We start from the raw sequence: 144,179 nt of genomic DNA on the forward strand, positions 1-144,179 counted from the left end.
CATGTCAGACCCTGGAGAATGAACGCCTTTGCGAAAGCATCCAGGACACACTAAAGGTCCTCTTCTGAGTGGGCAGTGATGGTGTTATCACACTGGAGCTACACATCGGAAGTGTTGATGAATTTGCTCTTGTCCTTGATTCTGTTGAGGTTAAAGAGTTTGCAGATAGGCAGACAGACAGACACTCTGCCTCTCTCACACACACACCAACCCTAACTCCCCTGACTCCTAGCCTGCTAGTATTTCATTTCTCTACTTTTCATTTTATTACAAATGCATTGTATTTCAGACCCCTCACAGCCATGGCCACCACCAGCCTCCACTCCAATTCCCCTGCTAACACACATCCCAACACAGAAGAGTCCTCTCCATTTCCCGCCGGGCAGCTACCACTCCACAGGAGGCTGCTGAGGGGAGGATGGCTCATAATAATGGCTGGATTGGAGCGCTCCACCTCCTGTGTACTACTGTCATATCAACAGGATGGACAGGAAGCAATGACGTCATCACTACGCTGCCTCCCATCGTGATATACATTACTACTCAGCCCCTTGACTAGTCCTGCTGAACTCACATCCCATTCACACTTCCTGTCTGAAGACTCAATCCGTCCCCACTCTGGATTAAAGATACATGGTGGTGGGCCACGTGTCATATTGGGCCACCGCCTGTTCTAATATGCAGATAGAGATCTGGTGAAGTAAATACACTGGGAGTCCAGGACTGCGTCCTAAATGGCACCCTATTCCCTACATAGAGCACTACTTCTGACCAGAGCACTGTGTGCCCTTTGTGCCCTGGTCAAAAGTAGTACATTACATAGGGAATAGAGTGCTATTTGGGTCGGGCACCAGGTCTCGCTCTCTCACTTCTAGGTCCTAAATAAAAGAGGAGAGTAGAGCAGCAGAAAGGTATTAACCTGACACCTCAGGGCAGAGCAGAGCTGTGTGGATAGGCTACGGCAGAGTTATGATGGCCTGGACATGTTGAAGTGTACTAAAATAACACTCTACCTGCCTGGAAACCAATTACAAAGGTGTATGTCTGAAATAGGCTCTCTGCAAACTTTCGGGCTCTGGGCAAAACGACTGTAGTGTACTATATGGGGATTGGGGAATAGGGTGTCATTTGAGAGTCACAGGGAGTAGCCGAGAGAAGGATTCTGGGATCAAAATTGAATTAACTGTCATTAGAACTGAGGGTCATGTGATCGTTGGCAACACTATTACAGTGTTCTCATTGGTTCTCACAGTGAAATGGATACAGACATGTAGAAATGACTCTGGAGACATTGATTAGGATGAAAAGGCACATTTCTGTTGAATCCTGCTGGTAAATGTTGTTAAGGCCAGTGGTGTTGGTGTGTTGGTATATCAGGGAAGGTTATCTATGGAAAGTCATGCAGATTGTCTGAAAGATTTGAGATACTATTCTTCTTCAAATCATAAAGACAAATGTGTGACTTTTTGACTAGAAATGAATTCATAAGAGTCACACAATAAAGAGATTCAGAGATGAAAGATTCTGGTCATGAAAAAGTTTACAAAACTCAATCTAAACTTGCAATAACATCAGCTCATTCCTTGTGATGTTTGCGATTTGTTTTTCCGTATGTGTTTCTTTATTTGTTAGTTTGCATTTGAGACCCAAGGCCACATGCTGTGAAAACTAAAAGCTGTGAATGGAATATTAACACACAGATAGTGTACTAGAGGGGCCTGTCCTAATTTCCAGAGTAGCAGAGAGGCAGCTAAACATCGGAGTCTTCTTCCGTTGCTGTTACAGAGGGCGCCACCCCATGGGGAGTAGCAGAAATACATCTCAGATATGAGTGCTTTTGCTCTTTTCCTGTTTTGGGAAGATTACATTTATGTGGTCAACATTTGAATCATTTTCACAACTCTGCATTTATGTAGAACAGAGAGAAACAATGTTAGTCAATATAAGCACAGACAAAACAACCAAAAAGCCACTAGTGGAGTGTACGCACAGTGTACGCACAGTTCAATTACAGTTGCATCTGCATCATTAGTGCAGTTGTTGAGGCATTGCAAGAGAGTGATAGTATAAATGCCAAATGCTCATGTTTGTCTTATTGTTTGTAGCATAATTGTATCTTCAATGCTGTGATCTATATCATATCATTACTGTGTGTTGGAGAGCATGTTCAGGCTCCACTTTTAACTCAAAGATAATGATATAACCATGGCAACGCAGATAGCATGTCTAGAAGGAATCTACACATTAGTGTCACTCAAATCCCCATTCCAAAAAAATAGGACATACAACTCCATGGAATCATTCAATCAGGGTTGGAATTACTCATTGTTCCTTTGTGGGGTGATCTGAACATAGTAGGATGGACCAACGGTAATATCATCGGGGTGCCCATGTGGATACTTCAATGCTTACTGGGGGGTCCCTGATTGGGTATTTTGGTATTTTATTAGAATCCCCATTAGCTGTTGCGAAAGCAGCAGCTACTCTTCCTGGGGTTCACACAAAACATGAAACATGACATAATACAGAACATCAATAGACAAGAACAGTTCAAGGACAGAACTACATACATTTAAAATGTCACACATAGCCTACATATCAATACATACAGTACACACAAACTATCCAGGTCAAATAGGGGAGGTGTGCTGACCCAATCACTGGCCACTTTAATAATGTTTACATATCTTACACTACTCATATCACATGTATATACTATATTTTATACCATCTATTGCACCTTGCCTATGCCGCTCGGCCATCGCTCATCCATATACTTACATGTACATATTCTCATTCACCCCTTTAGATCTGTGTGTATTAGGTAGTTGTTGGGGAATTGTTAGATTACTTGTTGGATATTACTGCACTGTCAGAAGTAGAAGCACAAGCATTTCGCTACATTCACATTAACATCTGCTAACCGTGTGTATGTGACAAATAGCTCTAAATCTATGATATGGCAGAGGTTGAAAAGTCTTAACACATACGGTTTTTCAACAACAGGTTATGGTCAACAATATCAAAGGCTGCACTGAAATCTAACGTTACAGCTCCCACAATCTTCTTATCAATTTCTTTCAACCAATCATCAGTCAAGATATGACAAATAGGAGTGGCAATATAGTCCGCTACTCAGTAACTTTCCATCTAAGTTGGCAATACTAGGTGGTTTCTCATTATGGATGGACCACGATATTTTTTCCACCTCACCCACACTACTTTACAGAATTCAAAATTACAATGCTTTCCTTTCATTATTAGGTCTTTTATGCATGAATATGATGGCTCACAGTTTCTTGTTGGCATTTCATGCCTAAGTCTGCCTACTTTGCCAATGAAATAGTCATTCAAGTAATTGCCAACATCATAAGGTTTTGTTATAAATGAGATATCTGATTCAATGAAAGATGAAGTTCACTTGGTCTTTCTGCCCATTTCATTTAAAGTATTCAATAACTTTTTTATATCCTACTTCATGTAATTTGTCTTGGTTTCATAATACCATTTTATTCTTCTTCTTGTACAGTTTAGTCACATAATTTCTCAATTTGCAGTTAGTCAGCCAGGCAGATGTGCAGCCTGACGTATTCACCACTCCTCTTGCCTCGTCCCTCTCAACCATACAGCTTTTCAACTCCTCGTCAATCCACGGGGTGTTTACAGTTCTAACAGTCAGTTTCTAAAAATAGGTACATGCTTATCAATAACTGGAAGAAACTATTTCATAAATGCATCAAGTGCAGCGTCTGGATGCTCTTCATTACAAAAAAATATTTGTTGGTCTGATGTGTGTATCTTCAACATAGGAATCAGCACAATAGTTTTTGTATGATCTCTTATACACTATTTTAGGACCAGTCTTTGGAACTTTTACTTTTGTAGATATGGCCACTCTATTATGGTCAGTACATCCAATGGGTATGGATAGAGCTTTAGAGCAGAGTGCTGCAGTATTGATAAAAAGGTGATCAATACACGTGGATGATATAGTTCCTGTACTGTTTGTAAACACCCTGGTAGGTTGATTAATAACCTGAACCAAATTACAGGCACTGGTTACAGTGAGCCACTTCCTCTTGAGCGGACAGCTTGATGAAAACGAGTCTATATTCAGGTCACCCAGAAAATAGACCTCTCTGTTAACATCAAACACATTATCCAAGCATTGCACACATATTATCCATATAATGAATGTTAGCACTTGGTGGCCTATAGCATCACCCTAAAAGAAGAGACTTTAGATGAGGCAGGTGAACATGCAACCACAACATTTCAGCAACATTAGAGATGAGATCCTCTCTAAGCTTTACAGGAATATGGCTCTGAACATATACAGCAACACCTCGGAAGCTTGGCTCCCTCATTCCTCCCAGTCTTTTGGGAGGGAGGGAGGACAATGAGCCTGTTGTAGAGGATGGAAGCAATATACCATGCTCTCTGGCAGCTTTCATGGCTAAGATAAGATATTTCTGCCTCTGGTGCACAGCTTCCGAATAGTCCTCGGACATGTTAGTTCCTCTTAAGTTCTTTGCTCTCTCTAGAACAGTCATCTTATCCTTAGACCATTGGAACTTGACCACTATCGGCCTGGGTCTGTCACCTGGGCTGGTTACAGGTTTTCCAGATGTGTGGGCACTCTCCATCTGCAGCGTTTCAGTAATCATTTCTCTTACTTTCTCCACAACCTCAGCCCAGTTATCATGTGAAGACTCTGGTATGCCATCCACAACAATGTTATTGCTCCTGGATTGTCCCTCTACATAGTCAGGTTTCCCAGTCTTTGTTAATAATGATTCACAGACAGTGCTGATGAGATCTCACGTGGACTTGTCATATTGCTGCAAGCCTCTTTCAGGTCATCCACCTCTCCTTGGAAGAACAGCAAACTGTTCTTTAATGAAAATTACACCCCAAAACTATCTAAGTATTTTCTTTAATTAGTCCATTGTTGACATAGTCCCAATAGGTTTTGCTTGTCAGCAACCAAGTTTTCAAGATATGTAACTTTCAAAATACAGAAATCATCACTGTATGATGCAAAATGCATCATACAGGGATGTATTTTGAAAGTTACATATCTTGAAAACTTGACTGCCGACAAGTAAAATATTTTGGGATTATGTCAACAATGGACTAATGAAAGTGGAGTTTTCCTTTAAGACACTTGACCCCTCTGGTCCATTCTTTTGTTAGTTAGTTTGGACAAAGCTCTTGAAGCTATTTTCCTGTTTTTGTAACAAATGCTTGTAGAACCCTTTTGTTCGTTTAAAAGATCCTTCACCTGTGATAGAGAAACACTGTCCTCTCTGTTACTCCCCACCGGATTAGGATGTCATGGTAGCAACGTAGGCTAACACTGGTACTCCACGCAGTTCCAGACGGCAGGTTGCAGGGCAGATAGACACAGCAACAAACAGCAGGGATTTAGACAGCCACAAGCCCGGGACAATCCGCAGTCCCAGCCACAAGGGCTAACCGCATCACGGGCTGTGTTCAAGCTTTCAGGAAACATTGCTAGCTTGATAGCAGCTAGGCTACCTGCTATGCCAAGCATCTCTTCACACTTTTGGTTGGCAGAATCCCTGGACAGATAGCAGCGTAGCCAGCAACTGATGCAAACCACGTTGCATGATCCAAATTCAAAAGGTAGCCAGTAACCAAACTTTTTGAATAGAACACTTTTGAGACTTTCAAAACAACAAACCGAGCTCTCCCTCGGTATTGGGTTTCCCAACACCCTTGGGCACCCTTTGACCCCCTGATTCCAACAGCTCTGAACTGACAAACAAAAACATTCTTTGAAATAATGTCAGGTTGTCACCCTAAGATCACTAAATGTCACTGAGCATGGTCATCAATACGCCTCATGTCAAGGTTGGGCTTGTAGGAGAGACCAGACGTGCCGGGCCGAAAGTGTGGAAACCTTCAAAACAGAATTGAGAGAAATGTCAGCGGTGCAGAGCAGAGACGTGACCCATCCTTGCCCCCAGCCATGTCTTGACATGTCTTCAATGCAGCTGAAGCTTCAAAGGAATCAGAGGAATCCAGGAGACAAGTCTCCTTTCCTCTCATCTCATCTAATCCCCACGCAATAGGATTTCTGCTCTGAAAATGACATTTTGGGGCTTGTTAAAGGCATCCCTTTGGAGCCATTTTGACAACACAACAGACTAATGAACACAACCAATTTGAGTCAAATATATACAAATACTGTATAATAGCTGCATACGCTCCACAAATACAATAAGGTAATCCACATCACAGTACAAAAGCCTCCACAACGTCATCATCAGGTATTAGCTGAGCTAATAGAGTAGAGGTGAGAGGTCGTGCGCTCTATTGTTAGATCTGCCGCAAGCTAATTCAACCTCTGAACGAAACCCCCATTAGCATATTTGGCCCTTTGTGCATCTCAACAACACTGCCACGTGCAGCTAGCACCCGGTAATTGTGTTAAGCGTTCTGCTATTCTATTCTACAATTATTAGTGGCCTGCTTTGGTTTCCATCACAGAGGAATGCAGGGAGAGAGTGTGCGGGTCCTTTCAGAGGCTGTCTGCAGAAAGCCTGATGGATGTACAAATGAACAGGCAGAGGACAGAGAGGAGAGTCCCAATCCAGAGCCTCTTCCGATATAATTACAACTCTTTGTCACACACAAAGAGGGTTCTCTCTCTTTCCCCCTCTCTCGCTCTCTCTCTCTCTCTCTGTGTAAAGGACATCCTTGGCAAGCCGGCATTAATTGCTCAGACGAAGGTGCAGTTTGCACAATAAGTGTCTGTGAGCTGTATATAACTGCATGTGGAGGGTTTGGAGGAGCTGTTGGGTAACGAGGTGCTATTGTGCCTTTTATACAAGGGAGACAAATCACAGGACATGAAACACACAGCATTTCTTCAAATAGGACCACTACATACAAGTAGTCTATGGGTCCAAGTTGCAAATGATACAATGGCACAACCTAGTGGACATAGACTGAAACACAATACGCATGTACCTCATGGACTGTATAGTCCCTTCAAACTCAACTCTGGATGTTGAAGCCAGAACTCTGGGCATCAAAGCCAGTTGCATTGTTCCCTTTTAATCAGGGACTTATTTAGACCAGGGACACCAGGTGTGTACAATTAATTATCAGGTAGAACAGAAAAGGCAGGGTAAGAGTTGAGTACCCCTGGTATAGTCCATCGAGTGGCTTTTACGATACTGAAAATGGAGTTAGTGTGATGCAGTTTCAAATAAATTATACTGCCTTACTTCTGTAAATAATTGTAAGGTTATTTATTTTGGCACTTTGTATTAGAGAATGCAATAGAGTAGGGGCTGGCAACAGGCGGCCGGCCCGCAAGTGATTTTCTGGGGCCCCCAAAGTTTTTAGTAAATGTATTTTCTGTTGTTGTTTTTGGTTAAAAAAATAATTATTATAAAATCACCAGGAATTCAGCTAAAAATGAGTTTCATTTAGGAAATCTGTTCCCAAGAATTCCCACAAATAAATAAATAAAAATTGCATAATCGTGTCTCAATGTAATCAAGGTATGAAATGATTGTTATTTTCAAATCATTCGAATTATTTTCCGTCCCCCCGACCATTCGACCCATGGCTGAATCTAGTTGCCTACCCCTGCAATAGAGTAGCAACTAAAGGAGACATTGGTACAGTAGGCCTATAGGTCAAACCACAGGGTATAAAGGAAGAAATGGTTAATGGCTGAATTTTAATTCAACTATCAAAAATTGCATTCTCCCTCCCAATGTCCAACACAACAGAAAACAGCAATGGAAAAGAGCCTTTATAGTGCAGAAACAGGAAATGCCTTGGTGTGTAATTACAGTCTATTACTTACAGATGTCGTCAGACGGACACACAGAGCAGATCATGGCTTTAAGTAGGATAGGAGGGCTGTTATCTAGCGTAGTCATAGCTAAAGTATGTCCTTATAGACTAAAATACTGCACTTCCCTTCCCTTGTCTCCTGACCTTCAGGACTATACTGATCCGCAAGGACCTGCTTTTGAAATATAATTAGTCATATCCAGGAAGAGCGAATAAAGACGTCAAGTCCTTTCGACCTGCAGTATCAGTCATGATGAAGGAGAGTTGAAGAAGCCATGCCACAGCTTACGATGTGTCAATTGTGGGAATTTTATATTGGTGAAAGTTAAAAGCTGGGAAAAGTCTTAAGTGGATCCTTGGGACGTGCAACTCTGACGTTGCCCCATTGAAGTTGAAATGTAAAATGGCTACGGTAAGGGTTAAGGTTAGGTAAGGGTTAAGGTTAGGTAAGGGTTAAGGATTTAGGCTAGGGACATCCCTATGATACCAGATAGCACTAAAAGCTGTTATATTACAGGATCATGTGCAGAAACAACAAATGGATGACACAGTGGGTACTAGTGTTGCAACCCTTCATGCATTTCACTTGATTTGGGGTCAGTTTTGAACAAGAGAAGGTGAGTCTCAACTGTGTCTCAGGTGTAACTTCCAGTGTGTACCCATTCAGCAGAGCTCCAAGCACAATGTTATGTTATGTTCAGTCCCCGGGAAGTAACAACTCAGAAGCGTTTGTTTCGCTAAACATGGGTAATGTTTATTTTCGCTAGCGAGACACCTTGAGGAGAAAATGCTCACTTCCTTGGTGATGTTCAGCTTTTAGGAAACCCCTCTGTTACACCAAGCAGCAATGGGCAGCAGGCTGAAGTCACTCCTAACCACTGATCTATGATCAGATATATCTTTCATCCCTCTAATGGTTTAGGTTAGGGTGTGGGGTAAAGTATCTGATCCCAGATCTGTGGTTAATGGTAACTTCTACCTGGAGCCAGGAACGCCAGGGGAGGAGGGTCATCCCAAAAGCGTTAGAGAGTTCTTCAGAGACAGAGAGCCTGGGGCCTGCTCAGTAAGGTGAAACGTTACACAACGTTGCAGATGGAAACAGAATGTATAGAGCTGACAAGATTCCCTGATTCCCAACATAACCGAGAATCCTATCTACTCTACACAACGCATTTGCCATCTGAATGTTGTGTAACGTTGAAGCCTCCTGAACAGGCCCCAGCTTTAGCCTGAGGTACGGTACAGTACATTAACAACAGAATAAAAGACAAGTTACCGACAGCTACCAAGGCGACAGCTACCAAGGCAACTGTTACCGCAGAGCAGATTTCTCCTCAGACAAATGCACTTCAGAGTTACATAATAATCATGAGAAATGAAACAAACATGTGCATTAACTGGTGTTCACCCAGCTCACTACATCATCCACCTCATCTTTTGGTATACAGAAACAGATGCAGAAATAAAGGGGCGGGAGTAAGGGCCGGGTTCCTCTAATGATTGGCATTATTTTGGGCGTGTCCTGTCATTTCTCTCACCTGTCAATCAATCACAAGCCGAGTGCAGATTCAAGTAAATTATTTTGTTACAGGTTATACCTTTTTTAATCTCGTCTGAAGGCGCTGAAGTTCATGGGGGGAGGGGAACTACATTTTTCTTCCCCAAAACTTGGGAGGTATTAAAAACTTAACAAAAAACGACAAATAAGTCTGGTGAAAGCCTCAGAAAAAGCAACTACACTGGTTAGTCAGTTAGTTATAACAAACAGAAGTCCAGAGAGAAAGAGATATAAGAGAGTTATTGGAGAGTTAAGGGTATTGGTAGAGGCTGTTTTAGAAGGACTGAAAGTGCTTTAAGAGAGTTATTAGAGAGTTCAGGGTATTGGTAGAGGCTGTTTTAGAAGAGTTTAAAGTGAGTAATGTTCTTTCCTGTTTTTCCCCAGACAGGAACACTGGGGTACATCACCAGAGAACTGATACAGGCGAGTTCGTCGTCGTGTTCAAGTCACAAGATACGACGTCGTCGTCTTGTTGTTGTTGTTGTCTTCAGCAGAAAAGATGGAAAACCCTTAGTTTCTGTGTGGTTAGGCTAATTATTTAAGGTCCTATGTCATTAGTGTTTGCCTTCTAGCAGGGAGTTCTCTGTATGGTTACTGTTGATTTCTATTCCGCTCCTGAGGAAAGAGAGAGAGAGAGAGGGGGGAAAATAAACCAAATTAGAGGATGCATAAGTGGGAGGGGAAAAAAACACATGGAACGCTGTTAGAAAACATCCTCAGGGAAATGGGTATTTTTTGGACTGAATCGCTTGTCCTCCGTTAATATGATAAAAGTTCAGTGATGCAAGTTAAACATCTAAGGGCCAAATCCCCAAGGAACATACATGCACTTCACTTCAACATTTGTGTATGTCACACAGAGGTGTCTACTGAAGATTTCTACCAAGATGAGTTATCGCTTGTGGAACTCTGAGTGACGATTCAAACTCTCCTTTCTTTCAAAGGCTAGTTTCCGTAACTGTAATCCTCATAATGGCTGAGTGTTCCCTTAACTGTTAATGATGATGTGTGACTGATTTTCACCAGCTGATGATGACTAGGGCTTAGAGCATGTGCAGACCAGCTGGCTGGAGTGTATACAGACATATTCAAGCTCTCCCTATACCAGTCTGTTGTCCCCACTTGCTTCAAGATGTCCATCATTGCTCCTGTACCCAGGAAAGCAAAGGTAACTGAACTAAATGACTATCGTAGCACTCACTTCTGTCATCATGAAGTGCTTTGAGAGGCTAGTTAAAGATCATGACTTCCACCTTACTCGCCGCCCTAGACCCACTTCAGTTTGCATATCACCGCAACAGATCCACAGATGACACAATCGCCATTGCACTGCACACTGCCCTATTCCATCTGGAAAAGAGGAATACCTATGTAAGAATGCTGTTTATTGACTACAGCTCAGTATTCAACACCATAGTACCCTCCAAGCTCATCACTAAACTCAGGGCCCTGGGCCTAAACACTTCCCTCTGCAACTGGATCCTGGACTTCCTGACGGGCCATCCCCGGGTGGAGAAGGTAGGAAACAACACTTCCACTACGCTGATCCTCAACACAGGGGCCCCACAAGGGTGCGTGCTCAGCCCCCTCCTGTACTTCCTGTTCACTCATGACTGCGTGGCCACGCACATCTCCAACTAAATCATAAAGTTTGCTGACAATACAACAGTGATAGGCCCGATTACCAATAATGACAAGACAGCCTACAGGGAGGAGGTGACGGCCCTGGCAGAGTGGTGGCAGGAAAATAACCTCTCCCTCAACGTCAAGAAAACAAAAGGAGCTGATCGTGGACTTCAGCAGACAATGTCGACGAAGCCACAGTGGAGAGGGTGAAACTCTTTAGGGCTGTCCCTGACTAAAAAAAATCTTGGTCAACCAAGAGTCTTCCTGTTCTTTCGCTCAATCAATTGGTCAAATGTTTAGATTTATATTTCTATATATAGACATGTGTTTGAATAAAATAAACTACAGTCGTGGCCAAAGGTTTTGAGAATGACACAAATATTAATTTCCACAAAGTTTGCTGCTTCAGTGTCTTTAGATATTTTTGTCAGATGTTACTATGGAATACTGAAGTATAATTACAAGCATTTCATAAGTGTCAAAGGCTTTTATTGACAATTACATGAAGTTGATGCAAAGAGTCAATATTTGCAGTGTTGACCCTTCTTTTTCAAGTCCTCTGCAATCCGCCCTGGCATGCTGTCAATTAACTTCTGGGCCACATCCTGACTGATGGCAGCCCATTCTTGCATAATCAATGCTTGGAGTTTGTCAGAATTTGTGGGTTTTTGTTTGTCCACCCGCCTCTTGAGGATTGACCACAAGTTCTCAATGGGATTAAAGTCTGGGGCGTTTCCTGGCCATGGACCCAAAATATCGATGTTTTGTTCCCAGAGCCACTTAGTTATCACTTTTGCCTTATGGCAAGGTGCTCCATCATGCTGTAAAAGGCATTGTTTGTCACCAAACTGTTCCTGGATGGTTGGGAGAAGTTGCTCTCGGAGGATGTGTTGGTACCATTCTTTATTCATGGCTGTGTTCTTAGGCAAATATGTGAGTGAGCCCACTCCCTTGGCTGAGAAGCAACCCCACGCATGAATGGTCTCAGGATGCTTTACTGTTGGCATGACACAAGACTGATGTTAGGCCTCTCCTTGTCTTCTCTGGACAAGTTTTTTTCCGGATGCCCCAAACAATTGGAAAGGGGATTCATCAGAGAAAATGACTTTACCTCAGTCCTCAGCAGTCCAATCCCTGTACCTTTTGCAGAATATCAGTCTGTCCCTGATGTTTTTCCTGGAGAGAAGAAGCTTCTTTGCTGCCCTTCTTGACACCAGGCCATCCTCCAGGCTCTCCTCCCCAACGCCGTGAAAAGGCACCACAGAACAGCGTTTATTGCGCTGAAGCTGCAAATCATTTCAGCCATTTAGTTTCTTACTTGTTTCTGACTGAAAAGTTCTATTACCGAAATCCCTAATTTTCTCAGGAAAAACATTCCCTATTACTTCAACCCTTGCTCTCTTTACGTGAAACATGTAAGCATCGCATGCGACCAATAAGGCCTGAGCTATAGCCTATCATAATCACGTCAATAAATGACTTATAACAAACTCCCAACACAGTAACACGGATGTAAAAGGGGACATGAAAAAGAAACTTGAAACGGGAAAATGTTTATTGGTTGCTCAGGAGGGAAAGGGGAAGTCAGATCTGTGGAAGACATTTGACTTTGTGGAAACTACTGGAGATTAAGAAAAGGTAGGATTTAAGAGCGAGAGCTGCGTGCATATTGTGTGTGACAAACCGGTGCAGTTAGATTACAATATTATTTATCTGCCTGTTTGGAACAGTGTAATCAACACTAAATACATGATAAGTAATACCAGTCTGTTCTAATGGAACCATTTTTTTAAAAGCCTTTATTACAGCATAAAATAGATTAAAAACAGCCAAATCTTTGAAATTGCTTATCCGACATTTTTCTGTTGCATGAGGCTTGGTGCTCACGCATTGCCTAATCAGCAAACAGATGTTGTGGCCATAATTCATCATCATGCCGTATTCAATGTGGAACTGTTCATCTATTTAGAACATTCCAAAGAACAGGCAGAATAAACTAAAACGATATATCGAACTAAGTCTGTATATCGAAAATAAAACAGATTTTGGTTTGTAACCCTGAAAAAAATGGTCTTTAAACTCACCAAATTCCTATATATACAGTATACCGTATTCTAGTCAAGGTTCAGCCAATATATAACTACTGCTGTACACAGCTTTTCTATTCATATACTGTCTAAACACCCCATACACATCTGACATTGCTCATTCTGATATTTCATAATTCCATTTTAGGGATTTGTTTTGTATTGTTTGGTATTACTGCACTGTTGGAGCTAGTAAACATAATTTCGCTGCACCTGCGATAACAATCTGCAAAATATGTGTACTCGACCAACAACATTTTATTTAACCCAAACCTCTCCCATACCACCCCCAACACACACACACTCCCCTCTCCTTCCCCGAATAGACCCCTGCTGATCATATCTCTGGTTGTGCTGGATGTTTGTGCTTTATTGACTCCATGAAGCCATAAGAAATGCAGGCCTGTCAGTTTACTCCCACAACCATTCATTTACTGACATTCACAAATACGGGCCTAGCTGCAGTGCATTTCTCTCCCTCCCTCACTCACACGCACGCAGTGGTCAGTATCAGTAGGCACAGCAGGGGAAGGCCCCAGTGAGACCTGGGCCTCCAGTGTAACTCCATCAAAATAGAGGCCACTCTGTCTGGGGCTGGAGGCTGACCTGGTCTGGGTGGCTGGGGAAACAAATGCCTCCACAGTGTCTGTGTCCACCTAAGGCCACTCACTCACTCACTCACTCACTCACTCACTCACTCACTCACTCACTCACTCACTCACTCACTCACTCACTCACTCACTCACTCACTCACTCACTCACTCACATGAACTAGGTATGGACATGAGTACAAGTACTTGAACAGATGTCCAAGCTCGATCTTTAAACAGAGATTACTCTTTTTTGTACTGTACAATTATTTGGTGGAATGTGCTTTGTGGCTGCCCGAACGGGCAAGTGAAATGTTGTCATGGAGACAACGTTTATTAGCTTTTACTCTCCTGTTCCATTTGTACATTTGCAGGGCACAACAAAACATGACATAAATAACACAGTGCACACAGCTGTTCTCCCTAAATTCCATTTCCCCTCAGTGTCTCGTTCACTCAATTGCATTCCGACCGCTCCCTCCCGTTAGGCATAGAGAAATAAAATGCCTAGAAAAACATATCTAACCGATGGGATACACAAGCTACTTTCTTTGTCAAATGATGACAGTTCCATCACAAATTCTAAACGGACTGGTTGATTAAAGTAGAAAAATATGTTCCAACAACGAGCTGCAGTTTTGGAATTCTAGTTGCTCCTTATTTTCCACTTAGGTTACTTTGTGAACTGCTAGAGCCATTTAGAATTGCTTAGTCTAGGCTATAACCCTCTAAACATAGACAGGTTCCACTCTGAAAATAGGCAAAAACATTAGTTTGATAAAGACAAAGAGCGTATTTTCATCAGAATCATTAAGCATTGCCTAATCAGCAAACAGATGTTGTGGCCATAATTCATCATCATGCAGTGTTCAATGTGGAATTGTTCATCTATTTAGAACATTCCAAAGAACAGGCAGAATAAACTAAATCGAATGTCTGTATTTCGAAAATAAAACCAATTTTGGTTTGTAACCCTGAAAAAAATGGTCTTTCAACTTTCAAATTGAGCCCCGTTTCAAATGATCACTGAGAAAATCTGCTTCAGGCACAAGATGTGCATCACTTCACACTGGCAACATTTTCATTTAGAAAAATATTCTCTTCTATTTTAGTCTGTTTTTTTACTATACAATAGGTGTGTCTTGACTGTTATAAGGGCTGGAGAAATAAGAGTGTCTTGTCAGCTACAATAACAAAACAAGGCTGTCATTGCACAGCCACAGGTCAGGTTACTGCCTTTTTCAAGATTGTGCTCCACGATATAATATAATAGTTGATATTAAGGTTCAATAAAAGTCATTTTAAAATGGCACTTGCTTTTTTTTATTGACTGAATAAATATAAATAAAAAAAAAATATATATATATGCAATTTAACAATTAGGATTTGTGATCTGTAATGGTTATGATTAATTAGGCATTGTTGCGATCTGTTGGCATATAGATAAATGTACACATATTTTGTTCTAATTAGAGATTTTTTTCTTCCAGTCGTGTAAATCGGAAAAATGTCATGCGAGTAATCCAACAGTCTCAACATTTCTAGAACGCCCATCCCTAACATCAACTCACCCACATCCACCCACATCCACCCACCCACCTACTCACATCCACCCACCCACCTACTCACATCCACCCACCCACCTACTCACATCCACCCACCTTGGGGGACTGAAGGGTTAACTTGGGGGACTGCCATATTGACACTGACACATTCATCCCACAGACGACACTGACAAACACACCTGTGCAAATATTCCAATCTCGTGATGTAGGTTCTATACTGTTCAACCTGTATACTGTCTCAGTCTCCACAGTTAACTTAGCATTGTTAGCTTCAACCCTCTGAGATGACATGCTACAGAACACTCCACTTGACAGCCCTCAGAGTGAGAGGAGATAGGCCTAACAATGTGGGTCAATTAACCTCGTCAGGCTGGGTAGGGGGAGCCAGCGAGGGTTCTGTCAGGACGGGCTACAACAGCAGAGCCTCGCACCTGCCCCACGCTAGGCTACACAACGCTACCTCAGCAACCGTCAAAACACACTTCCGACTAACAAATTGTTTTCAGTGCTCCTGAAAACATGGACTTCAAATATTTATGAGAGAGAGAGGGAAGGAGAGGGAGAGACAGAAAAGGACAGAGAGCAAGAGAGAGAGAAAAGGACAGAGAGAAAAGGACAAAGAGAGAGAGAAAATGAGAGAGAGAAAATGAGAGAGAGGGGAAGGAGAAAGAGAGCAGGTTGTGTAGGGGTTCTTAATAGATTTGCATATTTAGTTTTACTAGGAATGTGTGCTTAAGATAAAAGGTTTAAATGTTTTCCTCACTGGTCCATCCTAAAACAATCTTTATTTTAGTTTTCCACCTTCAATATGTTGTATGTATTTTATTGCTCAAAGTGTATCTGCCTGCGCAAGGAACAACCAGAGAATAATGTTCATTTTTTCAAAATCGTTGCGGAATAACCCTGAAATATAAAACCGTTGAACCATGTTGAAACATAACCCATAAATTCCCAGTGAAACACATTAGGCACACAGGGTGGGGCTGGGCTGATGGAGAGAACAGCTAATGAAGCAAGAGGAGCCTGTGTCTGCCAGAGGCCTGGTGTTCAAAGGTAGATCAGAGCCACTTCTGCCTTTGTCTGAGGGGAGGTATGTGAGGAATGCAGCCTATTTCAGGAAACCCCTATGTGTCCCACTCTCCAGATCACTCTCACAGAAGCACACAGCCACACAAGATGGTTGCCTCATCAGACAGGGTTTCCTGTCTGGGATTTCCTGTCTGGTGGGTAAAGATGGTAGTGATGATGGTCTGATGACAGGCATGAGGGACAGGCTGCTAATTCCACACATCAACCTACCTCACCACCATGGAGTAATAACACTGGTAGAACCCACCACCATGGAGTAATAACACTGGTAGAACCCACCGCCATGGAGTAATAACACTGGTAGAACCCACCCCCGTGGAGTAATAACCCTGGTAGAACCCACCCCCGTGGAGTAATAACCCTGGTAGAACCCACCCCCGTGGAGTAATAACCCTGGTAGAACCCACCCCCGTGGAGTAATAACCCTGGTAGAACCCACCCCCGTGGAGTAATAACCCTGGTAGAACCCACCCCCGTGGAGTAATAACCCTGGTAGAACCCACCCCCGTGGAGTAATAACCCTGGTAGAACCCACCCCCGTGGAGTAATAACCCTGGTAGAACCCACCCCCGTGGAGTAATAACCCTGGTAGAACCCACCCCCGTGGAGTAATAACACTGGTAGAACCCACCGCCGTGGAGTAATAACACTGGTAGAACCCACCGCCGTGGAGTAATAACACTGGTAGAAATTGAACATGGGAGTAATAACACTGGTAGAACCCACCGCCATGGAGTAATAACACTGGTAGAACCCACCGCCATGGAGTAATAACACTGGTAGAACCCACCGCCATGGAGTAATAACACTGGTAGAACCCACCACCATGGAGTAATAACACTGGTAGAACCCACCGCCGTGGAGTAATAACACTGGTAGAACCCACCGCCGTGGAGTAATAACACTGGTAGAACCCACCACCATGGAGTAATAACACTGGTAGAACCCACCGCCATGGAGTAATAACACTGGTAGAAATTGAACATGGGAGTAATAACACTGGTAGAACCCATCGCCATGGAGTAATAACACTGGTAGAACCCATCGCCATGGAGTAATAACACTGGTAGAACCCACCGCCATGGAGTAATAACACTGGTAGAACCCACCACCATGGAGTAATAACACTGGTAGAACCCACCGCCGTAGAGTAATAACACTGGTAGAACCCACCCCCATGGAGTAATAACACTGGTAGAACCCACCCCCATGGAGTAATAACACTGGTAGAACCCACCGCCATGGAGTAATAACACTGGTAGAACCCACCCCCATGGAGTAATAACACTGGTAGAACCCACCCCCATGGAGTAATAACACTGGTAGAACCCACCCCCATGGAGTAATAACACTGGTAGAACCCACCCCCATGGAGTAATACCACTGGTAGAACCCACCACCGTGGAGTAATACCACTGGTAGAAATGGAACATGGGAGTAATACCACTGGTAGAAATGGAACATGGGAGTAATACCACTGGTAGAAATGGAACATGGGAGTAATACCACTGGTAGAAATGGAACATGGGAGTTATACCACTGGTAGAAATGGAACATGGGAGTTATACCACTGGTAGAAATGGAACATGGGAGTAATACCACTGGTAGAAATGGAACATGGGAGTTATACCACTGGTAGAAATGGAACATGGGAGTAATACCACTGGTAGAAATGGAACATGGGAGTAATACCACTGGTAGAAATGGAACATGGGAGTAATACCACTGGTAGAAATGGAACATGGGAGTAATACCACTGGTAGAAATGGAACATGGGAGTAATACCACTGGTAGAAATGGAACATGGGAGTTATACCACTGGTAGAAATGGAACATGGGAGTAATACCACTGGTAGAAATGGAACATGGGAGTTATACCACTGGTAGAAATGGAACATGGGAGTTATACCACTGGTAGAAATGGAACATGGGAGTAATACCACTGGTAGAAATGGAACATGGGAGTAATACCACTGGTAGAAATGGAACATGGGAGTAATACCACTGGTAGAAATGGAACATGGGAGTTATACCACTGGTAGAAATGGAACATGGGAGTAATACCACTGGTAGAAATGGAACATGGGAGTTATACCACTGGTAGAAATGGAACATGGGAGTTATACCACTGGTAGAAATGGAACATGGGAGTTATACCACTGGTAGAAATGGAACATGGGAGTTATACCACTGGTAGAAATGGAACATGGGAGTAGACTAGAGGCCTATGAAGTAAGACCTCATTTGATATACACTGACCAGTACTACACTGTGTGATAGATGGTCACAAGTCAGTCAAACTCATATACACACTCTGCTGCTGTCAGCTGATATGATAGGGGTGTGTGTGTGTGTGTGTGTGTGTGTGTGTGTGTCAGCAGCACGGTTCTCTCACCCTCCGCAGGGCCTCTTCCTCCTCCTGGCGGTTCTCATAATGTGCAAAGTCATCAAAGATTGAGGTGGTATGCTTGAAAGTTGCGATAATTTTAAGCACTTGCTTGGCCTTCTCCAGAGGCACCTCCTGAGTGTCCCTGGAGTTGGTGACGGGCTTGTTGTCATTGTTCTCCAGCCTGATGTGCCTCAACTGGTTGTTGGGCACGTCCTTCACAAACGCCCACTTCACCTCAAACTTGCCCTTCCACTTGTCCTGAGACCAGACGCCTGCGTAGGAGTTGTAATCCACGGGCGAGCGCATCTCCGCCACGCCGCAGAAATGACCACTGCCGTTGACGCTGAACAGCAGGTAGAGGGGCCCCTTGGCCCCCAGCGAGCGGTAGGCCCCGTCCAGGCGCTTGTTGCCGTGCTCGGTGCTGCACCAGATGGAGTACTTGATGGAGCGGTGGATGTCGTCCTCAGAGTAGCTCTTGATGATGAACACACGGCCATTCTTCAGGTTCCAGTCAAAGTCTTTGGGGTTGTAGTTGTTGAGGGCCCGTAGTTTCTCTAACACGGGGTGCACCTCCCCGGAGCAGGGAGAGGCACTGAGGGGGACCCCACCAACACCCATCCCAAAGCCTTCCACCCCTCCCTGGTTGAAGGTGCCCCTGTTCCGGGGTGCCACCCAGCGGTTCTGGGGTGGGAGCTGGGAGTGTTGGTGTTGATGCATGGGTTGAGGGGGGCCGGGCTGGGAAGAGAAGTTCTGGTGGGGGTGTTGGTGGGGGTGAGGGGGGCCTGGGGGAATCTGCTGGGGATGTTGGGGGGACTGGAGCGACTGCAGCTGAAAGGGTTGGTGGTGGTGCTGGGGCTGATGTTGGGGCTGATGTTGGGGCTGATGTTGGGGCTGATGTTGGTGGGGGAGAGGGCTCTGGAGCAGGGGCTGGCCCATCAGGGTCTGCTGCACCATGGTCTGAGGGGGCATCATGGTCTGAGCTAAGGGGGGCTTGTTGAGGGAGCCCTTATCGTCCCAGGTGCCAATGTTCATGTTGTGCTTGATGGGCGGCGGGGGAATGGTAGGGCCCCCCATCCCCATGTTGGCTTTGGGCTTGACCTTGGGCTGGGGCTTGGCCGGCTTCCTGGCGATGGCTGCCCAGGATGTGGGTTTGGGGGCTGAGGAACTAACCAACGGTGGCATGCTATTGGCCGCCATGCTACTCATGCCCCCGAGGGGCGAGCCGACAGTCTTGGTGACGGCGGCGCCCATGTCCGTGCCCAGTTTTAACCCAGTCATGCCCTGCTCGATGCTGCTCAGCACCGGGACCTTATTGAGCTGGGCGTCACTGCTGAAGCCCGCCTGTCCGTCAGTTATAGCCCTCCCCAGGGAACTAGGGGTGTAAACATAACTATTACTATAGGCATTGCTCTGTGTGGACTGACCCTGAGAGACACTGGTGCCCCAGGTGGAATAGTCTGCGTTTCCAGGGAAGAAGTTGAAGCCGTGCTGGCTGAGGAAGGGAGGGGTGTTGCCCAGGGCGCCCGGCTGGCTGAACACCCCGTCGGGGATAAAGTGGTGCTCGCCGTTGCTCATCTGTCCATAGGTGGTCAGGTAGGGCATGGGGGGGTCCCCCGCAGTGGACCAGGGGGCCTCTCCCAGGGAGTAAGGGAAGCCTATGGAGGGAGCATAGTAGCTGGGCATGTAGGGGTCAGACATTGGTGGGTAGCTGTTATTCTGCAGAAGGGGAGAACAGGGGTCAGTTAATGGATGACCTTAATGATAGAAGCTAAGACTAATCTTGCCCATCTCTCTTCAAAACCGTAACTAAAAAATAAATCAACGTTCTTTTTAAGGAGCAAGATTGGCTTATAGATACCACCTCTATCAAATGTTTCCCATAGCAACAAGTGAAGACAGCAACAGTTTTATAATAATCTGTCAGTTGTTGTTGTAATAATTGTCAGAGTTCACAATAATTTATTTTATAAGTAAATTGGCGTGGGTGATAGTGGGTTTGTTCTTGGCTACATTTCACTAGAGTTCTATAAGACGAAGTAAGCTTGTCCACCCAGGCACAGGATGAACACCACCCAGTTCTCTTTTGATTTTTTTAAATTTTTTAAATCAACAATAATTCTACTATCAAAAGGTCATTTTTAATACTTTTCAATTTAAAAATGAGTCAGTCATCTGTCAATAGCTCATCCTTCACGTAGGTTACTATCCAGTGACTTTAGGTTAACACTCTATACACCCTCATATATCACTATTAGACACTATTCTGAGGGTTCATGCATGTTCAAAAGGCGCAAATAACACATATACCCTCTATGCTGTGGAATGTCAAGTTGCATGGCTGAAAGGCTTGGACACAATGAGTACACTCACTCACCTGATTCGTCTGACTGCTTAGGTAAGGTTCAAAGTCTTCATCGTTTACTCCATCCTTCTGATGCATTGATCCGTTTTGCACTGGAGAGAAAAAAAATGGTTATCTAAGGCTATTCTTTATGATATAACTAAAAAGGTCTCTCGGCTAAAATAAACCATTGTGTTTTAACAGATCTAAAACTAATAACGAACAGCTGATTAACCCCTTTATATTGCCTTTAAGTAGTTGGGGTATAACATAAATGGTAACACCCAATAATATGACAGGCACAGTGGTGTATGGGTATGTTTAGTTAGTTTACCTACTTTTGACTGATGACACCAGGTCACCAAAATGTGGTGGAAGAGTGATCAAAGCAGTGATTTAATTACACTCTTTTGTTATCACAGTTTTCACAAAGTATTTCCCTAGTCAGACAACATTTTGACTGCCATCAAACTCTACAACAACCATGCAATAGTAAATTAATACGGTGACAGGAATACCTTTATTTCCTTGTCCTTTGGGTCTCTGACATCAGAATGGGCAAGTGCAACAACAAAAAATAAAGGGAAAAGAGATGTATCAGATTTAACATATTAGGTAAATGTTTGATAGGGAGAAGAGTGATGGTAGCATTCATGCAAGGTGAGCTAGGCCTAGGCTACTGAATTACAATCAATGATTCTATACCAGTGGCTGTATATTACAAACATTTTACGCACATTCAGCCCTAGACTAGTTTATAGACCTACAGCTTCCTTGGGATTATTGACCGGATGTCAAACGCACACTGACATCCAGTAAACGTGCCGCATAGTACAGAATACAGCAACCGGCTCAAGCTGGAGCTTGTTGCCGCCGCTGCGCAGCCGGCAGTCTACTTCAAGGTTCGGCCTACATAGCAGCTAATAGCTATCATATATCAAATACTTTTGCCTATGTTATATGGCATGCCTACTACACTGAATGATAGCAGCTGACAAAACGGTTGACAATGCTCAAATTGCAACGACAAACATTTCACGACAGTGGGTTGTCAACAATAAGCACCTGATCGACTGTGGTTGCAGACATCCTCCAGGAGCCGAAACGGATTTCTGTTTGCGACTGTCCACGGTTTCTCCTGCTTCTGCACTCCGGTATTTTCTCAGCTCGTCTCGGGTTATCCAATCTCTGTATGTAGAGGCGGTGTTTTTCTCCAGTCGTCAGATCTTTCCCTACAATCTTTTCTCGAGCGCCGAGGATCGCGACTTTGTATCTGTCTGTGGTATTAAATGTTTCCGATCTAGTTGACGTTCGGCTACAATGTATCACTTACTCTGAAACTGCCTAATGCCAGATTGGAATATCCCTTACTCTATTCCACAATGGCGGATGGGCTATTATGCCGCGTTCACATGCTAGTAGGAACTAAGAAACTTGGAAATATCCGACTTGCTAACTGGTTGTAGTTATACACGTGCCGCGTTCAACGAAATAGCAAGTCGGACATTTCCGAGTTTCCTAGTTCCGACTAGCATATGAACGCGGCATCTATCTCGCTTCCGTTCTATTGCTCCATGACCTTCCGCCTGTGACGCTCTGAGCCATGTTACTACAGACTGACAGTCACATTTCACGACATGTCTCAGAAGATTTACCCTTTACTCTACAATAGAACATACTTTTGTTTCCCTTGTTAAAATTAATTGTGTGTTCACTGTGATGTGACAAACTATGTCACTTCAGACATATCTGTCCCTGTCTGCCTGTTCAGTATCATCTGAAACGGTCTCTCTGCAGATCTATGTGTAGTAGACCATTAGGCTACATGAAATGCCCTGCCTAAAGATCACTGTCGTGTGACATTTTTATTGCAAATTACATTAATGGAAGGATTCATTTAATAATTTGCCTACCAGCACATACAGGTCTCTCATGGACTTGAATGGCATCCTTGAATGTAAATTGAATTTTCCTGACTTATAAATTGTAGGCTATTGTGCATAGATGGCTAGGTACAATAGCCTATCTCAAGGTTTGCCTTATACAGAGAGTTTGGGAGTTATGTCCATAAAACAGGAAAATTAACCCAGGGTGCATGCTACAATCATTTAAAAAAGTACATTCCATTTGTAGACCACTTTTCATGTACACAGACACACTAATGTATTGGGGACCTCTATTGTATGCATCTGTCAACATTGAAGTGGCGGTAATGCACCATAACGTTGGATGCCAACCGCCGACAAACCCCACCAAAGATCTGGCAAAGTTGGTCTTCTCGCGATATTTCCGTAGTGGGTGGTGAAGTCAGAGATGGCAGCTATCGCCCTGAAGTCCTGTCGCAAAGGACTTTCTCACATTTTGAGGGATGGAGCAGTCGCTACTCTCTCGCCAAAGGCTTTGGGAGGTGAGTATGATACTACGGTTCGATGTGTACCGTTTCACGGGAAAACTTACTTACTTTATAAAAAATAAACAAAATAGAGGAGGGAATGTGGCAGAGGCAGGCTCGGCACTAGGTACCACAAAGTCATAAACCCAGCCTATTTCTACAATTTATCTTCCTAAAATGATTTTAAACTTCACCCTATCCTTATATTAAGTAACTTTTTGTTTTCATAAATTATTATGATATAGCCAATTTTGACTTCGTGACTGTGGTAACTAGTGACAACCCAGCGGCAGACCCCGTCATCTGAATGTATTTGTTTGCTCATGCACATATAAACTGCGCAGCACTTGCATATTCTTAGATACCGCACAATCAATGCTGGTAAGGAATGGGCGCGTTCGAGCGTATCACTTTTGTCAACACGTTGACCAACGGTCACAGCCATTAACAATGTGTTGCATTATGGATATAAAAAGTCCGACTTGCTACTACATGTCGACCGCATGACCTTTACAACAACCATGTGATCAAAGGTCATGAACTTTCGACTGGAGTTCCTCCTAACAAACCGCAGTCAGAAACAAAGCATTGTGGGAGACAATGGCAGGTAGCCTTAGAGCGTTGGTCTAGTAACCGAAAGGTTGCAAGCTCGAATCCCTGAGCTGACAAGGTGAAAATGACATGTACATTTAGGGAAGTAATACGCCTCTGGGGGTTAAAGTTGAAATGGAACTATAATCATATTCAAGTGGGTGTGATTGCGTTTCACATAACGATCACTTAATGAGTCCATTTTGTAATGTTAAGAACATTTGTAAATTACTCCAATAACATATGCTGCTGCAGAATAAACAAACCACACATGCTGATGCCCTTTATTTCCTCATTACCATCATATCTACATTTCTGAATCAGGCCGTCATTGAAAATAAGAATTTGTTCTTAACTGACTTGCCTAGTTAAATAAAGGTAAAACAACCCTATTCTGCTTTTTGGAAGTAAAAGGCGTTACAGTGTATTAGGAAAGTATTCAGACCCCTTCCCTTTTTCCACATTTTGCTACGGTACAGCTTTATTCTAAAGTTGAATTTTTGCAAATTTATTACAAATAAAAACTGAAATACCTTATTTACGTAAGTATTCAGACCCTTTGCTATGATACTCAAAATTGACCTCAGGTGCATCCTGTTTCCATTGATCATCTTTGAGATGTTTCTACGCCTTGATTGGAGTCCACCTGTGGTAAATTCAATTGATTGGACATGATTTGGAAAGGCACACACCTGTCTATATAAGGTCCCACAGTTGACAGTGCACATCAGAGAAAAAACCAAGCCATGAGTTTGAAGGAATTGTCCGTAGAACTCTGAGACAGGATTGTGTCGAGGGACAGATTAGAGGAAGGGTAATACAAAATGTCTGCAGCATTGAAGGTCCCCAAGAAAACAGTGGCCTCCATCATTCTTAAATGGAAGAAGTTCGGAATCACCAAGACTAACTAGAGCTGACCGCCCGGCCAAACTGAGCAATCAGGGGAGCAGGGCCTTGGTCAAGGGAGGTTACCAAGAACCCGATGGTCACTCTGGCAGAGTTCCTCTGTGGACATGGGAGGACCTACCAGAAGGACAACCATCTCTGGAGAACTCCACCAATCAGGCCTTTTTGGTGGCTAGATGGAATCTACTCCTCAGTAAAAGGAACATGACAGCCAGCTTGGAGTTTTCCAAAAGGCACCTAAAGGACTCTGACTATGAGAAACAAGATTCTCTGGTCTGATGAAACCAAGATTGAACTCTTTGGCCTGAAAGCCTAGCATCACGTATGGAGGAAACCTGGCACCATCCCTACGGTGAAGCATGGTGATGGCTGCATGATGCTGTGGAGATGTTTTTCAGTGGCAGAGACTGGAAGATGTGTCAGGATCGAGGGAAAGATGAACGGAGCAAAGTACAAAGAGACCCTTGATGATAACCTGCTACAGAGCACTCAGGACCTCAGACTGGGGTGAAGGTTCACCTTCCAACAGGACAACGACCCTAAGCACACAGCCAAGACAACGCAGGAGTGACTTCAGGACAAGTCTCTGAATGTCCTTGAGTGGCCCAGCCAGAACCCAGACTTGAACCCGATCGAACATCGCTTGAGAGACCTGAAAAAGCTGTGTAGTGACACTCCCCATCCAACCTGACAGAGCTTGAGAGGATCTGCAGAGAAGAATGGGAGGAACTCCCCAAATACAGGTGTCCCAAGCTTGTGGCATCATACTCAAGGCTGTAATCGCTGCCAAAGTTGCTTCATTAAAGTACTCATTGAAGGTTCTGAATACTTATGTAAATGTAATATTTAAGTGTTTTATTTGTAATACATTTTCAAAAAAAATTTAAACCTGTTTTTGCTTTGTCATTATGGGATATTGTGTGTGGATTGAGTGGGAAAAATAATCAAATCCATTTTAGAGTAAGGCTAACGTTACAAAATGTGGCAAAAGTCAAGGGGTCTGAATGCACTGTATATGTTCAAAAGTGGTTGATGTTACCCATCATTGGTTAGGGATAGATCGAAATGTACAGAATGGGTACCTGGAGGAAAATGGGGGAGTGTCATTGTCACGGTTGTCGTAGGGTTTAGCGGACCAAGACGCAGCGGGAAAATGTGCACTCTTCTTCTTTTATTTCAACGGACAAAGAATGTAAACCAAAATAAACACGTACACAACAAAAACACAACAACTAATAACAGGCCGGTAAGGCATAGAGCTAGCTATACACAGCACAATCTCCCACAAAACACTAAAACAAACACATACCTATATATAGGACCCTCAATCAGAGGCAACTAGAAAACACCTGCCTCCAATTGAGAGTCCAATCCCCAATTAACTAAGCATAGAAATACAAAATACTAGACTAAACATAGAAATACATAACCATAGAACATTGCCCAAAACCCGGAATAATAAATCAAACACCCTACTAAACACACAACCACCCCGAACCACATAAAACAAATACCCCCTGCCACGTCCTGACCAAACTACAATAACAAATAACCCCTATTACTGGTCAGGACGTGACAGTCATGCTTTTTCAATTTCAGTCAAAGGGAGGGTTTAGTATTTTTTTTAAAGTCTATTCTAGGGGACGGTCATGTAATTTATGAAATGTCGATATTTCTCTGTTTTAGAATTAGTTGCATAAATAGGGAGGTGGTGGAACAAAAAGTGAGTGCGAGAGGGGGGTGACCTGGGAAGCTTGAGGTACCGGAACAGATGGAGAAAAATAAATCACCTTTATAATAAAGCAGTGCATGCATATCATCACATTTGCGTAGTGGTATAGAGCAGTAGAGTATAGGAGCTTACAGAAGTTGCACACATGGGGAACATTTGTTGTTCTTGGGTCTGGGAAGAATTTGGCCTTTTTATAAACATATGTTGTGCAATTCTGTCATTTTATACATATTTGTTATTGAAAATATATTATTTCACAGCAATTTAGATGATACAATTCCCTCCACTATTTAGTGCTTGTTTTTATCACATATTCTGAAATTGAGCAAACAGTGTAGAATTTTAGCAACCAGGAAATGACAAAGCTATTTCCACTAAATAACACAGCCACAAAGTCAGAACAGCTTCCCCATTTTGACAACAGATGCCACTTTAGCAGTAGAAATCAATAGGCTAATATCACAGCCAATCACAACACTGGCGGGTAAGTAATACTGTGAAACACTATCATTCCTCTATAAGCGTCAGATATGTTATGGACATTTTCAGAAATTACAATGCAAAAATTCTAAGAAATCCTATGTGTAGCACCTTTAAGGTTGACGCTCTCAGGCAGGATGAAAACAACTACATCGACCATGATCCTTTGCTCGTTACGACCACTTTCGCCATGATCCTTATCAAAATCAAGTTATGAGTCGAGTCCTTGTCCCAGAATGGACCACACGGCCCATTGATGACACATGGGCAATGTACACAATGACCGTTAATATGATTCCAAGGGAGTTTTACATCTCCTAAAAAAAGTAATCTCTGATATGGCGTGCTTCAAATTCAAATACTTACAGCTTCATGCGCCATCGGGAGTTTTCCATAGGAATACGTGGATGACGTACATCAGCGCTATCATCATTTACTGGTTTTAATGTCTATGGTTTGCACAGTCTCCCAGTGTAAAATGCAGGAGTAGCTTCATTTTGCAACGCTAGTATTTACCATAGAGAATGATAGAGGCCTCAAGTAGATAAAAGGCTGCATTAGCATGGGCAGAGCCATTGAGCTTTCACCGTTTTGATTGACGTCAAACTGAGTGGGACTTCCAACTTCATTGTGACCCTGTTGGAGTCATGTCATGTGCTTTCAGAGACACTACAATGGCACAGATACAAAGATGAGTCCTCTATCTATCTCTATGGTATTTACACACTTGAGTTACTGGGAATTGGCTTGCAACATTCTTTTTAAATAGTCTGCTGAAAGCCAGAAATGAAATAATATTTTATTTCAACTTACTCTTTTGATTGTCTGTAGGCTTGGTCCTTATGCAGGGGGAATTAGAGAAAAAAGCATCTAATGGAAAGTATAATTAACAGAATTTCCAAACGTGGGTCTGTTGTAGACCCATGCAGTTTCTCAGCGAGGTCAGGCCCTCTCTGCTTACATCATGTCAAAATAAATAGTCCTCCACAAGTTCTTGCTTTTTTGGGGCAGGTATGGTGCACGTGCAGGACTTTTATTTTGACATGCGCTAATCGGAGAGAAAAGTGGGTCTACAGACCCATGTTTAGAAAGTCTGTTAAATGTATGTTCCATAGTACATCAGGGAAACTGGGCAGAAGGGAGTGGTGCTTCAAATACAGCAGATCTGCAACGTCATTAATTGAGCATCTCATATCCTCCTTAATTGCCAGCCTCAACACGTTACGGACAGAGATGAACTGTATAGGAAGCTCTGAGGACAGGTCATGTGGATACTGGACAGTCAATAAATTGGCAGACGCAAACAGATTATCATCTTTAAATGACAGCTGTTCTTGAGGGCTCAAACAAAAAAAGGCAGAGTGCGATTTTGTTCATACTGGTGAACTGCCGTTTCAATTGTGTTGTTGTAATATCAACAGTCCCTTATCTCTGGTATATCTTGGCATGCATCATTCAAGACTAAGTTTAAATTGTGTGCAGCGCAATGGACATATAATGCACAATGTCTCAGCAATGACTGTCTGGGTTGTCAGTACTCAGTAATGAAAATAGTCAGGCCTGCAACCTGGACCTACAGGTCGTGGTGAGAACATTTGAACACAAAAATGCAAGGCGACACTGTCGCATATTGTTGTTACTATAGCCCTCTACATAGAACAAAAAAGAGATTGGCATTAATAGACTGGTTTTACGCACAACAAATTTCTATCCATGCTGGGAGAGACCGCGAGGATGGCTCATGTCATGCAGGTTCAGGTAGGCTATACAGGACAGCTGTATATTCTAAACAAAATCAATTGGTTGCAGATTAGTATGCTGTTGTATCGAACATTTATTTTACAATCCGTCAGCCAGCAGCCTAAATGGACGCCCTGCTTATCATGGGAAAATGACAACCAAATATTTCTAACATTTATCCATTAGCTAAGGCAAATCTATAAGCTACATGCCCTGGCACCACAGAAAGCCTATCATCAATTCCATAGGCAGCCGCACAGACATATCACAGTTTCAACACAATGGACAGCGATCTGTAATCTATACTTTGTGAATGGCTGTCTGGCAGACTCATTCGATTGTTTATTTTTTCAGGGGGGTGAACTACGACCTTGCAGGGGTCCAGAGAAGCTGTGTTATGCCAGTTCTAGCGTTGCTAAAAGCAGCTATGGTAGCCTACTTTTTAGACATCAATGCAAATGCTGTTAATTAAATTAAGTATAACCTTTTGCATTACAATTTTCTAGGCTTGTAATGTTATTCTGTTTTGAATTGTTTTTACATTGTGATAAGTAACACATTTTCACCTGAATTGCATCACGTCATAGTCTGCTGTATCAGGGTCTGTTCGGTAGCTTTCACTCTGGTGACGTCAACGAGGTCTTGTCCCACAGCACTGGCCCAATTCAGTTTTCTAAATGTTACATAAGAATGCCTCAGCTGATCATTCCTTGCCTTGACTTCACCCTGATTTGATCTTTCAAGGGGATTTCACAAATCACCCAAATACAACCTACATTTTACACGCCGTTCTTAAAGACGCACTCCATTCTCAACTATTGCATTAAATCACTTATTCTAATTCTATCATAGTCAATTGGCACATATTGTGTGTGTTTGTCCTACAGGTGTGAGACAGAAGTCCTCTGTACAGTATGCAACGAGGCCAGAGCTCCCCAAGCTGGCCTACCGCAGGGTAAAGGGGAAGAGTCCAGGCGTGGTCTTCCTGCCTGGGTATGGATCCAACATGAACGGCCAGAAAGCTGAGGCCCTGGAGGAGTTCTGCAGGTCGCTAGGACACTCATACCTTAGGTACTGTACTCTACCTGCCGCTGTGTATTGCGTAACCTAGTGGTTAAGAGCGTTGGGCCAGGAACTGAAAGGCCGCTGGTTCGTATCCCCGAGCTGATTAGGTGAAAAATCTGTGTGGGCCCCAGGGCAAGGCACTTAACCCTAATCACTCTAGATAAGAGCGTCTGCTAAATGACGAAAATGTAATTAAATGTTTTTCACAAATATAAATACAAATAAATAAAATTGCATGATTATGGCATAAGTAATTTCCTCAAGCTTCCAGTAAAGACATACTGGTACACAACTAACTTTCAAATTATGGCTGAACTTTGCCTCTTGTAGCCTTCCCAAGTTGCTAAAATCTTTTGATTAGGTTATAGGTGTTGAACAAAGGTTGCTATAGTATTTTATTCGCTCTTGCTCACCTCACTTTTCAGAAAAGGAAATTGAGTAAACATTTTAATAAAAATTGTATGGCCTAATAAACCATGTTATAGAAATACCATGTTTATACCGTCCTTTAGACCGTGGCACATTACCCAAATATACCCCCTGAATCTGAATATCTGAGGTAGGCGTACCTTAGCCAAAACTCTATCCTGATGTTCATTGTCTGAATAGACCCCCTAGCTTTCGAACCCATTTACTCCTGAGGTGCTGACCTGTTGCACCCTCTACAAACACTGATTATTATTTTACCCTGCTGGTCATCTATGAATGTTTGAACATCTTGAAGAACGATCTGGCTTCAATGGCCATGTCCTCTTATAATCTCCATCTGGCACAGCCAGAAGAGGACTGGCCACCCCTCAGAGCTTTGTTCCTTTCTAGGTTTCTTCCTAGGTTCCTGCCTTTCTAGGGAGTTTTTCCATGCTTCTATCTCTGCATTGCTTGCTGTTTGGGGTTTTAGGCTGGGTTTCTGTATAGCACTTTGTGACATTTGCTGATGTAAAAAGGTTTTATAAATACATTTGATTGATTGATAGCCTGTATGTTACGCAAATAGACCACCCTCTAACTCATGTTACCCAAATACACTGCTCTCTGAGTTTTTACGCTAGCTTAGTAGCCAGATTATTTCCCATGTTTTATTGTATGTCTGACTGGTCCTCCAGGCTCATGTTGTGTTTGTGTTTCCCCAGGTTTGACTACACAGGCCATGGGTTATCGGAGGGGGTGTTCACTGAAGGGACCATCGGCACCTGGAAGAAAGACGTCCTCTTCGTGTTGGATGAACTAACAGAGGGTCCACAGGTGAAAGAACTCTCCACTGGATCTAGAATCATATCTAAACTAGCCTTTAGATAACTCTCATATTTATCTGTGTATTTGGTGGGATTCAAATTGGTATTTGATTTTGTTCATTATTAAAGTGTTTTGTATTTTCAGATCTGCGTTTAACCTGTTATGGCTAGGGGGCAGTATTTTCACGGACGGATAAAAAACGTACCCGATTTAATCTGATTAGTACTCCTGCCCAGAAACTAGAATATGCATATAATTATTAGTTTTGGATAGAAAACACTCCAAAGTTTCTAAAACTGTTTGAATGGTGTCTGTGAGTATAACAGAACTCATTTGGCAGGCCAAAACCTGAGAAGATTCTGTACAGGAAGTACCCTGTCTGCCATTTCTTGGCCTTGTTGATTATCTCTATCAATTACAGGGGATCTCTGCTCTTACGTGACACTTTCAACGGCTCACATGGGCTCTCAGAAGGCGGCAAAATGCTGAATCGTGGCTTTGCAGGCTCTGGTTGAAACAAAGTAGCGCGTTTGGGTAGTGGCTGGTTACAGTACTGTGAGACTCAGGCTCGTGCCCGCGTCGACCGAAAGCTTACTTTTCCTTTGTCTGTTTAGCTAAACGGAGATTCCCGGTCTGAATATTATCGCTTTTTTACGAGAAAAATGGCATAAAAATGGATTTTAAACAGCGGTTGACATGCTTCGAAGTATGGTAATGGAATATTTAGAAATCTTTTGTCACGAATTGCGCCATGCTCGCGACCCTGATTTACCATTTCGGATAGTGTCTGGGACGCACGAACAAAACGCCGCAATTTGGATATAACGATGGATTATTTTGGACCAAACCAACATTTGTTATTGAAGTACCAGTCCTGGGAGTGCATTCTGACGAAGACAACAAAGGTAATGAAACTTTTGTAATAGTAAATCGGAGTTTGATCAGGGCTAAACTTGGTCGGTGTCTAAATGGCTAGCCGTGATGGTTGGGCTATCTACTGAGAATATTGCAAAATGTGCTTTCACCGAAAAGCTATTTTAAAATCGGACATATCGAGTGCATAGAGGAGTTCTGTATCTATAATTCTTAAAATAATTGTTATATTTTTTGTGAACGTTTATCGTGAGTAATTTAGTAAATTCGGGGGGTATGCTAGTTCTGAACGTCACATGCTAATGTAAAAAAGCTGGTTTTTGATATAAATATGAACTTGATTGAACAAAACATGCATGTATTGTATAACATAATGTCCTAGGGTTGTCACCTGATGAAGATCATCAAAGGTTAGTGCTGCATTTAGCTGTGGTTTTGTTTTTTGTGACATTATATGCTAGCTTGAAAAATGGGTGTCTGATTATTTCTGTCTGGGTACTCTGCTGACATAATCTAATGTTTTGCTTTCGCTGTAAAGCCTTTTTGAAATCGGACAGTGTGGTTAGATTAACGAGAGTCTTGTCTTTAAAATGCTGTAAAATAGTCATATGTTTGAAAAATGGAAGTTTTCGGATTTTAGAGGAATTTGTAATTCGCGCCACGCCCATCATTGGATATTGGAGCAGGTGTTCCGCTAGCGGAACGTCTAGATGTAAGAGTTAAGCGCTCAAAGACTGGTTTGACTTTATAACCCAGTTATAGACCGTCTCTTACATGACATTGATATTTGAAAATATGCTGTGATAATTTTGCCCTCCATAATATTTACTCTATTTGTTGTGTAAGATTTCAGTTAGAATCTGTATAAAAACAAAACTGTGGTTCTGTATTAGTGTTGTTGAATTCAAACATTGGTGGTGTTAGTGTCACATGTTTCCACAAGTGGGCACTGTCACACAAATTAAACAGCATCTCACACCACCATTGTAAAGTTCACCTCACACACGTTCAATCATTACCTGAGTAGCATAGCCTGCCATGCCAGGCTTCAGGGCTCTGCTTGACATTCATCAGACACACAGCTAGTGAATGAGACCATTAGCAGGGCCAGAGTCATATTACTCCCAATGTCCTTGTGATGATGATGATGATGATTTGGAACTGATTCAGGGAACAGAACCAAAAAGTGAAAAAATAATAATATTTTTCCAGGAACAGAAAAACTGAATCGGGAACGAAAGTGATCTTTTAGTGTTCCGGAACAGTACCGTTATTTTCAAATCTTGAGAACTGGTTAATAATTTTTTTAAATTGTTCCCAAAATATTCTTCATATCTGGTATGTAATTCTGTAATTTAGTGACGTTATAATACTAGTAATAGCCTAAACACATTACAATACATGTCATGTAAACAACTAGCTTACCGTTCCATAGCAAGCTTCTCCATCCACACTAATTGGCGGAGTAAATGAATGACATAAATGTAAAAGCTCCAGTATGTTGAGTTCACAGGGAAATGTATGAGAAGGAACTATATGAACCGTTACTTTTTTCTGGATCAAACCAGTTCTTTATTATGCTGGTTGGAACACTCCAACTGAGAGAAATACAGAGGGGTTGTGCTCGGAATGGAACGATTGGAAAATAATTTCCCCTGGTTAGAATCACATCTGTTTTTAGAAACTACTTCTGTCCATTGTAGCGATAGCTAGATGACCATGGTGCTTCTCTGCAGAAGAGTCGGTTCAAATGGAAGAAGAAGATAAGGAGACAAGGGGAGGAGACAAGCGAAGCAATCCATATCAAACTGTTGGTATTTCTATGTACCATTGCTCCCTATCCTAGATCAAGGCATCTTTAACGTAATCATGTCTTTCCCCATGGTCTCTGTTCAGATCATGGTAGGGTCTAGTATGGGCGGCTGGCTCATGCTGTTGGCAGCTATCGCCAGGCCGGAGAAGACTGCAGCTCTGGTGGGCATATCCACGGCAGCAGACCACATCGTCACAGCCTTCAAGTCAATGTCTTTAGAGGTGAGCGAGGACATCATAAAATAATGTGTGGTTATGACCAGGGTCTTTGTGCTAATTCCATTTCTATTCAGGGAGTGGTGAATTGAAATAAAATGCTCTATGTGAATGTCAATTCATTGTTTTATTTAAAATGGAATTGATCCCATTTCACCACAGGTGCGTAAGGAGATTGAAGAGAAGGGCGTGCTGACTGTGCCCACCAAGCACAGCGAGGAGGGCGCCTACACGTTCACTATTGGCTTCCTGAACGAGGCGGAGAACCACTGTGTCCTCCAGAGCCCCATCCCCATCACCTGCCCCGTGAGGCTCATCCACGGCCTGAAGGACGACGACGTGCCCTGGCACATCTCCATGCAAGTGGCCCAGCGCGTCCTCAGCCCCGACGTGGACGTCATCCTACGCCGCCACGGCCAGCACCGCATGGCCGAGAAGGATGACATCAGGCTCATGGTCTACACCATCGACGACCTCATAGACAAGCTGACCACCCTGGTTTGAGTTGGGGGGGGTGTTAGGAATGCACCCCATTGGAGAGGCAGGAGCAGCCATATCTGATCCCCCTCTCCCCTTCCCCTTCCTGCCATCCTACAGTTTGTCCTCAGTATGCTGTTACAAAGCAAGAGAGAGAGACGAGGATTATCGAAAGTACAAACTGTGACGGAACGAGGATGTCGTCTGTCAGAAACCTCAGCCAGGTCCCTAATGCCTGCCTTGGGGAGGGAGTGTGTCTTTTACCAGTTTACTCTGTGCAGTGTTTTTTAGGTAAACCTTTCTACGGGCAATGCTGCCACTGCTAATGCTGCCACTGCTAATGCTGCCACTGCTAATGCTGCCACTGCTAATGCTGCCACTGTTTGTTTGCCAGATCCTGATCCCTTTGCCAGACCCCAACAGTTCTACTGTGCCTTTTTTTACCACGTCTCTACCCGTTGGGTCAATAAAGCCTCTGCACAGCAGAGTGGAGCGCAGGTCTCGTCTAACTGTGCTCGCAGATATTATGAGGTACAGATAGAATACACAGACAACAACCTCCATCACACTGCCTCCTACGCAGAAGCACTGTGACATAGTGTGGTGATCGGTCCAAGCTGTATTTTCACACTGTGTCGATACCAAAAAGACTACACTATCACAAAATAGCTGAAGAAAAGTCAAGAGGAATTTATTTTCATAATCTACTGTACATCCACCCACATTCCCATGGGCCAGTCTGAGCCACTGTTGATTAACATGTCGTTGGTTATTGGACTGTGTTCAATGGGGCAGAAAGCCAGTCCAGCAGATGCAGTAACTCTCTCTCATCCCCTAACTGCTGCTCTGACCTTTCACTCTTCTGCAGAATGTTTGCAATCAGTCACCTACGCATCACAACACCAACGGGATGACGACACTTAAACATGAGCACGCATCGGGGTGTAAAACAAAACGCCTGAGTTATGGAAGTACTGTACAGTGCCTTTGGAAAGTGTTCAGACCCCTTGACTTTTTCCACATTTTGTTACGTTACAACCTTGTTCTAAAATGGATCAAATGTTTTTTTCCTCAGCAATCTACACACAATACCCCATAATGACAAAGCATAACAGTTTTTTTAGACATTTTTGCAAATGTATTCAAAATCAAAAACAGTAAAAGGCACATGACAGGCCGCTTGGAGTTTGCCAAATGTACCCTGAAGACTCAGACCATCATAAACAAGATTCTCTGTTCTGATGTAACCAAGATTGAACTTTGGCCTGAATGCCAAGCGTCACTTCTGGAGGAAATCTGTCCCCATCCCTACGATGTAGCATGGTGGTGGCAACATCATGCTGTGAGGATGTTTTTCAGAGGCAGGGACTGGGAGACTAGTCAGGATCGAGGCAAAGATGAACGGAGCAAAGTACAGAGATCCTTGATGAAAACCTGCTCCAGAGCGCTCAGGACCTCAGACTGAGGCTAAGGTTCACCTTACAATAGGACAATGACCCTAAGCACACAGCCAAGACAACGCAGGAGTGGCTTCGGGACAAGTCTCTGAATGTCCTTGAGTGGCCCAGCAAGAGCCCGGATGAATCCAATCGAACATCTCTGGAGAGACCTGAAAATAGCTGTGCAGCGACACACCCCATCCAACCTGACAGAGCTTGAGAGGATCTGCAGAGAAGAATGGGGAAAACTCCCCAAATACAGGTGTAACAAGCATCCTACCCAAGAAGACTCGATGCTGTAATCGCTGCCAACGGTGCTTCAACAAAGTACTGATTAAAGGGTCTGAATACTTATGTAAATGTGACATTTCGTGTTTTTATTTTTGTATAATTTAGCAAAATTTCTAAAAACCTGTTTTTGCTTTGTCATTATGGGGTATTGTTTGTAGATTGAGCAAAAAATATATATAATCCATTTTAGAATAAGGCTGAAACGTAACAAAATGTAGAAAAAGTCAAGGGGTCTGAATACTTTCTGAATGCACTGTATGTACATTACTGGTGAGGAATTTACTAATATGTAGTGCTAGACCATGTACCCTAATGACAAGGGCTAGAAGTGCATACACTCAGATACAGTGATGGTGAGAATACTCCTGAATTTATTTTAGCTTGACAGTCAAATGGTACAGTATTGCAATGATGTTAGGATTCAAAAGCTTAACGGACATTCTGGAAAATCATCTCTATTTCCCGTATTTCAACACTTTCTGAATACTTTTTCCAGCTTGTGATGCATGATGTCATTTCAGCACTGTAGCCTTCACCGCACTCAGACCCTCTCTCCAGATCTGTCATCCACCTCTATAACTCTAACCCAATTAAAGCAGAGCAATGGCTCTCATTATCAAAATTGAGAGACAAGCTGCAAGTCAGACACTAATGGGTTGTACTGTGCCTTCCAAATCTGCAGATACATTTAAGGTAGGTGAAAAACATGGTTTTATTTATCTGGTTCTATAAATTGTGAGTCTGGGCTCCAATCCAGTGTGAGAGTAGTAAGGCCAAATTCCTCAACAATGAGTAGTAAACACTTTTGTCATGTGCCTTTTAGATATTGTCCATGGGCATGATCAGTGCCGACCTGTCATTCATGGCAGGTGGAGCCCCACCTGTTTTGAGCCCCACCTGTTTAGCTAAAATAAAAAACTTGTTTTTGTTGCCTGTTTTGCATGTTATTTTAGCATTATTACATGTCACATATCAGTTTGCAAACAATGTAAAACATTTTTTTTTAATAAAGCCGCATACAAACATGGCCTCTTTTTTGCTTTCCTGAGTAAGGCAGCTCCAAAATAAATCAAAATAAAATGTATTTATATAGCCCTTCTTACATCAGCTGATATCTCAAAGTGCTGTACAGAAACCCAGCCTAAAACCCCAAACAGCAAGCAATGCAGGTGTAGAAGCACGGTAGCTAGGAAAAACTCCCTAGGAAGGCCAAAACCTAGGAAGAAACCTAGAAAGGAACCAGGCTATGAGGGGTGACCAGTCCTCTTCTGGCTGTGCCGGGTGGAGATTATAACAGAACATGGCCAAGATGTTCAAATGTTCATAAATGACCAGCATGGTCAAATAATTACATTTTACATTTACATTTAAGTCATTTAGCAGACGCTCTTATCCAGAGCGACTTACAAATTGGTGCATTCACCTTATGATATCCAGTGGAACAACCACTTTACAATAGTGCATCTAAATCTTTTAAGGGGGGGGGTTAGAAGGATGACTTTATCCTATCCTAGGTATTCCTTAAAGAGGTGGGGTTTCACGTGTCTCCGGAAGGTGGTGATTGACTCCGCTGTCCTGGCGTCGTGAGGGAGCTTGTTCCACCATTGGGGTGCCAGAGCAGCGAACAGTTTTGACTGGGCTGAGCGGGAACTGTGCTTCCTCAGAGGTAGGGGGGCCAGCAGGCCAGAGGTGGATGAACGCAGTGCCCTTGTTTGGGTGTAGGGCCTGATCAGAGCCTGAAGGTATGGAGGTGCTGTTCCCTTCACAGCTCCGTAGGCAATCACCATGGTCTTGTAGCGGATGCGAGCTTCAACTGGAAGCCAGTGGAGAGAGCGGAGGAGCGGGGTGACGTGAGAGAACTTGGGAAGGTTGAACACCAGACGGGCTGCGGCGTTCTGGATGAGTTGTAGGGGTTTAATGGCACAGGCAGGGGAGCCCAGCCAACAGCGAGTTGCAGTAATCCAGACGGGAGATGACAAGTGCCTGGATTAGGACCTGCGCCGCTTCCTGTGTGAGGCAGGGTCGTACTCTGCGAATGTTGTAGAGCATGAACCTACAGGATCGGGTCACCGCCTTGATGTTAGTGGAGAACGACAGGGTGTTGTCCAGGATCACGCCAAGGTTCTTAGCACTCTGGGAGGAGGACACAAGGGAGTTGTCAACCGTGATGGCGAGATCATGGAACGGGCAGTCCTTCCCCGGGAGGAAGAGCAGCTCCGTCTTGCCGAGGTTCAGCTTGAGGTGGTGATCCGTCATCCACACTGATATGTCTGACAGACATGCAGAGATGCGATTCGCCGCCTGGTTATCAGAAGGGGGAAAGGAGAAGATTAATTGTGTGTCGTCTGCATAGCAATGATAGGAGAGACCATGTGAGGATATGACAGAGCCAAGTGACTTGGTGTATAGCGAGAATAGGAGAGGGTCTAGAACAGAGCCCTGGGGGACACCAGTGGTGAGAGCGAATGGTGCGGAGACAGATTCTCGCCACGCCACCTGGTAGAAGCGACCTGTCAGGTAGGACGCAATCCAAGCGTGGGCCGCGCCGGAGATGCCCAACTCGGAGAGGGTGGAGAGGAGGATCTGATGGTTCACAGTATCAAAGGCAGCAGATAGGTCTAGAAAGAAGGATGAGAGCAGAGGAGAGAGAGTTAGCTTTAGCAGTGCGGAGAGCCTCCGTGACACAGAGAAGAGCAGTCTCAGTTGAATGCCCAGTCTTGAAACCTGACTGATTAGGATCAAGAAGGTCATTCTGAGAGAGATAGCAAGAGAGCTGGCCAAGGACGGCACGTTCAAGAGTTTTGGAGAGAAAAGAAAGAAGGGATACTGGTCTGTAGTTGTTGACATCGGAGGGATCGAGTGTAGGTTTTTTCAGAAGGGGTGCAACTCTCGCTCTCTTGAAGACGGAAGGGACGTAGCCAGCGGTCAAGGATGAGTTGATGAGCGAGGTGAGGAAGGGGAGAAGGTCTCCGGAAATGGTCTGGAGAAGAGAGGAGGGGATAGGGTCAAGTGGGCAGGTTTTTGGGCGGCCGGCCGTCACAAGACGCGTGATTTCATCTGGAGAGAGAGGGGAGAAAGAGGTCAAAGCACAGGGTAGGGCAGTGTGAGCAGGACCAGCGATGTCGTTTGACTTAGCAAACGAGGATCGGATATCGTCAACCTTCTTTTCAAAATGGTTGACGAAGTCATCCGCAGAGAGGGAGGAGGGGGGGGGGGGGAGGAGGATTCAGGAGGGAGGAGAAGGTAGCAAAGAGCTTCCTAGGGTTAGAGGCAGATGCTTGGAATTTAGAGTGGTAGAAAGTGGCTTTAGCAGCAGAGACAGAAGAGGAGAATGTAGAGAGGAGGGAGTGAAAGGATGCCAGGTCCGCAGGAAGGCGAGTTTTCCTCCATTTCCGCTCGGCTGCCCGGAGCCCTGTTCTGTGAGCTCGTAGTGAGTCGTCGAGCCACGGAGCAGGAGGGGAGGACCGAGCCGGCCTGGAGGATAGGGGACAGAGAAAATCAAAGGATGAAGAAAGGGAGGAGAGGAGGGTTGAGGAGGCAGAATCAGGAGATAGGTTGGAGAAGGTTTGAGCAGAGGGAAGAGATGATAGGATGGAAGAGGAGAGAGTAGCGGGAGAGAGAGAGCGAAGGTTGGGACGGCGCAATACCATCCGAGTAGGGGCAGAGTGAGAAGTGTTGGATGAGAGCAAGAGGGAAAAGGATACAAGGTAGTGGTCGGAGATTTGGAGGGGAGTTGCAATGAGATTAGTGGAAGAACAGCATCTAGTAAAGATGAGGTCAAGCGTATTGCCTGCCTTGTGAGTAGGGGGGGAAGGTGAGAGGGTGAGGTCAAAAGAGGAGAGGAGTGGAAAGAAGGAGGCAGAGAGGAATGAGTCAAAGGTAGACGTGGGGAGGTTAAAGTCACCCAGAACTGTGAGAGGTGAGCCATCCTCAGGAAAGGAACTTATCAAGGCGTCAAGCTCATTGATGAACTCTCCAAGGGAACCTGGAGGGCGATAAATGATAAGGATGTTAAGCTTGAAAGGGCTGGTAACTGTGACAGCATGGAATTCAAATGAGGAGATAGACAGATGGGTCAGGGGAGAAAGAGAGAATGTCCACTTGGGAGAGATGAGGATTCCAGTGCCACCACCCTGCTGGCTCGATGCTCTAGGGGTATGCGAGAACACGTGGGCAGACGAAGAGAGAGCAGTAGGAGTAGCAGTGTTATCTGTGGTAATCCATGTTTCCGTCAGCGCCAGGAAGTCTAGGGACTGGAGGGTAGCATAGGCTGAGATGAACTCAGCCTTGTTGGCTGCAGACCGGCAGTTCCAGAGGCTGCCGGAGACCTGGAACTCCACGTGGGTCGTGCGCGCTGGGAACACCAGGTTAGAGTGGCAGCGGCCACGCGGTGTGAAGCGTTTGTATGGCCTGTGCAGAGGGGAGAGAACAGGGATAGACAGACACATAGTTGACAAGCTACAGAAGTGTTGTTTCTTGTATTATTGTCTCTTGTGTCTTTAGAGAACTGTTTCACTTTGATATCCTTTTTCTTCTGTCCTGATTTTCTCTTTCTTTTCTTCTGTTAACTAGATATTCTTTGTTGTTCTTCGTTAGCTAGCTAGCTTCTTCCAAAAGAGTCCCTAGCAACTGCTTAGCAACTGGTAAACAATTCAGCTAGCTAAGATAACTACAATTTTATGAAAAATAGTTATTTTTCAAAAGCCTATCTTCTTTGTTTGTTGCTTGTTTTTTCTCCTATTCAGTCTTGCAGTTTTCTTTTGCTTTTTTCCGATGTACTTCACTCTAAAAACCATGTAAATTTCAATATTTTTATAATAATCACAGTTGTCGAGAGTGCAACAAGTCAGCACCTCAAGAGTAAATGTCAGTTGGCTTTTCATAGCCGATCATTGAGAGTATCTCTACCGCTCCTGCTGTCTCTAGAGAGTTGAAAGCAGCAGGTCTGGGACAGGTAGCACGTCCGGTGAACAGGTCAGGGTTCCATAGCCGCAGGCAGAGCAGTTGAAACTGGAGCAGCAGCACGGCCAGGTGGACTGGGGACAGCAAGGAGTCATCATGTCAGGTAGTCCTGAGGCATGGTCCTAGGGCTCAGGTCCTCCGAGAGAGAGAAAGAAAAATAGAGAGAATTAGAGAGAGCATACTTAAATTCACACGGGACACAGGATAAGACTGGAGAAATACTCCAGATATAACAGACTGACCCTAGCCCCCCGACACACAAACTACTGCAGCATAAATACTGGAGGCTGAGACAGGAGGGGTCAGGAGACACTGTGGCCCCATCCGACAATACCCCCGGACAGGGCCAAACAGGAAGGATATAACCCCACCCACTTTGCAAAGCACAGCCCCCACACCACTAGAAGGATAACTTCAACCACCAACTTACCATCCTGAGACAAGGCCGAGTATAGCCCACAAAGATCTCCGCCACGGCACAACCCAAGGGAGGGCGCCAACCCAGACAGGAAGACCACGTCAATGACTCAACCCACTCAAGTGACGCACCCCTCCCAGGGACGGCATGGAAGAACACCAATAAGCCAGTGACTCAGCCCCTGTAATAGGGTTAGAGGCAGAGAATCCCAGTGAGGAGAGGGGAACCGGCCAGGCAGAGACAGCAAGGGCGGTTCGTTGCTCCAGAGCCTTTCCATTCACCTTCACACTCCTGGGCCAGACTACACTCAATCATAGGACCCACTGAAGAGATGAGTCTTCAGTAAAGACTTAAAGCTTTAGACCGAGTCTGCATCTCTCACATGGGTAGGCAGACCATTCCATAAAAATTGAGCTCTATTGGAGAAAGCCCTGCCTCCAGCTGTTTGCTTAGAAATTCTAGGGACAATTAGGAGGCCTGCGTCTTGTGACCGTAGCGTACGTGTAGGTATGTACGGCAGGACCAAATCAGAAAGATAGGTAGGAGCAAGCCCATGTAATGCTTTGTAGGTTAGCAGTAAAACCTTGAAAATCAGCCCTTGCCTTAACAGGAAGCCAGTGTAGGGAGGCTAGCACTGGAGTAATATGATCAAATTTTTTGGTTCTAGTCAGGATTCTAGCAGCCGTATTTAGCACTAACTGAAGTTTATTTAGTGCTTTATCAGGGTAGCCGGAAAGTAGAGCATTGCAGTAGTCCAACCTAGAAGTAACAAAAGCGTGGATAAGTTTTTCTGCATCATTTGTGGACAGAAAGTTTCTGATTTTTGCAATGTTACGTAGATGGAAAAAAGCTGCCCTTGAAACAGTCTTGATATGTTCTTCAAAAGAGAGATCAGGGTCCAGAGTAACGCCGAGGTCCTTCACAGTTTTATTTGAGACGACTGTACAACCATCAAGATTAATTGTCAGATTTAACAGAAGATCTCTTTGTTTCTTGGGACCTAGAACAATCATCTCTGTTTTGTCCGAGTTTAAAAGTAGAAAGTTTGCAGCCATCCACTTCCTTATGTCTGAAACACAGGCTTCTAGCGAGGGAAATTTTGGGGCTTCACCATGTTTCAATGAAATGTACAGCTGTGTGTCATCCGCATAGCAGTGAAATTTAACATTATGTTTTCGAATGACATCCCCAAGAGGTAAAATATATAGTGAAAACAATAGTGGTCCTAAAACGGAACCTTGAGGAACACCGAAATGTACAGTTGATTTGTCAGAGGACAAACCATTCACAGAGACAAACTGATATCTTTCCGACAGATAAGATCTAAACCAGGCCAGAACTTGTCCGTGTAGACCAATTTGGGTTTCCAATCTCTCCAAAAGAATGTGGTGATCGATGGTATCAAAGCAGCACTAAGATCTAGGAGCACGAGGACAGATGCAGAGCCTCGGTCTGACATCATTAAAAGGTAATTTACCACCTTCACAAGTGCAGTCTCAGTGCTATGATGGGGTCTAAAACCAGACTGAAGCGTTTCGTATACATTGTTTGTCTTCAGGAAGGCAGTGAGTTGCTGCGCAACAGCTTTTTCTAAAAGATTTTAGAGGAATGGAAGATTTGATATAGGCCGATAGTTTTTTATATTTTCTGGGTCAAGGTTTGGCTTTTTCAAGAGAGGCTTTATTACTGCCACTTTTAGTGAGTTTGATACACATCCGGTGGATAGAGAGCCGTTTATTATGTTCAACATAGGAGGGCGAAGCACAGGAAGCAGCTCTTTCAGTAGTTTAGTTGGAATAGGGTCCAGTATGCAGCTTGAAGGTTTAGAGGCCATGATTATTTTCATCATTGTGTCAAGAGATATAGTACTAAAACACTTTAGTGTCTCCCTTGATCCTAGGTCCTGGCAGAGTTGTGCAGACTCAGGACAACGGAGCTTTGGAGGAATACGCAGATTTAAAGAGGAGTCCGTAATTTGCTTTCTAATGATCATGATCTTTTCCTCAAAGAAGTTCATGAATTTATTACTGCTGAAGTGAAAGCCATCCTCTCTTGGGGAATGCTGCTTTTTAGTTAGCTTTGCGACAGTATCAAAAATAAATTTAGGATTGTTCTTATTTTCCTCAATTAAGTTGGAAAAATAGGATGATCGAGCAGCAGTGAGGGCTCTTCGATACTGCACGGTACTGTCTTTCCAAGCTAGTCGGAAGACTTCCAGTTTGGTGTGGCGCCATTTCCGTTCCAATTTTCTGGAAGCTTGCTTCAGAGCTCGTGTATTTTCTGTATACCAGGGAGCTAGTTTCTTATGACAAATGTTTTTAGTTTTTAGGGGTGCAACTGCATCTAGGGTATTGCGCAAAGTTAAATTGAGTTCCTCAGTTAGGTGGTTAACTGATTTTTTGTTCTCTGATGTCCTTAGGTAGGCAGAGGGAGTCTGGAAGGGCATCAAGGAATCTTTGGGTTGTCTGAGAATTTATAGCACGACTTTTGATGCTCCTTGGTTGGGGTCTTAGCAGATTATTTGTTGCAATTGCAAACGTAATAAAATGGTGGTCCGATAGTCCAGGATTATGAGGAAAAACATTAAGATCCACAACATTTATTCCACGGGACAAAACTAGGTCCAGAGTATGACTGTGGCAGTGAGTAGGTCCAGAGACATGTTGGACAAAACCCACTGAGTCGATGACAGGTGTTTCAGCCTAGCTCAGTGCTTTCTGTGGTGGAGGAGCAACCAGCGGAAAATACAGAGCGTAGTGGTTGGTAATGTTCTCTAGTTGCACCGTGATTGGCTCAGTGTTCTGTTACTCATGGGGACATTACGTCACTACAAAATCTAGAGGAGAGCTCAAATTCAAGCCCCTTGGATGCTGCCATAGAGTTACATCAGAAGTGCCCAACCAAGAATGCTCAAGGTCATTGGCCACAGATAAAATGACATCAAATCATGTTATATCTACAGTAGCTTTGATTGGACAACATACTTTCAAAATCTTAGCAAGCTAGTAGTCATCATCGTGAATCAAGTCGACAATCTACTTGCAAATCCTTTTCAATCCTTGTCATATGAAGATAAATTATAGATAAAACACGTCAGTGCTCATTGGCCATTGGACATAAACATATGAGGGGTTTGGAAGGAATCAGTGGCTAACTGCAAGCATTACTAAGTGTAACCGATGTGAAATGGCTAGCTAGTTAGCGGTGGTGCGCGCTAATAGCGTTTCAATCGGTGAAGTCACTCGCTCTGAGACCTTAAAGTAGTTGTTCCCCTTGCTCTGCAAGGGCCGCGGCTTTTGAGGAGCGATGGGTAACGAGGCTTCGATGGTGGCTGTAGTCGATGTGTGCAGAGGGTCCCTGGTTCGAGCCCAGGTAGGGGTGAGGAGAGGGACGGAAGCTAAACTGTTACATAAGCAATCACTATCCTGCTATTCAGTGGAGTGGATGTGTGGTCCAAGTCTGGGTTTCAGGGTCTCTTTTCCAAGATTAAAAGGATAAACATTCAACATTAGACATGCTGTCAATCCAGTCAGACTTCAGTGAGTTCAAGACAACTGGGAACTCAGGGGGAAAAAGGGAGCTCTGACTGGGAAAATACATTTTGAACGGTCATCCAACTCGGAATTCCAAGTCGGAACTCTGGCCTCTTTCTAGAGCTCCGACGTGAAGATCACTAACATAATGATTCGACCTTGTTTTTTCCTCGAGTTCCCAGTTGTCTTGAAAGCACCATAATGCCAGACTTTGAAGACAAAGTTTGATGGCAAAATTTGCCCAAGAAGGACCACCGCGCCACATTCCTGTTCATGTGAGCACAGCACAACAAGGTGAGTCCAAAAATGTATTGTATGCTGCTGCATAAATTATGTAATATGCCAGGGAAATATGTATACTGTAGCTAAGAAAGTAATACTAAGTGTATGTTGCTTGGTAAGCTGTTAGTAGCCCATGTGCCTCACCCTAATAATTTGGTCCCTTTTCCCCCTCATAATTCTGCCTACTGTTCTGACTTAGCCATGCACACAGCCTACAGCCTGTTTAAGAGAAATGTCATTATCAAATATTGTAAGAGCTTTCATTGTCTGCTTATGTGCCCCCTTTATTTATCCTACGGTTCTGGCTTGGTGTACAGGGAGAATACTGTAAGAACGCCCATGTTCTGAATTATGGCTCTACATTTAGAAAGTGCTGAACAAATAGTTACAGTTGAAGTTGGAAGTTTACATACACTCAATTAGTATTTGGTAGCATTGCCTTTAAATTGTTTAACTTGGGTCAAACATTTCAGGTAGCCTTCCACAAGCTTCCCACAATAAGTTGGGGGAATTTTGGCCCTTTCCCCCTGACAGAGTTGGTGCAACTGAGTCTGTTTTTTAGGCCTCCTTGCTCGCACATGCTTTTTCAGTTCTGCCCTCAGATTTTCTATAGGATTGAGGTCAGGGCTTTGTGATGGCCACTCCAATACCTTGACTTTGTTGTCCTTAAGCCATTTTGCCACAACTTTGGAAGTATACTTGGGGTCATTGTCCATTTGGAAGACCCATTTGCGACCAAGCTTTAACTTCCCGACTGATGTCTTGAGATGTTGCTTCAATATATCCACATCATTTTCCTGCATCTATTTTGTGAAGTGCACCAGTCCCTCCTGCAGCAAAGCATCCCCACAACATGATGGTGACTCCTCCGTGCTTCACGGTTGGGATTGTGTTCTTCGGCTTGCCAGCCTCCCCCCTTTTCCCCCAAACATAACAATGGTCATTATGGCCAAACAGTTTTATTTTTGTTTCATCAGACCAGAGGACATTTCTCCAAAATGTACAATCTTTGTCCCCATGTGCAGTTGCAAACCATAGTCTGGCTTTTTTATGGTGGTTTTGGAGCAGTGGCTTCTTCCTTGCTGAGCGGCCTTTCAGGTTATGTTGATTATAGGACTCGTTTTACTGTGGATATAGATACTTTGTTCTATTTCTGTTTCCTCCAGAATCTTCACAAGGTCCTTTTCTTATTGTTCTGGGATTGATTTAGACTTTTCACACAAAAGTGCGTTCACCTCTAGGAGACAGAACCCATCTCCTTCCTGAGCGGTATGACGGCTGCGTGGTCCTATGGTGTTTATACTTGCGTATTATTGTTTGTACAGATGCACGTGGTACCTGAAGGCGTTTGGAAATTGCTCCCAAGGATGAACCAGACTTGTGGATGTGTCCAATTTTTTTTCTGCGGTCTTGGCTGATTTCTTTTGATTTTCGCATGATATCAAGCAAAGAGGCACTGAGTTTGAAGGTAGGCCTTGAAATACATCCACAGGTACACCTCCAATTGACTCAAATGATGTCAATTAGCCTATCAGAAGCTTCTAAAGCCATGACATCATTTTCTGGAATTTTCCAAGCTGTTTAAAGGCAGAGTCAATTTAGTGTCCATTTTGTGAATTATAAGTGAAATAATCTGTCTGTAAACAATTGTTGGAAAAATGACTTGTGTCATGCACAAAGTAGATGTCCTAACCGACTTGCCAAAACTATAGTTTTTTAACAAGAAATTTGTGGAGTGGTTGAAAAACGAGTTTTAATGACTCCAACCTAAGTGTATGTAAACTTCCGACTTCAACTGTATATTAACTATGTCTGTCCTAGTTCGCTCATTAATATCTTAAACGAAATTACGGATTGCCTCTTATCCACTTGTCATCCTCTTATGCCATAGTTTGTACATCTCAATTGTCAATAGAAATCACATTTTATTTAAGCAAGTCAGCCATATCAGCTATGTTTTCTAAGGCAGTAAATGAGGCTGAATGAACTGCTTTGCTGGCCAACAATGCTCTGCTGACAGCCAGGTGTAGCAGTGGTAAGGTGTTGGGACTGCTGTTGGGATTCTGCTGTTGGGACAGCTTTATGTAGGCCCTAACAGTTTGTGGGCACCTTTTGTCACCGTTATCATGCAATTAATGAATTGTTTGGTGTTGTGTTAGCTTTGCTGGCATGAATCTAAAACAAATTGGGTGACTTTGCCCCACCAAGATTATCATGCTAAAATCGCCACTGGACTTTATGATAATGATGGTCAGCCCACATATCCTTTAAGCTGATCGTAGGCTCGCCTTGCCTTCCTTTGCCATCTCCTCTTCTTCCCGCTGGCCTGTCTCATTCTGTATCAGAGATCGAGAGGGATCCTCCTCTTGGCGCCGCACATATAAAACCGGTGGCGTGCCACTCCCGGACACTGAGTCCAGAGCCTCACCCACGCATGCGCCGCGGGTTCAGCGTTCGCCTGCGCTGAGCAGCACAGCGGAATTAACCACACAGTAGCTACCAGACGAACGTTCTCTCCTCTTTTTTCTAGTAAGTGTGCCCGGAGTTTTTATTCGTCTAAATTAGTTTTGAAGGAGCGCATGATTTTTTTTTTGTGTGCGTTAATAATTAAACGGAATTGCTAGTTTATTACATTATCTAGGAGATATTCGGAAAACTTGCGTTAGGTAATTTTTTTTACAATTCTTATACTTTTCCTACAAAGTACATGATTGAAATTCATAATCTGATTTCCTAATTTATACGTTGTTTTGGGGGGTGAAAAAAGTTACGATTTTTTTCGCATTCATGGTAGGCTACACAATCAATGCAATGCGATTGCTTTTCGATGTTATGCTCAGCACGCCCACAGTCTAGTCTACCATAGGCTCCCTCATTAGAATCTGCGTGGGACGGGTGCCAAGGACCACACCCATTTAGGCTAGCGATCTGGGTCTCTGGGGGGATGTGCTTAGTGTCTGTGCTGTAAGGGACACAAGGGCCATTAGGGAGAAAGCAGAGGAAAGAAAAGTGAATCACGTAAACAACAGGTGATGTAGCTAATGATCAAAATCAAAAGAAATGTTGTCCCTTATAATGCACCTTGAAGAATGTGACTACTTTGATTAGTTATTGTTCTGAAGTCAGGAATTGGATGTTAATACAGTAGCATTGCTTTAACAGTGCTTGACAACGTTCCATTTTCTACATGATGTATTGCCTTTGTGTAGCAGGTGCAGGCTGCCAGTGCTGTGACTGCTCCAGGGTGTTGGTCAGTGGAGCTGCAGACGACTGGTCGGTGGGTGTCTGTCTGGCCTGTCTGTCTGTTTGGGTGAGTAGGACAGGAGGAGCCATGGCTAACAGGGGACCCAGCTACGGTCTGAGCAAGGAGGTGCAGGAGAAGATAGAGCTGAAATATAATCTGGACCTGGAGGCCCGGCTGGTAGACTGGATCATAGCTCAGTGTGGGGGGAACCTGGAGAGACCACAGCCAGGCAGACAGAACTTCCAGACCTGGCTGATGGATGGAACAGTGAGTATGCATGAGAATGAACAAGCTCAATAAGATTCACTGATTGACTGGACAGCGGTCAGTGATCTATAATTGACCGCTTATATAAGCTAACAATGACACCAATTTGTGCTCTCCTCTGCCTTTTTCTTTGTTTCTCTCTCTCCCTCTTTTCATTGATCAATCTCTTCCTTTCTCCCTCTACTTCTTCTCTTCTTTATCCATGTATCTGTATTCTCCTTACTCCCCTGTTCTCTCCTCCTCCCTGTAGATTCTGTGTAGGCTCATCAATAGCCTGTACCCGCGTGGTAATGAGCCCATCAAGAAGATTCTGGAGACCCAGATGGCCTTTAAGCAGATGGAGAAGATCTCCCAGTTCCTGCAGGCTGCCGAGACCTACGGAGTCATCACCACAGACATCTTCCAGACCGTGGACCTGTGGGAAGGTGGGCTGCACGTTCACGGGCACATATAAAGTTTCCATATATCCGGGCGACATTGATATGTTTCTCCAATGACGTAGACTCTCACACTTGTCTCTGCTGAGCTCTGTCTGCCTGTACATGACCATCAATACTCACATTGAATTTACAAGTCTTTATAGTCCAGCAGCGGTACGTGGGTAAAATCACTGGGGAAGCCAAGTCAAAAAACAAAAGCATATTATAGCCTATGTGTTGTGATAATTGCGTTGTTTACTCTGTAACCTGTTAGTTCATATGCCTTGACACTGTGATGTACAGGCCTAAATGCTGAGACAATAAGAAGACACAGTGGCAGAATAAACTCAGCAACACCTCTGTTTCATCACAAAACAGGAGAGTAACCTCTGTCTGGTGAAGTCCACAAAGCATATTGACTGTAACAAACAGTTACATGAACTACAGCATGGTCAATCAAGTTAATGTTTCTGACATTTTAGGACCACTGAACAACTATTGATTTAAAACACCAGAGTTACCGCAAGTCACAAAGAAAACAGGAGCTGCCTCCACTTTTCCAACACCAGTTCTACTTCAACATTTCAACAGCATCAATGCTTAGTCTAATTCAGAGACAACTGAAGGATACCAAAAACAATTTAGTCCAACGTAAGCTAAATATGTGGCTGTCCATGGTTCTGATTTCTGTGTGTGTATATGTGTGTATGCATTCATGCAAGTAGAAAAACATGTTGACTCACCTTACTTGTAGAGAAACGCCATTGCCATCCTCTCTTTCATGTTGAGAAACGGTCTATGACTCTGTCATACAGTACATGCTTTTAGTTTTTGTTGTCCTAGGCTACCTGACTAAAATGCTAGCTCGCTAGCCTAACTTCCGTTCATGGTCAAAGATTAGGCAGCTAGTTAACATTAGTATACTACATCTAGATACAGATGGGGGCACCAGGACCATTCACAGTTGGACTCACTCAGTCTAGCTCAATGCTGATTGGCTAATATAGTATACTTTTTTTTATCAAGGGAGGCCAAATGTTCGCTGGCTTCCCTTTTATTCAATGCTACGGGTGGCAACAATATCATAGTCTTTTTGGCCAGACAGCATCAGATAGATGGCCTACACATACAGAGACAGAGGGGCGCTGTTTCACTCTGATGCTTTCAGCCTTTTGTGAATTGAAGGAACATTTTGAGAGTTGAAATATACATTTTATTTTTTTCTTGGTAATTTTGGGGGGTTTTAAGTTGGTTTTATTTGGAACCTGTTTGCCTATTTGATGCCCCGCCTGTTCTTTGCTGTCTGGATGGGGTCCAGTGCTTGTGAGGTTCTGTTCTGTTATGGTTACAGGGCAGGACATGGCCGCGGTGCAGAGAACCTTGATGGCCCTAGGAAGTGTTGCCCTCACCAAGGACGACGGACATTACCGTGGCGACCGAGACTGGTTCCACAGGTAAGGACAGGCCACGACCCCCTTGTTGTGTGAGTGTTCTACATCTCAACTCTCCTGTTTGTCCTGGTCTGTGTAGGAAAGCTCAGGGTTACCGGCGGGAGTTCTCTGAGGACCAGCTTCGTCAGGGCCAGAGTCTGATTGGTCTACAGATGGGCAGCAACCGTGGGGCCTCGCAGTCCGGCATGACGGGCTACGGATCGCACCGCCAGATCATGTAGAGACACCAGCCAGCTGCTCAGCCAGCTGCCTGCCACTCCCTTAGCCTGGCGGTGTACTCCAGTTACTGGACCTCCAGAGAGAGCTCCACCACACTCCCTGAACCTCATGAAATGACCCAACCCCTTTTCCCCCTTCCCCAGCAACACCAGCCATTCATACATACATACATATACACACATTTCTATTGTTCGTCCCCAACACCCAAACAAAGTGCTCCATATACCACACCACGATTCCTACAGACCTCAGTAGATTCTGCTTACCCCACACCCAGTCTCCAGTCCTCCTTGGTCCTGCTCTCTCCATCCATATGGTCCTGCTCTCTCCATCCATATGGTCCTGCTCTCTCCATCCATATGGTCCTGCTCTCTCCATCCATATAGTCCTGCTCTCTCCATCCATATAGTCCTGCTCTCTCCATCCATATAGTCCTGCTCTCTCCATCCATATAGTCCTGCTCTCTCCATCCATATAGTCCTGCTCTCTCCATCCATATAGTCCTGCTCTCTCCATCCATATAGTCCTGCTAGCCATTCCCTTCAGTGGATGAAGTCTTAGTAATTCAGTCGATACAGAGAACCCAAGATTGGAGTCGTCCCTCTACAAAACACGCTAATAGTATTTTACACTACTGCCAAATATAACAGCAAGACCATGTTATAGTATGTTACATATTTAAATTATTTAACTCTTTATTTGTTTGTTTGTATGTACAGGAAGTGTGTCTGAGTCATTGTATAGTCATGGAGGGTTTGCTATACCTCAGGAGATGTTTCATGTATAACTGAATGGAACTCGATGAGCGACGATGCCTCTGCTGTCTTGTGTTAATTCTGTGAAGACTTTGCAGTAACTGCTGTAACCAAATTACCAGCACGTTGTGCCTGGTTAATACAGCAAACAGACATTAAACTATGCCTTATATAAGAAATGTCACCCACCATAATGCAGAGGAATTCAAAGGCATGTATTCAGTTCTATTTTTTTGACTAACATTCTGTGCTGTGCATTTATAACATATGTGTAATTATAATGTATGTACTGTGTGTGTTTCAGCCAATCCCATGATTGTTGAAGAGCAGTGGTGGAAAAAGTACTTAATTGTCATACATGAGTAAAAGTAAAGATACCTTAATATAAAATGACTCAAGTAATAGTGAATTCACCCAGTGAAATACTACTTGAGTAAAAGTATTTGGTTTTAAATATACTTAAGTATCAAAAGAAAATGTAATTGCTAAAATATCCTTAAGTATCAAAAGTAAAAGTATAAATCATTTCAAATTCCTTATATTAAAGAAAGCAGACGGCACCATTTTCTTTTCTTTATTTTATTTACGGATAGCTAGGGGCACACCCCAACACTCAGACATCATTTACAAACAAAGCATGTGTGTTTAATGAGTCCACCAGATCAGAGGCAGTAGGGATGACCAGGGATGTTCTCTTGATAAGTACGTGAATTGGACCATTTTCCTTTCCTGCTAAGTATTCAAAATGTGACGATTACTTTTGGGTACATTATTTTCTTTAGGAATGTAGTGAAGTAAAAGTTGTCCAAAATAGTAATGTACAGATACCCCAAAAAACGAATTAAGTAGTACATTGGAGTATTTTTACTTAAGTACTTTACACCACTGTTAAAGAGCCATCTTGTATGAAAGTGACACAAGGATCATTCTGTTCCTGGCCTGATAATGCTTGATTATATATTATTTAATTTGTCATGTTTACATTAAGAAATATGTTTATATCTGAAATCTTGTGTGTAGAGGATATGACAAATACATGAATGAAAACTGATTCCGGAAAATCCAGTATTTTTCTGATCTGTGAAATATACTAAAGTCATCGCTCTTAGATGTCTTTATATTTGGTTGTCTAATATCTTTTCCAATGGATTTCCATCATCAGAGAAGTACCAGACTTCTAAGGAATGCTATCTGTGAAGATAATGTTGCTTAAAACAAACACTCCTAGGCATTCCATTGGGGTTAGGGATGGGTGTGTAGGTTCTAGAACACTAACCGGAAAGGTCAGAGTTGATAGTGTAATTTATGGGGTCAAGCATTTAACAATATTGCTGATGTTGATGTTTCAGATGCAGAAGACAAACACACATACATTAACATCTCCCCATCCCGACTGTCCCTTGTCTTGTTTTTTGTTGCTAATGATTTCAGTCGCTAACTAAGGGACATTTTATCATACATTGACATTCAAAATGAAATCATTGAAAAAATGTGGCATCTGATAAGCATCTTACTCTTTATCCCTGATATCCCCTTAACCTTTTAGTTTTAAGACCTCATTCGGGAGGAGCTAGACAGCCACCATACAGGCCAGCATTGAAATCCTGCATGTATTGCCTCCCGAGTGGCACAGCGGTCTAAGGCACTGCATCGCAGTGCTTGAGGCATCACTACAGACCAAGGTTCAATCCCAGGCGGTGTCACAACCGTCCGTCGCTGGGAGTCCCATATGGCGGCGCACAATTGGCCTAGTCTCGTACAGATTAGGGGAGGGTTATGGCCTCAGGGGCTTTACTTGGCTCATCGTGCTCTAGTGACTCCTTGTGGCGGGCCGGGTGCCTGCAGGCTGACTTCGGTTGCCAGTTGAACAGTGTTTCCTCCGAACACATTGGTGTGGCTGGCTTCCGGGTTAAGCGGGCAGGTGTTAAGGAGCGCGGTTTGGCGGGTGTTTTGGAGGACGCATGACTCCATCTTCGCCTCTCCCGAGCCGGTTGGGGAGTTGCAGCGATGAGACAAGATCGTAATTGGATATGACGAAAAAGGGGGGTAAAATAACAAATGTAATTAAACAATTTAAAATGAAATAAATCCTGCATGTACTGCTACAGGGAAGCAAACACAGAACACCACCATTTTATTGCCTTGCTACCATCCCTATGGTAACAGATACTGTATGTTCAGCACAGTCCAAGCTGATCATTACCCTGCCAGAGAATGGGGAATATTCTAGAAGGGGACAGGTGATGTGGAACGGGGAGAGGGCTGGACACAGAATAAGTAACCTAAAATAGCCGTTATCCTTGTTGAACCAATGGGATGCCTGGCTTGGCAGTTGGCATGGTGATGTCACCACCTTTCAAGTCCTTGGTAAGGTTTGTGTGACCTTCTTCGGTGTCTTGGCTCAGCTGTATTCATTCTCCTGTGCTCAGTTTGTATGCATGTGTCTGTGAATGTATATGTGTGTGAGTGTGTATTGAACTTCATGTGTTGAGCTGGATTAGCCTCTTCTGTATTGTGCATCTAGTGCTGAGAATACTCAACTGGGCTGCTGTGAAGCATTGGCTCTTGAGGGACAATGGTGTGGGTCAAACTCAGAGTCTCTCTCTTGCTCCTTCTGCTGGCTGTGAGATGCGTAGCACTGGAAGAACCCAAGAAGAATGAATGTGTTTGTGGACATCCAGGAATACCAGGAGACCCAGGCCACAATGGAATGCCAGGCCGAGATGGACGAGATGGGTTCAGAGGTGACAAAGGTGATCAAGGTAAGACAAAGGCACAACCTCCTCAGTTAGATAGGTCTCAATAGAAACCAGCATTTCTGGTCCCATGCTAATAAGTTTTTGAAAGTTCTTTATTCATTAAAGGTGAAATCGGCATCACTGGACCAACTGGACAGAGTGGCCCCAAAGGAGACAAAGGGGAGCTGGGTAATACTGTATTTTATAATCAAAAATACTTTGTACAGTTATCAATGCTGGCTTTCTCTGATAGGCAACATAAACATAATTCCTTTATCCTTGCATTTGCAGGTACAGCTGGTCTGGCAGGAATTAAGGGCAGACGGGGTGAGAATGGAGAGAAGGGGCCACCGGGGAAGATGGGGCCCCAAGGAGTCTCAGGGCCCATGGGCCTAAAGGGCCAGAAGGGGGAGCTCGGGTTACCAGGAACCCAGGGACCGAAAGGGGATTTGGGGCCTCTGGGACCTGAAGGGCAGAAGGGGGAGATCGGGCTCCAGGGAGACCGAGGCATCCAGGGGCCCTTGGGAACTCCAGGCCGACCAGGACCAAAGGGAAACCTCGGGCCCCCAGGGTTCAAAGGCAACATTGGTTACCGCGGAGAGCGAGGGAATCTTGGCGAGACAGGGGAGAAGGGAGAGAAGGGGGACACATTCTTAATCCCAAAAAGCGCATTCTCAGTGGGTCTAACCGAATATACCAAACTCCCACCGGCTAATGCACCGATCAGGTTTGACAAGGTGATTTACAACCGGCAGGACCATTATGACCCACAGACCGGACGGTTCACCTGCGTGGTGGCTGGGGCCTACTACTTTACCTACCACATCACTGTGTTCTCCCGTAATGTAAAAGTAGCATTAGTGAGAAACGGGGTGAAGGTGATCCACACCATGGATAACTACCAGAGCAGTGAGGACCAGGCAGCAGGCGGAGCTGTGCTGCACCTGGAGAAAGGGGACAAGGTGTGGCTGCAGGTGGCTGGAGGAGAGCTCTTCAACGGGCTGTTTGCTGATGAAGATGATGATACAACCTTCTCTGGGTTCCTTCTCTTTGGTGCAGAATAGGGGTTAGGTCCACATGGCTCAGTGAAATAACACGGGAAAGTTCCAATACTGTATTACCACCTGTTACATATGACATTAATATCTTATTTTTACCTTTATTTAGCTAGGCAAGTCAGTTAAGAACAAATTCTTATTATGACGGTTCAGGGGCAGAATGACAGATTTGTACCTTGTGAGCTCGGGGATTTGAACTTGCAACCTTTCAGTTACTAGTCCAACGCTCTAACCACTAGCCCCAATATGATGTTAAGATGGCTTTAATATGTCGTTCACATGACGTTAATAGCCTATCGTGTACAGTAATTTTAGGCAATGACAAAAGCATTGTTTAAATGCTTTTTTATCAAATACGAACATAAACGAAACAACAATTGTGTCTAATATTTTGATGCTGCAACGGATTTTGCCTATCATTTAAGATCATCTCTCTGATAACTCAGCAAACTATGACAGATTTCCTGTGACATGTGTTCTTGTATCTTGTTTGATTTCAATAAAATGTCATACACTGTAAACAATTCACTGTCTTTTAATTTACTCCTATGTACAAAGTAGTAGGGTACACATTTGTGAAGAATGTATCAGCTGGTGTAATGTGATATACATTTCTGGGTGCGGGCATGAATAAAAACACTTAGGCATGAGGAAACAGGCTGAGCTTTGCAATACTTCAAACAACTGGAAGGTCCTGTACTTTTCAAAGGCATGACAAATGTCAGTGCCAGAAATGACGTCCGAAGAAGACGCTCGCATTTATTATTCCACGGCTGTTTTTTTTACAATGGAGCGCAACCTACTATGGGCGTGTTTACTGCCGTGGTCATGTTTTGTTTAACTGTGATTGGCTTTAGGAGGTGTGGTTCTTTTGCGGTCAGACCACAACAAAAATTGAGAAAAACGTAGTTTGAGTGAATTTGGGGTCGTCACTAGTTACTACATCCACAATGTCATAAACCCCGACTATTTTTACAATTTCTGGTCTGTGTAATTTTAAACCTAACTTTAACCCTAATCACACTGCTAACCTTATGCCTAACCCTAACCTTAAATTAAGACCAATAAGCTAATTTTAGATTTAATTAATTTTTACGATAGAGACAATTTTGTCTTTGTGGCTGTGGTAACTAGTGTAAAACCGTGAAGGTCGAACGCAAACTCCACCCCCAAGCAATCACCGCAACAAGTGTACGGATGCTGCTCACCGGAACGACAGCTCGAGCTGCCAATAATCCACCAGCCTCACACACTTGAGTACGAGTACCAACGGATTCTGAGTTTGCTTGAACAACTTTTTAAGTTATTGACTCCCTCTTTTCCCATTTATTCATTTGCATAACCAACGCCGGATGTTTTCTCGCCCGCAACCTTTTAGTTTTGTAACGTTAAATATTTTAGAATTTATCGGTTAGCTAGCCAGCTAACTAGCCTGATGTTGCAATTAGTCATTTGTCACGAGATGTTGCAAGCCAGTTTATCAAACAGTGGCCTGCTACTTCCGACATGTTTTCGTGTGTAATCATCGATTGCAGGACCCAAAAGACATTTGGACCTTCAAGTAGCTTGCTAAGCCTTTTAGTAAAGTGTTTATCGATTATGGCTATCTAATCAACAAAAACAGCTACTGCTCTGTTGATGAGAAATACCGGTGGCACAGGACAACATCAACGACTATGAGAAGGGTAAGATAAGCAAACGGAACCAACTTGCAGATGAATGTAATATCAATTTGTTGCATCATAAACAAATGTATGGCTAATATGAAACTGGTCAACTTTTTTGTGTGAATATAAATGTGTCATTCACAGTCAATATTGATCAAATTCGTTTGGGTTGTAGTATTAATTTGTTCCTTTAACGTTAACTCAAAGAGGGGGGTTATTGTAGGGCATTACTCCCCTGGTTGTTATAGTGATGTGGGAGATGCCATTCTTTGGGTGCTGTGGGGGTCTGGTCAACTACAAAGTAAGAGGTTTATGCTGAAACTAAGTTAATTAAATACACATAAATAAGCACTTTTTCATCGGGTGTTTTGCTGGCTTACGCGAAAGAACAGGAACATAATCGCCTTTACCGTCTAATTCTCCAGCTCTTTTTCATTTTTCAACATTCCCTGTTACTTCCTTTTCAGTATGGATTTGTAGGTGTAGTAGATTGTTTTCCAGAGGTACGCGCCCATACACCAGGGAGGTGGAATACCAGAACAGTTTTCTCTATGGATGGAATGCCAGGCGCAGGTGCACATTCGGGCAAGGGTTCTATACTGTTTCAGGGGAAACGCTTCATGTCAGCTAGATGATGTTGTGTTGTTCAGTAGTATATCTGAACATATCACAGAAACTTTGCTATTTCATTCCAGTATTCAAATATACTGAACAAAAATATACATGCAACAATTTCAGTTCATATAAGGAAATCAGTCAATTTAAATGAGGTCCTAATCTATGGATTTCACATGACTGGGCAGGGGCACAGCCATGGGTGGACCTGGGAGGGCATAGGCCCACCAGCTGAGGAGCCAGGCCCAGTCAATCAGAATTAGTTTTTTTTCCCCCTACAAAAAGCTTTATTACAGACAGAAATACTCCTCAGCACCTGCCTGACGATCCCGCAGGTGAAGAAGCCGGATGTGGAGGTCCTGTGCTTGCGTGGTTACACGTGGTCTGCGGTTGTGAGGCGGGTTGGACGTACTGCCAAATTCTCTAAAACAACTTTGGATGTGGCTTATGGTGCAGAAATCAACATGAAATTATCTGGCTACTGCTCTGGTGAACATTCCTTCAGTCAGCATGCTAATTGCACGCTCCCTCAACTTGAGACTTCTGGTGTTGTGTGACAAAACTGCACATTTTAGAGTGGTCTTGTGTTGTCCCCAGCACAATGTGCACCTGTGTAATGATCATCTTGTTTAATCAGCTTCTTGATATGCCACACCTGTCAGGTGGATGGATTATCTTGGCAAAGGAGAAACGCTCACGAACAAGGATGTAAACACAATTGTGCACACAATTTGAGAGAAGTAAGCTTTTTGTGCATATGGGCATTTTCCGGGATCTTATATTTTAGCTCATGTTGCGTTTATATTTTTGTTCAGTGTATTTACACTGGTGTAGGAGACTGTTTCTGTTTCACACACTACATCCGCTCGTCACAGGAGTGGCAGTTACATGGAGTTCTTATGTTTGAACTTTGCCTCATATAAATGTCCTTGTTCTCAGAGAAGCTTATGTCAAAGGTCTATCAGTGGGATTGATTTTATACCCTACTATAACTGGTTCTGTGTCATCCTGGAAAGAGGTTTCCTGGGCCTCTCAAGGGTTAGTAACTTCACCCCACACTAACTATATGTGCAGTGTCCCAGACCCGTTTTACTGTAGACTATTTGTATGTAGAATGTTAGTGTCTTGTTAGGTCAGATATTTGTGTGTGTAGCATTCCTACAAGTCCTAATGTTCATAGTAGGGTTTTGTCCTCTGTTAGCTGTGGCTGGGGTTGGGTTTCCCATTTAGGGCTTTCTGACAGACTATATCAGGTGAGTGAATGAGACGGAGAAAGTGGGTGACACTCTCTACCCAATACCTGGCTTCCCACGATCAAAGGGGGGCGCGGTCTCTCTCAGTATGCCCTCTGTCGTTGGACAAAAAGAAGAGGAACTGGGCCATTGTGAGATATTAGACTTCAACAAGCTGGCAACAGGTGCCTAGTTAGGAGGGTGCAATGTTACAGAACATTCAGACAGAACTAGGCTATAATGTGTAGATAAAATAGAAATTCTACTTTGCTTCAGAGAATAGGCTATCGTGTCAGCTGCTCTATACAGGATACTTTTATCTGCAACATCCTGAATGTCAAGGAGTAGGCCACTGCTTGTTAGCACACAGGACTCGACCTGGTGCTCGTCAGACTAGTCACCAGAAATGCCAAACAACTGGGCAATAGGAGATCCTGGCGTGTCTACAGAGATTAGTGAATCTGAACAGCACTAGGTTTAGAAGGATTCTGGTGAACAAGCACACAGACATGGCTGCCCGGTCCCAATCTCTGGAAATCACTTTCTCAGAATGTACATGGGGTTTGGTTCCGTTGCATAGGCTAGGTGAGTAAGACAGTGTAACGGTTAAAAAGACTAGACTATCTTATGGGATGAAAGTGCATTCTTCTGTCTTCCTCTTTCCCTCCCCAATAGTAGATCAATCTACTATTGACACAGAGCAGGCTCTCTCTGTGTGAGCTAGAGATTCCATCAGATTCCTTGTATAGATGGCATCCAGCGATAATAGTTAGTATTCAACTTTATATAGCCTAGTAACACACATGTGATTTTACATGGATCCACCGATATGATGGAATAATCACATTATCCATTCCAGTAATCTGGACTCTATAGAGTGGGTTTTCAGCAGCTGTAGAGTGGCCGTAAGGCTTCCCTGATTTAAGAGTACTATAATGAATGACTAACTCATAGTCTATGTTGCTGACTAGTAGTCTTAGTGGCTGCACTGTAGATGAAACCAGTGCTGCACAGACTGGTATAGCCTGCTTAATCAGATTATTCCTGGGGGAGGAACACACACACAGATGCATGCCGGACGGGGCTTGGTGATGGGAGCCATGCATGTTTCCTTCAGCATTTCCTCAGAGAAACTCAGCTTCTCTTTGGACCACAGACTGGTGAGTTTTACACACACACAAGAAGCGCCCTCTGTGCAGTCTCATGCCAGAAGGTCTTCTACATGCATGACTAACATGGAAGGTCTTCTACATGCGTGACTAACATGGAAGGTCTTCTACATGCGTGACTAACATGGAAGGTCTTCTACATGCGTATCAGCGTGACTAACATGGAAGGTCTCCTACATGCATGACTAACATGGAAGGTCTCCTACATGCGTGACTAACATGGAAGGTCTCCTACATGCGTGACTAACATGGAAGGTCTCCTACATGCGTGACTAACATGGAAGGTCTCCTACATGCGTGACTAACATGGAAGGTCTCCTACATGCGTGACTAACATGGAAGGTCTACTACATGCGTGACTAACATGGAAGGTCTACTACATGCATGACTAACATGGAAGGTCTTCTACATGCGTATCAGCGTGACTAACATGGAAGGTCTCCTACATGCATGACTAACATGGAAGGTCTCCTACATGCGTGACTAACATGGAAGGTCTTCTACATGCGTATCAGCGTGACTAACATGGAAGGTCTCCTACATGCGTGACTAACATGGAAGGTCTTCTACATGCGTATCAGCGTGACTAACATGGAAGGTCTCCTACATGCGTGACTAACATGGAAGGTCTCCTACATGCGTATCAGCGTGACTAACATGGAAGGTCTTCTACATGTGTGACTAACATGGAAGGTCTTCTACATGCGTATCAGCGTGACTAACATGGAAGGTCTCCTACATGCGTATCTGCGTGACTAACATGGAAGGTCTCCTACATGCGTATCTGCGTGACTAACATGGAAGGGATAAACTATTCTCTCATTCTTTCACAACTTCAATAAGTTGTAGTGTGTTAAGTTATTTACCTTGAACGTGTTTCTCTCTGGTCAGGATAGCACTCTTAAGCCTGGCTATCTACATTCGATCACTTCAATAACAACAGACAACCTGTAAACAAGCAGACTGAGCAGCTTACCATAGAATCATGGAAGTGTTAGTGCTTTTGGGGAGGTTCTGTCTGTTCCATGGCTTAGCTACCAATTTAGAGAACTTCTAGAGAAGTGCCTTTCCCTTCATATTCTCTGTCTAGCCGTCTATTTAGTTTTAACTCTCCGTTTATATTTCTGCCCAATTAGCCTTAGCCTGGCCGGGGCAAGACATAACTCTGCTCTGTGTAGGGGAATTGGGGGCTGGAGTTCACTAATGATTACAGGTTTATGACTCCTTATATAAGACTGTGACTTTACCAACCCGAAGAGAAGAAAGTTGATGACCAAGAGATGTGCGCCTCCAATCCTGTCCCCTATACGGCAGGGTTTCCCCCTGTGTAGTGCTGGGGTGTGTGTGTGTGTGTGTGTATAGATCTACACAGTATCTGTGTCTTCTACAGTATGTGTGTATGTTTTTCAATATATTGTGGACCGCCTTAGTATATCTGTGTGTGAGTGTAGCCCCAGCCCTCCTCTCTCTGGGAGTCTAATCAAAGGCTGGCTCCAGCTGGCAGCCATGTGGGGGGGCTCCTCTGCTCTCCTCTCTCTGAGCTCTTAATTAACTCTGGGCCTGAGAGCCAGAGCAACATTTGCTCCCAGACTTCACATGCAACCATGCGGGAACACTGACCTGACCTGCATATTGACCTTCCATATTGTTGAAGCTTAACTTATAGTAAAAATCCACCCAAAACCATTTATTCCTTCAATGTACGGTGTTAAATAACACTGTACAAATGTTTCTTTTTGTAGTTATAATAAGGTTGGTAACATGGGAAATCATTGTGGAAATCTGCAGCTCAATTCAACTACATCATCCACAATGCAATGCTCTCTCTATGGGCTGGCTGGCTAACAACGGCAGATATACAGTGCATTCAGGGAACTATTCAGACCCCTTGACTTTTTCCACGTTGTGTTATGTTACAGCCTTATTTTAAAATTGATTAAATCGTTTTTTCCACTCATCAATCTACACACAATACCCCATAATGGTCAAGCAAAAACAGTAAAAAAAATAAAATGTTTGCAAATGAAAGAAACTATGACATTTACATAAGTATTCAGACCTTTTACTCAGTACTTTGTTGAAACACCTTTGGCAGCTTTTACAGCCTCGAGTCTTCTTGGGTATGACGCTACAAGCTTGGCACACATGTATTTGGAGTTTCTCACCATTCTTTGCAGATCCCCTCAAGCTCTGTCAAGTTGGATGGGGAGCATCGATACACAGCTATTTTCAGGTCTCTCCAGAGATGTTCGATCGGAATCAAGTACGGGCTCTGGCTGGGCCACTCAAGGACATTAAGAGACTTGTCCCGAAGCCACTCCTACATTGTCTTGGCTTTGTGCTTAGGGTCATTGTCCTGTTGGAAGGTGAACCTTCACCCCAGTCTGAGCGCTCTGGGCCAGGTTTACATCAAGGATCTCTCATCTTTGCTCCGTTCATCTTTCCCTCGATCCTGACTAGTCTCCCAGTCCCTGTCGCTGAAAAACATCCCCACAGCATGATGCTGCCACCACCATGCTTCACCGTAGGGATGATGCCAGCTTTCCTCCAGATGTGACGCTAGGCATTCAGGCCAAAGAGTTCAATCTTGTTTTCATCAGACCAGAGAATCTTGTTTCTCATGTTCTGAGAGTCCTTTAGGTGCCTTTTGGCAAAATCTCCACAGAGGACCTCTGTCACACTGACTGAGCTCCAGTCATATATGTCAGAGCAGCTCACAGATCACTGCACCTGTACATAGATGGGCTGTTTACAGATGGGCTGTTTACAGATGGGCTATCTACCTACCTCATCCCCATACTGTATTTATTTTATTTATCTTGCTCCTTTGCACCCCAGTATCTCTACTTGCACATTCATCTTCTGCACATCTACCATTCCAGTGTTTAATTGCTATATTGTAATTACTTCGCCACCATGGCCTATTTATTGCCTTAACTTACCTCATTTGCACTCACTGTATATAGACTTTTTTAAAAAATTTTGTTCTACTGTATTATTGACTATGTTTTGTTTATTCCATGTGTAACTCTGTGTTGTATATGTTGAATTGCTATGCTTTATCTTGGCCAGGTCGCAGTTGCAAATGAGAACTTGTTCTCAACTAGCCTACCTGGTTAAATAAAGTTGAAATAAAAAAAAATATATATATATAAAATCGGGTTCTTGGTCACCTCCCTGACCAAGGCCCTTTTCCCCCGTTTGGCCGGGTGGCCAGCTTCTATAGAAGAGTCTTGGTGGTTCCAAACTTCTTAATTTAAGAATGATGGACGCCACTGTGTTCTTGGACCTTCAATGCTGAATACATGTTTTGGTATCCTTCCCCAGATATGTGCCTCGACACAATCCTGTCTCGGAGCTGTACAGACAATTTGTTCGACCTCATGTCTTGGTTTTTGCTCTGACATGCACTGTCAACTTTGGGACCTTTTTATATAGACAGGTGTGTGCCTTTCAAAATCATGTGCAATCAATTGGATTTACCACAGGTGGACTCCAATGAAGTTGTAGAAACATCTCAAGGATGATCAATGGAAACAGGATGCACCTGAGGCCAATTTTGAGTCTCATAGCAAAGGGTCTGAATACTTCTGTAAATAAGGTATTTCTGTTTTTTATTTTTAACAAATTTGCAAGAATGTCTAAACCTGTTTTCGCTTTGTCATTATGGGGTATTGTGTGTGTGTGTGTGTAGATTTAACCTGTCTGGGCTAGGGGGCAGTATTTTCACGGCCTGATAAAAAACGTACCCGATTTTAACTGGTTACTACTCTTTCCCAGAAACGAGAATATGCATATTATTAGTAGATTTGGATAGAAAACACTCTGCAGTTTCTGAAACTGTTTGAATGGTGTCTGTGAGTATAACAGAACTCATATGGCGGGCAAAAACCTGAGAAAATTCCATGCAGGAAGTGGCCTGTTTGCGAATTTGGAGTTCTCCCTTTGCTTCTCTATCGAAACTACAGTGCCCGTATGTAGCACTTTCTAAGGCTTCCATTGGCTCTCTAAAGCGTTCAGAAAGCGGATTGACACGTCTCCTGTCTCCGGGCAGAGTACAGGAGCACAGTTTGTCAGTGGACTGCCTGGTGGCTAAGAGATTGGAAATGTGCATTCACGAGACCTCGCCATTTTTTTTCTCTCTCCCTTTTTGAATGAATACAGCATTGTCCGGTTGGAATATTAGCGCTATTTTACGAGAAAAATACCATTAAAAATTGATTTTAAACAGTGTTTGACATGCTTCTAAGTACGGTAATGGAACATTTTGAATTTTTTTGTCTCAATGCGCTCGCGCGTTACCCTTTGGATAGTGACCTGAACGCACGAACAAAACGGAGGTGTTTGCACATAACTATGGATTATTTGGAACAAAAACATTTGTTGTGGAAGTAGCAGTCCTGGGAGTGCATTCTGACGAAGAACAGCAAAGGTAATCCAATTTTTCTAATAGTAATTCTGAGTTTAGGTTGCCCCGAACTTGGCGGGTGTCAAATTAGCTAGCCGTGATGGCTGAGCTATGTACTCAGAATATTGCAAAATGTGCTTTCGCCGAAAAGCTATTTTAAAATCTGACATGGCGATTGCATAAAGGAGTTCTGTATCTATAATTCTTAAAATAATTATGTATTTTGTCAACGTTTATCATGAGTAATTTCGTAAATTCACTGGAAGTTTTCGGTGGGAATACAATTTCTGAACATCTCACGCCAATGTAAAAAGCTGTTTTTTGATATAAATATGAACTTGATTGAACAAAACATGCATGTATCGTATAACATAATGTCCTAGGAGTGTCATCTGATGAAGATCATCAAAGCTTAGTGCTGCATTTAGCTGTGTTTTGGGTTTTTGTGACATATATGCTTGCTTTGAAAATGGCTGTGTGGTTATTTGTGTCTATGTACTCTCCTAACATAATCTAATGTTTTGCTTTCGCTGTAAAGCCTTTTTGAAATCGGACAATGTGGTTAGATTAACGAGAGTCTTATCTTTCAAATGGTGTAAAATAGTCGTATGTTTGAAATATTGAAATTATTGAATTTCGCGCCACGCGATTCCACTGGCTGTTGAATAGAGTGGAACGCTAACGTCCCACCTAGCCCATAGAAGTTAATGAGGAACATTTTAAATATATGTCTTTTAGAATAAGGCTGTAACGTAACAAAAAGGGAAGGGGGTCTGATTAGTTTCCGAATGCACTGTACTTTTGAGGAGATGGGAAACGTTGCCCATGCTACATCAATTGGCCGCGCGGTGCATTCTGAACGATTCTGGCTCAAGGATCGCTCTCCTTCAAGGCGCTAGCTCAAAAACCCAACATTAGCACATTGTTTTCAACGAGAAGTACAACACTGCAAATCTTTTCCGAGATGTGCGATAATTAACTTGCTATCTGTAGGATCATATAGCTTTGGAATCGTGACATTGCGTACTTTCAAGGAAAATAAGCACGTTTCTTGACTGTGAGAAGGGATCGCGTGACACAACGTGATTGGTTAATGTCATATGTTCCTTCATTCATTGGATTCCTATCTCCTTTCAATAATATCTGGCAACTGCACCATGCAATGCACCTCGCGCTAAAGAGGCAGACAAATAGGAAAAATACCCTCCTGTTAAATTACACATTTCTCAAGGTAGGAATATCACAAAAATATGATTAATGGCTCATTCGAGAGAAGACATCCTCCTGAGTTATGACATCGGCCAGTATTGAAATCTGACATGTATGATAGACGTTTTCGCGATCTAAATGTTGTAGTCCCATTAACTTCCAGTGTAGTGATAGCGACTTTATCACAGTGTTATGAAATACCTGCCGGATTTCTGCCTGCTTGAACGCCGGTACACATGAAAACATGAAATGACCCAGGGAATCGATGGAACATAACTCAGAGATGCACAAAGACAATATAAGATTCAACATTTGTGAACTTTTCCTTTTTATGTAGACCTACATAGTGGTGTAATCTGATTGACGTAAGAGGGTGGCTAGTGCAGTAGGAGGTTCCACTGTTTTACGCAGCTTATTGTTCTGGCCAGGGTAAAACTACAGTCATTTTGTTGAGTCCTAGATTTGAAATACTGGCAAGCAGTAACTCCAACTCTTTTGCAACAGAAACCTGTGCTGTGAATGTTGGCGCCAGGCATAGGGGTAGTGTGCATTGTGCAAGATGGGGTTGGTTGGGTAGGAAGATGAGTTTGAGATAATACATTGACTAGAGTACAGCCTTAGTGTGCCTGTTCCGTGCTAGAGTAGTCTCTTTCATTCATCAACCTTGTGTCTTACTGGAGTACCTAGAAGCCTTCCAAGAGTGGTATGCAAGGCTAGTATGAGTAGAGAAGGAATGGTGATAGGGCTTTTCTTCTGTTTACAGAAGTGGTCAGAGTGAGTGAGGGGAGCGAGGTTGGTAAACTGTCAACAGAGAAGGTGTAGCATTGAGATAATCCATATGGTGGAAGAGAATGCTAACAGCACCTAATCTTACTCTCACTCACTGGAGCTAGAGATGGAGTGGAAAAGCCAGACAGAGGCTGTCTAAACTATGATAGGCAAGTTAGGTCCTCCATGTAGTATGAACTTTCGCCATTAAGTCTGTATTTGATTAAAAGGTCTATAGCAGAGCCACTGTGTGATCAATTGGGTCTGTGTGAAACTACTCAGATCTCAGGATGGAGATGGAGAAGCAGAGATCACTCCCTCTCACCTCTCTCTGTCTGCCAAATCTGGAGAAAATGGGCAATTTGTTGCATTAATCACAATGGATTAGTGATTCTCATTGCTTAGTCATGCTCACAAAGCCCCTCATCAAAGACTGGCCTGCATTAATCGCTGCCCTACACACACACACACACACACGCTTACACTGAGGCCCACTGCTCCTTGGCCATAGAAAATATACACAGTCAAGGAGAAATGTACACTGAACTAAAATATGAACGTGACATGCAACAGTTTCTAAGATTTTACTGAGTTACAGTTCATATAAGGAAATCAGTCAATTTAAATAAATACATTTAAGCCCTCATCTATGGATTTGAAATGACTGGGAATACAGATATGCATCTGTTGGTCACAGATACATGTACTTTTTTTAAAGTAGGGGCTTGGATCAGAAAACCAGTCAGTATCTGGTGTGACCACCATTTGCCTCATGCAGCATGACATATCTCCTTCGCATAGATCAGGCTGTTGATTGTGGCCTGTGGAGAAAACGATCCCCGTCGCAGACATCGCAAAGAAACAACTTCTTTGCGCGCTTTGAGAACAATACTGTGCCACCGACACGGCCCGCTACCAAAGACTATGGGCTCTCCTTCTCTGTGGCCGACGTGAGTAAAACATTTAAACATGTTTGGGCCGGCAGCCTTGCGAGGGTTGACGGCTGTCCCCACATGCTTCAAGATGGCCACCATTGTTCCTGTTCCCAAGAAAGCTACAGTAACTGAACTAAATTACTATCCCCCGTAACACTCACTTCTGTGATCATGAAGTTCTTTGAGAGACCAGTCAAGGATCATATCACTTCCACCCTACCTGTTACCCTAGGCCCACTCCAATTTGCTTACCGCTCCAACAGGTCCACAGATGATGCAATCGCTTGCACACTGCCCTCTCCCATCTGGACAAGAGGAATATTTATGTATAATGATGTTAATTCACTACAGCTCAGTATTCAACACCATAGTACCCTCCAAACTCATCATTAAGCTTAAGACCCTGGGTCTTGACCCCGCCCTGTGCAACTGGGTCCTGGACTTCCTGACGGGCCGCCCCCAGGTGTTGAAGATGGGAAACATCTCCACTCCGCTGATCCTCAACACTGGGGCCCCACAAGGGTGCTTTCTCAGCCCTTTCCTGTACTCCCTGTTCACCCACGACTGTGTGGCCATGCACGCCTCCAACTCAATCATCAAGTTTGCAGACGACACAACAGTGGTAGGCTTGATTACCAACAACGACGAGACACCTCACCTCCTCCCTGTAGGCTATCAGGAAAATAACCTCACTCAATGTCAGCAAAAGAAAAGAGATGATCGTGGACTTCAGGAAACAGCAAAGGGAGCACAGTCCCCTATCCACATCGACTGGACAGCAGTGGAGAAGGTGGAAAGTTAAGTTCCTCGGTGTACATATCACCGACAAACTGAAATGGTCCACGCACACAGACACTGTGGTGAAGAAGGCGCAACAGCGCCTCTTCAACCTCAGGAGGCTGAAAAAATGTGGCTTGTCACCTGAAAACCCTCACTAACTTTTACAGGTGCACAATTGAGAACATCCTGTCGAGCTGTATCACCTCCTGGTACGGCAACTCCACCGCCCACAACCACAGGGCTCTCCAGAGGGTGGTGTGGTCTGCACAACACATCACCGGGGGCAAACTACCTGCCCTCCAGGACACCTACACCACCCGATGTCACAGGAAGGCCAAAAAGATCATCAAGGACAATAACCACCTGAGCTACTGCCTGATCACCCCGCTAACATCCAGAAGGCGAGGTCAGTACAGGTGCATCAAAGCTGGGACCAAGAGACAGAAGCTGTTTTTCAATCTCAAGGCCATCAGATTGTTAAACAGCCACCACTAGCACAGCGAGGCGGCTGTCTACCTACTGACTTGATATCATTGGCCACTTTAATAAATGGAACACTAGTTACTGTAATAATGCCACTTTAAGAATGTTTACATCTCGCATTACTCATCTCATATGTACAGTTGAAGTTGGAAGATGACATACATTTAAACTCAGTTTTTCACAATTCCTGACATTTAATCCTGGTAGAAATTCCCTGTCTTAGGTCAGTTAGGATCACCACTTTCTTTTTGAAATGTCAGAATAATAGTAGAGATTTATTTCAGCTTTTATTTCTTCCATCACATTCCCAGTGGGTCAGAAGTTAACATACTAATTGAGTGTATTTGGTAGCATTGCCTTTAAATAGTTTAACTTGGGTCAAACGTTTCCGGTAGCCTTCCACAGGCCTTCCACAATAAGTTGGGTGAATTTTGGCCCATTCCTCCTGACAGAGCTGGTGTAACTGAGTCAGGTTTGTAGGCCTCCTTGCTCGCACACGCTTTTTCAGTTCTGCCCTCAAATTTTCTATGGGATTGAGGTCAGGGCTTTGTGATGGCCACTCCAATACCTTGACTTTGTTGTCCTTAAGCCATTTTGCCACAACTTATGCTTGGGGTCATTGTCCATTTGGAAGACCCATTTGCGACCAAGCTTTAACTTCCTGACTGATGTCTTGATATGTTGCTTCAATATATCCACATCATTTTCCATCGTCATGATGCCATCTATTTTGTGAAGTGCACCAGGCCCTCCTGCAGCAAAGCACCCCCAAAACATGATGCTACCACCCCCGTGCTTCACGGTTGGGATGGTGTTCTTCAGCTTTCAACCTTCCCCGTTTTTCATCCAAACATAACGATGGTCATTATGGCCAAAAATAATATTTTTGTTTCATCAGACCAGAGGACATTTCTCCAAAAAGTACAATCTTTCTCCCCATGTGCAGTTGCAAACCTTAGTCGCACCAAAGTATGTTCGTCTCTAGGAGACAGAATGCGTCTCCTTCCTGAGCGCTATGACGGCTGTGTGGTCCCATGGTGTTTATACTTGCGTACTATTGTTTGTACAGATGAACATGGTACGTTCAGGTGTTTTGGAAATTGCTCCCAAGGATGAACCAGACTTGTGGAGGTCTACAATTTTTTTTTCGAGGTCTTGGCTGATTTCTGTTGATTTTCCCAATGAGGCACTGAGTTTGAAGGTAGGCCTTGAAATACATTTACATGTACATGTCCAATTGACTCAAATTATGTCAATTAGCCTATCAGAAGCTTCTAAAGCCATGACATCATTTTCTGGAATTTTCCAAGCTGTTTAAAGGCAGAGTCAATTTAGTGTATGTAAACTTCTGACCCACTGGAATTGTGATACAGTTAATTATAAGTGGAATAATCTGTCTGTAAACAAATGTTGGAAAAATGACTTGTGTCATACACAAAGTAGATGTCCTAACCGACTTGCCAAAACTATAGTTTGTTAACAAGAAATTTGGTTGAAAAACGAGTTTTAATGACTCCAACCTAAGTGTATGTAAACTTCCGACTTCAACTATATATACTGTATCCTTCACTATCTGTTCTTTGCTATCTATTGCATCTTTGTCACTGCTCATCCATATATTTCATATATTCTCATTCCATTCCTTTACTAAGTTGTGTGTGTTAGGTTTTGGTGTGGAATTGTTAGATACTTCCTGTTAGATACTACCTGTTGAAACTGCAGCACTGTCGGATCTAAGAAGCATAAGCAGTTCACTACACTCGCAATAACATCTGCTAACCATGTGTATGTGACCAATAACATCTGCTAACCATGTGTATGTGACCAATAACATCTGCTAACCATGTGTATGTGACCAATAACATCTGCTAACCATGTGTATGTGACCAATAACATCTGCTAACCATGTGTATGTGACCAATAACATCTGCTAACCATGTGTATGTGACCAATAACATCTGCTAACCATGTGTATGTGACCAATAACATCTGCTAACCATGTGTATGTGACCAATAACATCTGCTAACCATGTGTATGTGACCAATAACATCTGCTAACCATGTGTATGTGACCAATAACATCTGCTAACCATGTGTATGTGCGAAGTTGCTGGATATTGGCGGGAACTGGAACACGCTGTTGTACATGCAGATCCAGAGCATCTCAAACGAGCTTAATTGGTGACATATCTGAGTATGCAGGCTATGAACTGGGAAATGTTCAGGTTCCAGGAATTGTGTACAGATCCTTGCGACATGGGGCCGTGCATTATCATGCTGAAACGGGATGGCGGCGGATGAATGGCACGACAATGGGCCTCAGGATCTCATCACTTGTGTTCATTGTCCGTAGCTTATGCCTGCCCATACCATAACCCCGACGCCACCATGGGGCACTCTGTTCACAATGTTGACATCAGCAAACCGCTCACCCACACGATGCCATACACGCTGTCTGCCATCTGCTCGGTACAGTTGAAACCGGGATTCATCCATGAAGAGCACACTTCTCCAGCGTGCCAGTGGCTATCGAAGGTGAGCATTTGCCCACTGAAGTGTGTTACGATGCCAAACTGCAGTCAGGTCAAAACCCTATGTGAGGATGATGAGCTTCCCTGAGACAGTCTCAGACAGTTTGCAGAAATGATTTGGTTGAGCAAACCCACAGTTTCACCAGCTGTCCAGGTGGCTGGTCTCAGACAATCCCGTAAGTGAAGAAGCTGGATGTGGAGGTCCAGGGCTGGCGTGGTTACACGTGGTCTGTGGTTGTGAGTCCGTTTGGACGTACTGCCAAATTCTCTAAAACAATGTTGGAAGCGGCTTACGGTAGATAAATGAACATTGAATTCTCTGGCAACAGCTCTGGTGGACATTCCTGTAGTCAGCATGCCAATTGCACGCTCACTCAACTTGAGACATCTGTGTTGTGTGACACAACTTCACATTTTAGTGGCCTTTTATTGTCCCCAGCACAAGGTGCATCTGTGTAATGATCATGCTGTTTAACTTGTTATGGATAGGGGGCAGTATTTTCACGGCCGGATAAAAAACGTACCCGATTTAATCTGGTTATTACTCCTGCCCAGAAACTAGAATATGCATATAGTTAGTAGCTTTGGATAGAAAACACTCCAAAGTTTCTAAAACTGTTTGAATGGTGTCTGTGTATAACAGAACTCAAATGGCAGGCCAAAACCTGAGAAGATTCTGTACAGGAAGTACCCTGTCTGACCATTTCTTGGCCTTCTTTGTCATCTCTATCCAAAACTGAGGATCTCTGCTGTAACGTGACACTTTCTAAGGCTCCCATAGGCTCTCAGCAGCCGCCAGAACGTTGAATGATGACTCTGCTGTCCCAGGCTGAAAAACAGTAGCGCATTTGGATAGTGGTCGATCTGAGAACAATGAGACGGGTGCGCGCGTGCACGAGACGACTCCATTTTCAACTTTGAGTCTTTGAACGAAAACAGGGTTTCCCGGTCTGAATATTATCGCTATTTTACGATAAAAATCACATAAAAATTGATTTTAAACAGCGTTTGACATGCTTCGAAGTACGGTAATGGAATATTTAAAAATTGTCACGATATGCGCCGGGCGCGTCACCCTTCGTTACCCTTCGGATAGTGTCTTGAACGCACGAACAAAACGCCGCTATTTGGATATAACTATGGATTATTTGGAACCAAACCAACATTTGTTGTTGAAGTAGAAGTCCTTGGAGTGCATTCTGACGAAGAACAGCAAAAGTAATCCAATTTTTCTTATAGTAAATCTGAGTTTGGTACCAAACTTGGTGGGTGTCAAAATAGCTAGCCCGTGATGGCGAGCTATCTACTCAGAATATTGCAAAATGTGCTTTCACCGAAAAGCTATTTTAAAATCGGACACCGCGATTGCAGAAAGGAGTTCTGTATCTATAATTCTTAAAATAATTGTTTTTTTGTGAACGTTTATCGTGAGTAATTTAGTAAATTCACCGGAAGTGTTCGGTGGGAATGCTAGTTCTGAACGTCACATGCTAATGTAAAAAGCTGGTTTTTGATATAAATATGTACTTGATTGAACAAAACATGCATGTATTGTATAACATAATGTCCTAGGAGTGTCATCTGATGAAGATCATCAAAGGTTAGTGCTGCATTTAGCTGTGGTTTTGGTTTTTGTGACATTATATGCTAGCTTGAAAAATGGGTGTCTGATTATTTCTGGCTGGGTACTCTGCTGACATAATCTAATGTTTTGCTTTCATTGTAAAGCCTTTTTGAAATCGGACAGTGTGGTTAGATAAAGGAGAGTCTTGTCTTTAAAATTGTATAAAATAGTCATATGTTTGAGAAATGGAAGTTTTGGGATTTTCGAGGAGTTTGTATTTCGCGCCACGCCCTATCATTGGATATTGGAGCGGTGTTCCGCTAGCGGAACATCTAGATGTAAGAGGTTAATCAGCTTCTTGATATGCCACCTCAGGTGGATGGATTATCTTGGCAAAGGAGAAATGCTCACTAACAGGGATGTAAACACATTTGTGCACAACATTTTAGAGAAATAAGCTCTCTGTGCCTATGGGACATTTCTGGGATCTTTTGTTTCAGCTCATGAAACATGGGACCAACACTTTACATGTTGCATTTATATTTTTGTTCAGTGTAGATAGGATAGCTGTCACAGAGAGAGAGACTGCCAGACCCTCTTTCTCGCTCTCATTCTTTCACTCACACACTCAAAGCTCAGAAACACATGCTGCTAACAAAAGAGCAATCTTTTTCTTGCACTCACATATACACAAAGATTTATGTTACTATACTTAGTCAGCAATAATACTGTACTCCACTCAAGATATATTTTATTCATACTTTACAGCAACATATGCATTTGCAGACTCATAAATGCATAGTGTTATTGGCTAAACATTATACTGGCAGTGGCACCCATTCATTTGTAGTAAACAAATAATTAGGCCTACTTTACTTTTCTGCATTACTCGTAGTGTTTCCTTGAATTACATTCTGAATTCGAAGTGTGTTTTATGTTTCTCTAGCTGATTCTGGTGTAAATCACTTCCTGAAAGGCCTTTTTCCAAGTCGACAGTGTACCCCTCCCTTGTGTGCCACCTTCAGGGCTGTGTGTATGGTAGCAGGCAGTCTAGTGTTAAAGATAAAGGCAACTCTGGCTATTTTGTACTAGTGTGCTTTAAAGATATGCTAAATAAACCACTGGTTAGGCTAAATAGGATAGACTAAATAAACCACTTGATAGGCTATCCTATTTAGCCTATTAGGCTAAATAAACTGCTGGATAGGCTAAATAGGATAGGCTAAATATACTGCTGGATAGGCTAAATAGGATAGGCTAAATATACTGCTGGATAGGCTAAATATACTGCTGGATAGGCTAAATATACTGCTGGGTAGGCTAAATATACAGCTGGGTATGCTAAATATACTGCTGGGTAGGCTAAATAGAATAGGCTAAATATACTGCTGGATAGGCTAAATATACTGCTGGATAGGCTAAATAAACTGCTGGGTAGGCTAAATAACCTGCTGGGTAGGCTAAATAAACTGCTGGGTAGGCTAAATAAACCGCTCTTATTTTCACTTGCACAAGTTCCTTGTGTTTTTATAATGTTAATGGTAATAAAACATTGAAATCAAAGGGCCTTTTAAACGACCAAGGACACTGTAGTAAGAAGAGTAATATAAAGTGTTATATGTTATAAAACAAAACTCTCCTTCCAGACTCACATTAAGCATCTCCACTCCAAAATTAAATCTAGAATCGGCTTCCTATTTCGCAACTAATCATCCATCACTCATGCTGCCAAAAATACCCTCGTAAAACTGACTATCCTACCGATCCTTGACTTCAGCAATGTCATTTACAAAATAGCGTCCAATACTCTACTCAGCAAACTGGATGTAGTCTACCACAGTGCCATCCGTTTTGTCCCCAAAGCCCCATATACCACCCACCACTGCGACCTGTATGCTCTCGTTGGCTGGCCATTGCTTCATATTCGTCGCCAAACCCACTGGCTCCAGGTCATCTATAAGTCTTTGCTAGGTATAGCCCCGCCTTATCTCAGCTCACTGGTCACCATAGCAGCACCCACCTGTAGCACGCGCTCCTGCAGGTATATTTCACTGGTCATCCCCAAAGCCAACATCTTCTTTGGCCGCCTTTCCTTCCAGTTCTCTGCTGCCAATGACTGGAACGAATTGCAAAAATCACTGAAGCTGGAGTCTTATCTCCCTCACTAACTTTAAGCATCAGCTGTCAGAGCAGCTTACCGATCATTGCACCTGCACACAGCCCATCTGTAAATAGCCCACCCAACTACCTCATCCTCATACTGTTAATTTTTGCTCCTTTGCACCCCAGTATCTCTACTTGCACATTCATCTTCTGCACATCTATCACTCCAGTGTTTTAATTACTAAATTGTAATTATTTTTCCACTATTGCCAATTTATTGCCTTACCTCCCTAATCTTACTACACTTTTCTATTGTGTTATTGACTGTACGTTTGTTTATCCAATGTGTAACTCTGTTTTTTTTGTCGCACTACTTTGCTTTATCTTGGCCAGGTTGCAGTTGTAAATGAGAATTTGTTCTCAACTGGCCTACCTGGTTAAAAAAAATAAATGTTACATAACATGTCTTGTCTCTTTAGGCGGGGCAGAGCGACGCAGCCCTGTCTACCAGCGATGACTCCCTCTCCTGTCGCGATGGCTCCTCCACCGACCCTGACCTTCAACCTCGAGCCTGGCCTCGACCCCTCTGTGATCTTTACCCTACCCAGGGTCACTTGGAGAGGGCGCCGCCACCGTCCCTGCTGTCTGGGTGTGGTGCCCAGGTTCAGCTTGTGACCTCTGACCCCCACAGTGAGGAGAGTAGACTGAACGGGCTCAACACAGACACCTGGTCCAGCCCTGTGATAGGCCACCCTGAGATGAAGCCCTACCCCTCCAGGATCAGGAGGCTCTTCTCTACCCAGAGGAAGTGCACCGTTCCTGGGGACAGTTCGGGCCCTACCAGGCCCCTCTCCTTCCAGGGCCCTCCATCCAGTGCCGGGGGCCCGCAGGCTTGGCCAGTCCTGTCAGGGCTTGCCGTCATGGGCTCCTTTAAGAAGCTGCGCTCCTCAGTGCTCCAAGGCATCCAGAACCGAGGGACAGCTAATCCGGATGAGGAGTACATCTCAATAGCCAACCAGGGTGAAGATAATGGAATGGTCATAACCAATCAGAGCTTAAGACTGAGGTGTGGGGAGGGCTATAGAGTGTCCAGTAGGGTGTCTATTGGTCAGCAGATGGCTGGGATGAGCCCTTATGGTTCTGACAATGAAGAAGAGGAGGAAGTAGTAGATAAGGAAGATGGACTGCAGAGAAACACACGCTTTTCAAGGAGTATCCGCAGAGCATATGGGGCGGGGCGCATCTCACTGCTGGACACCGGGCAGAACGGGGAACGCAGGGAGGGTCCAGGACAGGGGGTTTCATCCAATCAGAGGCCAGGTTTAGGCTCCAGTTCAGGGTCAGAGGTGAACCTCCATTCGGAAGAGAGCGTCAACGTGCTGAGCAGACTAAGCAAGAGCGCAGACAATCTACACCTTAAGGCCCCTTTCAGGCGCAAAGCCCCATCTCCCTCTCCAAATGACTCACCAGGTACCCTTGGCTCTGAAGCGGCCAATGTGGGCCCCAGCATACAGAGATCAGCCAGTGCCTCGTCCGTGGACCTTAGGGACCGCAGCCAGAGCCCCGGTCGCCTTAGGAGTCCCCTAGGGGCCAGGGGCCACATGTTGAAGCTAGTGGGCAGCATGACTGACCTGACCGTGAGACGCAGGCCTAACCCGTCCCCCGTCACTTGCCTGGGCTCCCCCGTGACTCCCCTGTCCCCCCTCAGCCGTCTCCACGACGACTACTCCCGCCGTACGCCCTGCCTTCCCGCCAGCGACCGTCAACGGCGGCCCTCGCCCGCCAGAACGAGGAACGTCACTCTGGTATCACCGGAACACACCCCAACCATCCACCCCCGCCCCCAGGGAAGACCAGACCATGTCTTCAGTTTCCCAACCTATAGTGAACCTCTCGCTACAACCTCATCTCCCCTGAGGAGCAGCCTGTGTGAGGGGGGTAGGCCTCAGGAGGGACGGGGAGACGGGTGGAGAGCTCAGTGTGACTCCCCTCCACTCCCCCAGGGGGAGCCATGTGAGAGCCACAGCAAACACCAGCCAGAGGTCAACGCAGAGGTCAAGACAGAACCTAAGCTGGTAAGATAATACTTTGATGCTCTAATCTGCTACACTGGCTCAGTCCTACTGGAATGTCTGGACTACTGGTCTGAAAGACATCATCAGGTGAAAGCGATGTGCTGGTGGTGACATCTCATTCCTATTTATTCAGCGGGCTCAAAGGGAAGCATAGTGAAAATTCGTCATGGGGGTGAAGGCAGACGGTCTCATCCTTATCAATTGGAGCAGAATGATCCGTTTGTAAGGCCTTTATCCTCATAATTCGATCTTCTGGCAGTGACCCTTGTCTTGTGAAATGGAGCGTAGTAGTGGAGATATCTGGTGGTTTATGAAGTGATCTTTGACTATGTCAGGTCTCTTAAAGTCATTTAGATAAGTGAGTGTTGGCGCGTGTCTCTGGCTAACCAAATAATCCAACGCTTGCGTGCCCATGCCTAGTCCAAAGTTCCCGTCCAACATGATATGTCAAGTCAGTTGTCAATCAGGCTTTACAGCCCAGCTGATTGGCCCTAGCCCTGTGTCACATCTACTGTCACTTTATCTGTGTCTCATAAGCGTCGGTCTGGTGTATTTGCCACCACTGTGATTGCGTGACTCCCAGCAGCCACAGCCCTAGCAGGGTCACGTGTAGGACGGCTGTAGAGGCCGGCCAATCTGAAGGAGCAGAACAGGCACAGTTAATTATTAGGTATTGTTTATGATTGGTGGTGGGATTGGTTGCATAAGCAAGCGGGGCTCCCGTTCCAGTGTGCTGTGGCTGGCTGGTTATCAGTATGAGCAATGCTGTCCCCTCCCCTCCCTTCCCCGCTCTGCCCTCAACAACAGGCAGGCAGGCCACAGGGACAAAGTCCACTAGTCACGCTGGGCCTGGGAGAGTTTACAGAGAGATCTAGGAAAACACTACCGACACAACCAGGAATAATACACTGTCTGGGTTGTTAGAGGACTGAATATTCAATCAGAAGACTGGTTTATTTGATTGAGAACCATGATGGCAGATTTTAGTTGATAAGATGGAGGGAAATTAGCTGATTTTCATTGGTTGAAGAGAGAGAAGCAGGCAGAGGAACTGTGCAGTAGAGGACTAAAGGAGAAGCAGACCCAGACCTCGGGACAGAGGCCTGTGAGTGTGTTGGTGTTTGACCATGGTGCTGATCTACTGTGTACCTTTCCAGTGCATATGGACCAGACCAGACCAAGATCAGGAGGAGCTGGAGGTAAGGGAACATCTCTCTACCAATGACAAATAAATGAAACAAACTAAACCACTACAGTATACTACTAAGCTCTCTGGTCAGCTAACCATTGCACATTTTTTTCTCTTGGGCAGTAACCTAAATAGGAGGAAATGTATTCTCTTCTGTCGCTCCTCCTTGTGTGTACACATACAATTTGATAAGACTTTTAACCTGAATTGAGGGTATGGGATATGGGAGAAGAATGTGCAAAAATAAATATTCCATATCACTGACATTAGTACGGACTTTCCCCATTTGACACGTCAGCTAAACAGCATGCTCTGTTTCTGATTAACAGACATTCTTTCCTGAGGATGTGTTTAATTAGGAGCAGGCATTGTGGGACATCAAATTTGACCTTTCACCTTTGCTCTTACCTGCAGGACACGTCAGATGAACAGGGTAGAGAGGCACTATTAGGGGGTGAAGAGGCGCCCTCTCCTTCAGCCACCGGTACCCCTCTCACCCCAACATGTTCCCTAGATTCTCCCACCTCACCCATGTTAACCACATCACCCACGGCAACAGGCGCAACGGAAACGTCCACGTCCGTCACCCCTAGACGGAGGGCTGGGCGATCGAGGCCTCGGCCAATCTCTGACTACGCTCAGCTGGTTGCCAGGAAGTACGCCATCCCCGAGGAGGAGGCGGAGCTACATCCTGAGGAGAGGACTACAAATGGATCTCCCTGTCAGGACTTTAAATGTAATGGAGGCTCGCAGGACAGTGACAGCCCAGAGAACTACAATATGAATGGAGATCTCCAGTGCCGGAGGAGACGGCCTATGTCTGTGATTGGAGGAGTGGATCTGTACTCTTCACCTGGCGCTGAGGAGAGGGAGGACCGCCTGCCGTCTGTAAGCACCTCACTGTTTAACAATGGCTAGATATACTGAGAGATTTGTGTAACACAGCATGTCAAGTACTGCCCTGTTTGTGATTGAGGTGCAAAACCCTTGATGTTCCCAAAGGCCCCTAACACTGTCCTCTCCATGTCGCTCTAGCCCCTGTCACGCCCACCTGTCCCGTCCCACCAGGTGCCCTCCTACAGGGCTGTGTCGGCCAGGTTCCGCCCCTCCACCTTCTCCCAGAGCACCCCTATTGGACTGGACCGCCTTGGACAACGCAAACTACACAGAGTCCTCAGTGGTGAGGGAGGGAGTGTGAAAGGGAGGAATAAAGATGGAGAGAGTATGTCTGTGTATGAGAATGAGAGGCAGAGTGGGGTAGAATATCTGTAAAAGAAGAGCAGAGAGCAGATCGGCCAACATGCACGCATGTTGCGTACCATCTACGCAATTCTCTGTCCATGTATGAAAGTACGAGATCCGAGGTAAAAGTACGCAGAAATGAATAGGGCCTGATTTTTTTTATTTTATTTTTTATTTTTTATTTTAATTTTTTTTAAATCCACTGAGTAAATCTAACATCCCGATTCTCGAGCTGCAAAACACAGACATGAATGGAGTTTGTGTCAACGGACATGGAGATGAATACATTATAATTAGACGTAGCTACATCGTGTTTGTCCCTCCTGGTGGTTGTGATGCTGAGTTTGCCGACTGTCAGCTGTAAGTTAACACATGGACAAATCCCTTTTCCATTCTGTTGTGGAAAGGTAAACACATTGGTTCAAGCTAACGTTAGCGAACATAAGATGGACATTCAGTGGGCTCTAAAGTGACAGCAGTTCACTCACATTTGCTACTGAAAGAAATTAAATACAAATATGAAAAATAACTGTTCGCATTTGTGCGAGGGTGATATACGTTCAATTCTGCGTCCCATTAGTTGTATTTTCCACGTATCATTACGAGGATCACGCATCCTGATAGACTGTAACAGTAATTATGATCCACGTCACAAAAAGCATTACAAAAGTATAATCACAAATAAATATAAACATCTTGGAATTAAATGGGGTCTGGAGTTTAGAAGACTGCGTGATGAAGAATGGATGAGTGTCCGGTATTAACTATAGAGCCAATGCTTCTAAAATGCCTTTGTACTATATTTTAGATTTTATCAATTTCGAAAATCTGAAACGATATATGCGCTGCAAAGAAATACAATGGACACCTTTACATAGGCTGAAACAGCGGACTCTTCTAGCGAACAGCGTTCAGATTCCCTTTGCATTATCCTACTGAACAGCGTTCAGATTCCCTTTGCGGTAGCCTACTGAACAGCGTTCAGATTCCCTTTGCGGTAGCCTACTGAACAGCGTTCAGATTCCCTTTGCGGTAGCCTACTGAACAGCGTTCAGATTCCCTTTGCGGTAGCCTACTGAACAGCGTTCAGATTCCCTTTGCGGTGGCCTACTGAACAGCGTTCAGATTCCCTTTGCGGTAGCCTACTGAACTGCGTTCAGATTCCCTTTGCGGTAGCCTACTGAACTGCGGTAGCCTACTGAACAGCGGTCAGATTCCCTTTGCGGTAGCCTACTGAACAGCGTTCAGATTCCCTTTGCGGTGGCCTACTGAACAGCGTTCAGATTCCCTTTGCGGTGGCCTACTGAACAGCGGTCAGATTCCCTTTGCGGTAGCCTACTGAACAGCGTTCAGATTCCCTTTGCGGTAGCCTACTGAACAGTGTTCAGATTCCCTTTGCGGTAGCCTACTGAACAGAGGTCAGATTCCCTTTGCGGTAGCCTACTGAACAGAGTTCAGATTCCCTTTGCGGTAGCCTACTGAACAGCGTTCAGATTCCCTTTGCGGTAGCCTACTGAACAGCGTTCAGATTCCCTTTGCGGTAGCCTACTGAACAGCGTTCAGATTCCCTTTGCGGTGGCCTACTGAACAGCGTTCAGATTCCCTTTGCGGTGGCCTACTGAACAGCGGTCAGATTCCCTTTGCGGTAGCCTACTGAACAGAGTTCAGATTCCCTTTGCGGTAGCCTACTGAACAGCGTTCAGATACCCTTTGCGGTAGCCTACTGAACAGCGGTCAGATACCCTTTGCGGTAGCCTACTGAACAGCGGTCAGATTCCCTTTGCGGTAGCCTACTGAACAGCGGTCAGATTCCCTTTGCGGTAGCCTACTGAACAGCGGTCAGATTCCCTTTGCGGTAGCCTACTGAACAGCGGTCAGATTCCCTTTGCGGTAGCCTACTGAACAGCGGTCAGATTCCCTTTGCGGTAGCCTACTGAACAGCGGTCAGATTCCCTTTGCGGTAGCCTACTGAACAGCGGTCAGATTCCCTTTGCGGTAGCCTACTGAACAGCGGTCAGATTCCCTTTGCGGTGGCCTACTGAACAGCGGTCAGATTCCCTTTGCGGTGGCCTACTGAACAGCGGTCAGATACCCTTTGCGGTAGCCTACTGAACAGCGGTCAGATACCCTTTGCGGTAGCCTACTTAAGCTTTGTGTGGCCAGTTTGCAGTCTGTGTCGACGTGATCATTTGTTTTTGTTTTCAAAGTGAATTTTGCTTTTAGTGTTGATTAGGAACCGTGTCTAAAAAGCCAATACTTGTGAGCTGGCCCTAGTGATTGGCCCTGTTTGAGAGGTGACTAGTGATCCTCTGCTATAGAGACTAAACTTGGGGGCATGTGCTAAGAAAAACCTTATAGATAATTATCTCCATTCTACACTGTACATGTAATGGAATAAACATACAATCTGTTCTAATTCCACAAAACATATATTTATATTTTATGTTCAGTACTTATCATTATGAATCTTTTATGTTTTGTAAATACCTTTTTAGCGGACTGAACTGAACCAGGTGTGATGCATAATGTTTGTATAAGCACATAAATCTCCAATTTTCTGCCCGTCTTGCACTCTAAACAGTTGGACATGGTTGGCAGGTCTGGGAGAGCTTTGAAAGTTAGTGTGTAAAATGAAAGTGTGTTTACCATCTTTCCAGAGTGTGTAATGTGTAGAGCAGGGTTCCCCAACTGGCCTGAGGGCGGGTTGTTTTTTTGTTTTGTTTTTTGTCCCCCCAAGTTTTCTAAGCAAAAAAAAACGTTTTTAATTTTTTTTTCTCCGACGTAGACTAAAAACACCAGGAAACCAGCTCCAACTGATTTTAATGTAGGATTTTTTCCCCCACTCATAATAGTGAAATGTGATTGTAAACAAGGTTTGAAATGATTATGTTTTAGTTAAACATATCTGTTTGGGCTTCTTGCGGTCAATTTGCCTTCTACAAATTATTTGTAATTGTCGCAGCCCCCCGACCATCCACTCAAGAACAAATCGGCCCGTGGCTGAATATAGTTGATGATCCCTGGTGTAGTGAGTGCTGTTTGTGTGTGTGAGAGCGCATGTCTGATGTGTGTAACTGTACTAACTCTCTCCTCCCCACAGCAGACGGAGGCTCAGAGTGTTGTGCAGCGGTGGATGGTGACAGTGTGAGTGAGGAGGAGGGGAGCTTCGATGAGCTCAGTGATGTCACAACGTACCTGCAGCCTGGGGTGGGGCTGTCTGCTCTCAGCCAGGTGTGCTGCTTATCTACCTGCCTGCCTGTGTGTTAAATTGCAGGATGCATTCAGCATCAGATGTAACCAATGTTCCCTCAAAACAAATTCAGCAATGAGCAAATTTCAGGTCTGCTGAGCACAAACTTGAATGTTGGGAAAATTCTGTGCAACTTCCAGTGCAAGTTTATCAATCAAATTTAAAATGTATTTATAAAGCCCTTCTTACATCAGCTGATGTCACAAAGTGCTGTACAGAAACCCAGCCTAAAACCCCAAACAGCAAGCAATGCAGGTGTAGAAGCACGTTTACTCTGAACACTGAGGCTGTACCCGTTTTTAGTTAGTTTTAACAGTGGTCAAGTAGTCTACTGTGGCTATTTGATCATAATGTAGGGCTACCAGAGTGGCCTACCATCAAAAGCAATGGTGAAAATGGATGACATCTTAACATGGAAATAGCTGTTCTATCATTCAGCCTACAGTAGCAGCCAACATGTGGTGATTAATGTAGGCCTACATTCCATGAGACTTTTGGAAAAAACATGCAGGGCTTGACATTAACCTGTTTTATTTACTTGTCCTTCAGACAAGGAGGTGACGGAAAATGTTGTGTTGTTTGATGCTAGAAACCACTCTACAAAATAAAATGCATTATTATTTCCATACCATTATTACAGAGAATCAGACAATTATGCTACCCTCTGCCTATTGGCTACTTAGCTTATTGAAGCCTGTCTCAAAATACAACACTGCCCCTTTAAGACAAAACAAAGCTATGTACCGGACTCATTTTTCATAGAGGTCTAGAAATGTACACGTTTTGTGCTCTTGTAGGAAGCAATCACTCCTCTATTGCTGACTACAAAGTATCTATAACTGGGCTAATAACTCACTAACTAGCAATGGATATTAACTAAATGTGCACAATTGGCTACATGCAGCTCTTGCTTTGATCTCAATACAAGCGCATCTACTCACAACTAGGGCTGTTACGGTGACCGTATTACCGCCACACCGGCGGTCAAATTCCACCTGACCGTTTAGTCACGGTGTTTAGGCTTCTCCAAGCTCTGATGCTGATGGTCATTAGTAGCCTACCAAACTTGCTAACTGCCTAATACTCAGCACTCTATTGTCCCTCTAATCACTCTGACATCAATGCAAATATATTCGAAAATCTAATCAAACACTTCATGAGAGCTCATGTAACGCAATATTTCAATATGCAATGCAATTGCATAAGAGAACAGAGTGATTGCCTCTATTAAATTGAGGAGGATCCCATCAGCTTTCTGTAGGCTAGGCATATGATATTTATTTCTAAACTTTCCTAATATTAAGCACATTGCTTATATTTACAACAGGAGTATAGCCTACCTGGCTGGCATGAAAATGAACCACAGGAAAAGCGTCCTCCATTTGTTATTTAAGTGCATAGATGACATGTATTTTTACCCCCTGACCCTGTTTCGAGACAGGTGCATGATAATGGTCCATTCTAAATCAAAACAAATGTCTCACACACACATTAATTAGTATATGTAAAGACAAGATTAAATCAAGAATAATCTGATGGGTGACAATTTTAGCCTATCACTTGTGAATTACACTACCGTTCAAAAGTTTGGGGTCACTTACAAATGTCCTTGTTTTTGAAAGAAAAGCAAAAAAAAATTGTCCATTAAAATAACATCAAATTGATCAGAAATACAGTGTAGACATTGTTGATTTTTAATGGAATATCTACATAGGCGTACAGAGGCCCATTATCAGGAACCATCACACGTGTGTTCCAATGACACGTTGTGTTAGCTAATCCAAGTTTATCATTTTAAAAGGCTAATTGATCATTAGAAAACCCTTTTGCAATTATGTTAGCACAGCTGAAAACTTGTCCTGATTTAAAGAAGCAATACAACTGGCCTTCTTTAGACTAGTTGAGTATCTGGAGCATTAGCATTTGTTGGTTCGATTACATAGTCAAAATGGCCAGAAACAAAGACCTTTCTTCTGAAACTCGTCAATCTATTCTTATTCTGAGAAATGAAGGCTATTCCATGTGAGAAATTTCCAAGAAACTGAAGATCTCGTACAACGCTGTGTACTACTCCCTTCACAGAAGAGCGCAAACTGTCTCTAACCAGAATAGAAAGAGGAGTGGGAGGCCCCGGTGCACAACTGAGCAAGAGGACAACTACAATAGTGTCTAGTTTGAGAAACAGACGCCTCACGTCCTCAACTGGCAGCCTTATTAAATAGTACCCACAAAACACCAGTCTCAATGTCAACAGTGAAGAGGCGAGTCCGGGATGCTGGCCTTCTAGGCAGAGTTCCTATGTCCGTTGTCTCTGTTCTTTTTGCCCATCTTAATCTTTTCTTTTTATTGGCCAGTCTGAGATATGGCTTTTTCTTTGCAACTCTACCTCTGCCTGTGTGCCATTGGAACACAGGAGTGATGGTTGCTGATAATGGGCCTCTGTTTGCCTATGTAGATATTCCATTAAAAATCAGCCGTTTCCAGCTACAATAGTAATTTACAACATTTAACAATGTCTGCACTGTATTTCTGATCAATTTGATGTTATTTTAATGGACAAAAAATGTGCTTTTCTTTCAAAAACTAGGATATTTTCTAAGTGACCCCAAACTTTTCAACGGTAGCGAATATATTATCACTTGTGAATGATGCTAGGCACAACAAACCATGCATTTTTTTGTGTGACTTTTTCATAGTTGCACACCTATGTAGCCTAGCCCATAGGCCAATATGTTTTAATAAGGTTTGTATCACAATTGAAGTGGCCAAATAACTTCTTAAAATGATGCGCATTAATCTGCTTTACAAGGGGTGTAGAGCCTAACTGGCATATGTGAGTTTGCGGAAGATAATTTCCACCATTACAAATGCGCCTTTTATAGTGAAAGCATTACATGCATAATTGCATTAGCGGTCACTTTTGATAATGGTGTTTTCCGCTAATGGAACATTCACGCGTATTGCCTACTACCGTGTGCGCATTGCTGCGCTTATAATATGAAGAAATAGGCTAATGGTTTAACAACATTTTAAGCTAAACGTTCTGATCTAAAGGTTTTTTGATGCTAGTGGTTGTATTCATTTGGGCTCTATCGCAACTGTCCCAGACATTTTTTTTAACCTTTATTTATCCCACATAATAGAATGGGTATACTTTTGTACTATGGGGGATAGTAGATTAACATAGTCTCGTGCTTTTGCTGTTCAAAGTAAATGTAAACAGTTCTTCCAATATCTTCCATATGGACATCGGAGTTGGATAAGGACATGCGAAGTTGCGTCCCCGACGTGTCTGTCTTAATTTGTATCCTGTGAGAAAGACCCGATCAACTGACGGAGAGCTGTGTGAGTGAGAGACTTCTTGCACGGCACACTCAAAGAGAAGAGCACAACACAGCACTTCGGGCCGCAAAAGGAATTGATTTTTTAGGGTGCATTACTGCCACAAAGGGGATTCCGCCGTGAAATTCGAGGCATTATCAAGTGCTTGTCAAATTGTGATTGATTGACTATTGAAGTGTACAGCCTGCGCCATAAACAATACAGAACTCATGCCTTTCAAGCTATTTTTTTCAAATTATCATTAGTCTCATCATGCAGCCTTACAATGTATTAAAAATCAAAACTTATAGCCCAACGTTTCTAGAACAACTAAAGTTACATTTAATAACTTTAAATTAAGCATATAGGAATACCTGTTTCTTTAACTGCTTAACACGGAATAGCCAAATGTGCTCACTCCATCGTTTGGAGAAAATCTATTTTATTCAGCTTTGTTCAGTTGTATTCATCATACTATAAAGTAATGCCACAGAATTATAAGCAAATCTTGTCTGCTAAATGAACTAGTGTAGCCCACAGCCATATGGCATAACCTAACATAAAGACAACTCAGAGTATGCTATTCTGTTCTTCTGAAATAGACTACATTTTCTTCATATCATGCTGTTTTATACCTGTCTAAAATAAATAATGGATTTATTGTGAAGGTGTAGGCTATATTACATGATTTATTAGACTTTTTAAAATGTGGAAGCCAGGAGATGCTTAATGTCAGTCTCACGGTCAATTACCGTGAGACTGACAGTTTTTCGCTTGGCAATCACCGGCTGACCAACATTTTGTGACCGCCACAGCCCTACTCACGACCGTTCATGCTGTAAACACAGTCCAGTTCAAAGTAAATGGTACAGATCCATATATGGCAATGGTCTATTTGCATGTAGGCCTACTGCAGCTCTGATTGTTTACGCTGCACCGGTCTGTGTAGAGTACAGGCTGAGTAGTGCGTGTCAATGCAATAGAATCCTACTCCGATGCGTTCTGCTACAACAAAAGCTCTTGCATAGTTCGTTTTGTTTCAGTATGTTGCATTGAAAGTGGATAATATTGGGTTGATTCGATCACGATTGCCACAGTAAAGAGAAACCTTGATAGTGTTAACCTCCACTCCATAATAAATACAAATTGTAGATTTTTTTTTTTTACAGAAATGTTTGGGGATCGACTAGGAATGCCTTGGAGATCAACCAGTCGTTGAATGAAGTTCAATCTCGTACTTCTCTCTGTGGGCTGATATTTCTGTGCGGCGGTCTGGGGGCTACTGCGCATGCTTAGTGGGAACATTGGATAAATGTCTCTCCAAGACAATATGCCCTTTCTGCAATCCCTGATGTGTGTGTGTGTGAGATCTGTTTTGGTCTGAGTTTGGACGCAGCTCTGGTGTCCCAAGTCCAAGCGTAATCTGTGTGTCAGACATGAGTATGCTGTGCATGTAATTCTGTATTTATTTGTGCGTGTCTGTCATTACATAAGCTTGGTAACCCTGACTCGGTAACCCTCCACCTCTCTTCCCCCTTTCTCTCTCAGTGGATCAGCCAGGGTCAAGCTGTGTATGCGGAGGCCCTGTGGGACCATGTGACGATGGAGGAGCAGGAGCTGGCGTTCAAGGCGGGGGATGTGATCCGGGTGCTGGAGGCCCCTCACAAGGACTGGTGGTGGGGCATGGGGCCAGACAGGGAGGCCTGGTTCCCCTCCAGCTTCGTCAGGGTAAGACAACACAGAGTCAACACATTTGTGCACTAGCCCTGTTTCATTGAAAAGAAAGAAATCTGTCAGTCAATTATTTAAGTTCTTTGTTTTTATTGATCTTTTTTCACAACAACAAGATACAAACAGGTCAGGGCATGAAGCAAAAAGAGGTCAAAAACAAAACAACTTTCTGAACAAGCCATTGACATGATCGGCTTGGATCAGAAAGCAAGAAAATACAAGAAGTGTCCATGTTTTGTCTTAAGTAGACATTCTGCCCTCTGTGTAATTGATGTTTACGCCAGACCCTGCCAGCTGTCTTGGCTGCAACCCAGCCCCTTACTAGTGTGTGTTCACAGGAAAAGGGTAGTGTGGGTTCAGAGGTTTCGGGGGTTTCCCTGGTGACTTGTATTGATTTACAGTTGCATCTTAATTAGGCAAGCTATGGTAACCATGGTGAGGCCAGTTAATTGACGGGGGGGTGACCGCTTGGTAATTGCCCCTGTTGGGGATTGTTGGCGACACAGGGGCTTGTTAACCATACATGGTGTTTCTAATGTTACCATAGGGATATAGGTTGTGTTAACAGGGTTTAATTTACAGATGCGTGACTCTGGTTCGCCTGGTAACGTGTGTGTGATTTGACAGGTGCGTGTGAACCAGGAGGAGGACTCTGGAGCGGAGAGTGTAGAGCGTTGTGCTCTGGACCAGGAGAACCCACACACTGCCCCCCGGGACACACACAGCGCTGAGCACCGCCACCAGATGAGGACCAACGTGGTAAAAGAGATCATGAACACAGAACGCATCTACATCAAACACCTCCGGGACATCTGTGAGGTGGGTGAGGCTCGACCAGAAACACTAACCGACCCTAACCCATGTCTCTCCTCCATCGTCACTGACATTACCACTAGGGTAGAGTTTACGTTCGTTTTTCTCTCCTGCTCTCATCTCTCCTTGCCTCTTTTTGGAAAAATGGTCAAAGGTAATCGAGGAGAGGAAATGTGGAAACAAATGCATTTGTATGAAATGAAACTCTCCTTTTCCACTCCCGCATCATCCGGCAAATGAATTTTAAACGGGTGGAATTCAAGAATAAATGTGTAAAGTGATAAAACAAATATAGCTAGTTGTGCAACACATTTTATAGATAAAGGATAAGTAGCATATTTGTGTATGTATGCATGCTTTACTCCTTTGAGAACACCTGATTCAAAGGGGGCATAGCACTTCCCTGCTATCTGCCGCAAGGACACTCTTGTGCATCATCTGTCGAAGTAGGAAATGGAGGGGAGTAGAGTCCATTGTGTTCGATTTGACACTCTTCTCGACCACTTATCAGTTTCCGGGTCACGGAGGAGAGGAGGACAGAGGAGTCAAGGAAAGAAGAGGACTGACTTACCTAAATGACAATCTCCCTAAGGCTCTGGATTTTCACCAGCTTCATTGGCCCTCCCCCTGCTGGACAAACCTTGTGTTGACCGCAACTCCATAGTAACGGTTATTCCTTGTTACAACTAAAACATCTGACAATATCTAATGCTTTTCCCAGGGTTATATCCGTCAGTGTGGTAAAAACCCAGGCATGTTCACTGAGCTGCAGCTGAAGACCATCTTCAGTAACATCGAGGACATCTACAAGTTCCAGAGACAGTTCCTCAAAGACCTGGAGAGGAAGTACAACACAGACCAGCCTCACCTCAGTGAGATAGGAGCCTGTTTCCTCTTACAGGTCTGTTCTACCGTTGGTTCTACCTTTCTACACACAGATTGTATTACTAAATACAGCATTTTTCCAAAACATTTCACTGTATACATTTCAAAGCAGTCACATCCCTATTTGGTAAGGTTTTATTTAACTCTCTCCCCTCTCTTTCTCTTCCCTCTCTCTTTCTCTTCTCTCCCTCCCCTCTTTCCTCTTCCCTCTCTCTCTTTCCTCTCTCCTTCCCCTTTCTCCCCCTCTCAGGGGGAGGGTTTTTCCATCTACTCTGAGTACTGTAACACCCACCCTGCAGCGTGTGGGGAGCTGCAGCGCCTCATGAAGCTGGGCAGGTACAAGCACTTCTTTGAGGCCTGTCGGCTGCTGCAGCAGATGATTGACATCTCCATCGCTGGCTTCCTGCTCACGCCCGTCCAGAAGATCTGCAAGTACCCCCTGCAGCTGGGAGAGCTGCTCAAATACACCCCCAAAGACCACAGGTAAGCCACAACACACACACTTTCCAAACTTCACAACACCCACACACAAACCTTTTCACACTCTCCAATGCTGTTGTTGTGTGCTGTAGTGACTACGGTGGAGTGAGTGACGCGTACGAGGCGATGAAGAACGTGGCGAGCCTCATCAATGAGGGGAAGAGGCGGCTGGAGAGTGTTGACGCCATCGCTCACTGGCAAGTGGCCATCCTACGCTGGGAGGTGAGAATCTTCCAGGTGTATTATTACTGTAACAACGAATGTAACTCAACCTAATGAATGTCTGTCTCTCTGTCATTGTTCCTTTCAGGGAGCAGACGTGTTGGAGCGCAGCTCGGAGCTGATCCACTCTGGAGAGCTGACCCGGATCGTCTGCCAGGGCAACAAGACACAGCAGCGCAGCTTCTTCCTGTTCGACCACCAGCTGGTGTTCTGTAAGAAGGACGTGCTGCGCCGCGACCTGCTGTACTACCGCGGCCGCCTGGACATGGACCACACGGAGCTGCTGGAGATGCCCGATGGCAGGGACCCTGAGCTGGGCATGTCGCTGAAGAACGCCCTGCGGCTCCGGAACAGCACCACTCTGGAGACCCTGTGTTACCTCTGCTGCAGAAAGCCCCAGGACAGACAGCGCTGGCTGCAGGCCTTCGCCAGGGAGAGACGGAGGGTACAGGAGGACCAAGAGATGGGTGAGGAGGGCTGGGATGGAGGAGGGAAAGGGGAGGAGAGGAGGGGTTATTAGGAAGAGGAGAATGTGTCCGTGCCAGTTCAATGACATTTGATTGTCTGGTATTTTTTTATTCTTTCATGACAGGAATGAAGATCAGTGAAACGCAGCGAAAACAAGCAATCTTCAATGCGAGGAAATCCCGACAAGGGAAAATGAAGAGTAAGCGTTAATAAATCATGCTTTTGTGTTCTTACGATTGCTGTGCATGTGGTTTTGGATTCATCACTATTGCAAATAATGTTTTCTATTTCCTCCACAGCCATTGGCTACTCTGGCACTGTCCCGCCCCACCACCAGCCCCTGCATCCAATTCACCAGCGCCACGTTACCGTGCCAACCAGCGTGCCTCAGCAGCAGGTGTTCACATTGGCCGAGCCCAAGCGAAAGCCCGCCCACCTGTGGTACACCTTCACCCGACACACCTTCTTCAGGAAGTGAGGATCCCCCCCTCGCCTGGTCTTGACTCTAAATGGTCTGACCACGCCTAGAATCGTCCTGATAACTCAAAGAAAAACGTACAGTTATGGACCCACAGGGCAGTATCTGTGCGCGTACTCCTTTGTGTAATGGGTGTTTTATCAATGTGTTTGTGTTGCCTCTTAGTGTCAATATATCTGTGTGTTTTGTTTCTGTATTGTTTGTGCATTATTTTATGTCTGTTTTTATTTGTTTAGTTAAATCAGTGCCTGGACTTGTTAATATGCATACAAACGGACACCCCTCCATGTTGCTGGTGTGGTGAAGATGCTGCTTTTGTAGTCTGAGATTCCTTTACACCCAACCGCCTAGCAGAAACCTGTATTATAGTAATTATGGCAATGATGTACTACACGTTCAGCTTTTAAATTACCTGTCGAATATTTACCTGCTACCTTGGTTTTAGTTTATTTCTCTGAGGCTGGACCCTGTTGGAGTTAGACTGCGAGTGAAACCACAACACACCCACAGGACAGTGTACCCACTGGACAGTGTACCCAAACACACCCACAGGACAGTGTACCCACACACACACACAGGACATTGTGTATACACCCCCCCCCCCACAGGACAGTGTACACACAGGACAGTGTATACCCACACCCACCCACAGGACAGTGTATACCCACACACCCACCCACAGGACAGTGTATACCCACACACACCCACCCACAGGACAGTGTATACCCACACACACCCACACACAGGACAGTGTATACCCACACACAGGACAGTGTACACACACACACACCCACAGGACAGTGTATACCCACACACAGGACAGTGTACACACACACAGGTTTACACATGCACTAACCCTGTTATCACTGTTGTAAATAAACTCTTGTACAAAAAGTACCAAATGCAAGTGATGTTGGTTGTGAAAATGATCTCTAACTGGAATAGAATTATATCTGATCCCGCCAGACAAATAATCAGACTTTATTTTCAAGATAGTGCGCACGTGCCCTGCTTTCAACGTAATCTAGAAGTTGTAATAGTGGAATGCACAAGTAGAATCCTCTTGTCATGTTAGTCATTGCAGACCTTAGAGCAGTTTATAGCTTATCAGAAATGTCCATATCAACTAGCCCGAGTCAGCTAATGTTATTTAGCTACGTTTTTCAGCCCATAGATTTTGTTTGTCAATCGAATATCACATGAATGCAAAACGTATAGCATTGCAAGAAAATTAGTTTTAAAACGGCAAAAATGTACCTGCACCTCATGACAAAATGTGTAGAATTGTAGGAAATAATCTTTAAAACCTGCAACATTTTCTCTGCCAAAAAAAGGGTGTGAACGGTTAGTGTTATGAACAGTGCTTGTGCCGGTAGAGCGCGGAAGAGATGTTCCACAATGCTGACTGAAAAAGTCTGATCCTGCTTTGTTGTATACCCCTCAAGTACTTAGGTTACTGGGGAAATGTACCATACACATATCTGCTATAATTAGATGAATTATATCACAGATGATCCCACTGAATGAGCCCCAGCTAACAGTATCTGGCGCAGGTCACATTGCATTCTGTGTGGTCACTGGTTCCCACAGCGGCTCATCTGTTCGGTCGGATCTGGTTACGTTCACCTGGCGGCTCAGGGTAGATGGCGAGGGCCCCACGGCAGCACGGTTTAGCCAGTAGCCTACACAGGCCTGCCTTTCAAAATCTAGATTTGACCTTTTAAGAGAATGGAAGAGTATAAATGACAGATGGCACTCTGAAGCAAACGATCCCGCGATATGAGAGGCGCGAGGTAATTAATGTCGCTGTGCCGGTGTCGTGGGAAAGAGCGCGAGGACGGCGGGCAGACAGATGTAGATTACGGCTATGGCAATGAGTCTCAAGGGGACAGTGCTAGTGTAAGTATAGCATATTCTTGGAACGTTACCTAGTGTAGATGAATGGGAATAAATTGAATATTTAACCAAGTTAGGTTAGGCCTCAGTGACTAGTAGAAGTCATTGTGCTGCCATATCAACCGAGTGGTCTCCATAAGATGTTATTTTAGTAGCCTACTTACATCGAAAACGTAGGCTTTAGGCCATTCACTAAGAATACATGCATTTACAGTGTGTGACTGACTCCTATAAAGGAGTCATTTTCATTGCCATGGAGAGAATCGGTACCCTCGTTATCACGATAGGTTAAATGTTGCGCGCGGTTTGAGATTACAAGCGATGGCGTTACTTTGAGATATGAGAACTGACCACATACCTCGTGATGCAACCTGTACAGTTTCCCCATATGATCCAGCCTACTGCTTTAAATATTCGACTGAAGACTCCATACTAATGGTGAGTGTGTGGGAGCTGGCCTCAGAGACTCAGTACTCACAAGCCTGAAGACTTCATATTAATGGTGAGTGTGTGGGAGATATCCTCAGACATAGTCCTCCTCACCAGCCTAAAGACTCCACACTCATTAATGGTGAGTGTGTGGGAGCTGTCCTCAGAGACAGAGTTGCAAAGAAAAAGCCATCTCAGACTGGCCAATGAAACAAAAAGATTAAGATGGGCAAAAGAACACAGACACTGGACAGAGGAACTCTGCCTAGAAGGCCAGCATCCCGGAGTCGCCTCCTCACTGTTGACGTTGAGACTGGTGTTTTGCAGGTACTATTTAATGAAGCTGCCAGTTGAGGACTTGTAAGGCATCTGTTTCTCAAACTAGACACTAATGTACTTATCCTCTTGCTCAGTTGTGCACCGGGGCCTCCCACTCTTTCTATTCTGGTTAGAGCCAGTTTGCCCTACTCTGTGAAGGGAGTAGTACACAGCATTGTACAAGATCTTCAGTTTCTTGGCAATTTCTCACATGGAATAGCCTTCATTTCTCAGAACAAGAATAGACTGAGTTTCAGAAGAAAGGTCTTTGTTTCTGGCCATTATGAGCCTGTAATTGAACCCACAAATGCTGATTCTGCAGATACTCAACTAATCTAAAGAAGGACAGTTTTATTGCTTCTTTAATTAGCACAACATTTTTCAGCTGTGCTAACAATTGCAAAAGGGTTTTCTAATTATCAATTAGCCTTTTAAAATGGTAAACTTGGATTAGCTAACACAACGTGCCATTGGAACACAGGAATGATGGTTGCTGATAATGGGCCTCTGTACACCTATGTAGATATTCCATTAAAAATCTGCCATTTCCAGCTGCAATAGTCATTTACAATGTCTGCACTGTATTTCTGATCAATTTGATGTTATTTTAATGGACAAAAGTGCTTTTCTTTCAAAAACAAGGACATTTCTAAGTGACCCCAAACTTTTGAACGGTAGTGTGTGTGTGTATAATATATATATATATATATACTGCTCAAAAAAATAAAGGGAACACTAAAATAACACATCCTAGATCTGAATGAATGAAATAATCTTATTAAATACTTTTTTCTTTACATAGTTGAATGTGCTGACAACAAAATCACACAAAAATAATCAATGGAAATCCAATTTATCAACCCATGGAGGTCTGGATTTGGAGTCACACTCAAAATTAAAGTGGAAAACCACACTACAGGCTGATCCAACTTTGATGTAATGTCCTTAAAACAAGTCAAAATGAGGCTCAGTAGTGTGTGTGGCCTCCACGTGCCTGTATGACCTCCCTACAACGCCTGGGCATGCTCCTGATGAGGTGGCGGATGGTCTCCTGAGGGATCTCCTCCCAGACCTGGACTAAAGCATCCGCCAACTCCTGGACAGTCTGTGGTGCAACGTGGCGTTGGTGGATGGAGCGAGACATGTTGTCCCAGATGTGCTCAATTGGATTCAGGTCTGGGGAACTGGCGGGCCAGTCCATAGCATCAATGCTTTCCTCTTGCAGGAACTGCTGACACACTCCAGCCACATGAGGTCTAGCATTGTCTTGCATTAGGAGGAACCCAGGACCAAATGCACTAGCATATGGTCTCACAAGGGGTCTGAGGATCTCATCTCGGTACCTAATGGCAGTCAGGCTACCTCTGGCGAGCACATGGAGGGCTGTGCGGCCCCCCAAAGAAATGCCACCCCACACCATGACTGACCCACCGCCAAACCGGTCATGCTGGAGGATGTTGCAGGCAGCAGAACGTTCTCCACGGCGTCTCCAGACTCTGTCACGTCTGTCACATGTGCTCAGTGTGAACCTGCTTTCATCTGTGAAGAGCACAGGGCGCCAGTGGCGAATTTGCCAATCTTGGTGTTCTCTGGCAAATGCCAAACGTCCTGCACGGTGTTGGGCTGTAAGCACAACCCCCACCTGTGGACATCGGGCCCTCATACCACCCTCATGGAGTCTATTTCTGACTGTTTGAGCAGACACATGCACATTTGTGGCCTGCTGGAGGTCATTTTGCAGGGCTCTGGCAGTGCTCCTCCTGCTCCTCCTTGCACAAAGGCAGAGGTAGCGGTCCTGCTGCTGGGTTGTTGCCCTCCTACGGCCTCCTCCACGTCTCCTGATGTACTGGCCTGTCTCCTGGTAGTGCCTCCATGCTCTGGACACTACGCTGACAGACACAGCAAACATTCTTGCCACAGCTCGCATTGATGTGCCATCCTGGATGAGTTGCACTACCTGAGCCACTTGTGTGGGTTGTAGACTCCGTCTCATGCTACCACTAGAGTGAAAGCACCGCCAGCATTCAAAATTGACCAAAACATCAGCCAGGAAGCATAAGAACTGAGAAGTGGTCTGTGGTCACCACCTGCAGAACCACTCCTTTATTGGGGGTGTCTTGCTAATTGCCTATAATTTCCACCTATTGTCTATTCCATTTGCACAACAGCATGTGAAATGTATTGTCAATCAGTGTTGCTTCCTAAGTGGACAGTTTGATTTCACAGAAGTGTGATTGACTTGGAGTTACATTGTGTTGTTTAAGTGTTCCCTTTATTTTTTGAGCAGTATATATATATATATAAAAAATGTATAAACTTGGTGGTTCGAGCCCTGAAATCTGATTGGCTGACATATTTATTTTTATTGCTCTAATTTCCTGTTTATAATAGCAATAAAGCGCCTCTGGGGTTTGTGATATATGGTCAATATACCACGGCTAAGGTCTGTGTCCAGGCACTCTACGTAGCGTCGTGTGTAAGAACAGTCCTTAGCCGTGGTATATTGGCCATATACCACACCTCCTCGGGCCTTATTGCTTAACTATAACAGGATGATCTATTTTGGATGCCATTTAACTGGAGTTGATGAGAGAGAAAGACAGAGTGCTAGTGCGTGCACTGATTTAAAGCAATATTCAAGTGATAGGCTGTTTTAAAACTCTGCAGCTGCAATTTAAAAAATAATCTTTACAATTAAAAACAAGGTGACCCCCGAAAGCCAGATGGAGAAGTGTAAATTAGACGCGCATTCGGTCTTTATATTACTGTAGCATAGACTAGGCCTACATTTGCTGCAGTATATCTGTCACAAGGAAAAAAGTGACCATGATGAGATGATAGGGCTACATGCATTGTGAACTGTGCTCCATACTGTGATGGGCTGTCCGTCCCCACCCTGAGCGTTGATTCATCATGCAGAGGCTGTAGAGAAGACAGATTTAGATTTATAATTTAACAGTTCCATTTTACGCCATCCTGTTCATAGAAATACTTCATTAGAATTTACAGTTTTCTCGCAGTTATTCATCCCAGGAAAAGGGAGTGGTTTTTGTGCGTTAAATCCCGGGAAATCTCGGTTCCCGCCCTCAAACATTTGGCCAAGCTGTGCACAGGGGAGCAAGTTTGCCACAATTTCTGTTGCACGGATGGTTATGTGGATTGTACCTGTTCATAGTGGTCCTTTTGTGCCGCACTGCATTCCGGGGCTCCATGTGACACCTGCCTGCAGAGTAAATGATCCGTCCGCACCTGACCCGCTCAGGTCAGGTTTCTGTGCCTTTTCTAAGGAGCTTTAGGCTCGCAAAAAGGGTCTCCTCGCGCCATCATTTCTACGATGAGGGTATTGTTGCATATCTCCTTCATGGAGACAAACGGGCCAGTGCCATGAGGGTTCTCCCTAAAAGCAGAACTTGAGGTTTACAGCGTCTCGGACATTGTTCTGCTGTCGGTTCACCTGCACAGGTGAGAGAGATGGCTTCAGCACTCACTGCACTTTTCAACCTGCCCGAGCAGAAAGGGGAGACAACGGGATGCTGTTCAGGCTGCACAATCAAAGCAATGGTCTTTGTAGGTATAGATTTATCAATTTACTTTTCATCATGTTAGGCTTTAAACTGTTACAACTCCTTTCTCCTTATATAAGTGGATGTGCTGTATGTGCTGGTTCACCGGTAATGGATATGAGTCGGTGACCAAGTTTCCCCACTTAGAATTTATGGTTTATCTTAATAGTAAAATCAGTCTCTAGGGATATCGGGTTCTTGCCCTCATGAATGTCTGTTCAGAGTGCGCCGCTTGATTGAGTGCTGACACTGCTGCACGAGGCCGTGGGAAAGCAGACCCCTCGAGCCACGCTTTGTGCGCTCCCTCTGGGAATCTTGCCAAGACGCCAAATGTTTTACCGGTACTTCAATTCCTTCAGTAACAAAGGACGGTTCACTACTGTTGTCACTCTCTGTAACGTGATTTAGTTGTCTGTTTACCCTACTGCACTTAGTAAACAGTACATGGTGGAATGGAAAGGTGGGTACTGGGTTGTCTACATTTAGGATAAAGTACCTTTTGAATTTGAACTTTAAAAAAATAACTTTCAAAATAACCTTTCATCCTCTCTCAATCTCCCAGGGAGTTTGAGAGAGAGACAGAGAGAGACAGACAGATTGAGAGAGAGACAGAGAGATAACGAGACACCATACAGACATAGAGAGAGGGGGATTGTGTGTTGTGATGTGCTGCAACAAGCTCTCACAGTCTCACATCAGAATATGTTTATCCATGTTTCTCAAACATCACATTTCGAAGTTGTTCCAAACATCAAATTTCGAAGTGTTTGGTTACTTCTCTGTATCGTTCCAAGGTTAAGTTTAGGCATTAACTCTGAATTCTAAAGGTTAGGCATAATGTCAGAACAGTTAAGATAAGGGTTAAGGTTTGGGATAGGCTTAAAACAAAAATACCAGAGGCAGATGCTTACACACATCCTGCGTCCCAGTCACAACGCCCTTGTAGGGACCGACGCCGGAGATGAGAAGCAGGTACAGGAAGTCAACATTTAGTCGTGAACAGACAGGTAGCACGACAGGCACAGCGTCGGCACACGGGTAAACAAGGACATACGACAATCAATGCTGAAGCAGGGAACAGAGTGGGGAACTAGACATGTAGGGAAGGTAATGACAGAGGTGATAGAGTCCAGGTGAGTCCAGTAATCGATGATGCGCGTGACAGGGGAAGGCAGGTGTGTGTAATGATGGTGGCAGGAGTGCGTAATGCTGGGGAGCCTGGCGCCCTCCAGCACCAGGGGGGAGGAGCGGGAGCAGGCGGGACAGCCCTAGCAAAACCAGGTAACAGCGCTCACTGTTGCCCCTAGTGGCTGGTTTCTACGTCATGTTCCAACATCCGCAGACATGGATGGACGTCCAATACTGACTTGTATCACGGGTGACCTGCCTGGATGTGAGTAAGTGAAGAAGGTTTGTCTCTGATATAGGGGGTTATTCCAGAGGCCACCAAGTCACTCAGCCCCGCCCTCGAGTCCAATGCTCTCAGTGACCAGAATACCAGGGAGGCCAGGGGAGCCAGAGGACTGTCTGTGGGAGATGGAGGAGGTGGGCTCTGGAAGTCCTACCCATCTTGCCCTTCACTGCCACCATTACACTGAGTCTCCATTTCTTCTTTATATGTAAGTAGGCAGTGCCACCTGTTTGGAAGTGTGTGTGTGTGTGTGTGTGTGTGTGTGTGTGTGTGTGTGTGTGTGTGTGTGTGTGTGTGTGTGTGTGTGTGTGTGTGTGTGCAGCCCCTTGGCTGCGGCTCAAACCCTCCCTTTTTATAAATCATCTTATAAGCGATGCTTCAATTAATGTTTTTATTTTTAACAGGGTAACAATAATGTGTTTGGCTCCAAGCTCCACCCCTTCAGTGGTCTACCTTGGAGGCAGCTTCTCATTGGACCTGACTAACCCCACCTCTCCATAGTACCGCCTCCAGGCTCAGGCTCTGGCTCTAAGCCATTATGTTAATGTTATCATCTTGTCCTATCCTGACCTGTCCCATCCTGTCCTTGTCCTATCCCATCCTGTCCTTTGGTTAGTCCTATCCCAGCCTTTCCCTGACCTTGTCCTATCCCATCCTGTCCTTTGGTTAGTCCTGTCCCAGCCTTTCACTCTCCTTGTCCTATCCTGTCCTTTCATTAGTCCTGTCCCAGCCTTTCCCTGACCTTGTCCTGTCCTGTCCTTTGGTTAGTCCTGTCCCAGCCTTTCCCTGACCTTGTCCTGTCCTTTGGTTAGTCCTGTACCAGCCTTTCCCTTACCTTGTCCTATCCTGTCCTGTCCTTTGGTTAGTCCTGTCCCAGCCTTTCCCTGACCTTGTCCTATCCTGTCCTTTGGTTAGTCCTGTACCAGCCTTTCCCTTACCTTGTCCTATCCTGTCCTGTCCTTTGGTTAGTCCTGTCCCAGCCTTTCACTCTCCTTGTCCTATCCTGTCCTTTCATTAGTCCTGTCCCAGCCTTTCCCTTACCTTGTCCTATCCTGTCCTGTCCTTTGGTTAGTCCTGTCCCAGCCTTTCCCTGACCTTGTCCTATCCCATCCTGTCCTTTGGTTAGTCCTGTCCCAGCCTTTCCCTGACCTTGTCCTGTCCTGTCCTTTGGTTAGTCCTATCCCAGCCTTTCCCTGACCTTGTCCTATCCCATCCTGTCCTTTGGTTAGTCCTGTCCCAGCCTTTCCCTGACCTTGTCCTGTCCTGTCCTTTGGTTAGTCCTGTCCCAGCCTTTCCCTGACCTTGTCCTGTCCTTTGGTTAGTCCTGTACCAGCCTTTCCCTTACCTTGTCCTATCCTGTCCTGTCCTTTGGTTAGTCCTGTCCCAGCCTTTCCCTGACCTTGTCCTATCCTGTCCTTTGGTTAGTCCTGTACCAGCCTTTCCCTTACCTTGTCCTATCCTGTCCTGTCCTTTGGTTAGTCCTGTCCCAGCCTTTCCCTGACCATGTCCTATCCTGTCCTTTGGTTAGTCCTGTCCCAGCCTTTCCCTGACCTTGTCCTATCCTGTCCTTTGGTTAGTCCTGTCCCAGCCTTTCCCTGACCTTGTCCTATCCTAACTAGTCCTTGGGTTTGTCCTATCCTGACCTTGTCCTGTCCTCTCCTAACCTGTCCCTACCTTGTCCTATCATTTTCATGTCCTATACTAACCTGTCCTTGTCCTAGCCTGTCCTTGTCCTATCCTCTACCGACCTGTCCTTGGATTTGTCCTTTCCTGTCCTATCCTGACCTTGTCCTATCCTATCCTCTCCTAGTCTTGTTCTGTCCTTGTCCTATCAGGTCCATGTCCTATCCTATTCTAACCTATCATTGTCCAACCCTGTCCTTTGGTTTGCCTTGGCAGGTACTTGTCCTATCCTATCCTTGTCCTATCCTGTCGCTTCGATCAAACCGACAACGTCGTTGCGCAAAATAGTTTGCAGCATCATCTGGATATGTATGCAACAACATTTCAACATTCACCTTCTGCTACTATTTCTGTCAAGACGTCTACACAAACAGTTTGACACATACGTTCAATACATCCAAAACCTGTCCTTGTCCTGGCCTATCCTGCCCTGTCCTATCCAGCCCTGTCCTATCCTGCCCTGTCCCATCCTACCCTTGTCCCATCATGTCCTATCCTAACCTGTCATTATCCTATTCTGTCCTGTCTTTGTCCTGTCCTGTCCTTCCTACCCTGTCCTATCCTTCCATTGTCCCATCATGTCCTATCCTAACCTGTCATTATCCTATTCTGTCCTGTCCTGTCCTATCCTACCCTGTCCTATCCTTCCCTTGTCCCATCATGTCCTATCCTAACCTGTCATTATCCTATTCTGTCCTGTCTTTGTCCTGTCCTGTCCTTCCTACCCTGTCCTATCCTTCCATTGTCCCATCATGTCCTATCCTAACCTGTCATTATCCTATTCTGTCCTGTCCTGTCCTATCCTACCCTGTCCTATCCTTCCCTTGTCCCATCATGTCCTATCCTAACCTGTCATTATTCTGTCCTGTCTTTGTCCTGTCCTATCCTACCCTGTCCTATCCCTCCCTTGTCCCATCATGTCCTATCCTAACCTGTCATTATCCTATTCTGTCCTGTCTTTGTCCTGTCCTATCCTGTGATGCTCTGAGGATGCTTCCCTCTCTCACTCTCTCAGAATGTCAGTCTAGATTAGAACATTTTAGAGCATACTGAATGCTATGCATCTATTTGGCATTTTAAAGAATTTTGTTGGCACTGGTACTGATTCCACTCAGGAAGGCTGCTGGTTTCTCTTTCCCTTCTCTTTCTCTCCCCACAACCACTTCTTCCTTCTCTGTGTCTGTGTTGAATTTAAAGCGGGTGTGTAACAGGATCACAGGTCTGTGTGTGTTGGTCCTAGGCCCCTTTTCAGCGATGAGGAGGAAGCCCAGCGTGTGCGAGTACAGTAGGGCCTAGGCAGCTGGAATGAGAGGAAGAAACATTGTCTGTGTGGCCTTCACACAATTAGCTGCTCTGTGTCTCACTGCCTGAGACAGAGAGACAGAGACCGAGAGAGAGAGACAGACAGAGAAAGAGAGAGACAGAGACCGAGAGAGAGGCTGGAGGCTCCGCGCCACGGACCGCCGCTGGAGGCTCTGCGCCGCGGACCGTCCCTGGAGGCTTCTTACGTGGAGCCGGAACAGGTCTCACCAGACTGGGGAGACGCACTGGAGGTCTGGAGCATAGGACTGGCACAACCCGCCCTGGCTGGATGCCCATTTTAGCCCGGCAAGTGCAGGGCGCTGGCACAGGACGAACTCGGCTGTGAAGGTGCACTGGCGACACAGTGCATAGAGCTGGCGCAGGGTATCCTGGGCCGAGGAGACGCACTGGAGACCAGGAGCACTGAGCCGGCACAATCCGTCCTGGCTGAATGCCCACTCTAGCATGGCAAATGCGGGGCGCAGGCACAGAACGCACCGGGCTATGAATGCGCACTGGAGATATTGTGCGCATCACCGCATAACTCGGTGCCTGACTGGTCACATGCTCCCTACGGTAAGCACAGGGAGTTGGCTCAGGTCTCAACCCTGACTCCGCCAATCTACCCATGTGCCCCCCCCCAAATGTTTTTGGGGCTGCCTCTCGTGCTTGCCTCGTGGTTGGTATAATGCCTCGTAATATCGCCGCTCTGCTCTTGCTGCCTCCAACTCCTCCTTCGAACAGCGATACTCCCCGGGCATTGTCCAGGGTCCTGCTCCATCCAGGATTTCCTCCCAGACAAAGTCCTCCTGACCACGCTTGGTCCGTTGGTGGTGGGTAGTTCTGTAACGGCTTTCTTCGGAAGAAGGGGACCAAAGTGCAGCGTGGTACATGTTCATGATTTTATTTATCAAAAAACACTCAGACAAAAAATAACAAAACGAAAAGCCAAACAGTTCCGTCAGGTACACTATACAAAACAGAAAACAACTACCCACAAACACAGGTGGGAAAAAGGCTGCCGAAGCATGATTCCCAATCAGAGACAACGATAGACAGCTGCCTCTGATTGGAAACCATACTCAGCCAAAACAAAGAAATAGATAGCATAGAATGCCCACCCCACATCACACCCCGATCTAACCAAACAGAGAGAAACGGATCTGTCAAGTCAGGGCGTGACACCGTCACTGATATCGTTATTAACTGTTACCCCCCCCATCATACCAGTCCTCCCGTCACTGACATCATTACTAACTGTTACCCCCCCCATCATACCAGTCCTCCTGTCACTGATATCATTATTAACTGTTACCCCCCATCATACCAGTCCTCCTGTCACTGACATCATTATTAACTGTTACCCCCCATCATACCAGTCCTCCTGTCACTGACATCATTATTAACTGTTACCCCCCATCATACCAGTCCTCCTGTCACTGACATCATTATTAACTGTTACCCCATCATACCAGTCCTCCTGTCACTGATATCATTATTAACTGTTACCCCATCATACCAGTCCTCCTGTCACTGATATCATTATTAACTGTTACCCCCATCATACCAGTCCTCCTGTCACTGATATCATTATTAACTGTTACCCCCCATCATACCAGTCCTCCTGTCACTGATATCATTATTAACTGTTACCCCCATCATACCAGTCCTCCTGTCACTGATATCATTATTAACTGTTACCCCATCATACCAGTCCTCCTGTCACTGACATCATTATTAACTGTTCCCCCATCATACCAGTCCTCCTGTCACTGATATCATTATTAACTGTTACGCCATCATACCAGTCCTCCTGTCACTGATATCATTATTAACTGTTTCCCCCCATCATACCAGTCCTCCTATCACTGATATCATTATTAACTGTTACCCCCCATCATACCAGTCCTCCTGTCACTGACATCATTATTAACTGTTACCCCCCATCATACCAGTCCTCCTGTCACTGACATCATTATTAACTGTTACCCCATCATACCAGTCCTCCTGTCACTGACATCATTATTAACTGTTACCCCATCATACCAGTCCTCCTGTCACTGACATCATTATTAACTGTTACCCCCCATCATACCAGTCCTCCTGTCACTGACATCATTATTAACTGTTACCCCCCATCATACCAGTCATCCTGTCACTGACATCATTATTAACTGTTACCCCCCCCCCATCATACCAGTCCTCCTGTCACTGACATCATTATTAACTGTTACCCCCATCATACCAGTCATCCTGTCACTGACATCATTATTAACTGTTACCCCCCCCATCATACCAGTCCTCCTGTCACTGATATCATTATTAACTGTTTCCCCCATCATACCAGTCCTCCTGTCACTGACATCATTATTAACTGTTACCCCCCATCATACCAGTCCTCCTGTCACTGACATCATTATTAACTGTTACCCCCATCATACCAGTCCTCCTGTCACTGACATCATTATTAACTGTTACCCCCCATCATACCAGTCCTCCTGTCACTGATATCATTATTAACTGTTACCCCCCATCATACCAGTCCTCCTGTCACTGACATCATTATTAACTGTTACCCCCCATCATACCAGTCCTCCTGTCACTGATATCATTATTAACTGTTACCCCCATCATACCAGTCCTCCTGTCACTGATATCATTATTAACTGTTTCCCCCCATCATACCAGTCCTCCTGTCACTGATATCATTATTAACTGTTACCCCCATCATACCAGTCCTCCTGTCACTGACATCATTATTAACTGTTACCCCCATCATACCAGTCCTCCTGTCACTGACATCATTATTAACTGTTACCCCCCATCATACCAGTCCTCCTGTCACTGATATCATTATTAACTGTTACCCCATCATACCAGTCCTCCTGTCACTGACATCATTATTAACTGTTACCCCCCATCATACCAGTCCTCCTGTCACTGACATCATTATTAACTGTTACCCCCATCATACCAGTCCTCCTGTCACTGATATCATTATTAACTGTTACCCCCCATCATACCAGTCCTCCTGTCACTGACATCATTATTAACTGTTACCCCCATCATACCAGTCCTCCTGTCACTGACATCATTATTAACTGTTACCCCCCATCATACCAGTCCTCCTGTCACTGACATCATTATTAACTGTTACCCCCCATCATACCAGTCCTCCTGTCACTGATATCATTATTAACTGTTACCCCCATCATACCAGTCCTCCTGTCACTGATATCATTATTAACTGTTACCCCATCATACCAGTCCTCCTGTCACTGATATCATTATTAACTGTTACCCCATCATACCAGTCCTCCTGTCACTGACATCATTATTAACTGTTACCCCCATCATACCAGTCCTCCTGTCACTGACATCATTATTAACTGTTACCCCCATCATACCAGTCCTCCTGTCACTGATATCATTATTAACTGTTACCCCATCATACCAGTCCTCCTGTCACTGACATCATTATTAACTGTTACCCCCATCATACCAGTCCTCCTGTCACTGACATCATTATTAACTGTTACCCCCCATCATACCAGTCCGCCTGTCACTGATATCATTATTAACTGTTACCCCCATCATACCAGTCCTCCTGTCACTGACATCATTATTAACTGTTACCCCATCATACCAGTCCTCCTGTCACTGACATCATTATTAACTGTTACCCCCATCATACCAGTCCTCCTGTCACTGACATCATTATTAACTGTTACCCCCCATCATACCAGTCCTCCTGTCACTGACATCATTATTAACTGTTACCCCCATCATACCAGTCCTCCTGTCACTGATATCATTATTAACTGTTACCCCATCATACCAGTCCTCCTGTCACTGACATCATTATTAACTGTTACCCCCATCATACCAGTCCTCCTGTCACTGACATCATTATTAACTGTTACCCCATCATACCAGTCCTCCTGTCACTGACATCATTATTAACTGTTACCCCCCATCATACCAGTCCTCCTGTCACTGACATCATTATTAACTGTTACCCCCATCATACCAGTCCTCCTGTCACTGATATCATTATTAACTGTTACCCCCCATCATACCAGTCCTCCTGTCACTGACATCATTATTAACTGTTACCCCATCATACCAGTCCTCCTGTCACTGATATCATTATTAACTGTTTCCCCCCATCATACCAGTCCTCCTGTCACTGACATCATTATTAACTGTTTCCCCCCATCATACCAGTCCTCCTGTCACTGACATCATTATTAACTGTTACCCCCATCATACCAGTCCTCCTGTCACTGATATCATTATTAACTGTTACCCCCCATCATACCAGTCCTCCTGTCACTGACATCATTATTAACTGTTACCCCATCATACCAGTCCTCCTGTCACTGACATCATTATTAACTGTTACCCCATCATACCAGTCCTCCTGTCACTGACATCATTATTAACTGTTACCCCCATCATACCAGTCCTCCTGTCACTGACATCATTATTAACTGTTACCCCATCATACCAGTCCTCCTGTCACTGACATCATTATTAACTGTTACCCCATCATACCAGTCCTCCTGTCACTGACATCATTATTAACTGTTACCCCATCATACCAGTCATCCTGTCACTGACATCATTATTAACTGTTACCCCATCATACCAGTCCTCCTGTCACTGACATCATTATTAACTGTTACCCCCCATCATACCAGTCCTCCTGTCACTGACATCATTATTAACTGTTACCCCATCATACCAGTCCTCCTGTCACTGACATCATTATTAACTGTTATCCCCATCATACCAGTCCTCCTGTCACTGATATCATTATTAACTGTTACCCCCCATCATACCAGTCCTCCTGTCACTGATATCATTATTAACTGTTACCCCCATCATACCAGTCCTCCTGTCACTGATATCATTATTAACTGTTACCCCCATCATACCAGTCCTCCTGTCACTGACATCATTATTAACTGTTACCCCCATCATACCAGTCCTCCTGTCACTGACATCATTATTAACTGTTACCCCCCATCATACCAGTCCTCCTGTCACTGATATCATTATTAACTGTTACCCCCATCATACCAGTCCTCCTGTCACTGACATCATTATTAACTGTTACCCCCCATCATACCAGTCCTCCTGTCACTGATATCATTATTAACTGTTACCCCATCATACCAGTCCTCCTGTCACTGATATCATTATTAACTGTTTCCCCCCATCATACCAGTCCTCCTGTCACTGATATCATTATTAACTGTTACCCCATCATACCAGTCCTCCTGTCACTGATATCATTATTAACTGTTACCCCATCATACCAGTCCTCCTGTCACTGATATCATTATTAACTGTTACCCCATCATACCAGTCCTCCTGTCACTGATATCATTATTAACTGTTTCCCCCCATCATACCAGTCCTCCTGTCACTGATATCATTATTAACTGTTACCCCATCATACCAGTCCTCCTGTCACTGATATCATTATTAACTGTTTCCCCCCATCATACCAGTCCTCCTGTCACTGATATCATTATTAACTGTTACCCCATCATACCAGTCCTCCTGTCACTGACATCATTATTAACTGTTCCCCCCATCATACCAGTCCTCCTGTCACTGACATCATTATTAACTGTTACCCCCATCATACCAGTCCTCCTGTCACTGACATCATTATTAACTGTTACCCCCCATCATACCAGTCCTCCTGTCACTGACATCATTATTAACTGTTACCCCCCATCATACCAGTCCTCCTGTCACTGATATCATTATTAACTGTTACCCCCATCATACCAGTCCTCCTGTCACTGACATCATTATTAACTGTTCCCCCATCATACCAGTCCTCCTGTCACTGATATCATTATTAACTGTTACCTCCCATCATACCAGTCCTCCTGTCACTGACATCATTATTAACTGTTACCCCCATCATACCAGTCCTCCTGTCACTGATATCATTATTAACTGTTACCCCCCATCATACCAGTCCTCCTGTCACTGACATCATTATTAACTGTTACCCCCATCATACCAGTCCTCCTGTCACTGATATCATTATTAACTGTTACCCCCATCATACCAGTCCTCCTGTCACTGACATCATTATTAACTGTTACCCCATCATACCAGTCCTCCTATCACTGATATCATTATTAACTGTTACCCCCCATCATACCAGTCCTCCTGTCACTGATATCATTATTAACTGTTACCCCCATCATACCAGTCCTCCTGTCACTGATATCATTATTAACTGTTACCCCCCATCATACCAGTCCTCCTGTCACTGACATCATTATTAACTGTTACCCCATCATACCAGTCCTCCTGTCACTGATATCATTATTAACTGTTTCCCCCCATCATACCAGTCCTCCTGTCACTGACATCATTATTAACTGTTACCCCCATCATACCAGTCCTCCTGTCACTGACATCATTATTAACTGTTACCCCATCATACCAGTCCTCCTATCACTGATATCATTATTAACTGTTACCCCCCATCATACCAGTCCTCCTGTCACTGATATCATTATTAACTGTTACCCCATCATACCAGTCCTCCTGTCACTGATATCATTATTAACTGTTACCCCATCATACCAGTCCTCCTGTCACTGACATCATTATTAACTGTTACCCCATCATACCAGTCCTCCTGTCACTGATATCATTATTAACTGTTACCCCCATCATACCAGTCCTCCTGTCACTGATATCATTATTAACTGTTACCCCCATCATACCAGTCCTCCTGTCACTGATATCATTATTAACTGTTACCCCCATCATACCAGTCCTCCTGTCACTGATATCATTATTAACTGTTACCCCCATCATACCAGTCCTCCTGTCACTGATATCATTATTAACTGTTACCCCCCATCATACCAGTCCTCCTGTCACTGACATCATTATTAACTGTTACCCCCATCATACCAGTCCTCCTGTCACTGATATCATTATTAACTGTTACCCCCATCATACCAGTCCTCCTGTCACTGATATCATTATTAACTGTTACCCCATCATACCAGTCCTCCTGTCACTGACATCATTATTAACTGTTACCCCCCATCATACCAGTCCTCCTGTCACTGACATCATTATTAACTGTTACCCCATCATACCAGTCCTCCTGTCACTGACATCATTATTAACTGTTACCCCATCATACCAGTCCTCCTGTCACTGACATCATTATTAACTGTTACCCCATCATACCAGTCCTCCTGTCACTGATATCATTATTAACTGTTACCCCCCCCCATCATACCAGTCCTCCTGTCACTGACATCATTATTAACTGTTACCCCCATCATACCAGTCCTCCTGTCACTGATATCATTATTAACTGTTACCCCCCATCATACCAGTCCTCCTGTCACTGACATCATTATTAACTGTTACCTCCCATCATGAACTGTTAATAATGAGCAGTCGAAGTGGAAAGTGTTCTCTCTGTAGTAGGATGTACTGTAGCCTGTGTGTTATTAGGCCTGTTAATGCATGTTTACATTGTGAGTGTGCGTGACTGTCTTTCTGAACATATGTACTGTATAATTTTATGACTGTATATTATGAGCCCGTTTGAGTTACAGATATTCTATTAAGATTTGTTTTGTTTTGTGGTAGACATTCCCTGTGTTGGAGATAATATTTTCTGTTTTAGATTATCTCTATTATTTTATATAGGTATAATTCCCTTGAGACCAATGACAGAGTGAGGCCTCTTTTACTAATACACTGTGTCCTCGGGGCCCTGCGTGGTCCTTAGACTGACAGACACTGTTCTGATCTACAGTTGCCCTCCTTTGTCAAATATTTAGATGTTATTTTGGGAGGTAGATCAACTTTAATATTGCAGATAGATTCTGGCTTCCATCATTGTAATTGTCTGCATTATTTCCAATCCCCCATATTTTTTGGTATATACTGTATACAGCTCTGGAGAAAATGAAGAGACCACTGCAGAATGATCAGTTTCTCTGGTTTACTGTTTATAGGTACAGTGGGGGGGGGTGTATTTGATCGCCTCCTGATTTTGTACGTTTGCCCACTGATAAAGAAAGGATCAGTCTATAATTTTAATGGTAGGTTTATTTGAACAGTGAGAGACAGAATAACAACAAAAATATCCAGAAAAACGCATGTCAAAAATGTTATAAAATGATTTGCATTTTAATGAGGGAAATAAGTATTTGACCCCCTCTCAATCAGAAAGATTTCTGGCTCCCAGGTGTCTTTTATACAGGTAACAAGCTGAGATTAGGAGCACACTCTTAAAGGGAGCGCTCCTAATCTCAGTTTGTTACCTATATAAAAGACACCTGACCACAGAAGCAATCAATCAATCAGATTCCAAACTCTCCACCATGGAAAAGACCAAAGAACTCTCCAAGGATGTCAGGGACAAGATTGTAGACCTACACAAGGCTGGAATGGGCTACAAGACCATCGCCAAGCAGCTTGGTGAGAAGGTGACAACATTTGGTGCGATTATTCGCAAATGGAAGAAACACAAAAGAACTGTCAATATCCCTCAGCCTGGGGCTCCATGCAAGAGCTCACCTCGTGGGGTTGCAATGATCATGAGAACGGTGAGTTATCAACCCAGAACTACACGGGAGGATCTTGTCAATGATCTCAAGGCAGCTGGGACCATAGTCACCAAGAAAACAATTGGTAACACACTACGCCGTGAAGCACTGAAATCCTGCAGCGCCCGCAAGGTCCCCCTGCTCAATAATACATATACATGCCCGTCTGAAGTTTGCCAATCAACATCTGAATGATTCAGAGGACAACTAGGTGAAAGTGTTGTGGTCAGATGAGACCAAAATAGAGCTCTTTGGAATCAACTCAACTCGCCGTGTTTGGAGGAGGAGGAATGCTGCCTATGACCCCAAGAACACCATCTCCACCGTCAAACATGGAGGTGGAAACATTATGCTTTGGGGGTGTTTTTCTGCTAAGGGGACAGGACAACTTCACCGCATCAAAGGGACGATGGACGGGGCCATGTACCGTCAAATCTTGGGTGAGAACCTCCTTCCCTCAGCCAGGGCATTGAAAATGGGTCGTGGATGGGTATTCCAGCATGACAATGGCCCAAAACACACGGCCAAGGCAACAAAGGAGTGGCTCAAGAAGAAGCACATTAAGGTCCTGGAGTGGCCTAGCCAGTCTTCAGACCTTAATCCCATAGAAAATCTGTGGAGGGAGCTGAAGGTTCGAGTTGCCAAACGTCAGCCTCGAAACCATAATGACTTGGAGAAGATCTGCAAAGAGGAGTGGGACAAAATCCCTCCTGAGATGTGTGCAAACCTGGTGGCCAACTACAAGAAACGTCTGACCTCTGTGATTGCCAACAGGGGTTTTGCCACCAAGTACTAAGTCACGTTTTGCAGAGGGGTCAAATACTTATTTCCCTCATTAAAATGCAAATCATTTTATAACATTTTTGACATGTGTTTTTCTGGATTTTTTTGTTGTTATTCTGTCTCTCACTGTTCAAATAAACCTACCATTAAAATTATTGATTGATCATTTCTTTGTCAGTGGGCAAATGTACAAAATCAGCAGGGGATCAAATACTTTTTTCCCCCACTGTATGTGTTTGGGTAAAATGAAAATGTTTGTTTTATTCTATAAACTACTGACAACATTTCTCCCAAATTCCAAATAATAATATTGTCATTCAGAGCGTTTATTTGCAGAAAATGACATCTGGTCAAAATAACTAAAAAGATGCAGTGTAGTCAGACGTCGAATAATGCAAAGAAAATAAGTTCATATTCATTTGTAAACAACACAATACTTATGTTTAAACTTAGGAAGAGTTCAGAAATCAATATTTGGTGGAATAACCCAGATTTTCAATCACAGCTTTCATACGTCTTTGCATGCTCTCCACCAGTCTTTCACTTTGATGTTGGGTGACTTTATGCCACTCCTGCTGCAAAAATTCAAGCAGCTCAGCTTTGTTTGATGGCTTGTGACCATCCATCTTCCTCTTGATCACATTCCAGAGGTTTTCAATGGGGGTCAGGTCTGGAGATTGATCTGGTGGTCCTCCATCCATACCTTGATTGACCTGGCTGTGGCATGGAGCATTGTCCTGCTGGAAAAACCAATCCTCAGAGTTGGGGAACATTGTCAGAGCAGAAGGAAGCAAGTTTTCTTCCAGGACAACCTTCTACCTGGCATGATTCATGCATCCTTCACAAAGACAAATCTGCCCGATTCCAGCCTTGCTGAAGCACCCCCAGATCATCCCCAATCCTCCACCAAATTTCACAGTGGGTGCAAGACACTGTTGCTTGCTTCTTGTTTTATTTTCTTTGCATTATTCGAGTCTGACAACACTGCATTTTTATTTTGACCAGTTGTCATTTTCTGCAAATAAATGCTCTAAATGACAGTATTTTTATTTGGAATTTGGGAGAAATGTTGTCAGTAGTTTATAGAATAAAACAAAAATGTTCATTTTACCCAAACACAGACCTATAACTAGTAAAACCAGAGAAACTGATCATTTTGCAGTGGTCTCTTAATTTTCTCCAGAGCTGTATATTCACATACAGACAGTACCAGTCAAAAGATGACACACCGACTCATTCCAGGGTTTTTCTTTATTTTTACTATTTTCTACATTGTAGAATAATAGTGAAGACATCCAAACTATGAAATAACACATATGGAATCATGTAGTAACCAAAAAAGTGTTAAATAAATCAAAATATATTTTTCGATTTGATATTTTTCATAGTAGCCATCCTTTGTCTTGATGACAGCTTTGCACACGTGTGTGTGTGTGTGTGTGTGTGTGTGTGTGTGTGTGTGTGTGTGTGTGTGTGTGTGTGTGTGTGTGTGTGTGTGTGTGTGTGTGTGTGTGTGTGTATCAGGGGCGATTTTTACCATGTAAATCTTGGTTGGGCAAACTCCCCCAAATGTTTTTAGATGCATGCCAGCAAAGCCACTACACAACACTAAACAATACATGAATTGCACTATAACGGCGACAAGCGGTGCCCACAAACGTTTAGGGCCTACATAAAGCTGTCTCTACAGCAGAGCTTTCTTTCTGGCACAATGGAGTGAATCCTTACCACCGCTACACCTGGCAATCAGCGGAGTCTTGTCTGGCAGCGAAACAATTAATTCAGCCTTGTTTACTGCCTTTTTAAAAACATAGCTGATATGGCTGACTTGCTTTAACAAATGTGGTTTCTACTGACAATTGAGATGTACAAACTATGGCATAAGGGAACGATGAGCGGATAAGAGGCATTCCGTAATTTCGATTAAGACATTAATGAGCGAGCTAGGACGAACATAGTCAATATACAGTTGAAGTCGGAAGTTTACATACACCTTAGCCAAATACATTTCAACTCAGTTTTTCACAATTCCTGACATTTAATCCTAGTAACAATTCCCTGTCTTAGGTCAGTTAGGATCACCACTTTATTTTAAGCATGTGAAATGTCAGAATAATCAGAGAGAATGATTTATTTCAGCTTTTATTTCTTTCATCACATTCCCAGTGGGTCAGAAGTTTACATACTCAATTAGTATTTGGTAGCATTGCCTTTAAATTGTTCAACTTGGGTCAAACGTTTCAGGTAGCCTTCTGCAAGCTTCCCACAATAAGTTGGGTGAATTTTGTCCCATTCCTCCTGACAGAGCTGGTGTAACTGAGTCAGGTTTGTAGGCCTCCTTGCTCACACATGCTTTTTCAGTTCTGCCCAAAAATGTTCTATAGGCTTGAGGTCAGGGCTTTGTGATGGCCACTCCAATACCTTGACTTTGTTGTCCTTAAGCCATTTTGCCACTACTTTGGAAGTATGCTTGAGGTCATTGTCCATTTGGAAGACCCATTTGCGACCAAGCTTTAACTTCCTGACTGAAGTCTTGAGATGTTGCTTCAATATATCCACATAATTTCCTTCGTCATGATGCCATCTATTTTGTGAAGTGCACCAGTCCCTCCTGCAGCACAGCACCCCCACAACATGACGCTGCCACCCCGGTTGGGATGGTGTTCTTCAGCTTTCAAGTGTTCCCCTTTTTCCTCCAAACATAACGATGGTCATTATGGCCAAACACTTCTATTTTCACAAAAAAGCATCCTTCACTCATGCTGCCAAACATACCCTCGTAAAACTGACTATTCTACCGATCCTTGACTTTGGCAATGTCATTCATAAAATAGCCTCCAACACTCTACTCAGCAAATTGGATGCAGTCTATCACAGTGCCATCCGTTTTGTCACCAAAGCCCCATATACTACCCACCACTGCAACCTGTATGCTCTTGTTGGCTGGCCCTCGCTTAATTTTTGTCGCCAAACCCACTGGCTCCAGGTCATCTATAAGTCTTTGCTAGGTAAAGCCCCGCCTTATCTCAGCTCACTGGTCACCATAGCAGCACCCACCCGTAGCACACGCTCCAGCAGGTATATTTCACTGGTCACCCCCAAAGCCAATTTCTCCTTTGGCCGCCTTTCCTTCCAGTTCTCTGCTGCCAATGACTGGAACGAATTGCAAAAATCACTGAAGCTGGAGACTCATATCTCCCTCACTAACTTTAAGCATAAGCTGTCAGAGCAGCTCACAGATCATTGCACCTGTACATAGCCCATCTGTAAATAGCCCAACCAACTACCTCATCCCCATATTGTTATAATTTTTTTGCTCCTTTGCACCCCAGTATCTCTACTTGCACATTCATCTTCTGCACATTTATCACTCCAGTGTTTAATTGCTAAATTGTAATTACTTTGCCACTACGGCCTATTTATTGCCTTACCTCCCTAATCTTACCTCATTTGAACACACTGTATATAGACTTTTTCTATTGTGTTATTGACTGTACGTTTATTTATTCCATGTGTTATTTATTCCATGTGTAACTCTGTGTTGTTGTTTGTGTCGCACTGCTTTGCTTTATCTTGGCCAGGTCGCAGTTGTAAATGAGAACTTGTTCTCAACTGGCCTACCTGCTTAAATAAAAAAATATTTAAAAAACGTGTGTTCAGCACTTTAGAAATGTACAGAAACAGAATGCAGAACATGGATTTCTCTTACAGTATTTTTCCTGTACACCAAGTCAGAACCGTAGGATAAATAAAGGGGGCATATAAGCAGACAAGGAAACCTCTTACAATATTAGATGACATTTCTCAAAAACAGGTTATAGGCTACATGTGCAGCACCACCGAGACAGAACAATAACGTTAGGTGAAATTAAGAGGTAAAAATAGACCAAATTATTAAGGTGAGGCACATGGTCTACTAACAGCTTACTAAACAACATACATTTAGTATTACTTTCTTAGCTACAGTATACATATCTCCCTTGCATATTACATAATTTATGCAGCAGCATACAAGACATTGTTGGACTCACCTTGGCTTGTGATGTGCTCACTTAAACATGAAGGTGGCACGGCGGTCCTTTGTGGGCAAATTTTGTCCGACTTTATCAAAGTCTATCATTCTCTGGATTTATGGTGGGAACTCCTTAAAAAACACACAGCCACTCCACTGAATAGCAGGCTAGTGGTTGCTTTGCAATGCTTGCAGTTAGCCACTGATTCCTTCCAAACAACTCATTGTTGAATTTGCGATTTCCAACTTGTTGTGTAATCTTTATGTCCGAGGGCCGATGAGCACCGATACATTTTATAATTTCTCTTCATTATTTAAAAAGGATTTGCCAGTAGATTGTCGACTTGATTCACAATGACTGCTAACTAAGACTTTTAAAGTAAGATGTTGACAAGATTATTGGAATCTGTGTGGGTAGCTGGACAGGTAGGATGACTTACAATTATCATGACACAAGGCGAGACCTAGATGCAGACACAGGAGGCAGATGGTTGGAGTCTTACAATATTTATTAATCCAATAGGGTAAGGCAAGAGAATGGTCCTGGACAGGCAAAAGGGTCAAAACCAGTTCAGAGTCCAAAAGGTACTGAAGGGCAGGCAGAATCAAGGTCAGGCCAGGCAGGATGATCAGGCAGGCGGGAAAGAAATCCAGAGTCAGGCAGGGGTCAGAACTGGGAAGACTACCAAGAAGATAATAGCAAAAGGAGTATGGGGGGGAAAAACACGCTGGTTGACTTGACTAACATACAAGATGAACTGGCACAGAGAGACAGGAAACACAGGGATAAATACACTGGGAAAATAAGTGACACCTGGAGGGGGTGGAGACAAAAAACAGAACAGGTGAAACAGATCAGGGCGTGACAACAATAGTGAAGGTGAACAGGTGGTCATGGGTCAGGTGACAGAGGAATGGAGGAGACAGGCAGGAATTCCTTTAACCACAAGGTGGTATATTTACTGGATAGTTTGTCTGTGCTGCATAACAAAGGAAACAGTATGACATGTATCCAATCAAATTCCTAATCACAAAAGTCAAATCATAACAATCATTCTCATTATTAACATAACGAGATAATTAGGTTCAATAGGAATTCAATATGAAGCATGATTTATTCATTTAGGGTCATAACCATCATAATCACGAGAATGACAAGGCAAATAAATCGATCAGTTATTCAATCTATAATATCAATCAGTTTGATATCAGGATTTATCAATCCAGCAAATAATTACGTTTCATATTTCATCCTTCCAGATTTGTCTTTATATGTACAAGTCATTTCCTTACATTTTAACTATACATCAATGACGCAATTGTCCTGTGATGATCTGCAGGGCCGTGATCATTGTACATTGACATAACACAATAGGTTTGAAGCGAGCGCTCCCGATCGCAACAGATAGTTCAGATGAAAGATAACAGATTTGGTGGATTTGCGTTGAAACGTGGACCCACAGAATGTCTAGACTAGAGGGAGTTGGGGCAGAGAAAGCAGCGAGGTTGGGCGGTGGCGATTTCCTCCTTTATTATTTTCCCCTAACCCTACCACCCCTCCCCTAATTGGAGTAAACTAATGGACAACACGTAGGCTTTTACTTCCAGCTTATACATACTATATACATTTTACGGACATAATGTATTTTACAATAGTTATCTTTTGTTTGTTTTCAATCCCATCCTTCAGCTACCCTCAACCACTCATTTGTCAAAGTTTGTTTAATCGTTTAGTGATGATGGTACGACTCAATGCTGCCCTTCTGTCGAAGAGACCAGCTCCCCACAGTGGTCGTTGTATGACGTTACACCTTAATCATCTCTTCCATTTCAATGACTTTTATTCCACATTTTAAGATGTTCATGTCAAAAACAATCTAGTTCATTAATTTGTATTTAGATTATTGAAGGAGTTAAATCTATATGAAACAGAACGCTTCTATGGTATGTTCCATTTGTGTGTCATCTTTGTGCCTGTACGTTTTGTTTTCTTGCCTTGTGTTATGTTGTCTTACCTATTTTTGCTTGTTTGTTTTTGTATAGTATATGTCTTTGTATATGTAGGAAATAGTAAAAATAAAGAAAAACCTTTGAATGAGTAGATGTTCTAAAACTTTTGATCGGTAGTGTATACTATACATAGTACATGTCTTTATATAGTACATGTCTTTGTATAGTAAATGTATTTGTATAGTATACACTACCGGTCAAAAGTTTTAGAACACCTACTCATTTAAGGGATTTTCTTTATTTTTACTATTTTCTACATTGTAGAATAATAGTGAAGACATCAAAGCTATGAAATAACACATATGGAATCATGTAGTAACCAAAAAAGTGTTAAACAAATCAAAATATATTTTTGAGATTCTTCAAATAGCCACCCTTTGGCTTGATGACAGCTTTACACACTCTCGGCATAGCCACCCTTTGCAAATGAAAAATGCAAATGAAAAATGGATCAGCGATGGCTAGAAGGCCCGTGACGTCGACCACCGAACACCGCCCGAACAAGGAGAGGGGCCGACTTCAGCGGAAGTCGTGACAGTAGTTGTATAGTACATGTCTCTGTATAGTACATGTCTCTGTATAGTACACGTACATGTCTCTGTATAGTACATGTCTCTGTATTGTACATGTCTCTGTATAGTACACGTACATGTCTCTGTATAGTACATGTCACTGTATAGTACATGTCTCTGTATTGTACATGTTTCTGTATAGTACATGTCTTTGTATAGTACATGTCTCTGTATAGTACATGTCTCTGTATAGTACATGTCTCTGTATAGTACATGTCTTTGTATAGTACATGTCTCTGTATTGTACATGTGTCTGTATTGTACATGTCTCTGTATAGTACATGTCTTTGTATTGTACATGTTTCTGTATAGTACATGTCTCTGTATAGTACATGTCTTTGTATAGTACATGTCTCTGTATAGTACACGTACATGTCTCTGTATAGTACATGTCTCTGTATTGTACATGTCTCTGTATAGTACACGTACATGTCTCTGTATTGTACATGTCTCTGTATAGTACATGTCTTTGTATAGTACATGTCTCTGTATAGTACACGTACATGTCTCTGTATTGTACATGTCTCTGTATAGTACACGTACATGTCTCTGTATTGTACATGTTTCTGTATAGTACATGTCTCTGTATAGGCCATGTCTCTGTATTGTACATGTCTCTGTATAGTACATGTCTCTGTATTGTACATGTCTCTGTATAGTATGTCTTTGTATGGTATACTTACACAATGATTTTACTGTAGTACGCGTGTCAAACTCATTCCATGGAGGGTCGTTTGTCAGCGGGTTTTCGCTACTCCCTTGTACTTGATTGATGAATTAAGGTCACTAATTAGTAAGGAACTCCCCAGATCTGATTGTCTTGGTTGTAACTGAAAGGAAAAACAAAAACCTGCAGACACTCTACCCTCTGTGGAAGGAGTCTGACACCCCTGATGTACTACGTTGTGAAGCTCAAACCATCATATGTCATTCAATGAGTCTCTCTCTAGGTGGCGCTATTGTCTATATATTGTCTATACACATGGGCCAGTTTTTCAAAAGTTATTTATCTGGATTTTGCCTATCGGGCTGGATGAAATAGAACGGGAGTCCCCCATTCAACCAATGATTTGTCCGTTACAATAATTATATTTCCGTCCATTTAATCCAATCGGCGAATTCAAGAGAGAGAACTTTTGGGTCCTGAAAGTTAGACATTATAGATATCCTATTTATTAAGGTCAAATGGAGGGTGAATGTACTGTACTTCACTAATACTTGTATTGTAATGGCTGCAGTCACTGCATTCCTTGGTTCACAGTACTGGAAGCTGCTGAGGGAATGACGGCTCATAATAATGGCTGGAACGGAGTCAATGGAATGGCATCAAACGCCTGGAAACCATGGAAACCATGTATTTGATACCATTCCACTGATTCCGCTCCAGTCATTACCAAGATCACGTCCTCCCCAATTAAAGTGACACCAACCTCCTGTGGTCTACAGTCATCATTACAATGCAGTTTGCATACCACACAGTGTCAGAGTTATACTAATATGCAGTACTGATATGACTCATAGCTTAGAGCACTCACCACCCCAGTGTCATGCTGTTTCCATCAATAAGTGAATGAAATGTACGTGCCTGACTCGAGGTAAGGTAGTCCTAATGGGCATACACCCAGTGGTGTAATGTACTTTAGCAAAAATACTTTAAAGTACTACTTAAGTCAGTTTTGGGGGTTTCTGTACTTTACTATTAATATTTTTGACAACTTTTAATTTTACTTCACTACATTCCTAAAGAAAATAATGTACTTCTTACTTCATACATTTTCCCTGACACCCAAAAGTACATTTTGAATGCTTAGCAGGACAGGAAAATGGTACAATTCACACACTTATCAAGAGATTGTCCCTGGTCATCCTTATTGTCTCTGATCTGGTGGACTCACTAAAAACACATATTTCGTTTGTAAATGATGTATGAGTGTTGGAGTGTGCCCCTGGCTATCCATAAATAAAACATTTAAAAATGGTGCCATCTGGTTTGCTTAATATGAGGAATTTGAAATGATTTATACTTTTGATACTTAAGTATAATATAGCATTTACATATACTTTTGATACTTCAGTACATTTAAAACCAAATGTTTTTAGACTTTTACTCAAGTAGTATTTTACTGGGTGACTTTCACTATTACTTCAGTAATTTTCTGTTAAGGTATCTTTACTTTTACTCAAGTAAAACATTTGGGTACTTTCTCCACCACTGCATACACCCACCAATGGCATAGGGAAGGAACCCAAGTGGTGGAGATAGGAAGGCTCTGGTGATGTTTGTTAATAAAGGTTATTACTGGTCCGATCAAAGCTGGTAATTGTCTCAAGCAAGTCTCACTGTTTGCATTATACCCCATTGTCTACTTGCCACATTTCCAGCAGCCACTGAAGGCACTGAGATTTACGCACGTAATTGCTTGGGTATGCTTTTGCTTACTCAATGTTTTGGGGTAAATCGTGTGATGGTCTGGTGTTTGTGGGTCAAACAGGGTCTCCGTATAAGTACGTTGTCTTCATTGTTTTAATTAGTCCAGAGTGACTGTGAGAATGGGTACGGGCGTGGGACTCTGCTTTCACGCGCCATGGGTGTGTCGATGGACGTCACTGGAAGGCCAGTTATCCGGTCGCTATGGGAACTGTATAAAACCGGTCCCCAAGAGCACAATGGGAAAACGTTTTACTGGAGTTGATGTGTGGTGTCCTGTAGCGTGTTCGGCCACGGCTCTGCTCTCCTCTCCTCAGGAAACCTGTCCTACTCGTCAGAATCAATGCGAAGCAGCAGCGCGGAGTGGGCTGGTGGTGTGCTCTCTGAAGCTTTCGATTCTCTGGAGAACAAGGACTAAACTCTCTGTTACGCTTTTCTTCTTACATACCTCTTCTTCAGTGCGACGGGGAAGACGGACAACATGATTGGCTATATCTTCGTGGTTCTATGTGGATTGGCTGGCAGTGCGCTCGCAAAGGGTGAGTAGAGAGTTCACTGATTGATGCAACTAGCCCCTTCATGGATGCCTGTAGAGCGCACCCTCACCATTCTGTCGCTTATGGACAAATCACATAAAGTATTCCTTAATTATATGATTGAATGTGTTTTTAAAAAGTACAATTATGAATAGTTATTCGTCAATTTGTTCAGGACACATTAGGCATCATGCGTAATTATTGTCTGAATGCTTGACGCACGAGGATGTTGATGCGCGTACATTGCCAACTTGCCATCTTTTAGTAGTAGTCCTATTGTGCAAGACCATGTGAAATGGATTCCCACATAATCAGGAGGAACGTGCGTGCTGCCACGGTAAAAAGATAGTATTGGCGTCAGAGGAACATTCTTCGAACGCTTGGCACTTGGCAGACAGATTAGCCAACATCCCGCGCTTTGAACATAAGGGGCCACAGGACCAGGCTCTTTGACGCTTTCCCGTCTACTGTCTCGTTTATCGGCCCATTGAGAAATCAGTGTGGTCGTGTGGCAGGGGTGGTTGATGAAGTGCGGTTCTTTTACAGCTAAGTGTTGTTTATTAGATAAGCCCAGTCCTGTGGGATAGTTGTTTGGATAACGGGGACCTCTGTGGCCAGGCTTGGCATCCGCTTCTCTGTGCGCGCTTTGGCCCCGGTTGAATCGGCACACACAGGGCGTTACTTCCTGACGCTGATGAGTTTGTGAAAGGGAAGTTCTAATATAAATGAGTGCGGGGTCATGACCAGCACAAGGAAACTTTCTAGAGCGCAGGAAATGGCGCTAATCAGCGTTTATGACTTAAACAGACGCAGGAGTGAGGAAACTGGGGTGAACTGGCTCCTGTGTGCATAAAGTATGAGGGTAGCGCAGGACGTATGGTTATTGTTCCACTACTTTTTACTAAATGGAACGAGTTTTTTTGTCATGTCAAAACTGATATAATGTCACAATTGTCCTCTACATACAGTCTTTTATTTGCAAAATTAGTTGTATTAGTTTTAATGCAAGCTTTTTTAATGGGTTAGATAATAAAACTGGAGTAATTAATTACTTAATTCATTTAATTAATTGTTAAACATTGTCAGCAAAATCAATAAACTTTTTATTCATTTGGTCCTTTACTATCATTGCACTTTTGATGTAGACCAATGAAACAAGTTGAGGAACAATCCTTGCTTTTTTCATATTCAATAGCCCTACATTTATTACACAGAAAAATATGACCCTGTATTGGTTTAGGCAAAACATACACAAAACTGCAATTCAATGAAAAATATTTCACATTTATACCAGTGGAGCAAACACCAGTGGCATTTGCCATACTGTTTCTATGTCTTACTACTGTGTTATGATGTGCGTGTCTGATAAGGATCTGAAAAGAATGCATTGTACCATGGAAACAGGATATAGAAGGCCAAACATTATTATGTCCCTCCAATGAAATGCCAATGTCGCCATGATTTGTAAAATCATTTCGGTGTTTTACATGATTAGAATAGCATGCACAACACTTGAGGGAAAACTTCAGGGGAAATTATTACAAAATTCTCCTTTTGTAACCTTAGGCTACATCCAGCTCTGTAACTTACTCCTGTCCTGCAGGCACATTCTGGGGTTCTAAACAGACATGTCCTTGAACTCCAACTGATCCTCCACTTGTATGAAATGGCACTAGGGTTTGTTGAATGAAAGCTCCAGCTGTATTGAGTAACATGGGAAGGGGGGTTCTGGCCACTTTACAGCCTGTTGAAATGCCCCTTGGGCCCGTGCTGAGAGAGACTCGACTTCCCTTCCTCCTTTAAACTATTTACACCAACATATAGACTCTGCTGCAGGACTCTCCCTGTGTGTGTGTGTGTGTGTGTGTGTGTGTGTGTGTGTGTGTGTGTGTGTGTGTGTGTGTGTGTGTGTGTGTGTGTGTGTGTGTGTGTGTGTGTGTGCGTGCGTGCGTGCGTGCGTGTGTGTGTGCGTCTGTGTGTGCGTGCGTGCGTGTGCGTGCGTGTGTGCGTCTGTGTGTGACTCAGAGTGGAAACAGAGGAAACTACCAGAGTAAGAAAAACTAGAGCTGCTGAAGGGGACATCCACTGGTAACCATGACAATGAATATTAGTAATGGGGGGGGGTCACAGATGGGATAAAATGATAGGTCAGTATTCAGTCTCAGTATAGTGATGTGTATGACCAGGAAGATAATACAGAGAGGATACCATACTGGCACACAGCAGTGAAGTTTCATTTTGGTAAAGTGAGAATGCTTGACATGCTGGTTATGATGTGGAGGACCTAAAGAAAGGCTTTACCAAAAGCAGGAGGACCTAGGAAGTCACACCCAGTCTGCTGTACTATGACGAGTTCTGATTACAAACCACGCTAGATCAGTGTGAACTAGATTTGTGTTTGTTCCAATAGGATGCAGTGTGAACAGTGGAGGCTCCTCAGAGGAGGAAGGAAAGGAACATCCTCCTCAGTAACTTAGAATTTTTAGATAAAACTATACTAAATACAATCACGTCACCAAATAATTGATTAAAACACACTATTTTGCAAAGAAGGTCTATAGTAGACTCAACAGCACTCTGTAGGGTAGCACAATGGTGTAACCAGAAGACAGCTAGCTTCCGTCCTCCTCTGGGTACATTGACTTCAATACAAAACTTAGGAGGCTCATGGTTCTCACCCCCTTCCATAGACTTACACAGTAATTATGACAACTTCTGGAGGACGTCCTCCAACCTATCAGAGCTCTTGCAGCATGAACTGACATGTTGTCCACCCAATCAAAGGGTCAGATAATTAATACTGAAAGCATAAGCTACAGCTAGCTAGCACTGTAGTGCATAAAATGTGGTGAGTAGCTGACTCAAAGAGAGAGAAAGAAAATAGCTGAACAGTTTTGAACAAATAAATGTCTTCCTAAATGAAGGAGAAGCAATACTTACTTAGCTGGCAAATGCAGCTAGCTAGTTTAGCCTACTGATACACCCTGCTCAAACAGAGGGATAGTATGTTAGCTAGCTGGCTATGACTATCCAAGACAACACTGGAACTCTTCCAAGTCAAGGTAAGCTTTGGTTTTACAAATGTATTGCCACCGGGCCCTACGATGTAACTGCTTACTGACTGTACACTGTAATGTTACTGCATGATTAGCGGGTTTACTAACATATTAGTTCTATTAGCTATGCTGACTATGATGTTACTTTAGCTAATATGGTGACAATGATGTGTGTAGAGGTTTTTCGCCTGGTCACATACAGCTGATGTGTTGTGCATTGAAGTCCACAAGCGAAGGGAAGAGGTGAAAGGAGGAGAGCTCATAACGTAGATGTGAGAAGGACTACAACGTGGCTGCTATGAAACTGTGAACTGTGTTTACGCGTGATCAAGTTGTGTATTCATTTTGCCGATTCTGGTGAAAAACTTTTCTTAAACAGATCCAAACGGGGATAAACCTACCTGCATTTCTACAATAGAAACTCTTGTTTGTAACCGTTGGACTAATGATTACACCCTAGATCAGCAAGATGCAGGCAAGAGTGTGCAAGGCGGTATTGAATGTCACTGTCTGTCCACGTGCACCTACGTTGTAAACTTTCATTAGTAGGCTAGGTTGTAGCAACCTCATGATGGGTACAGGGACAATTTGAGTATCATGTAGTAGCCTAAACCTATCGATGTTACATTGAGCTGGGTGAATGGAATATGAATGATAATGATCCAATATGCTGTAATAGAAATAAGGCCATGTTCATAAAACATTTTTTTGTCCTCCCTCATCTGAAATGGCACTGACTGCCACAGAGTGTGGACTAGATTTGTGTTTGGTCCAATAGGATGCGGTGTGAACTAGGTTTGTGTTTGTTCCAATAGGATGCAGTGTGAACTAGGTTTGTGTTTGTTCCAATAGGATGCAGTGTGAACTAGGTTTGTGTTTGGTCCAATAGGATGCGGTGTGAACTAGGTTTGTGTTTGGTCCAATAGGATGCAGTGTGAACTAGGTTTGTGTTTGTTCCAATAGGATGCAGTGTGAACTAGATTTGTGTTTAGTCCAATAGGATGCGGTGTGAACTAGATTTGTGTTTGGTCCAATAGGATGCGGTGTGAACTAGATTTGTGTTTGGTCCAATAGGATGCGGTGTGAACTAGGTTTGTGTTTGGTCCAATAGGATGCGGTGTGAACTAGATTTGTGTTTGGTCCAATAGGATGCGGTGTGAACTAGATTTGTGTTTGGTCCAATAGGATGCAGTGTGAACTAGATTTGTGTTTAGTCCAATAGGATGCAGTGTGAACTAGGTTTGTGTTTGTTCCAATAGGATGCAGTGTGAACTAGATTTGTGTTTGGTCCAATAGGATGCGGTGTGAACTAGATTTGTGTTTGGTCCAATAGGATGCAGTGTGAACTAGGTTTGTGTTTGTTCTAATAGGATGCAGTATGAACTAGTTTTTTTGGGCTGATTCAAGGACGTGTCTGTGTGAATGAAGTTTCCCTTTGGGCTGAGAGGAAGGAAGGGTGGATGGATGGACAGCACCCTTAATCTCTCATTAATTAACCTCAGCTACCATGAAGTGGAGTGTTGATTTTATTTGATAAACAACAGTGACACTGCTTCATGCTCACGCATTTCCACTGTAGTCCTCAAGTGGTCTTACTGGCATGGGAACGAGGAGGTGACGAGGGTCAGTGGTATTGCTGCATGGGAGTGTCTGTGATGACACTGTCAGTTGATCTGTCAACACCCGGTGTTGTGGTCAATTACTGCATTGTTCTACAGTGTTTATTGGATCAGGTTTTTGGCGTCAGCATAGCTCTGGTCCAGGGCTTTAGTTCACATTCATTCCCTAACGCCCTGGACCAGAGCTGTGGGCAGCAATGTAACAGTGATCAGTGGTATTTGTCAATGGTGCTATTGGTGGTGGTTTTGTTGTTCCCATTATGTTGTATTCAGTTGGGTGCTGTCATCAGCACTGCGGTGGTCAGTCGTGTTGGAATGCAGCACACTCCTCTTATAAGAATCTCATCCTCAGTTGTTTTTTCAAAGAGTTTTGACCGTTGTGCACAGCTGATTCAGATATCCGTCATTGTCATCTCCTCCTACAAAAACATCAGTTACTGGTTGTTGAGCAACATATGGGCAGTGGTGTAAAGTACTTAAGTAAAAATACTTTTAAGTACTACTTAAGTATTTTGGGGGGGTATCTGTACTTTACTTTACTATTTATATTTTTGACTACTTTTACTTTTAATTCACTACATTCCTAAGGAAAATAATCTACTTTTTACTCCATACATTTTCCCTGACAGACAAAAGTACTCGGTACATTTTGAATGCTTAGCAGGACAGGAAAATGGTCCAATTCACACACTTATCAGGAGAACATCCCTGGTCATCCCTACTGCCTCTGAACTGGCAGACTCACTAAACACAAATGCTTCATTTGTAAATTATGTCTGCGTATTGTAGTGTGCCCCTGGCTATCCGTAAATGAAAAAATTAAAAAGGAAATTCTGCCAGATTTGCTTATTATAAGGAAGTGATTTATACTTTTACTTTTGATATTTAAGTATATTTTTGCAATTACATTTACTTTTGATACTTAAGTATATTTAAAACCAAATACTTTTAGACTGTTACTCAAGTAGTATTTTTCTGGTTGACTTTCACTTTTACTTGAGTCATATTCCATTAAGGAATCTTTTACTTATGTATGACAATTGGGTACTTTTTCCACCACTGCGTATGGGGACCAGCCTTGTGAGAGAGAGCTAGGCTTCAACCTAAGTTCTTTCTTCTGTTCTCTCTCCCTGTATGGGGGCCAGCCTGGCCTGCAGCCTATAAGACATCTCTGTTCTCTCTCCCTGTATGGGGGCCAGCCTGGCCTGCAGCCTATAAGACATCTCTGTTCTCTCTCCCTGTATGGGGGCCAGCCTGGCCTGCAGCCTATAAGACATCTCTGTTCTCTCTCCCTGTATGGGGGCCAGCCTGGCCTGCAGCCTATAAGACATCTCTGTTCTCTCTCCCTGTATGGGGGCCAGCCTGGCCTGCAGCCTGTAAGACATCTCTGTTCTCTCTCCCTGTATGGGGGCCAGCCTGGCCTGCAGCCTATAAGACATCTCTGTTCTCTCTCCCTGCAGGTAAGGTGGAGAGTGGGCCTAAGGGGAAGTTCAGTGTTCCTGTTCTGGATGTGAAGAGTCGACAGCTGGTCCTGGAGGCCAACCAGACTCTGACAATCCACTGCAGGTGAGTCTCTGGAGTCAAAGGTTACAGGTCAGATGTGATGGGGAGGGGAGGGGGTAGCACAGGAGGCTGCTGAGGACGGCTCAGCAGGAGGACGGCTCATAATAATGTTCGTAACGGAGGGAATGGAGTGGCATCAAACACATTGTTTCCATGTATTTGATACTATTCCGCTCCAGTTATTACCACGAGCCCGTCCCCCCCAATTAAGGTGCCACTGATTCTGTCCAGATGAGTTTTTATATCAGGGGCTTCAATCTCATTTTGCCCCATGGGCCGCATTCTGTCTTCACCGAGGTCCGTAGAACCGCACACAAAATGGGTTCTAGTTCTTTGCGAAAGGTTGTGCTCCCTGACTATCTAGCATTGGTTGAGATGACTGTTAGTGAGCTGGACAGAGTGTAAATGAAGCTCCTTTATCATTTCTACACAGCTTCAATGTAGTTTTAGTCATTTGAATGTTGATTGAGATAAAAACAATTAGATTTACATTTTTATTTTTATTTTATTTACTTAAATCACCTCGCAGGCCGGTTTGAATGGGCTCACGGGCTGTATCTTTGACAACCCCTGTTTTATATGGACCATTTTATGGTCAGCTTTTCAGAAGTTGAGGTGCGATGAGAGAGATGGAATGTTTTATGCCATTTTACTTTTGACCAATCAGGGGTCGGTGGGAGCTGTCGTGGGCGTTCCCTAGAGGTGTGGCCAGAGATCTGGAGAGAATGCGATTGGAAGATTCTCGCTGTGGTAGGCAGAGCCAGCATTACTGCAGCCAACTGACGCTTAGCTCGGCCCAGGCCCAGCACACAGGATCGTTCCGGTGTCGGTACAGCCATCAGACGCTCAGGCAGAGAGCTGTCTATGTCTATGTCACAGGTAACTTTAACAACTACCAACTCACTCCGGGAGTCGCTCATTCAAGTGTTTTTTACTCCCCCCTCTCTCTAATGGAGTGGTCAGTCAGTCTCCCCCCTCCCCCTCTCTCTAATGGAGTGGTCAGTCAGTCTCCCCCCTCCCCCTCTCTCTAATGGAGTGGTCAGTCAGTCTCCCACCTCCCTCCCCCCTCTCTCTCTAATGGAGTGGTCAGTCAGTCTCCCCCCTCCCTTCCCCTCTCTCTCTAATGGAGTGGTCAGTCAGTCTCCCCCTCCCCCTCTCTCTAATGGAGTGGTCAGTCAGTCTCCCACCTCCCTCCCACCTCCCTCCCCCTCTCTCTCTAATGGAGTAGTCAGTCAGTCTCCCCCCTCCCTTCCCCTCTCTCTCTAATGGAGTGCTCAGTCAGTCTTCCCCCTCCCCTCACTCTCTAATGGAGTGGTCAGTCAGTCTCCCCCCTCTCTCTCTAATGGAGTGGTCAGTCAGTCTCCTCCCCCCTCTTTCTCTAATGGAGTGGTCAGTCAGTCTCCTCCCTCCCTCCCCCTCTCTCTTTAATGGAGTGGTCAGTCAGTCTCCCCCCTCCTCTCTCTCTAATGGAGTGGTCTGTCAGTCAGTCTCCCCCCTCCCTCTTTCTCTAATGGAGTGGTCAGTCAGTCTCCTCCCTCCCTCCCTCCCTCCCTCCCTCCCTCCCTCCCTCCCTCCCTCCCTCCCTCCCTCCCTCCCTCCCTCCCTCCCTCCCTCCCCTCTCTCTCTAATGGAGTAGTCAGTCAGTCTCCCCCTCCCTCCCCCTCTCTCTCTAATGGAGTGGTCAGTCAGTCTCCCCACTCCTCTCTCTCTAATGGAGTGGTCAGTCAGTCCCCTCCCTCCCTCCCTCCCTCCCTCCCTCCCTCCCTCCCTCCCTCCCTCCCTCCCTCCCTCCCTCCCTCCCTCCCCTCTCTCTCTAATGGAGTGGTCAGTCAGTCTCCCCACTCCTCTTTCTCTAATGGAGTGGTCAGTCAGTCTCCCCTCCCCTCTCTCTCTAATGGAGTGGTCAGTCCCCTCCCTCCCTCCCTCCCTCCCTCCCCTCTCTCTCTAATGGAGTGGTCAGTCAGTCTCCCCACTCCTCTTTCTCTAATGGAGTGGTCAGTCAGTCTCCCCACTCCTCTTTCTCTAATGGAGTGGTCAGTCAGTCTCCCCTCCCTCTCTCTCTAATGGAGTGGTCAGTCCCCTCCCTCCCTCCCTCCCCTCTCTCTCTAATGGAGTGGTCAGTCAGTCTCCCCACTCCTCTTTCTCTAATGGAGTGGTCAGTCAGTCTCCCCTCCCCTCTCTCTCTAATGGAGTGGTCAGTCCCCTCCCTCCCTCCCTCCCCTCTCTCTCTAATGGAGTGGTCAGTCAGTCTCCCCACTCCTCTTTCTCTAATGGAGTGGTCAGTCAGTCTGTTTCTGGCTCTGTCTCATTGTTTATAGGTTCAGGTTAAACAGGATGTAGTGGGTGCTAAATACAGACCAATGTCAGAGAGACAATTATATCAAAACACTGTTTGTCCCAACAACACATCCTTCATAATGCCTCTGGCACAGTTTCTCCCCCCTAGCCAGTCTCTTTGCTTAGCCTCCCTCTCCCTCTACCAGGTCTATATATAAAACCTTTTTACTTTCCTTTACGTGCTACCTCGGGGCCAGGAATAGCCCAGCTACTGAAAGGCTCAGGTTTGGGCAGAGTTTCCCAGGGCACCAGCCTTATCTGTTCCCCTCAGCCCTGCTCACAGCATCCTGTGCTGGGGGACGGGAGAAGAGCCACAGGGGGCTGGTAGAGGTGGAAGGGAGGCTGGAGGTCTATGGCAGGGAAGGGGGGGGGGCAGTCTGTACAAGGTGGCAGGACTGGAAGGTGGGAGGGTAAGGGAAGTGAATGAGAATGAAGGCCAGGCAGGATTCAGGACCATCCAGGGGCGAAGGAGGCACAGTGAGAGCCCTCTCTGCCCTTCCCTGTCCTGAGTTGTGCCACTGGGGCAGCTGGCTGAGCATGGAGATGGGCCAGGGGCCAAAGGAGTGAGAGGAGCCCAGGTCACAGGATAGGGCTACTGTTTGGCCAACAGGACCCCTGGGGCCCATCAATCGCTCCAGCCAGCACGTCCATTAGGCGTCCAACTCCATCGCCCTCTCTGTTCTCACCCTCCGGCCCCTTATGTCCCACTCTGCTCTCACCCTCCAGCCCCTTCTTCCCCTCCTGCCCCACTCTGCTCTCACCCTCCGGCCCCTCCTGCCCCACTCTGCTCTCACCCTCCAGCCCCTTCTACCCCTCCTGCCCCACTCTGCTCTCACACTCTGGCCCCTTAAGCCTCACTCTGCTCTCACCCTCCAGCCCCTCCTTCTACTCCTGCCCCACTGCTCTCACCCTCCAGCCCCTCCTTCCACTCCTGCCCCACTGCTCTCACCCTCCTGCCCCACTCTGCTTTCAACCTCCTACCCCTCCTGCCCCACTCAGCTCACCCTCCGGCCCCTCTTGCCCCACTGCTCTCACCCTCCGTCCCCTCCTGCCCCACTCTGCTCTCACCCTCCGGCCCCTCTTGCCCCACTCTGCTCTCACCCTCCGGCCCCTCTTGCCCCACTCTGCTCTCACCCTCCAGCCCCTCTTGCCCCCTCACCAGCTCCTTTATATGAAATCAAAGCAGCAGGAGGAAGCCCTGCGGTCCAGGCCACTAGTCCTTGGGGTACCTTTGTTAAAATGTTCAGAGATTATGCTTTCCTTGAATAGCACAGTACAGTAGCTGACAAACAATGAGGAGAGCTCCACCCACACACATCTTTCAATGGCACAGGGATATTAGAGCACAGGGAAAGAATCACAATGTATCTGGAAGGAACACAGGCATTTTGATTACCTCTAAACAATCTGTGTGTGTTTATTGTTGACTCCAGATCACTGTTTGCTGAACGGTATTTAGTACGGGTGAGTGTTTGTGTGTGTGTGTTTGTGTGCTTATTGTTGATTGTTTTCTGCTGAATAGCCATATATACAATATGTGATTATGAGGGTATGCTTACATGCGTACGTGCATGCGTACATGAGTATGCACACATTATGGTGTGTGTGTGTGTTTCTGTGACATATGTCTGTGTGTGTCTGTGACTTGTGTCTGTGTGTGTCCATGCTTGTGTGTTCCTATCCCTAACCTCGGTGTTGTGGTTTCAGACAGACAGCGGCCATTTGTGGAGGAGCAGAATAACAGTCCAGACGTTGTGTATATGAAGGAGAGCCAGCCTCTGGTCTTCCCCTGTAGGGTCACCAACCCTGACGCCACTGTCTCATTGGTCAAGGTGAGTTCCCTTCACCCTAGTGCCCAATCAGATTCTCTGACACACACACACCACACACACACACACACACACACACACACACACACACACACACACACACACACACACACACACACACACACACACCAGGCCCGGCAGCAGACATGGCAGCACACCCGCATGCGCGTTCATAATTAGTTTTAATAGGTGTAATAGTAAAGACCATAGGCAGCTGGTGAGTTTCAAGTTTGTGGATACTTCCAATTTACCCTAGCATTTCTACCGTTCTTAGTGCAACAGTTATAATTTTTATATATGCACATTTTTGTGCAACTGTTTCATTTCAATAATATTTTATTTTCTCAATCATTGTCACGTGGTTAATCATAAAAATCTGAAATAAAATAATAAAATGTAAAAGTTAAAATTCAGCTGAGGTGAGGGCAGCAGCCTCTGCCATATGAACACATTGATACACTGTGATCCATTTGGTTCTTTCAATCACATGAATCTCTCTTCTCCGCCTGTCTGCCTCCCTTTCTATCTGTCTTGACTTGAGCTGTTGTTAGTGAAGTGCAACGTTGTATCAACGAGACTATTCCAGGCCCTCAGAGTTTCCCACGCCAGTGAGCTCTAGACCGCTGTTTTTTAAATAACGTTTCCACCGACTATATGGGATCATCAGATCATGATATTTTGCTCTTTCACACCGAGGCTTGGTGATTATTGAGGCCGGGAGTGTTAGAAAGATTTTTCTAATACTTAGGAACTATCATTCGCAATGGATGTTACACAAGCCAACGAAGTCTGGTTTTTTGAGGCGAAGAACAAATGAGTGGTGTACGTGGTGAGTTAAGACAATCAGAAATAACACTTTGCTAAATGGGCACATTCCTACATATATGTGTTCTGGAGAGAGACGCATCATATCTTCGCCACACCTTCCTCCTCTTCTTCTTGTCTCAACATTTTAAATGATAGTCAAAACACATTATCGTCACAAATACACTATATGACCAAAAGTATGTGGACACCTGCTCATCGAACATCTCATTCCAAAATCATGGGCATTGTTGCTGTAACAGCCTCCACTCTTCTGGGAAGGCTTTCCACTAGATGTTCGAACATTGCCGCGGGAACTTGCTTCCATTCAGCCACAAGAGAATTAGTGAGGTCGGGCACTGATGTTGGGTGATTAGGCCTGGCTCGCAGTCGGCGTTCCAATTCATCCCAAAGGTGTTTGATGGGGTTGAGGTCAGGGCTCTGTGCAGGCCAGTCAAGTTCTTCCACACCGATCGGGACAAACCATTTCTGTATAGACCTCGCTTTGTACACGGGGGCATTGTCATGCTGAAACAGGAAAGGGCCTTTCCCAAACTGTTGCCACAACGTTGGAAGCACAGAATCGTCTAGAATGTCATTGTGTGCTGTAGTGTTAAGATTGCTCTTCACTAGAACTAAGGAGCCTAGCCCGAACCATGAAAAACAGCCCCAGACCATTATTCCTCCTCCACCAAACTTTACAGTTGGCACTATGCATTAAGGAAGGTAGCGTTTTCCTGGCATCCGCCAAACCCAGATGTGTCTGTCCGACTGCCAGATGGTGAAGTGTGATTCATCACTCCAGAGAACGCGTTTCCACTGCTGCAGAGTCCAATGGCGGCAAGCTTTACACCACTCCAGCCCACGCTTGGCATTGCTCATGGTGATCTTAAGCTTGTGTGCGGCTGCTCGGCCATGGAAACCCATTTCATAAAGCTCCAGACTAACAGTTTTTCTGCTGACGTTACTTCCAGAGGCAGTTTGGAACGCGGTAGTGAGTGATTTTTCTTCAGTACTCGGCGGTCCCGTTCTGTGAGCTTGTGTGGCCTACCACTTCGCGGCTGATCCGTTGTTGCTCCTAGAACGTTTCCACTTCACATTAACGGCACTTACAGTTGACCGGGGCAGCTCTAGCAGGGCAGAAATTTGACAAACTGACTTGTTGGAAAGGTGGCATGCTATGACGATGCCATGTTGAAAGTCACTGAGCTCTTCAGTAAGGCCATTCTACTGCCTAAGTCATGCTCCCTGGTGAAGTATTTTGAATTATTTTATTTAGTCAAGAGTAATTATATAATTTTGGCAAAACATCAATTTCCTTTAGGGCAATGCAGCATTCTAACAGTACACTATGAACCCGCCAACTTTCCTTTCCAATTCGCAAGAGACTGAAACCAGAGATCTGTATGTAATGACAAGATGCTCATGTCTCTGACCTAACAATGTGTGTCTTTGTCCCAAAGGCGGGAAGGCAGGCGAGAAGCTTAGGTCTGCATATTATTCCCATAGAAACACATTGGGCTTATACTGGACAGAATTTGGCAAGAGTGAGCCATCTCGCTTAGCCTCTTCCTCTCTGCTGAAACTATATTCCCGGAGAAAGCATCAGAGCAAGAAAAACAGCGCCCCTCGACAGTGTATTCAGAAGGTATTCAGACCCCTTGACTTTTTCCACATTTTGTTACATTACAGCCTTATTCTAAAATGATTTAAATAAATGTTTTCCCTCATCAATCTACAACCAATACCCCATAATGACAAAGCAGAAACAGGTTTTTAGAAATCTTATAGCAAAGGGTATTTAGACCCTTTGCTATTAGACTTGAAATTGAGCTCAGGTGCATCCTGTTTCCATTGATCATCCTTGAGATGTTTCTACAACTTGATTGGAGTCCACCTGTGATAAATTCAAATGATTGGACATGATTTGGAAAGGCACACACCTGTCTATGTAAGGTCCTACAGTTGACAGTGCATGTTAGTGCGAATACCAAGCCATGAGGTCAAAGGAATTGTCCGAAAAGCTCAGAGACAGGATTATGTTGAGGCACAGATCTGGGGAAGGATACCAAAAAATGTCTGCAGCATTGAAGGTCCCCAAGCACACAGTGTCCTCCATCATTCTTAAATGGAAGAAGTTTGGAACCACCAACACTCTTCCTAGAACTGGCCGCCCGGCCAAACTGATCAAAGCGGTCTGGCTGCCAAAATCAAGTCACATTCTCCACCTCAACTTCACAATGTCAATAACTCTCACATCCACTTAGTGGCTGCCTGATTCTGCTTCAGACAGCTTGTCAGTGTCTTGTCAAACAAGGAAAGGCAACAATGTAGTGTTTGTCAGGTACCTAGCTATTTCCACTTGTAGCACTCCTGGCTACCTCTTAGAACAATACACTTCTCTCTGTTTCTCCATCAACACTCCCATCTGTACACAAGTCACAGTGCGCTTATTTCTCCTAGGACAGATCATTGTTCTTATCTTGGCAACCGTTCTGCCTTGGAGTGTGCGTGTCCATTTGTTTGTGTCAGTCTGCAGATGTGTGTGAAAGTGTGAGGATGTGTGTGTGAGTGTTAGTGCCTGAGTGGTGAGTGAGTGTGAGAGTGTAGATAAGTGCAATTTGTATGTATGTGCGTGTGTGTGTGTGCGTGCTGTGTGTGTGTGTGTGTGTGTGTGTGTGTGTGTGTGTGTGTGTGTGTGTGTGTGTGTGTGTGTGTGTGTGTGTGTGTGTGTGTGTGTGTGTGTGTGTGTGTGTGTGTGTGTGTGTGTGTGTGTGTGGCAACGTCTCAGTGTGTCAGAGATGCCCCTTTTTTACCGCTGTGTTCTGAGTGAGCGGCGCCTGCGGTTTCCTCTGTCGTCCTGTTGGCACTGTTGTTACCCCCGGAGACAGGACATGGGGTCTGGAGTGCCCCCTGTCTCCGACAACCCTTCCCCCTACTCACACACCCCTCCTCTCCTAAGGCGGTCTGGCTGCCAACCTCCTCCTGATTCCTTAACCAGCTGGTATCCTGGCCAGAGGAAGCTGAGGTGCCAGTAGTAATGGGCAGGACTGACTGGCGCTAGCAAGGCAAGGCATGCCCATCAGGCAAATCTTTTGAGAGTGGTATTGTACGTAGATAGCATCTTCTGTGGAAGAGATTGCACAGTTTGATCAATACAATTCAACAAAAAGCATGTGGGGGGAGTGGGCTGCTGTTTATCAGGTGAAGGAATTAATTGTCTTTCCGAGGAGAGTTTCAGGAAATGGAAAAAGAGAAGAAAAAAAAACACTCAGTAATCTCTCACTTTCCTCTCGTCCCTGGCTCTCCCTTCAGGATGTGCCTTGGACCCCGAAACGAAGCGCGGCAGAACACACACACACTGAGGCAGAACACACACACACTTCACTTCTGTTTGCTCTCTATGTTTATGTCCTGCTCCCATCTCCACACAAATGCCCGGCCCTGAGCCACAAAGGTAATTATTCTAAAAATACTCCGTGTTCCCTCGCCCCCTCCCTCCATCCGTCCCGATCTGGCCCAGCATTTCGAACGTGGAGTCCATCCCACACACACACACTCTGTCACACACTCTGTCACACACACTGGAGTGTGTTTTTTTTCCTGGAAGGATTTTGCACTCTGCCTGGATCTTTAATCTGTCCGGCCCACCTTTCAGCAGGGAACAATACCCAGGGGGCCACTCTCTCTCGCTGCAGCCGTGAAAGTGGCCCGGACCGGGCGAGGGGAGAGGAGAGGAGGTGTAGCATGACCTAGGGGTCCAATTCAGTCCAGTCTGAGTGTCTATATCCTGTAGTAACAGGATGTGAGCAGATGGACTGGAGTCACGTTTCCCACATCCTGACTTTTCTCTCACCCTCCAACCCACCTCCACCCCTCTCAACCCCTCTTCACCCCTCTTCACCCCCCTCAACCCCTCTCCACTCCTCTCCACCCCCCTCAACCCCTCCTAACCCCTCTCCACCCCCCTCAGCCCCTCTCCACCCCTCTCCGCCCCTCTCCACCCCTCTCAACCCCTCTTCACCCCCCTCAGCCCCTCTCCACCCCCCTCAGCCCCTCTCCACCCCTCTCAACCCCTCTCCACCCCCCTCAGCCCCTCTCCACCCCCCTCTCCACCCCATACTGGGGGTGGGGGGCCTATCAGCTAGTTAACACTGGGTGGCTATCAGCTAGTTAACACTGGGGGTGGGGGGGGCTGTCAGCTAGTTAACACTGGGGGTGGGGGGGGCTATCAGCTAGTTAACACTGGGGGTGGGGGGCTATCAGCTAGTTAACACTGGGGTGGGGGGCTGTCAGCTAGTTAACACTGGGGGTGGGGGGGCTGTCAGCTAGTTAACACTGGGGTGGGGGGCTATCAGCTAGTTAAAACTGGGGGCTATCAGCTAGTTAACACTGGGGGTGGGGGGGGCTATCAGCTAGTTAACACTGGGGGCTATCAGCTAGTTAACACTGGGAGTGGGGGGGGCTGTCAGCTAGTTAACACTGGGGTGGGGGGGCTATCAGCAAGTTAACACTGGGGGGCTATCAGCTAGTTAACACTGGGGGTGGGGGGGCTATCAGCTATTTAACACTGGGGGCTATCAGCTAGTTAACACTGGGGGGCTATCAGCTAGTTAACACTGGGGGTGGGGGGGCTATCAGCTAGTTAACACTGGGGGTGGGGGGGTCTATCAGCTAGTTAACACTGGGGGTGGGGGGCTATCAGCTAGTTAACACTGGGGGTGGGGGGGGCTATCAGCTAGTTAACACTGGGGGGCTATCAGCTAGTTAACACTGGGGGGCTATCAGCTAGTTAACACTGGGGGTGGGGGGGCTATCAGCTAGTTAACACTGGGGGGCTATCAGCTAGTTAACACTGGGGGGCTATCAGCTAGTTAACACTGGGGGTGGGGGGGCTATCAGCTAGTTAACACTGGGGGGCTATCAGCTAGTTAACACTGGGGGTGGGGGGGTCTATCTGTTTCCTGAGAAAGGGCAGGATGCTTCCACTGGGTCACAGCCTCCTCCAAGAAAACAACCCCGTTACACAATACTCTGTCTCCACAGTAACACAAGACTCTGTCTCCATAGTAACACAATACTCTGTCTCCATAGTAACACAATACTCTGTCTCCACAGTAACACAATACTCTGTCTCCATAGTAACACAATACTCTGTCTCCATAGTAACACAATACTCTGTCTCCACAGTAACACAATACTCTGTCTCCACAGTAACACACTACTCTGTCTCCACAGTAACACAATACTCTGTCTCCACAGTAACACAATACTCTGTCTCCACAGTAACACAATACTCTGTCTCCATAGTAACACAATACTCTGTCTCCACAGTAACACAAGGCTCTGTCTCCACAGTAACACAATACTCTGTCTCCACAGTAACACAAGACTCTGTCTCCACAGTAAAACAATACTCTGTCTCAACAGTAACACAAGACTCTGTCTCCATAGTAACACAATACTCTGTCTCCACAGTAACTCCAGACTCTGTCTCCACAGTAACACGAGACTCTGTCTCCACAGTAACACAAGACTCTGTCTCCATAGTAACACAATACTGTCTCTATTGTAACTCCAGACTCTGTCTCCATAGTAACACAAGACTGTCTCTATTGTAACTCCAGACTCTGTCTCCATAGTAACACAAGACTGTCTCTATTGTAACTCCAGACTCTGTCTCCATAGTAACACAAGACTGTCTCTATTGTAACTCCAGACTCTGTCTTCATAGTAACACAAGACTGTCTCTATTGTAACTCCAGACTCTGTCTCCACAGTAACACAAGACTCTGTCTCCACAGTAACACAATACTCTGTCTCCACAGTAACACAATAATCTGTCTCCACAGTAACACAATACTCTGTCTCCACAGTAACACAAGGCTCTGTCTCCACAGTAACACAAGACTCTGTCTCCACAGTAACACAATACTCTGTCTCCACAGTAACACAATACTCTGTCTCCACAGTAACACAATACTCTGTCTCCACAGTAACACAAGACTCTGTCTCCACAGTAACACAAGACTCTGTCTCCACAGTAACACAATACTCTGTCTCCACAGTAACACAATACTCTGTCTCCACAGTAACACAATACTCTGTCTCCACAGTAACACAATACTCTGTCTCCACAGTAACACAAGGCTCTGTCTCCACAGTAACACAAGACTCTGTCTCCACAGTAACACAAGACTCTGTCTCCACAGTAAAACAATACTCTGTCTCCACAGTAACACAAGACTCTGTCTCCATAGTAACACAAGACTCTGTCTCTATTGTAACTCCAGACTCTGTCTCCACAGTAACACGAGACTCTGTCTCCACAGTAACACAAGACTCTGTCTCCATAGTAACACAATACTGTCTCTATTGTAACTCCAGACTCTGTCTCCATAGTAACACAAGACTGTCTCTATTGTAACTCCAGACTCTGTCTCCATAGTAACACAAGACTGTCTCTATTGTAACTCCAGACTCTGTCTCCACAGTAACACAAGACTCTGTCTCCATAGTAACACAATACTCTGTCTCCATAGTAACACAATACTCTGTCTCCACAGTAACACAATAATCTGTCTCCACAGTAACACAATACTCTGTCTCCACAGTAACACAAGGCTCTGTCTCCACAGTAACACAAGACTCTGTCTCCACAGTAACACAATACTCTGTCTCCACAGTAACACAAGACTCTGTCTCCACAGTAACACAATACTCTGTCTCCACAGTAACACAAGACTCTGTCTCCACAGTAACACAAGACTCTGTCTCCACAGTAACACAATACTCTGTCTCCACAGTAACACAATACTCTGTCTCCACAGTAACACAATACTCTGTCTCCACAGTAACACAATACTCTGTCTCCACAGTAACACAAGGCTCTGTCTCCACAGTAACACAAGACTCTGTCTCCACAGTAACACAAGACTCTTTCTCCACAGTAAAACAATACTCTGTCTCCACAGTAACACAAGACTCTGTCTCCATAGTAACACAATACTGTCTCTATTGTAACTCCAGACTCTGTCTCCATAGTAACACAAAACTGTCTCTATTGTAACTCCAGACTCTGTCTCCATAGTAACACAAGACTGTCTCTATTGTAACTCCAGAATCTGTCTCCATAGTAACACAAGACTGTCTCTATTGTAACTCCAGACTCTGTCTCCATAGTAACACAAGACTGTCTCTATTGTAACTCCAGACTCTGTCTCCACAGTAACACAAGACTCTGTCTCTATTGTAACTCCAGACTCTGTCTCCATAGTAACACAAGACTGTCTCTATTGTAACTCCAGACTCTGTCTCCACAGTAACACAAGACTGTCTCTATTGTAACTCCAGACTCTGTCTCCATAGTAACACAAGACTGTCTCTATTGTAACTCCAGACTCTGTCTCCATAGTAACACAAGACTGTCTCTATTGTAACTCCAGACTCTGTCTCCACAATAACACAAGACTGTCTCTATTGTAACTCCAGACTCTGTCTCCATAGTAACACAAGACTGTCTCTATTGTAACTCCAGACTCTGTCTCCACAGTAACACAAGACTGTCTCTATTGTAACTCCAGACTCTGTCTCCACAGTAACACAAGACTCTGTCTCTATTGTAACTCCAGACTCTGTCTCTATTGTAACTCCAGACTCTGTCTCCATAGTAACACAAGACTGTCTCTATTGTAACTCCAGACTCTGCCTCCATAGTAACACAAGACTGTCTCTATTGTAACTCCAGACTCTGTCTCCACAGTAACACAAGACTGTCTCTATTGTAACTCCAGACTCTGTCTCCATAGTAACACAAGACTGTCTCTATTGTAACTCCAGACTCTGTCTCCATAGTAACACAAGACTGTCTCTATTGTAACTCCAGACTCTGTCTCCACAGTAACACAAGACTCTGTCTCTATTGTAACTCCAGACTCTGTCTCCATAGTAACACAAGACTGTCTCTATTGTAACTCCAGACTCTGTCTCCACAGTAACACAAGACTGTCTCTATTGTAACTCCAGACTCTGTCTCCATAGTAACACAAGACTGTCTCTATTGTAACTCCAGACTCTGTTTCCATAGTAACACAAGACTGTCTCTATTGTAACTCCAGACTCTGTCTCCATAGTAACACAAGACTGTCTCTATTGTAACTCCAGACTCTGTCTCCACAGTAACACAAGACTGTCTCTATTGTAACTCCAGACTCTGTCTCCATAGTAACACAAGACTGTCTCTATTGTAACTCCAGACTCTGTCTCCACAGTAACACAAGACTGTCTCTATTGTAACTCCAGACTCTGTCTCCACAGTAACACAAGACTCTGTCTCTATTGTAACTCCAGACTCTGTCTCTATTGTAACTCCAGACTCTGTCTCCATAGTAACACAAGACTGTCTCTATTGTAACTCCAGACTCTGCCTCCATAGTAACACAAGACTCTGTCTCCACAGTAACACAAGACTGTCTCTATTGTAACTCCAGACTCTGTCTCCACAGTAACACAAGACTGTCTCTATTGTAACTCCAGACTCTGTCTCCATAGTAACACAAGACTGTCTCTATTGTAACTCCAAACTCTGTCTCCATAGTAACACAAGACTCTGTCTCTATTGTAACTCCAGACTCTGTCTCCACAGTAACATGAGACTCTTTCTCCACAGTAACACAAGACTCTGTCTCCATAGTAACAGAATACTGTCTCTATTGTAACTCCAGACTCTGTCTCCATAGTAACACAAGACTGTCTCTATTGTAACTCCAGACTCTGTCTCCATAGTAACACAAGACTATCTCTATTGTAACTCCAGACTCTGTCTCCATAGTAACACAAGACTGTCTCTATTGTAACTCCAGACTCTGTCTTCATAGTAACACAAGACTGTCTCTATTTTAACTCCAGACTCTGTCTCCACAGTAACACAATACTCTGTCTCCACAGTAACACAATACTCTGTCTCCACAGTAACACAATAATCTGTCTCCACAGTAACACAATACTCTGTCTCCACAGTAACACAAGGCTCTGTCTCCACAGTAACACAAGACTCTGTCTCCACAGTAACACAATACTCTGTCTCCACAGTAACACAATACTCTGTCTCCACAGTAACACAATACTCTGTCTCCACAGTAACACAAGACTCTGTCTCCACAGTAACACAATACTCTGTCTCCACAGTAACACAAGACTCTGTCTCCACAGTAACACAAGACTCTGTCTCCACAGTAACACAATACTCTGTCTCCACAGTAACACAATACTCTGTCTCCACAGTAACACAATACTCTGTCTCCACAGTAACACAAGGCTCTGTGTCCACAGTAACACAAGACTCTGTCTCCACAGTAACACAAGACTCTGTCTCCACAGTAAAACAATACTCTGTCTCCACAGTAACACAAGACTCTGTCTCCATAGTAACACAAGACTCTGTCTCTATTGTAACTCCAGACTCTGTCTCCACAGTAACACGAGACTCTGTCTCCACAGTAACACAAGACTGTCTCTATTGTAACTCCAGACTCTGTCTCCATAGTAACACAAGACTGTCTCTATTGTAACTCCAGACTCTGTCTCCATAGTAACACAAGACTGTCTCTATTGTAAGTCCAGACTCTGTCTCCACAGTAACACAAGACTCTGTCTCTATTGTAACTCCAGACTCTGTCTCCATAGTAACACAAGACTGTCTCTATTGTAACTCCAGACTCTGTCTCCACAGTAACACAAGACTGTCTCTATTGTAACTCCAGACTCTGTCTCCATAGTAACACAAGACTGTCTCTATTGTAACTCCAGACTCTGTTTCCATAGTAACACAAGACTGTCTCTATTGTAACTCCAGACTCTGTCTCCATAGTAACACAAGACTGTCTCTATTGTAACTCCAGACTCTGTCTCCACAGTAACACAAGACTGTCTCTATTGTAACTCCAGACTCTGTCTCCATAGTAACACAAGACTGTCTCTATTGTAACTCCAGACTCTGTCTCCACAGTAACACAAGACTGTCTCTATTGTAACTCCAGACTCTGTCTCTATTGTAACTCCAGACTCTGTCTCCACAGTAACACAAGACTGTCTCTATTGTAACTCCAGACTCTGTCTCCACAGTAACACAAGACTGTCTCTATTGTAACTCCAGACTCTGTCTCCATAGTAACACAAGACTGTCTCTATTGTAACTCCAGACTCTGTCTCCATAGTAACACAAGACTGTCTCTATTGTAACTCCAGACTCTGTCTCCACAGTAACACAAGACTCTGTCTCTATTGTAACTCCAGACTCTGTCTCCATAGTAACACAAGACTGTCTCTATTGTAACTCCAGACTCTGTCTCCACAGTAACACAAGACTGTCTCTATTGTAACTCCAGACTCTGTCTCCATAGTAACACAAGACTGTCTCTATTGTAACTCCAGACTCTGTCTCCATAGTAACACAAGACTCTCTCTATTGTAACTCCAGACTCTGTCTCCACAGTAACACAAGACTGTCTCTATTGTAACTCCAGACTCTGTCTCCATAGTAACACAAGATTGTCTCTATTGTAACTCCAGACTCTGTCTCCACAGTAACACAAGACTGTCTCTATTGTAACTCCAGACTCTGTCTCCACAGTAACACAAGACTGTCTCTATTGTAACTCCAGACTCTGTCTCCATAGTAACACAAGACTGTCTCTATTGTAACTCCAAACTCTGTCTCCATAGTAACACAAGACTCTGTCTCTATTGTAACTCCAGACTCTGTCTCCACAGTAACATGAGACTCTTTCTCCACAGTAACACAAGACTCTGTCTCCATAGTAACAGAATACTGTCTCTATTGTAACTCCAGACTCTGTCTCCATAGTAACACAAGACTGTCTCTATTGTAACTCCAGACTCTGTCTCCATAGTAACACAAGACTGTCTCTATTGTAACTCCAGACTCTGTCTCCATAGTAACACAAGACTGTCTCTATTGTAACTCCAGACTCTGTCTTCATAGTAACACAAGACTGTCTCTATTTTAACTCCAGACTCTGTCTCCACAGTAACACAATACTCTGTCTCCACAGTAACACAATACTCTGTCTCCACAGTAACACAATAATCTGTCTCCACAGTAACACAATACTCTGTCTCCACAGTAACACAAGGCTCTGTCTCCACAGTAACACAAGACTCTGTCTCCACAGTAACACAATACTCTGTCTCCACAGTAACACAATACTCTGTCTCCACAGTAACACAATACTCTGTCTCCACAGTAACACAAGACTCTGTCTCCACAGTAACACAATACTCTGTCTCCACAGTAACACAAGACTCTGTCTCCACAGTAACACAATACTCTGTCTCCACAGTAACACAAGACTCTGTCTCCACAGTAACACAATACTCTGTCTCCACAGTAACACAATACTCTGTCTCCACAGTAACACAATACTCTGTCTCCACAGTAACACAAGGCTCTGTCTCCACAGTAACACAAGACTCTGTCTCCACAGTAACACAAGACTCTGTCTCCACAGTAAAACAATACTCTGTCTCCACAGTAACACAAGACTCTGTCTCCATAGTAACACAAGACTCTGTCTCTATTGTAACTCCAGACTCTGTCTCCACAGTAACACGAGACTCTGTCTCCACAGTAACACAAGACTGTCTCTATTGTAACTCCAGACTCTGTCTCCATAGTAACACAAGACTGTCTCTATTGTAACTCCAGACTCTGTCTCCATAGTAACACAAGACTGTCTCTATTGTAAGTCCAGACTCTGTCTCCACAGTAACACAAGACTCTGTCTCTATTGTAACTCCAGACTCTGTCTCCATAGTAACACAAGACTGTCTCTATTGTAACTCCAGACTCTGTCTCCACAGTAACACAAGACTGTCTCTATTGTAACTCCAGACTCTGTCTCCATAGTAACACAAGACTGTCTCTATTGTAACTCCAGACTCTGTTTCCATAGTAACACAAGACTGTCTCTATTGTAACTCCAGACTCTGTCTCCATAGTAACACAAGACTGTCTCTATTGTAACTCCAGACTCTGTCTCCACAGTAACACAAGACTGTCTCTATTGTAACTCCAGACTCTGTCTCCATAGTAACA

At 44.3% G+C, this 144,179-nt stretch overlaps 6 protein-coding genes across 11 annotated transcripts in view; 5 read left to right on the forward strand and 1 right to left on the reverse strand.

The window, feature by feature from the left end:
• Positions 1-8,571: 8,571 nt before the first annotated feature.
• On the reverse strand, positions 8,572-22,586 carry LOC106590438 (YTH domain-containing family protein 3). The gene is made up of 5 exons (XM_014181485.2): positions 22,150-22,586; positions 21,603-21,627; positions 21,118-21,197; positions 18,750-20,459; positions 8,572-10,012 (listed from the first exon to the last, which is right to left on the reverse strand). The coding sequence occupies exons 1-5, from the start codon at positions 22,171-22,173 to the stop codon at positions 9,989-9,991; spliced, it is 1,863 nt and encodes a 620-aa protein (XP_014036960.1). The 5' UTR covers positions 22,174-22,586; the 3' UTR covers positions 8,572-9,988.
• Positions 22,587-23,346: 760 nt separating this feature from the next.
• LOC106597800 (palmitoyl-protein thioesterase ABHD10, mitochondrial) lies at positions 23,347-35,098 on the forward strand. The gene is made up of 5 exons (XM_045711047.1): positions 23,347-23,491; positions 29,813-29,996; positions 31,121-31,232; positions 33,993-34,130; positions 34,287-35,098. The coding sequence occupies exons 1-5, from the start codon at positions 23,398-23,400 to the stop codon at positions 34,626-34,628; spliced, it is 870 nt and encodes a 289-aa protein (XP_045567003.1). The 5' UTR covers positions 23,347-23,397; the 3' UTR covers positions 34,629-35,098.
• A 12,819-nt stretch (positions 35,099-47,917) lies between these two features.
• On the forward strand, positions 47,918-52,308 carry LOC106590437 (transgelin-3). 3 transcript variants are annotated; one of them, XM_014181481.2, is made up of 5 exons: positions 47,918-48,055; positions 48,736-49,037; positions 49,288-49,462; positions 50,808-50,910; positions 50,987-52,308. In XM_014181481.2, exons 2-5 carry the CDS (start codon positions 48,858-48,860, stop codon positions 51,126-51,128), a joined length of 600 nt encoding a protein of 199 aa, XP_014036956.1. In that variant the 5' UTR covers positions 47,918-48,055; positions 48,736-48,857; the 3' UTR covers positions 51,129-52,308. The 3 variants fall into 3 exon arrangements, with proteins under 3 accessions (XP_014036956.1, XP_014036957.1, XP_014036958.1); XM_014181482.2 differs by lacking the exon at positions 47,918-48,055 and adding an exon at positions 48,105-48,555; XM_014181483.2 differs by lacking the exon at positions 47,918-48,055 and adding an exon at positions 48,105-48,555 and having other exon boundaries at positions 48,739-49,037.
• Positions 52,309-54,233: 1,925 nt separating this feature from the next.
• On the forward strand, positions 54,234-56,201 carry LOC106590436 (complement C1q and tumor necrosis factor-related protein 9A-like). Its single transcript, XM_014181479.2, has 3 exons — positions 54,234-54,643; positions 54,746-54,808; positions 54,911-56,201. Exons 1-3 carry the CDS (start codon positions 54,457-54,459, stop codon positions 55,681-55,683), a joined length of 1,023 nt encoding a protein of 340 aa, XP_014036954.1. The 5' UTR covers positions 54,234-54,456; the 3' UTR covers positions 55,684-56,201.
• A 686-nt stretch (positions 56,202-56,887) lies between these two features.
• Positions 56,888-91,912, forward strand: LOC106590434 (spermatogenesis-associated protein 13). 2 transcript variants are annotated; one of them, XM_014181476.2, is made up of 14 exons: positions 56,888-57,362; positions 75,621-77,216; positions 78,374-78,415; positions 78,820-79,293; positions 79,441-79,585; positions 82,748-82,878; positions 87,767-87,946; positions 88,577-88,768; positions 89,484-89,663; positions 89,898-90,130; positions 90,220-90,349; positions 90,438-90,816; positions 90,942-91,016; positions 91,117-91,912. In XM_014181476.2, the coding sequence occupies exons 1-14, from the start codon at positions 57,354-57,356 to the stop codon at positions 91,293-91,295; spliced, it is 3,945 nt and encodes a 1,314-aa protein (XP_014036951.1). In that variant the 5' UTR covers positions 56,888-57,353; the 3' UTR covers positions 91,296-91,912. The 2 variants fall into 2 exon arrangements, with proteins under 2 accessions (XP_014036951.1, XP_014036953.1); XM_014181478.2 differs by lacking the exons at positions 56,888-57,362; positions 75,621-77,216; positions 78,374-78,415; positions 78,820-79,293; positions 82,748-82,878.
• Positions 91,913-120,537: 28,625 nt separating this feature from the next.
• LOC106591469 (vascular endothelial growth factor receptor 1) overlaps positions 120,538-144,179 on the forward strand; it is a 141,676-nt gene continuing 118,034 nt past the window's right edge. The window contains exons 1-4 of one of the 3 annotated variants that reach the window (XM_045710816.1): positions 120,538-120,859; positions 126,992-127,097; positions 127,762-127,973; positions 131,139-131,263. In XM_045710816.1, coding sequence (XP_045566772.1) covers positions 120,802-120,859; positions 126,992-127,097; positions 127,762-127,973; positions 131,139-131,263 — 501 coding nt within the window. In that variant the 5' untranslated portion in view covers positions 120,538-120,801. The remainder of the gene's footprint in view (positions 120,860-126,991; positions 127,098-127,761; positions 127,974-131,138; positions 131,264-144,179) is intronic. The other 2 variants (XM_045710817.1, XM_045710818.1) reach the window with 2 other exon arrangements.

This window comes from Salmo salar, chromosome ssa29 (assembly GCF_905237065.1).
Source record: "Salmo salar chromosome ssa29, Ssal_v3.1, whole genome shotgun sequence".
NCBI lineage: Eukaryota > Metazoa > Chordata > Actinopteri > Salmoniformes > Salmonidae > Salmo > Salmo salar.

Excerpts from the sequence above, each read along its gene's own strand:
- LOC106590436 (XM_014181479.2), top strand. The coding sequence starts at position 54,457 with ATGGTGTGGGTCAAACTCAGAGTCTCTCTCTTGCTCCTTCTGCTGGCT. Across the intron at positions 54,644-54,745 it reads AGGTGACAAAGGTGATCAAG|GTGAAATCGGCATCACTGGA; the intron begins GTAAGACAAAGG and ends TATTCATTAAAG. Across the intron at positions 54,809-54,910 it reads AGGAGACAAAGGGGAGCTGG|GTACAGCTGGTCTGGCAGGA; the intron begins GTAATACTGTAT and ends TTGCATTTGCAG.
- LOC106590434 (XM_014181476.2), top strand. Across the intron at positions 79,294-79,440 it reads GGGAGGACCGCCTGCCGTCT|CCCCTGTCACGCCCACCTGT; the intron begins GTAAGCACCTCA and ends ATGTCGCTCTAG. Across the intron at positions 82,879-87,766 it reads GGCTGTCTGCTCTCAGCCAG|TGGATCAGCCAGGGTCAAGC; the intron begins GTGTGCTGCTTA and ends TTTCTCTCTCAG.
- LOC106597800 (XM_045711047.1), top strand. The coding sequence starts at position 23,398 with ATGGCAGCTATCGCCCTGAAGTCCTGTCGCAAAGGACTTTCTCACATT. Across the intron at positions 23,492-29,812 it reads CTCGCCAAAGGCTTTGGGAG|GTGTGAGACAGAAGTCCTCT; the intron begins GTGAGTATGATA and ends TTTGTCCTACAG. Across the intron at positions 34,131-34,286 it reads TCAAGTCAATGTCTTTAGAG|GTGCGTAAGGAGATTGAAGA; the intron begins GTGAGCGAGGAC and ends ATTTCACCACAG.
- LOC106590438 (XM_014181485.2), bottom strand. The coding sequence starts at position 22,173 with ATGTCTGCAACCACAGTCGATCAG. Across the intron at positions 21,198-21,602 it reads CAAAGGACAAGGAAATAAAG|TGCAAAACGGATCAATGCAT; the intron begins GTATTCCTGTCA and ends TTTTCTCTCCAG. Across the intron at positions 10,013-18,749 it reads AGGAAGAGGCCCTGCGGAGG|GAGCGGAATAGAAATCAACA; the intron begins GTGAGAGAACCG and ends CTCTTTCCTCAG.
- LOC106590437 (XM_014181481.2), top strand. The coding sequence starts at position 48,858 with ATGGCTAACAGGGGACCCAGCTACGGTCTGAGCAAGGAGGTGCAGGAG. Across the intron at positions 49,038-49,287 it reads CCTGGCTGATGGATGGAACA|ATTCTGTGTAGGCTCATCAA; the intron begins GTGAGTATGCAT and ends TCCTCCCTGTAG. Across the intron at positions 50,911-50,986 it reads GACCGAGACTGGTTCCACAG|GAAAGCTCAGGGTTACCGGC; the intron begins GTAAGGACAGGC and ends TGGTCTGTGTAG.